The sequence below is a fragment of the Sparus aurata genome, chromosome 11 (genome assembly GCF_900880675.1).
Source record: "Sparus aurata chromosome 11, fSpaAur1.1, whole genome shotgun sequence".
NCBI lineage: Eukaryota > Metazoa > Chordata > Actinopteri > Spariformes > Sparidae > Sparus > Sparus aurata.
The window spans coordinates 17,120,862-17,242,757 of record NC_044197.1 but is presented as its reverse complement, the minus strand read 5'-3'; the positions used below and the strand labels follow the sequence as shown (position 1 = coordinate 17,242,757).

At 40.1% G+C, this 121,896-nt stretch overlaps 12 protein-coding genes and 1 pseudogene across 23 annotated transcripts in view; 10 read left to right on the top strand and 3 right to left on the bottom strand.

Moving 5' to 3' along the window:
• Positions 1-2,809: 2,809 nt before the first annotated feature.
• On the top strand, positions 2,810-16,982 carry prkacba (protein kinase, cAMP-dependent, catalytic, beta a). 4 transcript variants are annotated; one of them, XM_030432516.1, is made up of 11 exons: positions 2,810-3,154; positions 6,520-6,528; positions 7,224-7,285; positions 7,632-7,760; positions 10,226-10,324; positions 10,577-10,659; positions 11,748-11,874; positions 12,144-12,239; positions 12,428-12,550; positions 12,722-12,886; positions 13,657-16,982. In XM_030432516.1, exons 1-11 carry the CDS (start codon positions 3,109-3,111, stop codon positions 13,780-13,782), a joined length of 1,065 nt encoding a protein of 354 aa, XP_030288376.1. In that variant the 5' UTR covers positions 2,810-3,108; the 3' UTR covers positions 13,783-16,982. The 4 variants fall into 4 exon arrangements, with proteins under 4 accessions (XP_030288376.1, XP_030288377.1, XP_030288373.1 ...); XM_030432513.1 differs by lacking the exon at positions 2,810-3,154 and adding an exon at positions 4,824-5,512; XM_030432517.1 differs by lacking the exon at positions 6,520-6,528.
• Positions 16,983-17,102: 120 nt separating this feature from the next.
• Positions 17,103-20,674, top strand: samd13 (sterile alpha motif domain containing 13). The gene is made up of 5 exons (XM_030432521.1): positions 17,103-17,315; positions 17,693-17,800; positions 19,411-19,453; positions 19,547-19,658; positions 19,752-20,674. Exons 2-5 carry the CDS (start codon positions 17,773-17,775, stop codon positions 19,893-19,895), a joined length of 327 nt encoding a protein of 108 aa, XP_030288381.1. The 5' UTR covers positions 17,103-17,315; positions 17,693-17,772; the 3' UTR covers positions 19,896-20,674.
• Positions 20,675-20,680: 6 nt separating this feature from the next.
• On the bottom strand, positions 20,681-24,562 carry uox (urate oxidase). Its single transcript, XM_030432520.1, has 8 exons — positions 24,436-24,562; positions 23,579-23,791; positions 22,971-23,087; positions 22,546-22,624; positions 22,112-22,298; positions 21,887-22,010; positions 20,988-21,071; positions 20,681-20,905 (listed from the first exon to the last, which is right to left on the bottom strand). Exons 1-8 carry the CDS (start codon positions 24,454-24,456, stop codon positions 20,831-20,833), a joined length of 900 nt encoding a protein of 299 aa, XP_030288380.1. The 5' UTR covers positions 24,457-24,562; the 3' UTR covers positions 20,681-20,830.
• A 2,490-nt stretch (positions 24,563-27,052) lies between these two features.
• On the top strand, positions 27,053-33,202 carry LOC115590989 (deoxyribonuclease-2-beta-like). The gene is made up of 6 exons (XM_030432519.1): positions 27,053-27,246; positions 27,414-27,588; positions 28,650-28,728; positions 29,260-29,421; positions 30,368-30,565; positions 31,800-33,202. The coding sequence occupies exons 1-6, from the start codon at positions 27,134-27,136 to the stop codon at positions 32,132-32,134; spliced, it is 1,062 nt and encodes a 353-aa protein (XP_030288379.1). The 5' UTR covers positions 27,053-27,133; the 3' UTR covers positions 32,135-33,202.
• Positions 33,203-33,891: 689 nt separating this feature from the next.
• Positions 33,892-38,696, top strand: LOC115590988 (plancitoxin-1-like). Its single transcript, XM_030432518.1, has 7 exons — positions 33,892-33,948; positions 36,494-36,591; positions 36,679-36,841; positions 36,920-36,998; positions 37,081-37,236; positions 37,340-37,531; positions 38,091-38,696. Exons 1-7 carry the CDS (start codon positions 33,934-33,936, stop codon positions 38,456-38,458), a joined length of 1,071 nt encoding a protein of 356 aa, XP_030288378.1. The 5' UTR covers positions 33,892-33,933; the 3' UTR covers positions 38,459-38,696.
• A 3,539-nt stretch (positions 38,697-42,235) lies between these two features.
• LOC115590945 (plancitoxin-1-like) lies at positions 42,236-46,852 on the top strand. Its single transcript, XM_030432443.1, has 7 exons — positions 42,236-42,346; positions 44,103-44,200; positions 44,288-44,450; positions 44,529-44,607; positions 44,691-44,846; positions 44,950-45,141; positions 45,695-46,852. Exons 1-7 carry the CDS (start codon positions 42,332-42,334, stop codon positions 46,060-46,062), a joined length of 1,071 nt encoding a protein of 356 aa, XP_030288303.1. The 5' UTR covers positions 42,236-42,331; the 3' UTR covers positions 46,063-46,852.
• A 640-nt stretch (positions 46,853-47,492) lies between these two features.
• Positions 47,493-54,184, top strand: rpf1 (ribosome production factor 1 homolog). Its single transcript, XM_030433422.1, has 9 exons — positions 47,493-47,858; positions 48,832-48,888; positions 49,035-49,115; positions 49,201-49,296; positions 49,499-49,652; positions 50,400-50,482; positions 50,619-50,800; positions 50,906-51,032; positions 53,593-54,184. Exons 1-9 carry the CDS (start codon positions 47,601-47,603, stop codon positions 53,632-53,634), a joined length of 1,080 nt encoding a protein of 359 aa, XP_030289282.1. The 5' UTR covers positions 47,493-47,600; the 3' UTR covers positions 53,635-54,184.
• LOC115591413 (guanine nucleotide-binding protein G(I)/G(S)/G(O) subunit gamma-5) lies at positions 54,178-55,643 on the bottom strand. Its single transcript, XM_030433423.1, has 3 exons — positions 55,441-55,643; positions 55,117-55,268; positions 54,178-54,481 (listed from the first exon to the last, which is right to left on the bottom strand). The coding sequence occupies exons 1-2, from the start codon at positions 55,519-55,521 to the stop codon at positions 55,143-55,145; spliced, it is 207 nt and encodes a 68-aa protein (XP_030289283.1). The 5' UTR covers positions 55,522-55,643; the 3' UTR covers positions 54,178-54,481; positions 55,117-55,142.
• Positions 55,644-56,552: 909 nt separating this feature from the next.
• Positions 56,553-63,160, top strand: spata1 (spermatogenesis associated 1). Of its 3 annotated transcripts, XM_030433416.1 has the most exons (12): positions 56,553-56,706; positions 56,824-56,930; positions 57,664-57,781; positions 58,008-58,061; positions 59,532-59,961; positions 60,471-60,636; positions 60,717-60,771; positions 61,074-61,191; positions 61,282-61,407; positions 61,685-61,860; positions 62,132-62,230; positions 62,794-63,160. In XM_030433416.1, the coding sequence occupies exons 1-12, from the start codon at positions 56,647-56,649 to the stop codon at positions 62,941-62,943; spliced, it is 1,659 nt and encodes a 552-aa protein (XP_030289276.1). In that variant the 5' UTR covers positions 56,553-56,646; the 3' UTR covers positions 62,944-63,160. The 3 variants fall into 3 exon arrangements, with proteins under 3 accessions (XP_030289276.1, XP_030289277.1, XP_030289278.1); XM_030433417.1 differs by lacking the exon at positions 56,824-56,930 and having other exon boundaries at positions 58,008-58,057; XM_030433418.1 differs by lacking the exon at positions 56,553-56,706 and having other exon boundaries at positions 58,008-58,057.
• Positions 63,161-64,044: 884 nt separating this feature from the next.
• ctbs (chitobiase, di-N-acetyl-) lies at positions 64,045-69,097 on the bottom strand. Of its 2 annotated transcripts, none has more exons than XM_030433419.1 (7): positions 68,845-69,097; positions 67,392-67,530; positions 66,908-67,116; positions 66,587-66,758; positions 66,403-66,500; positions 64,974-65,135; positions 64,045-64,567 (listed from the first exon to the last, which is right to left on the bottom strand). In XM_030433419.1, the coding sequence occupies exons 1-7, from the start codon at positions 68,956-68,958 to the stop codon at positions 64,379-64,381; spliced, it is 1,083 nt and encodes a 360-aa protein (XP_030289279.1). In that variant the 5' UTR covers positions 68,959-69,097; the 3' UTR covers positions 64,045-64,378. The 2 variants fall into 2 exon arrangements, with proteins under 2 accessions (XP_030289279.1, XP_030289281.1); XM_030433421.1 differs by lacking the exon at positions 68,845-69,097 and adding an exon at positions 68,620-68,780.
• A 1,176-nt stretch (positions 69,098-70,273) lies between these two features.
• On the top strand, positions 70,274-79,196 carry LOC115590775 (vitellogenin-2). The gene is made up of 34 exons (XM_030432169.1): positions 70,274-70,321; positions 70,721-70,741; positions 70,863-71,014; positions 71,147-71,398; positions 71,482-71,643; positions 71,731-71,879; positions 71,967-72,117; positions 72,212-72,369; positions 72,447-72,612; positions 72,697-72,822; positions 72,911-73,129; positions 73,232-73,449; positions 73,536-73,633; positions 73,719-73,843; positions 74,108-74,209; positions 74,299-74,418; positions 74,512-74,698; positions 74,778-74,871; positions 74,986-75,171; positions 75,253-75,403; positions 75,542-75,758; positions 75,858-76,345; positions 76,426-76,470; positions 76,557-76,625; positions 76,730-76,936; positions 77,028-77,170; positions 77,266-77,404; positions 77,503-77,632; positions 77,734-77,917; positions 78,051-78,145; positions 78,238-78,332; positions 78,426-78,591; positions 78,734-78,895; positions 78,985-79,196. The coding sequence occupies exons 1-34, from the start codon at positions 70,282-70,284 to the stop codon at positions 79,095-79,097; spliced, it is 5,130 nt and encodes a 1,709-aa protein (XP_030288029.1). The 5' UTR covers positions 70,274-70,281; the 3' UTR covers positions 79,098-79,196.
• A 5,834-nt stretch (positions 79,197-85,030) lies between these two features.
• Positions 85,031-109,794, top strand: LOC115590805 (vitellogenin-like; annotated as a pseudogene).
• Positions 109,795-116,932: 7,138 nt separating this feature from the next.
• The window catches only part of LOC115590796 (vitellogenin-1), a 10,007-nt gene continuing 5,043 nt past the window's right edge, over positions 116,933-121,896 (top strand). For 3 of the 6 annotated variants that reach the window (XM_030432221.1, XM_030432220.1, XM_030432224.1), the window contains exons 1-19: positions 116,943-116,982; positions 117,608-117,628; positions 117,876-118,027; positions 118,116-118,367; positions 118,451-118,612; positions 118,695-118,843; positions 118,930-119,080; positions 119,187-119,344; positions 119,429-119,594; positions 119,697-119,822; positions 119,913-120,131; positions 120,218-120,435; positions 120,519-120,616; positions 120,700-120,824; positions 120,897-120,998; positions 121,108-121,227; positions 121,326-121,512; positions 121,674-121,767; positions 121,858-121,896. The exon at positions 121,858-121,896 is cut by the window's right edge and continues 147 nt beyond it. In XM_030432221.1, coding sequence (XP_030288081.1) covers positions 116,943-116,982; positions 117,608-117,628; positions 117,876-118,027; positions 118,116-118,367; positions 118,451-118,612; positions 118,695-118,843; positions 118,930-119,080; positions 119,187-119,344; positions 119,429-119,594; positions 119,697-119,822; positions 119,913-120,131; positions 120,218-120,435; positions 120,519-120,616; positions 120,700-120,824; positions 120,897-120,998; positions 121,108-121,227; positions 121,326-121,512; positions 121,674-121,767; positions 121,858-121,896 — 2,579 coding nt within the window. Of the gene's footprint in view, positions 116,987-117,601; positions 117,629-117,858; positions 118,028-118,115; positions 118,368-118,450; positions 118,613-118,694; positions 118,844-118,929; positions 119,081-119,186; positions 119,345-119,428; positions 119,595-119,696; positions 119,823-119,912; positions 120,132-120,217; positions 120,436-120,518; positions 120,617-120,699; positions 120,825-120,896; positions 120,999-121,107; positions 121,228-121,325; positions 121,513-121,673; positions 121,768-121,857 lie in introns of all 6 variants that reach the window. The other 3 variants (XM_030432219.1, XM_030432222.1, XM_030432223.1) reach the window with 3 other exon arrangements.

The following is a 121,896-nucleotide window of genomic DNA, read 5'->3' as shown; positions in this document are numbered from 1 at the left end:
GTTGGAATATAGAGCTATTTACATCACTTAACACTTTTTTGATCATAATGGATGAAAAAACAACATGAAATATTGTATGAATTATTCTAATTGCTACATCATAGGCAACCAGACATGTTTCAGTTTCTTGAAGACGTTAGACCTTTCATCCAAAAGGCTTCTTCACTTTTAACTAACTTGAGGGGAGTTGTATAGGCTTTTAAACTCTGTGTGGGAGTGTCCTTACAGAGTCGTAAAGGACACATGTGAGCTCTGAGTTTCAGTTGTTATGGACACTCTTGGGTCATTGACATGGCCTCTTGCAGAAGCCTCATGGATGAGAGGTGAATGTCTTCAAGAAACTGAAACAAGTCCAGTTGCCTAAAATATAGCAGAATTGTCATCACCTGGGTGACTGAGAACTTCAGAAAATTACTTTAATGCAGTGATCCTGGCTTGGACTTGTGGACTTTGACATGGACATCTACCTGAGTCATCATTGTGATGACCTGCAACTTGACTTGACAAAAATGAATAGCTTGACACTCAGCTGGGACTTGAAAATTAAAGACTAGTGACTTGACTTAATGATGATGAATCAAATTTCTATGATTGAGAATAAATTAAGAAATAAATAAGCTTTAAAAAAGTTTGTTGATTGATATATATATTTATATATATATATATATATACACACATTGTGATCTTAAGCTTTATTTCAATGTAAATGTATTGCTTTAATTGCTGATAACAATCACAACATAAGTGCCAATTTGCAGGAAGAAGTATTTCAGTGATATCACCACATTGAATGTCAGGAAAATGCATCTGTAAATGCACATTTTTATTTCAAATGTCTAAATTGGAATATTTAAAGCAATATTAAACTTATTTAAATGAAATGTTAAATATAGGGCTATACCTTTCATATAAATACATGACAAACTATTTTGTGAAAAAAGCCTATGTCAATAACATGAAATTGAAATCAATTAGCATAATTCTAAGGTGGCAGTTAAGACATTTTGTTTACCAAATGTTGTATACAAGTGGACTGTATGGAGGAAAAAAAATAAGGTCATATATATATATATATAATATATATATATATATATATATACACACACTACCAGTCAATAGTTTGGACACACCTTCTCATTTAATGTTTTTTCTAAATTTTCATGACCCATCAAACCCATCAAAATTATGAATGAACACATATGGAATTATGTAGTAAACAAAAAAGTGTGAATTAACTCTAAATATGTTTCATATTTTAGATTCCTCAAAGTAGCCACTCTTTGCTTTGTTGACAGGTCTGCAATCCCCTGGCCTTCTCTCAATGACCTTCATGATATAGTCATCTGAAATGGTTTTCACTTCACAGGTGTACCCTGTCAGGGTTCATTTGTGGAATTTCTTACCATCTTAATGGGGTTGGGACCATCAGTTGTGTTATGCAGAAGTCAGGGTGGTACACAGCTGACGGCCCTATTTGACAACTGTTAGAATTCATATTACAGCAAGAACCAATCAGCTAAGTAAAGAGAAATGAAAGTCCATCATCACTTTAAGAACTGAAGGTCAGTCAGTACGGAAAATTGCAAAAACTTTGAATGTGTCCCCAAGTGCAGTCGCAAAAACCATCAAGCGCTATGATGAAACTGGCTCACATGAGGACCGCCCTAGGAAAGGAAGACCAAGAGTCACCTCTGCTGCTGAGGTTCATCTGAGTCACCAGCCTCAGAAATCGCAAGTTAACAGCACCTCAGATTAGAGCCCAGATGAATGCCATACAGAGTTCTCGTAGCAGACACATCTCTACATCACCTGTTTAGAGGAGACTGCGCAAATCAGGCCTTTATGGTCAAATAGCTGCTAAAAAAACACTAGGCTACTAAAGAAAAGCAACAAGCAGAGGAGATCTGTTTGGGCCAAGAAACATAAGAGATGGACATTAGACCAATGGAAATCTGTGCTTTGATCTGATTAGTCAAAATTTGAGATCTTTGGTTTCACTCCAAGCCATGTCTTTGTGTAACGCAGAAAAGGTGAACGGATGGTCTCTACATGCATGGTTACCACAGTGAAGCATGGAGGAGGGGGTGTGATGGTGTGGGGCTGCTTTGCTGGTGACACTGTCTGGGATTTATTCAAAGTTGAAGGCACACTGAACCAGCATGGCTACCACAGCATCCTGCAGAGACATGCCATCCCATCCGGTTTGCGTTCAGTTGAACCTTCATTTATTTTTCAACGGGACAATGACCCCAAGCACACCTCCAGGCTGTGTAAAGGCTATTTGACCAGGAAGGAGAGTGATGGAGTGCTGCACTAGATGACCTGGCCTCGGTTTAGTTTAGTCACCTGACCTAAACCCAATCGAGATGGTTTGGGATGAGATGGACCACAGAGTGAAGGCAAAATGGCCAACAAGTGCTCAGCATCTCTGGGGACTCATTAAAGACTGTTGGAAAACCATCTCAGGTGACTACCTCATGAAGCTCATTGAGAGAATGCCAAGAGTGTGCAAAGCAGTAATCAAAGCAAAGGGTGGCTGTTTTGAAGAATCTAAAATATAAAACATGTTTTCAGTTATTTCACACTTTTTTGCTTACTACATAATTCCATATGTGTTCATTCATAATTTTGATGCCTTCCGTGAGAATCTTCAATATAAATAGTCATGAAAATAAAGAAAAAACAGATATAAAAATATTAGTTAGTTAGTTATCAACAATAAATAAAAAACGTTTACCAAAGAAAATAAAGAAAAATTGAAATTCTATGATTTCCGACTGGCATTTGAACGCACATTTAACTTCTCTGGGTATTCCCACATGATCTGAACGCACCACAAAACGACAGCAGGCAGAGGTGAAAAGTCTGGATCATGTTTTCATTCCAGCGGAGGCATACTTGAACGACAAAGGACATTGTAAATAAAGATCAACAGGGCGGTTAGCCGAGCACGTCGAGGTTCTGTCCACGAAGAGAAGACATTGATGTTGTTGTTAGCCAAGCAGCTAGCACAAGCTGAAATTTGTTAGCTAGCTAACGGAGGACCCTGTTAGCTAACCGCCACCATCATCGCTCCGAGCCAGCTGTGCATCGCCCTGTCTTCCTACGATGGGAAACGCAGCAACTGCCAAGAAAGGCAATGAGCAAGAAAGCGGTGAGCACCTGAAAACCATCCGGCTAGCCTATTAGCCGTGTAACGTTAGCTATTGTTCTAGCCTGAGCTTGCTTATAATGAAGTCAGTGGATGAAGTAAGCCTTTAGCAGTTGTTGTCCAGTGTTGGCAGACAGTACAGGGATGAGGGTTGCAGAGAAGAACCATCTTTGGTAGGGGTTTACAAGGTGTGCTTGCTGCCTCCTGACAATTTCTGTTTGCCTGTCTCACTTGGGTATGGAGTCACAGATGATGCAGCTAGCTAATTATTGAAAGCGAAATACGAGCAAATGGCAGCAGTTGAGGTCCTCACCTTCACGTTGAAGGTTTCCCCACAGCAGCATCCTCGGCTCAATGAAACGAAAGCGTTCTGTAACGTTAAACTGAAGTTATCAATGCGACATGTTTAATTTTTAGAGAGCTAACAAATGTCAGCTGCCTGCTGGGGCCAGATAACATCGGCAAACATTGGTTTGAAGTACAGCTGCAGTACAAGGCCTAGTCACTGCTAACAACAGGTACATGATAACAGACAAGTTGAGCAAAAAACTGCTTGATGTGGTCGAAGCAGGCTAAAGATTGGAATAAACATATGTCTTGCTTTATAGTGTTGCTGTTTTGTTTTCTAAAGGAGATCTACTAAATGGCTCTTCAAGTCAGCTGTCAACAAATTTACTGTAAATCGACATGTTATGCCTGCGCTTACAGTGACATTCACCTGTTGTGTTGATGCTATAACATGAATCGAAAGCAGCTGCCTTCTTTTGTCTAATCTGTTGAATGATAGCAATTCTGCAATATTAACTGCTCCATCGATCACTTGAGAGGAGTAGCCAGAGGGCACTTTGTTGTGTTCAGGGTGCATTTGTCATTAATGATCGAGGTAATCCACTAAACCGTACCATGCCTAGAAGTCAGTCTCTCTGGGGAGCACTTATCTTGACCTGCTTTCTGATTGGCAGTAGTCCCATACAGTCTGCCGCCTTGTTGTGACTTAAGCCACCTGTAGTTTTCTGCAGGGAGGGGGCTGAGGGTTGTATACTATAACACTGTGATGTGAACAGAGAGCTACAAGAACACATTGTAAACATTTATGTCATGTAGATGTTTACAAAAGTAGGTATTTAGCGGAGATGTTTACCCAAAAAAAAAAAAAAAATCAGGCATTATCTAAACACCCGTATGCAGCTGGAAGGTCAGGTGAAGTTTTGTAGTCCACAAAACATTTCTGGAGCTTCACAGCAAAACAGCGATGCAGAATTCTCCCAAGCAACTGAAGTAGATTGGGGAAGGACTCAAGCTGTAATCCAACTCTGCGGTAGGCGTTGGATCCCAAATGTATATGAACGCACCATATTTTCCACCTTTGACAAGCATGCTAATGCTTTTAGTTTAGCGGTTACAGTGAAGATGGATTGGATTAACAAAAGGGTGTAAATAGCAACTGTTTCATGTTAACTTGGGATCTCTGGGCATCTGGAAACGTGGATTACGTCGGACAAGCTGCATGGAGCTATTTTTAGATTTTTTTATTTTACATTTTAAAACGAGTCCCCATCTGCTTTAGTTCAGTTTTGGAAAGTGCTGCAACGCTCTTTTCCTGTGAACCTCCAGAAATGTTTTGTCTACTATGAAAACTTCACCTGACTGTCCTTAGGCACGAGTGTGAGTAGATATTGACTGAATTTTTCATTTTGGGGTGAACTTATCCTTAATATATATGGCGCGACTCCAAAACCACATTTCTCCAACACCACATGAAGCATGAGGGTCATTTCTTAACTTTATGCCCAGAAGGAAGCTGCATTATGAAACTTCACCACCAGAGAGCACGATAACCTGGAGATAACTTCCCCCTCTAAGTCAGTCAATGGGTGTGACAGGCCTACAGTTTCCTTATCAGCTCTCTGAATGCACCACAGCTGTGCCTTGTTTTTGACATAACATTATGAGGCTGGCCTATGTGTGTGCTTTGCTGACTTTGCTCACCTTTGTCAAAACGTTGTCACCATTTGCATGGGAGACCAATAAGTGTTTTCAACGATGCCACCACAGAGAAAAAAATAGACATGCCGTTGAAACTGAAGCAGAGCACTTGAACAGGAAGCTTAACTTCATGTGGTTAGCCAAGCATTGCAGTGCACTTTGGCTGCATACAGGAAGTTAGTATGTCTCATTGGTCTTTGGTCTGAAACGGTTGCTTTTGCGTCTGAGCCTGTACGTCTCACTGTGTCAAAATGGCTCAGGGTTCCTTCGCCAGCCGTATTTTCCAAAAATATCGTAAGAATAGCCAGGACCAGAAAGGACAAGAGAGTGAGGTGCCTCGCATCTCTGAGTTCACCATCATGTGGGATAAACTTAGTAAGTGTGACATTTTGCTTTTTAAACTTAAAGTGTGTCGGCGACCCTCCGCTGCTCTGAGCGGGATGTGTCACCGCTTTTGTTTACTTGTTGTTCGCAGCAAAACTGATGTAGATGTAGCATATAGTATAAAGCAAGTGGTGTTCTTTAAATTGTCTACTAATGGGTTTAAGTTTGATTAGGGATTTTCTTCATGTTGCATGGTTGTTCAATTGGCCATCTTTGGTTTGTCAGGTAGCAGCCCCGGTTTCAAGGTCTTACTCGTTTAAGGTTTCTCTTTACCTTCCTCATCAGGTTGCTGTAATTGCACACATTCTTGATCCACCAGAGACATCAGTGAAAGCAATTTAGGCATAACACTTCTTAGAACAGACCATTTATTGTGTTTCAGTCGTTTACTTCATCTTAATAACGCTGTCTTCCTTTCATTTTTGTGTACTGTTTTTCCAGTCTGAAATGTCTTGTTATGTGTGCTTTTTACAATGTCTTTTCAATCACTGTTGTTTTATATCTTTTGTAACAGATGTTTGTAGTTTAACATCATTTTATTCAGTGTAGGACAGTGAAAGCCTCCTCCAATACTGGTAAGAAAGAATGATAGAAAGAGAGATGGAGAGAGAGAGTTGGTTATGAATATTTAATATTAACAATTGTGCAGAATTGAAACCAATCAAGACAAAAAAAATTATAACAATTTTGTTAAATCGTAAAGAACTGACTTGCATATTATTTAATTACTATTTGTTTTAGCTTTTCAGAGATAATGTAAGACAAAAAAAAAGTCCTCCAACTAAAACAGTTTTGTCTTTTAGTGTAGAGTAACTTATGTCAGGTTTTAGGAATCCTTATGTCGTCCTCTTCAGTGTCATTTTGTTGTGTGTTGCATTTAAATCCACGTGAATCTCAAATGTTTTACGCACTTCATAAATGTTTCTTCCTCTCTTTCTCTTCTCCATCATTTCCATCCATGTGGGTGAATGTTCCTGCAAACCCTTGGTGAACTGTAGAGACTTTTGGTATGCTCATATTTTCCATGAGCCATCCAAAGTCACAGAGATAAAGTTTATTCTGCAGTTTAGGCCTACAAGGCTTGCATTATATAATATCTAATATTCCCATAGTCCGTTAACAACACAGCTTCCACACATATAGCAGTACTTTAATGCCAGGTATGCATTTAAATCTGCTTACAAAGTACACTACCAACCAGACATTAGATACTTGCCATCACTCTGTGACTTTGGACATCTCATGTCTGCTGTGACTTTCACAATGCACTGTCTTTTCTAATGCCTGCACTCTAGTCTCACTTATGTTCTGCATTTTGTCTTTTTTTATCTGCCTCTCCCCTTTTTACTCCCACTTACTCCTGAAAGGGATGCAGAATAGCTTGTGTTTGAATTGGCCGATTCTGTAAAGTCCACAAGAGCTCTTTGCATCACTTTATTAATTAGAATTTCCTGCTTAGACGTGTGGTTTTGAGTTGTTTTTAGGCGGTATTCTTTGCTGTTTTGTCCAGTATAGTCCTGCATCCCCAGTACTTGACATTTGCCTGACCTTAATGCATTTCCCTCAACATGTGAACTGCCTTTGTTTACTTTCCTGAACACGTTAAACTGCCCCAGTTTCTTAGTTCCCTCAACGTGTTACCCGACCTTGTGAGGGCACCAAAATGCTCATAGTTAAATCACACTTTTGTCTCTCTTTGTAGTGAAAGAGTTCTTAGCTAAAGCCAAAGAAGATTTTTTAAGAAAATGGGAGTGTCCACCACAGGTAAGTTGTTCTTTATTCAAATTTCCCTTTACACTCTGCACTCATCGGTTATTTCATGATGCAGAATGATTACACATTTTGTATGATATCGCCAAGCCACTTCCTGGCTCATATCTTGTTGACTTGGACGTTCACTGTTATATGTTGCATAATCGTATTGTGTCAGTTAGTTGTGTGATAATCATATTGCGTCAGTTAGTTGTAGAAACATCTCCATCTAGCTTATGTATTTGTCCTTCACGTGGCATTTAAAAGAACTACAATCAACCCAAACATACAAATAGAACTTGAGCATTTTCAGTCCTCAGTTTACTGTCTCACTTCCACTGATAATGTGTTTCCTCAGAGCACAACAGGCCTGGATGACTTCGATAGGTTCAAGACTCTGGGCACTGGCTCATTCGGCCGAGTTATGCTCGTCAAACATAAAGAATCGAACCAGTTCTACGCCATGAAGATCTTGGACAAACAGAAAGTAAGCATGTGGTTTTAAAGAAAATATCTCATAAGAACTTGTGTTGTAAATCTTGATTATTATGTGAAAAGCAGTCTGCCGCATGCTTGACAAATGCTGTAACTACATAAATGCAGCACATCTCATAAAAGGAAATGGAAAGTTTCCTTTCATGCGCTGTCGGCACGTTATCATCGAAAACCTCAGAGAGGCTTCACATGAGAGTTTTGTTCTCTAAATACTGATGTGAGAGTTGTGGGAGGAGGTGAGCACGTCCTCGGCGTCTAGCTGTTCCCTTGAATTTCACACTTTTGGTAGCAGACGTAAACCTGTCTGACTTTCTGTTTTAGCTGTACTGCCAGACAACTGGGGTCAGAACGATTTGTGAATGGCTACTGTCTTACAGTAGCCATTGTTTTCCATTGAGATATTTCAGTACAGTATGAAAATAAACCTGCAGAGACTTGACATTTTTGTGAGATACAGTAGGTTATTCACAGTAAATGTCATTGCCAGGTGTTACTATCATTGTGTGGCAATGCAGTTAAACTTATTGGATTCAGACAGTCTAGTGTGCTGACACACTTGTTGAATCTCTGGCATCTTAGACTAAAGACCCAGCCAGTGAACACTAGTCTTTTTAAAGTATCCTGCAAGACGGGGCTTTCATTTCCACGGTGCATGTGTTTACTTATTTAGATCTTCAGACTTAGATTTTCATATAATATAGCTCCTGCTTGCAGTGCTGTTGAACACCTCACTCTCAAGTATCATACGTCCAAGATTACCACCAACTCATAAATGCACCAGACAGGCAGGCTTTTGAAATCTTATCTTATTTTGAGTTTTAAAGCAACAAAATGTTACTTTCCCCAAGAAAGATGCGCTGCTTATAGAAAATATTCACCCCCTTAATTTTTTCCCCTTTTATTGCATTAATAAATGGAATCATGACAAATAAATTCCTAAATGTCAAAATGAAAAACAGCTTTCTACAAAGTAATGTCAATTATTTAAAAATGTACTCTATAAAATAAGGGATTGTGTAAGTATTCGCCTCCTTTTAATTGACTGACCTATATCAACAGAGGTCCAGCCAGTTGGTGCAAGTAGTCTCACAATTATTGAAATGGAAATCGCCTGAGTTCAGTAAATGTGTCTCAAGTGATTGTAGTATAGAGACACCTGTGTCTGAAGGTCCAGTCACTGGTTAATCAGTGTTCGTAGCTACAATTAAGCCACAAGGACAAATAAACACTCGAGCAACTCTGTGAAAATGGTTAGTAAAAAGTATAAGTCAGGGAATAGACACATGAACATTTTTTTATAACTATATTTTCAATTAGTTGACATTACTTTATAAAAATCAGTTTTCACTTTTATTTTTCTTTGTACATTTTTGTGAAAGAAGACAAATTATACTAACTATGATTCCATTTATATATGCAATAAAAGGGGAAAACGTTTAAGGGGTCAAATACCTTTTAATAGGCACTGTAGTTGATTCTTGAGTGTTATTCTCAGGTTTTCAAATATTGATGTTTTGCATCAGTATTATCTTATGGAGAACTGATTTTCTCCAGAAAGTTACAGTTTTGTAACTGTAAAGGATTATTGTTGCTGTAAAGGATTATTGCACCAGTTTAACACATTAAAATGTGTTTACAGGTCTTACAATTACAATCACAATTATAACTTCATGCTTAAAAAGAGTAGTATAAAACCTTTTGTGGCTCCAGAGGAAGCTGCCTTTAATCTGATAAATTCCCTCCAGTCAAGTCATTCAGTGGCTTAGTTGCATTGTGGGTAATGTAGGTTCCAGGATCTAAAAAAAGATGGACAATGTCTGAATTAAAAAAGGTGATATCTCTTCTGTATCCATTTTGATCATTGTGTTTTAGTGCAATGCAGACCAGGGACTGCTTTTCGAAACCTAGTGCCTACATTACCCACAATGCATCCTAGTCACTGAGTGACATTACCGCAGGCAATTTATCAAATTACATGCAACTTCCTCTGGAGCCACACGCTAACACCATATTGATCACACCATACTGAAATGAATGGAAGTCAGTAGCTGATTGGATAATAGGACAGACGCAGTTTAAAAAGGTAAACAAGTCTTCCTGTGGCTTTCTATGATGAGAACAAAAACAAAAAGACAACTGTATGAAATGGCATAGCATCAATCTGACAAGAAACCACAATACAAGCCAAACAAGAAGATCAGAAACTTGGTTTACTCTACACATGATACTGTAAACAGAAGAAATCACAATGATCACACACCCACAGCACCAAAAATAAACATAAAACAAACAGCTACCACAAAACGTCAACAACAGAACAAAATCTAACGGTGACCCAACAGTTTGTGCTTACTTTATGCATATATTTTGGAATTTTAAAATGATATAACATGCAAATATCAACGACATCCTCTTCTGAATATAGGCCTAATACTTATTTTGCCTTGTTTCTTTCAGGTGGTGAAATTGAAGCAGATAGAACACACACTTAACGAGAAGAGAATACTGCAGGCCGTCTCCTTCCCCTTCCTCGTCAGATTGGAGTACTCTTTCAAGGTACATGCTGACATCCAACGCTTACAACTAAACTACATGGTTACAACATCCTGTTGCTAACCTAGCAGGCCTTTTGTGTTCACCTATTACAGTACGTCTCAGAATAACCAGCAAGCAACCTCAACGGAGGAGACACACCCATAATATACCAACATTTAATCAGATCGTGGTTTTATTACTCCCAACATGAAGATCGTCATAAACGTGACATCTATGAATAGATGCAATCAGCTGCATTTGTTTTTTTTACAGGACAACTCAAACCTCTACATGGTGATGGAGTACGTTCCCGGTGGAGAGATGTTCTCACACCTCAGACGTATTGGAAGGTTCAGGTATAATTAACAAAGAATTTATCATTTTGTTTTAAGTATTTAAAAAAAAAAAAAAAATTATTTATAGTGCTGTGTCAGTCACTTATCACTGGGTAAAGTGTCCACCAGTGTTGGGGGTAACACGTTACAAAGTAATCCGTTAGAGTACTCTGATTGCTGTTTTGTTGTGACAAGTAACGTGATGCGTTAGTTCTGCTATTCAGGTAATTCATTTTTCAATTCGTTTTTTTAAAAATTAATCATTACTTGAAAAAAATGGGCTGTCTGTTCCTTTCCCTTTGTCGCCACAAAAATAGAAGAAAATCCCTGAAGCATTTGCACTTTTTCTGTTTCTCTCCTGCTGCTCAGCAGGCGGCTGCGTGCCAGTGGAAGGTAAACTTACAGTTGTGTCAGTGCGCATGCATTGCTAGCTAATTCAGTGAAGCGAGATTGCAGAGAGTATAGCATTTGACTTATATTCCTATATTCCCATTGTTTTGAATTTTGGGGCGAAAAAAGGACAAGAACAACATCACAGTGAAATGCAAGTTGTGCCTGGAGGATAAGTGCTTGTCAGCTGCATCATAAACTGGGCTATAAAGGGCCGTGTCGTATTGTGTTCTTTGAAATCTCTGTGCCTATTACTGTATACTTCTGCTCAATTCACTGTCAGATTGTTAGCAAAAATAAACAGCTGTAAATGTCATATTCCGCCATTCCTATTATAAGGCTGCAGAGTGACCAATTGTGGGCCGTAAAGAAGGCTACAAAATGATGGTACTGTTGGCTACGTGCCGTCTGGAAAATTTAACCGACGTGCGCAGTTAGTCACAAAGGGGTATTACCATGATTTTTGGTAACGCTAAAGTACTCTAACGCGTTACTTTTCTCAGTAGATAATGCAGTAACGTAACAAGTTACTTTTAAAAGTAACGTTACCCAACACTGGACTCCACAAAGTTTCCACTTTTTGCCGTCACTGATGAAATAGCTTGAGAAAAGAATAATTTGAAGGTGGACATACACTGAATGATTGAATTAGCTCCCTCACTCAGAAGAGAGTTGAGAATAGTCACCAGTGTCTGACTGTTCACCCTCCCTTCTTTCAGTGAACACCATGCAAGATTTTATGCAGCTCAGATAATACTCACCTTTGAGTACCTTCACTCCTTGGACCTCATCTACAGAGACCTGAAGCCTGAAAACCTGCTCATAGATCAACATGGGTATATCCAGGTGTGTAACTTTTTAATATAAGAGAAGTAAATACATTGGACAAGTGTCAGCTATCAGTAAGTCTGTAAACTATTTGTTTCTCTGTTGGCAACAGCCAAGAATGGCAAATTAATACATTCATTAAGTTTGACCTCAAGTTAGATGATGATAAAAAACCTGACAAACAAACGTAGGCTTCTGTTCATAGTTCTGAAGTGTAGTTCATACTTACCGTACTTTGCCCCTACATGCTTGCATCCCTCATCACACTCCATTTGGTCTTTCTTCAGGTCACAGACTTTGGCTTTGCCAAAAGAGTAAAAGGAAGGACCTGGACATTGTGTGGAACTCCTGAGTACCTCGCTCCAGAGATCATCCTCAGCAAGGTCAGTCATTTATACCCCAACATAGCCCACATGCACATGATAGTGCAGTTAAAAAAACACTGATTACTTTACCTGTGACGTGATTTAACCGGTGTCATCGCTTACTCCTTTTTATTTTTCTGCTTTCAGAGTCTCCAGGGTCTCTGGCTATTTTATTCTAATTCTGATTCTGATTCTGATTCCTCCAGGGCTACAACAAAGCTGTGGACTGGTGGGCACTTGGAGTCCTTATCTATGAAATGGCTGCTGGTTACCCTCCCTTTTTTGCTGACCAGCCTATCCAGATCTACGAAAAGATTGTGTCTGGCAAGGTATGGGCAAAGTCTTCATCAAAATATTTATGCTTGTTTTTCAACCACCTGCATCAATTTGGCTTTGTTTCTCTAGTGTCTTATCTCCCTTAAGCTTATTCAATTAAAGTAAGTATAAATGACACATGGCTTGATATAATCCATTGCCCTCCACTTTTCTCACTCTTGTAGGTACGATTTCCGTCTCACTTTAGCTCTGACCTGAAGGATCTGCTAAGAAACCTGCTCCAGGTAGACCTGACAAAGAGATTTGGCAACCTGAAGAATGGTGTGAATGACATAAAAAATCACAAGTGGTTCTCCACAACAGACTGGATTGCCATATACGAGAGAAAGGTAGGTTTAATAAAGTGTTTTTGAATCCAGAACTCCCTATCACACATCTTGTGCTGTGCCTCATTTGGTTCTTATGCATAAACAAGTCAGATAAAGCTGTTTTTTTTTTTTTTAAAATCTAAACCTCAAATGTAGTATAAATATGCAGATACAATACAATACAATATGTAGTAAAATGCAAGCTAACAAGCAACAGCATGCACTGACTGTGTGTTTGAATCCAGTTCAACCTCTGACTTAACTCGGTACTCACCAGAGACTGTGGTTCTCTCTATTCTTTCCCCCCTCTTTTCTCTGTAAAGTAACCTCAGGAAGTAAAGTACATTCCCCCTCCAGCTTCACTCAGCAGTCACCGTTACACTAGATAAACACCCAACAATGGAGGTCACAGCACAAATTGTTGTTGCCAAAATAAAGCCACTTATTGAATCCCGAAGGCTGAAAAGTAATCGCTGAGCTCTCCTACAGTCAGTAAATGGCTCCAAATGAGAGCAGAATCCGACGTGATTGTGGGTGATCATTCCTTTGGCTCTGCACCTGACTCTCTCCCTCAAAAGCTGGCTGGAATATTGTGGAGCTATCTTGGAAATTAGAATTTACATTACATTAAAGATTTCTTCTGTGTCATTTTCTATGAACAAAAAGGGACTAAGAAAATTCCTTGCTGTCAAAATCATTTGAGTTGGAACAATATAAATAATATGTATAATATGTCCTTGCCTGATTTATTTGATTAAAAATCTAAAACCTATTTTCTTCTTTGTCCTTAGGTTGAAGCGCCCTTCTTGCCAAAGTGCAGAGGACCAGGAGACACAAGCAACTTTGACGACTACGAAGAGGAGGACATCCATGTCTCACAAACAGAAAAGTGTGCAAAAGAGTTTGCTGAGTTCTAGTGAGTGGGCCAAGAATCCCATCAGGGCTCACGTGTTTTGGGATATTTGCACTCTCCTGAGGGTTAAGGTGGAACAGAGGCCGTCACGTGTTCAAAACAAATGCCTCGTTCCTTCATTCCACACAGCTGAATGAGGTCCTTCTTGCCATGATCCTGCGTGCAGTTAGCACTAACCTATACACAGGCACATTATGCAGACACCCCCTGTGCTGCAACACAAAAATACTAGACCACGTTTTCATCTTTTGTCTTTTTCCTTTTGTTTTCTTTTTCTTTGTTTTATGTTTGCCACCTCTGAAAAAGCCTTCCTTCTCAAATAATTATTTGAAAAAGCAAAATGAAAATTAATATTCTTGCCCATTTTCAAGTGGCACAAAGAGTGATTGATTGTATTCGCTGGGGTTGCACATATTGTGATTTAAGCTTTGGGGAAAAAGAAGGGATTTTGATTTGTTTTGAATTTCCAGGTATCTGTCATCTGTTACATGCCTGACTGTGTTTTGGGGTTCAGTTAATTATTCATTTATCATGAACACTTTCACATTAACCATTATTCATCATTCTGGTGTCCTTAAGACCTAGAACCGTGTATTTGTGCATATAGGAATATACATATATGAGACAAAAGACTTTCAACACTTTTGTGTTATTAGAGCATGACCAAAATTCAAAGAAACTCGTGTTTAGTGAAGGAAAACTGACAACTTCTGGATGTTTCTGAGATTTAGTGCTCAGACATTTAATTCTTGAGGAGGTTGATCAACAGTGACAAGCGTTATAATGAAGCAGAAACTTGTCAGTGCTGTATTAACTCATCAATTGTAGCATTGTTTTATCCATATCCAGTCACGGGACATTTCCTTTTACCTCAGATTAGTTTTGGTATTAAATGAATGGAATGAGATAATATATTTTTCAGGTACAACTCTGTCTCACAAGAAGGGAAATTGAAGTTTGGCACTCCACAGGACTTAACAGGTTATCTGTCTTTGGTACATGCAAAAATGTATGATTTGCATAGACATTTTTTTTTTCAACAGCGGGAAAGGTCAGATTGTTATTGGATGCACAGCAGTGTTGGTCGCACAGACATATTTTGTCCATTTGGGATTGCTTTTTTGAGTTTTGTTTTTAAATGCTAGTTGTGCTTCAGCAGAGCACTTGGAAGTCATTGTGTTAACTGCCATATTTGATTTATTTTCATTTTTAATTTAGCATGTTTGTTATGTTTGTACAGCAGTGTCACATCAAGCTAATAGTTCCCTGAAAGTGTTCCCATCATTTTCTGTCGTTGTTTGGTTTTGTTACCTTTTTAAATTGTTTCATAACCTGGGATATTGATGGATTAGCAGTTTTTAAGAGTGAGTGAGTGAGTGACATATTCCTCTGCAAAAATCCCATGAGAGCAAAATTAAATCATTCACCTTAGATAATAACAGAAAACTGAAATATCATAACCTTAAAAGTATTCATTCATCTTGGTTGAAGCATATACTTACCTCAATTATAGCTCGTAGTCTCTTTGCATCATGTTTTTTTAATCAATTTATACACTGTGATGGAGCAATATTTGCTCGTTCTTCCTCGCAAAATTGCTCAGGCTGAGTCAGGTCAGTTAGAGAACGTTCACAGACTAAAATGTTGCAGTCTTGTTACAGATTTTTAAAGGGAATAAGGTCAAGAGTCTGACTTTGAAGAACATTTTGTTTCATTGTTAACCTTTCCTGTTAAGTTATTGTCTACACATATTTAATATATACTTCTCCCCCCAAGAGATATGTTAGTTTTATGAGGATTTTTTCTATACCAGGCACCATTAATTTCCCTTGAATTCTGAAAAGTCCTCACCCGCGTAGCAGGCTGACATGTGTATTTAACAGGTGATCATAGGATCCACTAGGCCAGGGTGTCCATTGTTGAATTTAGAGATGTCTTGTTCCTGCGTCTGTGGTCCTTTTGATTCCCAACAGGGGAAGTTTTCTCTGCCATCCTCACAGAGGTCAGAGCTTGAGGTCCTTTCTGCAGGTCGGACACTCAGGGTTGTGGGGAAAACAATCTTCTGCGTTTCACATCTTATGGATACAATAATGCGTTTGTTGACAGTCTCTTCCAAAGTTTTGCTCATTATTTGACATGGTGCTCAAGTGTTTGTAGATGAGGAAAAATGCAATTTAATGAAGTTCAACAATCTTAGACAACCAAATGTGAAACAGCTTTGGGGGCTGAATGCTTTTTTTTTATTTCAAGGTACTGATGTACTGTATATGGATATTGGCTATGCCTGAATTTAACGTTTTTCTTCCTTCTTTTTTTTCATATATTTAGCACATGTTGACATTTTATTTAGCCCTGATTTTATTTCAAAAGGCACAAATGTTTCTGATGGTATTTTATTTATATTAGAGATGTCTAATAAATTAAAAGTTTTAATGTTTAAACCTGCATAGTTGTCACTATATATAAGGAGACTCCAACTGTTTTATTCACAAAAGTGTTATAGACGGTGAATATATTGGATTATTTATTTGTACTTTTTTTTTAAGAAAGACTTGCCCTTATTGAAAACTAAATCATATATAGAAATAGACATATTAATCACAGTTAGCACACATTGATGCCTTTTAATCTAACTTATTTTTTCCTTTTCTTTTAATTTTTCAATAATTTGATAAACTGGGATCCAACATTACTTCTGTAGTTTGAAGGGGGGGGGGACAGAATATAATTGCAAAATCGGTAGAGTACATGTTTTTTTTTTAATTTGGATCAACTTTGAAAGCTACACCTGGGAATTCAGCATGATTCAATCCAAACTGCCTGTGTGTAAAACTTTCCCAGAACGTGTGTAGGAAATCCACAGCTCTTCTCATGTGTCATTTTCCCTCATGTGTGTAATAATGTTTGTCATATTTGATGTAATTGATGGCACTTTTCCCTGAGTCACCTCACACTCCTGCCTGAAGGAAATCAGTTTGAGTTCTTCGTAGCTAGTCACACATGCCAGTATGGGATCAATACTCTGAAATGTGTCTGTATTTAGTTTGTGGGACATTTTGCACATCATTTAGAAGGCTGACACGTTTTTTGTTTTTTTTTCCCACCCATATTTACTTGTGTTTGCAAGGGGAATATACTTTGCTGTAGCAGATTTTATGTAACAAAGGATATGTCACTATAATAAATTCTTTTTATTAAAAACTAGAACTGTTGCTGTCCTGTGTGAAGAGAGGTATCACTGTATGTGTTTTGTTTTGTTTTGTTTTGTATTTTGGTGGCTGCTGGTGTTGAACTACAAACTGCGGAAAAAAAGAACTCCACTTCCCATGAGTCTCTGCTGTCATGTGGGCGAAGGAAGCTAAACGGATGAAGAGGGGCTAGTTGGCTTTACTTGATTAAATCTTGATTTTATCAATCAATTATCGCCTTTTGTTTATTTGTAAAACCTCGCTGCTATTAGACAGCTGTATTCTAGTCCAAAGTACGTGTCTATCTCGGACGAACTGTTGTTGTCAAGCAGGAATCATCTAAAATAAGGTAACTGTTCAATTTTGCATTAGCAAACCGAGCTAACTAACGTTACCCCTGTTAGCTAATATTTAATCGCTATTTCGTATTAAGCTACCGACACAGCATAACGTTATTTCTGTACTGTGCTGGAGTCAGTCGCTATTTCCAATTTCATTATTTTGTGTGGCAATTAAACAATTTCCATTCGGTGTGAACGTCGTTCTGCTGTTATCATTCCAGCTAACGCGAGTTTTAGGTCGACATTTTCACACCGCAGCTCCCCGATGTCACTTATTGACACAGTAACGTTACTAACGTTAGCTCTGCTCTTTAGCGATGTTTGGCTTGTGAATGTCCCCTTTCTCTGTTTTATCACCTGTTCTTTTTACTACTGTCTACCCCAGTGAATGCCAGACCGCGAAAGAGAAAACAATGATGGTGTTCGAGCTGCCAACACACTGAGCTCTCCGAGAGAAGACATCTGATGAAAACTCCCTGCAGCGTTACTGATTGTAAGAGAATAAAATTAATGTTTCATGGGCTCAGTGAAAACACAGGCAGTCAAACGTAGCAGCACTGTCTGCTTGAAAGAAGTTTCTTTGTGTGCTGCTTGAAAGCTTTTGATAGGATAATCACGATTTCATGTTTTATGACCACTGTTTAAAAGTCACACAACTACTCATCATCCAGATGAACAAACTGTTATAGTTTTAAAATGGTTTTATCAAGAAACCAGATGTGGCCTCGTCAGGGCCGATACGGATTATTAGAAATCAAGGAGACTGAAAACTGATAGTTAAGGCCGATATTTAATTGCAGCTAAAATTAAACTCTTTGTATCAACATGTCAAAAACCACTAATAGAAAAGACCTGAGTTCAATTTTCTCAAGTGCTCTTATGTATACTTCCTCTCCACTGCATTTATTTGATACAGATGCTGATTATTCAGTGTTTAAAGGCGATTCATTGTGACATGTTGCCAATCAGATAGTGTTGTGGGTGGGAGGATGTTGCATCAGAGCCCCAATGGCACCTTTTTAACCTAATTTGCTCTATCAGTGACCTGATAGAAAAATCACAGATGCAGATCATCAGAAAATGCTGAATATTGGCACCGACAATCAGCCAGGGTAGATAATCCTTCTACCCCTAGACTGAATAACAGGTAAAGATGTATAACATGATGCTCAAAACATCCGAAGCTTGAATTTGCTCCGTTTGTAAAAGAGATAATCTTGAACCAGGATACCCTATCCTGATTCAAGATTAATATTGAGAAGAAGATTTTCACATTCAAGTGATTAGCATTGGTGTTAAGGTGTAAAAAAAAAAAAAAAATGTAAGTAAGTTAAAAGCAGGAAATGCAAAAGTCAAGCTATCCATTATAAAATAAAAAGAATTACATGGAAAGAATGTGTCAATGTCAATGTATCTCAGCAAAAAAAAAAAAAAGAAAAAAAAAAGCTGCACAGTGTTTAAAATGAATGAAAAAGAATGAAGTGGGTGGAATGTTAAAATGTCCACAATATGAGGAGTATATATTGTTTAGAGTTGGTAAGACCAAGCAATTGGTTTTCTGTTGTCAAATGAAACGGCTATTTGGTAGTCGATTAATCTGCGTGAGTAGAAGTTTTCTGATTACAGCTTCTCCGAGCTAATGTGGATATTTTCTGGTTTCTATATGTCTGTATGATGGTAAACTGAATCTCTTTTGACAGTGGACCTTGTTTTTTCACAAATATAATTTTTATTTTACAGACCAAATAACTGATGGAAAGATTAATTGACAATGAAAATAGTCATTAGTTGCAGCCCTAGTACTGATTTTGAATATTTTACTGAAACTACCACTGCTAATTTAGCATATACAGTGTATTTAATGTTAATGTAAAGTTGTGGCTTATAGTAATTTGTTATAATTTATTGCTTTTTTGTGAAACTGGTTGATTGATCTGTAAACAAAACACACCCCTTTTTTCATGTAGTTGTGGGTTAGCGTTAGGGTTCGCTTGTCAGATGTTTGAAAACAAAAAAAAAGTTGATAGTTGAAGTTACTGCATGTTGTAATGCTCATTTTGATGATTAATACTCTATTTATATAGTTGCTTTGTTTATTTACAGCCAGCATGGAAGACAAGGCAAATGGCTCTGTTGACACCAAAAGGTATCACCTCTAATTAGTGTAAGACATTGTTTATTGTTGTTGAACAGCTGTTACAGTTGAGCGCACGTTAAACCATTCACTGTGACCCCACAGCCCAGTGGAGAACGGTCAGCTGCCGGATCCTGCCAGCTGGGGGGTTGCCGATGTCGTCAATTACTTCAAAGCAACAGGGTTTGAGGAGCAAGCCACGGCTTTCCAGGATCAGGTCAGAGTGCTCCCTTTACTTGGAATACCTGTTGCGTGATAAAAACAAGCTACATGGGGGTTAAAATAAAATATTTTTCTCTCCACCTGACAGGAAATCGATGGCAAGTCCCTGCTCCTTATGACGCGTAACGACGTCCTGACAGGGCTGTCGATAAAGCTCGGCCCTGCACTAAAAATCTACGAGTATCACGTGAAGCCACTGCAAACTCAGCACCTGAAGACCAATGCCTCATAGCACCGCAGGCCGTCAGTGCACCCACCTCAGTGACAATCATCGTGTCAGGTGACCCCAGGTTAGCCGTCACTTCATAAAGACTCCTCTGGCCACAGTGGCACCTTAACGGGATTTGAATGCTGTATGTTTTTATAAGCGTGAGCCCCAAAAATGGGTTGCACATGGAGTCCACTCAGCTGTTTACCCTTTCAGCCATTCTTGTTTCTGCTGCTTGAGAAATGTATTTTTATTTTTTGTTGTGTGTGTGTGTTTTATTTAAAAGAAGGAAATTTGAGGACACCATGATTTTGTGTGTGTGCGTGTGTACAATGTGAATTAACCTATGTTGGTTTAAAAAAAAAAAAAAGTATTTGTATATAAGATGATATAAAGTTGAAAACTGTATGTCCTATTGTACCTGAAAACTTTGATACAAGCAGAACATTTTTCTGCTGCATCATATTTTGCCCTAAAATCAGTTTTTATGCTCCACTACGCGCAGCTGAATCCCCGAGTCGTCCTTGGCATGTAACAATGAAGCATTTTGTTTTCCCAGTCACAAGAAGTCAATCAAAAGCCTCTTTGTTCCTGCAATTATCTAGGCTCAAAGCTCTTGATATTAAATTATTTATGTGTATATATTCTTATTATGTTCCTACCTGTGGTGCTTTCAGCATTGTCTTAAAGACAACCATGTTGAAGTGTGTATGACCAACGTACGTGTGCAACATAACACTGGAGTTTGAATATCTGAATCAAAGATTTGCAATAAATGGTGCTCTTTTCTCACCAAAGAACAACATTAGTTTATCAGTTTATTTGTTTATTATATTATCTCTATTATAGATTCACATTACATGGCCAGAAGCTTTATTGTTCTCGAGAAATCTTGAGTTGCAGTTGGGATTGTTTGTTTTGTTTTGTTGTATTTGATTTGTAGATCAGCAGCATTTTCTTCACAGCTTGGCTAGCTGTTTCCTGCACACTGTTCCTGTGATGTTGCCTGAGGGGTTGTCCAGGGGAAGAAGAACCTGTGAGTGTGAAAAAATGTGTCAGTAACCAAGTATTAATGACTTAACACCTTTAAAGATTAGTTGTAATAACAGAACTTACTTCATCTTGGTTGCTGAGGCCCATTTTTGTCATGTCTATGGTAAAGTAGTGCTTGTTGGGCATGACCATCTCTATTTCATCCACCTAGAAGACAGAATTGTTGAGAAAACTCATTAATGTGAGTTACAATTAATAATTTAATAATTCCAATGTCAACCATTTATTCCAACCCAAATAAGGAAAAATAGGAATGTATTCCAGAAACAATTTCTGAAATAGTTTGTTTTTTTGTTTCAAATGAGGCGATGATGTACTGAGTTGGAAAGTTGTTCTTCCGACTTCGATGTGCTCATGTGCATCATGTTGGAATTTGGGAGCTAACATGGACACTGTAAAGAAGGTGTTTTGCATTTTAACCTCAGAGTTAAACACAATGTGGACAGATGTTTCTAATATTTGGGCGACAAGGTAGCATAGAGGAAATGTTACAATGACTATACAATACATGACTTTGGTAAGAGTTTCTTTCCATCAACCCAATCTTTACTTTCATCCGCAATGTTCCAGAGTCATATGACATCAACTCAGCAACTTTACAAACATTTTCTCAGACTTTCCCTGGTGATGTTCCGATTTGAGGGGGCATTCACAAGAATCTTTCAAGTCAGAAAAACGTTTTTCCTGTAATGCCAGCAGCACACGAACGTACGGTATGACTCAAACATTCAGATTTTTCTAAAGAAGAAAAGTAAATTATCTCAACAAAAGATCATAGGTTGCCTTAAAAATGTGCATTTTCTTAAATTATTTAATTTTGTTTTTACCATGTTTACTGTTCTCTTTTGACAAATAGAAATATTTGTGTCATAAACATGTGTAGGAAGCATTGATGCTATGACTATAACCAATTTTAGCTGGAGGTTTATTATAAATCTTTATGATCTAAAATGGGGGCTTACCTCAGGAACTCTGTCCAGGACCAGACATTGTGTTTCATAAAGGGTCTTCTGCACGGATGGTGAGTACTCTCCGCGATCATAGGGGCCAGCAAACTTCTCAATAATCGTCTCCTTCACACACTTCCTAAAAGGGCGGTTAAAGTATGTAATTTCAATTTCAGAGTTTTTGTCTCATTGATGTGAAAACTGAGAATTTTTCAGGCATTTTTTTAAACAGATAATTACCATGCAGCATCAAAGTCGACATCCAGAATCTTGTTGTAGCACCACCTGGAGTAGACAGAGGTGCAGAAACACCTGTCCTTGGCCTCTTGCAGAGTAGTGAAGCGGTCTCGGTGGAAACCCACAAAACCAGACTGGGTGGTTTTCAGCACCGTCATGTTCTGCACCCCACTGTGAAGCACAGGGATGCCTGTGTGAGGCACGGAGTTGGTGAGTGTGGAGAAATGAAACACATCACAACTGCTGTCATCATCAGCATCACAACATCCAGTAATGCTAAGGACCTAACCTCGGTTATAGATCCTGTAGTTAATAGGATTTAATCAACATGCCTTCAGATTTGAAACTGGATAAGAATGAAAAATGAAAAATTTAAATGAAAAAATGTCATCTATACTGATTTCAAATGAGGCCTGTGGGCCTGTAATTGGGCTTACCATTGAGATTCTGTTCAACATCACAGAAGCGACAAGCATCTGGGCTGTAGATAAATGCATGAACATGCTCTACCCCATTCTGAGAGAAAAAATAAGAAGGATGACAAAGGAGGTTAAAATCATGCTAGAGGATTGATGTGTGACATAGTTTAATAAGTTGTGGGATGTGCACGATTTATGGTGCTGCTTAAAATGTTCGAGTAAAAGACACACTTCTGATGATGAGTCAAGGTCAATTACAACATTTTTTCATCTATTTGTTAATGATTATGGGTGAATTCTATCAGAGACTAAGACGTCAACCACCTGGTGGGTTTTGCTGGCCACCAGTGGTTTAACAGTGTGCTCTGACACTACAAAACACACATTAAGTTACACTTTAATATCACTGGTTCCACTTTTCTCACTAACAACAGTTTTTTTACCTTCTCCAGCCTTTTCCACGGAGCCTCCTCCATGTGAACCTTGGCCCTTACCACATGGTTGAAAGAGGTCAGGAAATGATTACAGATATCCAGGGAAAACTGCTCGATGGTCTTTACCTGTATCAGGTGCGTATAACATAAAAAGCAGAGCGACGGGCCATAAGTAAGACTTATCTCAATGAAGTCTGAGCAACATCAGCAACAGATTAAACGAAACATGAGGGAAGTTGAGGCTGAAACAAAAGTCAACAGGTCTGTTTATTCTTGATTTAAATTGATCAGTGTGTGTTTGAGCTGTGGCTTGGCAAAGAATGACCACAAGGTGACGGCGTCATGCGAGCTAGGACCGCCACTGGTAGAAGGTAAATAGCACTATAACAATCCTTGATTAAACATTTACAAAAACAGTTTCCTCCACATGAAATGGCATTAATGTTAACTGAGATGATTGTCTGCCATTTACTAATATTAGTTTGAAGCCCTTAACAAATGTGATTGATAGATAGATAGATAGATAGATAGATAGATAGATAGATAGATAGATAGATAGATAGATAGATAGATCCAAATCTTGTTGAATCTCTCTTGATGTCAAACTCTCATCCTACCCCTTTGAGCTTGGCCAGAGCGTGGACGGTGTTCTTGATGGTGTCGGTGGGGATGATGTCTGAGTTGTCTCCTGTCAGGTAATCCTTGCGTGACTTGAGCGTGAGCTCCACGTCAGCTACCAGCTCGATGATGGAGTGGTGGCTCCCCTGTCTCCTGATGACGAGAACCTTCACTGTGTTCTTGCCATAGCCTGTTCGCACAAACTCCACATTCTGCACACAGAAGGAAAAAGATTATTGACATACTGAGGCGTGACATAAGTGTGTAGTTGGATGAACATATTGTTTTGTATTGTCTTCTATCTTCTATCCTTTAAAATGTAGCTTTCAGTCAGTTTGTAGTCACCTGGGATATATGTTCAGCACTTTTTATTATTCTGATTAGCTGCAACAGATAAATCTAAAATGTTATAAGTACAGTACGCACATTTTTTTTTTATGTGTTACATGTACTTAATTTCCATTTGAAATCCAACTAAATGATGGCTTGAGCACAATTATTTGCAGCATTCCAACACTTATTCCTCCCTGTAATATATAAGATGTGTCTCAAGGATTTGATATGATATCGCACTTTTGAATTACTCATAATGAAAAATGTGCACATTTATAGTGTTAGTCTCAATGTGAAGTCAGATATAAGACATTTTACATCAATAATTTACAATTTCATCATTGGTTAGTTATTTTCTGAGACACGGACGCTGGTTTGTTCGGGGGAACGGACTGTTGGCCTGGTGGTCGTTCACCTCGAACATTTGATAAACTGATTATGTGCTGAATTTTTTAAGGAATTTTGAAAGAAAAATCTTGCTCTGTTAAAACTTTTTTCCATGTGTAAAATAATGTGTAGTTACCTGATCTGGAGCTGTTGCCATGGTATCTTCCTCCTTTACCTGTTGCCTGTCAGTTGTGTGTGTCTCCGGCAGAAAGAGTCTCTACTGATGAACAAGTATTTAGTAGAGAGGGTGGTGCTACCTTTGCTCTCAGGCTATTGGAAGTTATGTTTGGTGAAGTTCAACTTGTTCTACCTGTCCAGAGTATGTGTATGGTTACACTTTCAGACGTGCAATGTGCACGCAAGCACACGCTTTTGACTTGCTTTTTTTTGAGTGCACATGCAGATATTTTTGTTGTGTTGTGTCCTGACCCATGGGTTGTTTCAGCACTGAGCTCTTCACTATGTAATGGGGAAACTTTCTCCCTAGTTCGGCTCAGTCAGGTTACATTTTTTGACATTGTATAACTGAGTCGTCCTGCAGGCATGTGAACAGAGAACCTTAATAATGTGTGCATAAGAAATGTTTTCATTCAGTAAACAGACGTGATGTAAGCGCCACTGTCGCCTTTATAAAGGCTTTATAAATATGAACGAACGTCTTCATGAATATAATTTAATAATGTTCCACAGATAAATTGTAAGCCAGTGATAAGAACAACACTTGTAATGTCTAAGGTGGTGAAAAACAAAGGTAGTATGCCTATTTTATTGTCAACAGTCAACCAGTCAAAGTGTAAAAACTCCAGAAATAGTTTGTACTGGCACATGATGAGGTCTCATTGTTTTTCAATAGCTTTTCTTTCTTTCTTTCTTTCTGTCTTTCTTTCTTTCTTTCTTTCTTTCTTTCTTTCTTTCTTTCTTTCTTTCACAGCAACAGGTGACCTAATAATAAACATTGCTGTAAATATGCAAAACTTAGCCAAGATGCTAGTTTTCCTCTGTATGCCCAGGTGTGATGTTGGCAGCTGTAAGTAAGACCCATGTTAGCCAATGTGTTTTGCTGGTCCAAAGAAAATGTGAATATGGTTTAGATGGTCACTCCTTTCGTGACTTGCGCACAAAGTTTAGATGGCTTTTGATTTACAATAAAATAAATTATAAGTTCTCATTCTATTATTTTAATACAGACTCTTTTTTGGCCTCATTGTGCTTTCTTTTATCAGTACATATGTACAATGCTGGTAAATCATACTCTATGGATGCACTAATTGTGAAATCCTGGACTGATACCGATGTTTAAGTTAACTATTTGGCAGATAGCAGATGCCGATACGAACGTTCTTTTGTTTTCTGTATTACTTTATTGTTATTTATTCTCCTTTTTGGGTGGGGTAAACAAAGACATCTTCACAGTTAAAAATAACTCAGAATGATCAGAAATCATTTAGAAAGGGCTCAAATTCGATCATACAAGTTTACGACCCAACTTTCAAATTTAAAGTACATTGATCTTTGCTTTAATTTAAGGCTTCAATTCATGTCTTGAGTGTGTATTTGTCATATGTTAGTCACTAAAGAGGGGTAATGGGTTGGTCTTCATCTATTAAGCCATCAAGTCTGCAGCTATAAATATTAACAAGGTTTTCATAAATGGATTTGGGTCCAGATGGTCTGCAGACCTTCCCCGGGAGGTAAATGATGGAACAGTCCATTGGAGGGGTGCTGCTTGATAAATACAGTTAGGCAATTGATTGATTTATAGAGCACAAGTCATTGATTTATTAATCATGAATACAAATATTAGTCTTAACCGATGGACACTTAGTAGTCCATCAGTATGCGCAAAAAGTGTGCTTTGTTTAAAAGTGGTGTATGTAAACGTGCTGAAGTAAGTTCCAGCTACAATGAGTGAACTATGACCTCTGTAATAATTGTCTAGTGACCATCTGCTGATACAGTTTATACAGATAAGTCTTACCCATGCGTGTACCAGAAATGATAAATGTATCTTGATTTTAACTCTCTCTCAAAATAATAATCTCTTTGGGGCTAAAGCCTGAATATAATGAGAAAGGAGGATTAAAAAGCAAACCAACATACACGTGGCTGTGAATTATTTCATTTTCATGTGGTCTGGACACGGAGCCACAAAGTCATTGAATGAAAATGTTACATCACATGTTTCTAATGTTCAACTTCTTGTCAATAATTTACTGTTTGACATTTTTACTTTCAAGTTGTTCCTTATTTCAAGAGATTAGAAGGGAAACTGCTCAATGACACTTTTGTCTCCAACTCTAAGATCTGCTTCTCATTTAATCAATCAGCCCTAAATCAATGCTGCTGACAAAAACTACACTACAATTCTCAATCAAAGAGTTTCGTTTCTCTTCTTGCTCCGAGGTGAAAGAGTCTTTCCACCAGATGGTTTCCAGTTCAGTGATCAGCAGCCCCACTGCTAATAAAAGATGACCGTGTTTGTCCTGAGGGGCAGGTGCAACACTTTGAATGTGAAGAACAGTTCGGAAAAAAGACAAAATATGGTTAATAACTGGATAGGTCGAGGTACAGCATCTACAGTAGACTCACAGATAAAGAGCCCAAGACAGCATCCAAACATTTAATTTGATATTAACCCATTACACTCTCACAGTCCCTCCATTGTCCCCTTGTCATGTGAGCACATCGTATGACTTCCTGTTTTGCATCTACATGCAGCTGCACTGCATTCACTTTCAAAGTTGCTCAATCGTGGCACACATAAAGTGACAAAACATTCCAAATTCCCCTTTTTTGCCTCTCTGCTGTGTTCACTTCAGGTGGAGGAGTCGTTCATGATGGTCGCATGCTTCAGTTTATGCTCACAGATTTTTACTGTGCTTTTGTGTTGCACAGTGTGTAGTGCTGACATTTCCTGTAGAAATGAAGCTGGTGAGCCTGTTGATTGGTGAGTTTATATGATTAATTGCAGTTAACAGACAAGAATGAAGTACAATCAGATGCTTCAGATATAGAGATAACCGTATATTTGGGCATGACATTGAGAAAAAACCTATTACATCGTTTTGGTAAATACAATAGAAAACATGTTTTTTCCCCCTTCTTCCGCTGCAGGTTTATCATCTACAAGCTGCCCAGGTACCAGATTGGTCAAGTGGGCAGTGGGGTGGATTACATGTACCTGGACTCCTCAGTGGGGAGCTGGCAGATGAGTAAATTCATGGTGAACACAAGTCAAGGAGCCATAGGGAGCACACTTAACCAGCTTTACAAGGGAAAGGTCTACATGGTGAGATCATGTCCTCATTCTTTAAGTGGGGTTTATCCACTGATTGCTGTGTATAGAAACATTTAGACCCTCCATCAGGCTCTAGTAAGACTGAACAGAGCTGATGCTGGTGCCAGATTGCTGAGTAGACACTCTTTCCGTTTGCTATGGGGAACTGAGCCGAAGCCGGACATTAGCGAGCTTCCCCTGCCTGAGCAGTAAATAACACAGGCCTCCTTCCGGATCATTAGTTTGTATTTTATGAATTTAAACAGTTTTCATTGTCCAAAGATCACTCTCTATATGACCAAATCAAAAAACTGAGGGGAAAAAAAAATAATGATAATAATTAGAAAGTAGAAATTATACATTTGGGGAAGCAAAAATGTATCTCCCTCTTGTGTTTGTATGGTAAATATGAAGCTAGATTCTAGTTTTAAAGACTTGAAACAGAGAAAAAAGTTTGTCTGGCTCTGTTCGGAGATACTGATCCCACCTACCAGCTATATGTTATCTCTTTTTTTCAGCACATACAGAACCCAAATGTTAAAATGACACACTGTGGAGGGATTATGAGCACACCTATTTCCTATCCATAACCAGTCTTGAAAAGAGTACACAAAAGTAAAGATATCATGTTAAAATATTACTTTGGCAACCTTGAAAATCGTTTACTATTTGTATATAGTACATACATAAAGGGGGGGTTGGGGGGGTTACTGATTGCAGATTAGATACATTAATTTAGAAATGTGCTACGTTGGCTCTGATGCAACTTGCGAACTGCAAAGTAATTAGTAACCAAAGTTATCAGATAAGTGTAGCAGAGTAAAAAAAAAAGTCATCACCATGAGGTGCTCAGGCTAACAGTTCAGACTACCCCTGTTTCCAGTCTTTGTGCTAAGCTAAGCTAACTGTCTGCTGGCTTGATGGTATATTTACTGAACAAATATGTGACTTGGCACTTAACTCTCAGTGAGGTAACACAAGCTGCACATGGGCTGGATTAAACCAAGTGACTGAAATGTTTAAGAAAAATCACCCTCCACATATTGTGTATATAAAACAATGATCCCCCTCAGTCTAACAGTTCAGTCTACGCACTCTACAATGATGGACCGCCGATCCTGGATTACATGCAAGGATATGGACACACTAAAGGTACACTGAATTATGAAAATTCAACTTTTTTTTTCAGCAGTGTTGAAGGTTTGATATGACTTCAATAGGATGGATTTTTATTGTGCCCGTAAGAAAAGGCTGAAAACGCTACTTCACAACAGAACATGTTAGAACATTTAATAGACAATAGTATCACATTCTTTTCAGTACAGCAAACATAGTTATATGTGTGTTTCAGACAGAACATCATCATCTATGTTGTCCATTGGTTATGCTGATATGAAACAGTGTCGGCATGTGGTGCATTTGAAGACTTGTGTACTGTTTGTTTTTGTTTTTATTTGTGAGAGGTTTATTTCCAGGTTGATATTTAATACTTGCAATGCTTTGATTTTGCAAAAAAGAACAATCAATATAATTTCAGGGGGGAAGAAACAGGCAAAGAGCATCCGTCTGATAACTGCTGTTGACTCTGGGTTATCGACCTCCCTGACATGACTTTGATGAAAATGTTTTGGCATGCTGGTTTCGGCGTACGTGCATTGGGTGTCGTTTGTGTGTATCCTGCAGGGGTTCTGCTCTTTGACCGCTCTCAAGGTTTCTGGCTGTCGCACAGCATCCCCCGTTTCCCCTCGTTCCCTGAGAGGGGCTATCTCTACCCCTCTTCTGGCAAAGTCAACGGCCAGACTGCTCTCTGTGTGACCTACCACTACGATCAGTTCCTGAGTATAGGTGAGTGAACACGCATGAGGCAACAAGACTGGACAGTTCTGTACACACAGCGGACTGCTGCTTGCAAAATTCTCTATTTGCTGAAAAGCAAGAAAACATTTACACAGCGTCTGGACTTATGTCAGTCCATACAGACATGACTTGCAGAATGTCTTCAATGTTTGAAGGGTCTAGTCTCTTATTATAATTGTCCCCCTCCACTGGAAATCATGATCTAATAGGCAAAATTAGACAAGTATGATGTAAAAACATAAGAAGAAGAAAATTGGATAGTAAAAAAAATTGAAGACATGTTGTGTCCAGCATTTAAACCTTGTGAAAAAATATCGCTTATTAATAAGATGTAAAATTACAGAAGACAAAGCCATTTACTAGTTTCTAATCAACATGCATATTGGCTTTTTATTGGTCATTTTAAAGAACTCATTAATGCTGCAGTCTGTAGGACCATTTTCTACAACTACAAGGTCATTAAGAGTTTTCCCCTCAATAACCTCCTCATCGGTGCTCGTTGATAGTAAATAAGGAACTCCAAATATTTAAATGTTCACCATTCCTTTTTTGGGCCTTTTCGTGGCTTTATTAGATAAAACAGCTTGGAGAGATGACAACAAACAGGATTGGGGGGAGTTGACATGCAGCAAATGGCCACAGGCTGAGGATTTAAGGTTGGCCCTCTACAACTTTGTGTTGGAAAGGGAAAATCTGGAATACATATAGCATTAAGATAATTAACAAAATACAGGACCAAACAATTAAATTAATAGATGAATATGGAAGGAAAATAATCCTTTGTATAGCCGTGCTCATGTGGAGAGTGTCAACACAGATAAAATATACAGCAAATTGATAAGTCATTAAAACACAATCAGGTAAAATATAAATCAGCTCCCTATCGTGGACCCTTTGACACACAGCATCTCTTATTTCTCTCCTCCCTCTTCAGCAAAGCAGTTGGAGTATCTTTACCCACGTTTCTACAACTGCTCTGTGCCTGCGGCATTCTCGGCCGACCTGCCACAGCTGGTTCAGTTATGTGAGGGCACCAAACCAACGCTGACCTCAGATAAGAGTGCGCAGCAGCTTTTCACAATCCAAGGAGACAAGTTTGTCAGTTTTGTCAAATCCGAAAGCTTTGTGGATGGTAAGATATTCCTCATATAATCTTGGTCATTTATATTTTACTCGTAAGACATTTAATTGCTCATTTGCTGCTGTACAAAGAATATATACAGTGTTAATGTATTGCAACAAAAGCACGCTTTGGGAGTTTTTGGGCACTTTTCTGAAAATCTTACTTACTTACTTAATTAGTTTGGGGGATTTTCAGAAGACCCTGCTTTTTGTTGTAAAATAGAAGAAAAAAATTTGGTTCATGAGTGTAACAGACTTTTCAGTTTTTCTTTCTCATCACTTTAAATCATCTTATGTTCAGATTTATCTTGGGCAAGGTTGCTGCTCTAAACTCAGTGAACTAAGTGAAATGTAACTAAGTACATTTGCTCAAGGACTGTACTTAAATACAGTGTTGAGGAACTAGTACTTTACCTAAAGTATTTCCATTTTACACTGCTTTTTTACTTCCTCTCCACTACATTTTGGAGGTAAATATTGTACTTTTTATACCACTACATCTATTTGATAACTTTAGTTACCAGTTACTTTTCAGATTAAATGCTGCATCGGAGCCAAAGTAGTCTTTTTTAAAATCATCATCAATCATTTGTTGACATTCAGATGAAAGAAACAAACAGATTACGCCAATCAGAAAACGGCTGAATAATGGGAGAAGGAAGGGGAGCTCAGCACACCGCGGTAGTGTTGGTGTTTACATTGCTGGCACAGGAGATTTGCTTTGGGGTGGGATGAGGCTAGTTAGTTAGCATGCTAACTTCAGTGGATATATCTGCAACATAACACATAGTCGTCATAAAGTCAAAGCTGTTATATTTTCACATTCTATTGGCAATTTATTTAGTTTCTGAATGTTTTCAACAAAAATTCTTACATATTGCACATTTAATATAATGAGCTCAGAGCATGGGCCTTTTACTTGTGCTGTTAAACAACACAGAGATCCCAATCAAACTCCTAATTGTTCAAAGTTTGCGTTTAAGAGAATCACTCTCTAAAAAGACAGAAAATGGAGATGATCTTTTTTATGTCATGTGTGAATCCTCTTTTTTCATTATCAATAAAACTACCAAAACAAGAAACATAAACAATGTTTTAAACAATAATTGTTGGAATATTATTTAAAATATTCAACTATTGTTGTGTGTTTTATCGACTGTGTGACCGACATTTACCGTCTGCTTTTTTATGTCGTATTTTATGTCAATGCCGCTGAACTCAGCCCGTCTCTGTTATTCACTCAGACATCTACACAGGCTGGGTGGCTCAGGCTCTGGATGCCGACCTGCTGGTGGAGAGCTGGCAGACACAAGGTCACGAGCTGCCCTCCAACTGCTCCCTGCCCAGACACACCCTGAACATCAAGAGGGTGCAGCTCCCCGGACCGGTCCACTTCCAGTCCCACTACGACCACTCAAAGTGGTGCGTGTCACGGATCTATGAGGACCAGGTGACCTGCCTGGGGGATTTGAACAGGGAGAAAGCCCAGCAGTGGCGTGCTGGGGGGCTGGTCTGCTCCTTCAACCCCCTGATTTACAAGGCCTTCAGGCAGGTGGTGGACTGGTACATCGGTTGTTGAACGAGAGAGAAAAAATATTGGGACTGGATTTGTCTCACACAGCATCGTTTGAGTTTATTTTGAATTTATGGGACTAAATGTGGTGATGTGTAGAGTTAGATCTTGTTAGATTTATTTTTGATATTTTAGGGCATTTAGAAGGCACTTTTGTCCAAAGCAACTAACAGTAATTCATACATACATTCATGCACTGATGGCGATGGCTGCCATGCAAGGTGACGACCAGCACATCTTTAGCCAGGACACTTGGATATGCGGACCAGGGGAATCAAACCAGCAGTCTTCCGACAACAAGATGCTGGCACTACCCCTGAGCCACAGCCGCCCTCTTAACCTTGTTAGGGTTGAATTAACCATCAATTTAAAATAAAGAAAAGAAAATGTTAAAATGTTCTGTTAATTTAATTTCTCACTTCTTGGACAGATTCTACATTCTACCTCTGTGTTTGCCTTACCAGGAAATATGTATTTGTACAGCTATAGAAGTGTTCAGCTATATTAGTTTTCCTTCATGAAAGTCAGAATTTCTGGCAAGTTTAAGACCATGTTTTTTTTTACTTTCTCAATCTGGCAGTACTCAAAAAATACATTCATGATTCATTGGTTCATGCACAGAATTGTTTTTCTGTGTTCAAGTACATATTGAATGGCTGACAGTCTTTTCCTGTATGTGGTTTTAAAGCCACAGTATCTAACTTTATCACCTCAAATAACAGCTCCAATTTCATTTTGATGGTACAGTGTCATGTAATAAGGTGAATGGTGTCTCTATCTCAGCCACTCTGCCATATCACTTGTTTCAGTGAGAGGGCAGGATCACAGCGTTACATACATGTTTACTTCAATGTACAAGTTTTAAACACTTAACATTGTAATGATGTCATGAGTTTGTTTTGGTTGTAGTTAGTGTCTACGTTACGTCTGCGAACTGTTACAGACCTGGGATTTGGATTTGAGTGGTGTTTCACCAGCTGTGTGAATTTGTGTGATTTTCCTCTTTTCTTACAATGCTACATAGGCTGTATGACATGACTGTTCTGTTTGAATAATAAACATGTAAGAAACAAGGGTTTCAGTATCATCACTGTTGTCCCACTAAGGTCACTTATCTTTTTTTGAAGGGAGACCTGGCCAAGACGGTGACATAAATAAGTTACAGACAACACAATGATAAAGTCCCACAACCACATATCTCTCCACTGGACCTTGCCCAGTAGCCAGCTGTGAATCAGACTGGTGTTGTACTGGTGAGTCAGTGTGAGTGTGGCGTTTCTGAAAAAGAAAGCAGTTTGCTCCATGAAACCTTCCCTGAATCAATGAAGGACGGACGCAATCAAAATCCAATCTAATAAATGTTTTGTGATTTTACACAGGTGGAGACTGTGACCGCAACAAAATGAACCTTTTGTCGCTGCACTTTGCGGTGTTGCCTTCAGTTCCTGGACACTTTGTTGGCATGTTATCTGTTCTAATGCCCTGCAAGTGCCAGATGGGTGCAGTAAAGTCGCTCTTGTAAAAACTATTTGTCAAACCATCTTTCACTTTCACAAAGATCAGTCTTTCTGCTAACCTCTGATACAAGACTTCAGTTATAGGCTGGGTCCTACTGCGCACCCAGAGCATTTAAACCCCTTCCATTGTTCACATTTTACAACAGGTACATCAGCATTCCGTTCTTAGGATTGAAATCAATAAATCCTTTTCACTCAAACTTGTAACAAGGAAGTAAATGAAATAAATGAGATGTGGGTGTCTGTTTCATTGCAAAAGAGATGCACAGGTGACTGTGAAGAGAGGTGATGACGGCTGAATACGTGAGTAAAATGTTCACATGTTCAAAATGATGCTCAAAATACTTATAGATACAATGTTAAGTGTTAAAATGCATCTTTATACATCTACATATATATATATATATATATATATATATATATATATATATATATATATATATATATATATATATATATATACATATATATATATATATATATATATCAGAATATTTACTGCTGAGAGGAGACGCTGTTTTAATGTGATAGCTGTTTTTTTGTTGTTTTTTTTGACCCGTCATACTCTTGAAAATTGTTATTGTGTTATCGGGTGATTTTAATCTTGTGGGTTCAGGAAGTTCCTCTACAGAAATGCAGATCTCTGCTAACTCAACATCTTGTTTGAACTGACATTCTTCCAAAATCATTGGTGAAATTCTTGAAAAAGCTTTGAAATGAAATGACTATTCCTCATAACCACTAATGGCGGTGCCTAACAAAATCAGTAAAACATTCACAACAAGTTCAAGGTAAAAGAAATAACGAAAGAAACAGGATGAATGCAGAGGCACACATGGTCACAGACTGGTTTGATGAATGGGTAAACTATGCAAAGCATATGCTACTGGTATCAAGTCAATAGCAACATGCTCTCCTACTATCATTGTAAAAGCAAACAAGGAAATATCTTCTGACTGTGTACAATCTGCCAGTAAACTCTGAAGCTGCTCTGTGGGGCTGTGGTTGCCCAACACTACTGACACTTACACTGTTGAGGGGGAAAGTACCTAAGCAGAATTTGATTTGGGGCCCCCCTCCCACCACCGCTTGACAATTATTGACACAAATGTCACACTATAATGTTACATTATAAATTGTATTAATACAGTGACAGATTATGAACTACTGTCCCCCTGGGCACAGATGCATAAGGACCCCCCTACCTTATTTGTAGAAAGTGGGTGCAAATGGGGGAAGGGGGATCTGGGGGTCCTCCCACAGAAAATTCTGAATTTGGTAGTTGTGATTTCCTGTATTCTGGTGCATTTTTGGGATGGCCAGCTGGAGAAGGGCAATACCTAAATTCTTTCAGATTCATAGCATTTTGCTTTTTGACTTACTGAGGTAGTGATTTCAAGGAATGACTAGGGCTTCAGGGTGTCTAGTTTATGCGCATGACTCAAACACTGGCAGACACAGCAGTTGTAGGCAGGTATATGGATCATGAAATCAGAATCATCTTGTCTTGAATTATTCATTCATTCATTCATTCATTCATTTATGTCACTTGTTTAATTTATACAATCTGTAATTTTTTTTTTCTTGAAGTAGCCGCATAGTTCGCATATGCCTTGGGCTGGCCCTGTCAGTGAATGTCACACAGGGCGGATGTCGCAAGACAAAATGACAGAAAGGAAGCAACAAGACAGAAACAGACAGAGAGGGAGATTCGAATGAGGAGAAAAGGTGTGAAGTGTTTCAGCTTTGCACAGAAACCAACAGCAGAAATGTCCCTCAGAGGAATTCCCTTAACTTTTATTCTTTAAGTACATTTTAGAGCCTCTATTTTGTTACATTTACTTGAGTAAAGTAGTTGAATCAGTACTTTTTTTTATTTTTACCTGTTTTTAGTATCTGTACTTCTACTTGAGTAAAGAATGAGTGTCCTTTTGCCACCTCTGGTTGTCACCCATCTGTGTTTCAGTTACAGTGTGTAGAAAGTGTAAACGTGCACAGCTATAGTACGGTAGTTTTCTGTCATGAAAGTCAGAATCTCTGGCAAGTTTAAGACCAATTTTTTACTTTATCAATCTGGCAATACTCAAAAGTACATTCATAATTCATAAGCTCATGCACAGATTTGTGTGTTCGAGTACATATTCAATCGCTGACAGTCTTCTCCTGTATGTAGTTTTAGAGCCAAATGAGGATTATAACATACTCAGATGTAGTGTCTGGTGAATGAATGGTGTCTGTCTCCCTCCTCTCCCATCACTTGTTTCTGTGCTATGTAACTTCAGTGAGAGGGCAGGAACACAACGTTACATCTATGTTCACTTCAACGTACAAGTTTTTAAACACTTAACATTGTGATGATGTAATGAGTTTGGTTTGTAGTTAGCACGTACGTTACGTGTGACAAATTGTCACTGACCTGGGATTTGAAGGGAAACATGTCTGTAATTTCCCAGCTTGGGATGAATAAAGTATATCTATCTAGCTATGTCAGCACTTAGAGTTACCATGACCTGGATGACAGGGAACCATCAACATATACTCAGTAACAGTAGGGGGCACCAAATCACACAAAAGGCCAATTTACACATAACAATGCTCTGAATTTAATACATTTCTGTAATGGCATTTTGTATTTAACTTACTGTGAATTAAACTCTACATAGATGTTTTTTGTCCAAAACGAATTTTGAAAAAATGCAAGTTTATCATCACACACAATGTCCTGTTAAATGTCCTGTTATTTGTCTGAAGAATTGATATATTAGAGGGCATGAACGGGGGATTAATCTGTGGAAACAGGACTACCCCCTGTCCAAGTAATGCTCTCTTGATTTAATGTTCGTTTCAGGGAACAATGATGAGATTCCTTCTAAGTGTTGGGATCCTTTTTCAAGGGTGTGATGCAGATGTGAAATGCATGAATGACGCTGGAGACGTGGTTGACTGGTTGGTGGAAATTTTGAAAATTGGCAATTTATGTTTTCACCTATTCTCAGTGTCAGCAGAACACATGATGTAAATCTCTATCATTAGGTATATTTTATACAAGCTGTCCAAAGGAAGTGAGAATGGCTTGTCGTATCTGTATATGGACGAGGGCACCAAAGGATGGATACGCAGCAGGGAGAAGATCAACAGTAACACTGGGACTCTGGCAAACACTCTGAAGCCTCTTTTTGACTATTATGCCAGAAAGGTGACATATTTACGCATGTCTTGTACAGCACTTAATAATTAATACAGGACACTAATTCAGAGTAATGTTTTTTCATAGACTGAAGGCTTTGGATATATGCTCTATAATGACCAGCCTCCAACGGGTAACGCTCCCTCTTCATTTGGCCACAGTAAAGGTGATTGCAGCAGTGTTCCACCTTATTGCATCACAAACATCACGCTGCAACAAAACTCTCAATGTGTTTTTTCTTCCCAATGGAGTCGTGATGTTGGACAGACAAACTGGAGTTTGGCTCTCGCACAGTACACCAAAATTTCCGAAAGATCATAGAACCCTCTGGCCAGACAGTGCAAATAACAACGCTCAAACATTTATGTGTGTGACTTACTCCTATGATACATTCAACGAAATAGGTAAGTCACTGCCAGGTATACTGCCATCTGTCGATTGATCAAAGTTATTTGCCAAATAGGTAATCATGCAGTTGACATTCCTATTTTTCATCTGAATTCTTAGGATTGCAGCTCAAGTACATCCACGCTTATTCATTTGACTCTGACATCCCGACTACCTTTCACAATGAGCTGCGATGTGTTGCACAGCGAAACTGCTACCCAAACAAAGCACCCTGGTATCGTGTGAAGAAGCTGACTTCACTGGCTGAAAAACAGTTCTTAAGCTTTGCAAAATACAAATGTTTTGGGGATGGTGAGTGTTTTCAACACACATTTCAGGATTCAAGTATTAAGATGTCATGCTAGGTTGATGATGAAAGTTTATGAACAGAGCAAAATTAAGAAGAATTTTACACTTTAAAGGGGCTCTATGTAATAATTGTAGTCATTTAAATGTATCAAACACATGTATTGGTCAAGTCATGAAATATTACATCTCCCCCGTCTCTCTTGGTTGCCTCTTCAAGCCTGTGGATGATTTGTTTAAGTTATTTAATGCTGCTGTATTGTGGATTTCTTTGTGGAGGACTTTTCTGTGACCGTCTAAAGTATGTGACTTTATGCACATTCTCTTAGAAATGGAGTCTGCTAACATAAAGTAACAACCGGCTTCAAGCACAGTACAGAAGTTCCACAGAGAGCCTTTACTTGTCTCAGAAGTGTCAGGCTGCTTGTACTGTTGACAACAAACTATTCTCTGTATATCACTGCTTTTTTGTGCACTTTTATTCTTATGTATGAAGTGTATTTCTAGTATATTGTCCTGACTGATTTTTATATATCTATACATATTATGTTTCATTTTATTGTAGATCTCTACTCCGGCCTTATTGTGAACGATTTGCAGCAGGATCTCTATGTTAAGAGCTGGGGAAAGATGAAATGCGCTCTGCTTTCAAACTGCAACACCAAAATCAGTCATCCTGTGTACAATGTGAAGAAAGTATGGCTCCTGAGTGAGAAGCCCATCAGTTATACTGTCGATCACTCCAAGTGGTGTGTGACAACTGGTGGAGGTTGGACCTGCCTAGCTGATATGAACAGAGAAGTGAGTCAGATGAGCAGAGGTGGAGGAGTGATATGCACCAATGATGCTAAAGTTGGGAGGGCTTTCTATGCAATGATCAGACAGCATGAAACATGTAAACATGAAGCGGAATTTGAACGCAGAGAGCTTTAAAGGTGCAAGTTTTATCAAAATGTAAAGCAAAGTGTGGCTGCACAAAAACTAAAAGGCAAGACTGGAGCCAGATGTCACTTCCAAATAACGACTACGTCATAACATATCCAGACTTAATTCTGCTGTGAGCTGACATTTTGTCATGTTTTAATGTTTGGTTACTTATGTCTTTTGGGTTGGGTTTTATGTATTTTAAAAAAACTGCAATTAAAAATCATGGCATTAAACTTCTATACAATCATGCTATTATTACTCCATATGAAATATGGAAATTGGAATGAATGATTTTATTAATAATAAATTACAAATAATTTGTTGCTGCAGGTGTTTTCTGTTTTTTGTTTCAGTTTTGTTTAGTTTTTCTTGACAAAGGATGGAGTGAACGGTTTAAGGAACCCTGGGTAAAATTGAGCTGGCTTCACATGAACACATTCTTTGAGAAACTGTGAAAAAGAAGTCTTCATCAGAGTCAGATGGGCTCAGACTTCTAACCACACTGTATGTAGAAAAAAAGAGATTCAAACAGTCCTCAGACTTCAATGTTGATTAGCTTTTATTCCGTCAAGCAGGTACATAAAACACAGGTGGTCTCCAGAGGTCATCTACATCTAAAACCAAATGCACATACATTTATACCCCAACTATGATTTCCTAGTGTGGGCCTTAAACTCCTGACTGAGTCTTTAAATTTGTCCTGTTTGAGGAGTCACTTCAAAAAATCTAAAACAGTTCAAGTGTACGCTGTATAGGGAAAATTCACAATGCTTTACATCGCCTTTCATTTGGCACTACATTTTCTCAAGCGTAGAACCTCTGTATCCCTACGCATTAGCACAACTGGGCAACAGGTGATCTGCGAGCGGCGAAATACAGCGCGAGGCCAAGTTGCGGGACGAGAGGTTTACTTTCGATAAAAACGAAACTTAACTCTCCATATTCCTCCGCATTAGCGTAACGTGTATTTATAATCTCTCTTTAAAAGGAAGGAATCTCTGTCTGTCTGTGTCTGTGTGTGTGTGTGTGTGTGTATCTGTGCCTCAAATATCTCTGCGGATCAGGATCAGACTGACCTGATAGTTTCCACATGGCTGCTGCGTGGTTCAAGGGTGTGCAACGTCGCATTTGTTTGGACTACAATGATACCGTGAATAAATTATTTCAGAAAAGCTTTACGAATTCCGCTAGCATTGCTAACCGGAGCCACCACAGTCACATGCGCACCAGAGCCAATCACTGCATACCGTAGCCACGTGTGCACCAGAGCCAATCACTGCAGAGCTCAAGCCCACGACACACCTTAAGAAACAAGCAGATTTATACCTGCAGCGGAGCGAGCTGGACCGGGATTTTGCCGGCGGTTCGGTCCCGTTCTGTTCTGTGCATCTAAACTGACTGTTGTGGATTAATGAGACTAAACGAGTCCAGACCGAGTCTTTCGGGTCTGAGGAGATCCGGAGACACGCGGACAACAAAGTGGAATCGGAATCTGTGGATGTTCGTGTGTAGCCAGCTGCTAGCCCACCCACACGGCCCACCTCCCAAGTCAACGGACCGGACGCACCGGCACGTCCAAAACCGGACTTAGGGTAAATCCGCCACGCTTTGTTGCGAACATTGCCGTCATGTTTGCTTTGTGTCTGGTGCAGGAAGAAATGGTAAAAATGGGCTTTTGTCACGAAAGTGTCCAAGCAGCAAGTTTGGTTGTTGAGGAACAGGAAGTTGTGGGAGGGACGGAGGCGGATGAATGACAGGCAACGAAGGTCGGTGTAGAGACAGCGATAGAGACAACCATATTGAGAGTTGAGAGATTTGTGACATTTAGCGTGTTTGGAGTGTATAGTTAGTGTGTTATGTAGTGTTTGGTGTAGTGTGTTTAGTGTGTAGTGGAGTCGGTTTTTTGTTTAATGAGTCAGAACAATGAGGAGAAGCTGAATGTGGAGCAGGCAGTGCAGCTCTTCATTCAGCTGGAAGGAGCTCAGGCAGACCTGAGCATTGCCTGCATTTAAATGTAAATAGTTACATATAACTTTGTAAATTTTTAAAATGTATGCACATATTTAGCAAATAACAATTAATATTTGCATTATAAGTAATAAAAAATGGTTTGTTAAACATATTTGTGGTTTTCACAGTAAAAGAATCAAACTTTTTCTACTCTGATTTTCTGTTTTTTTGTGATTTTAGGTCCATTGTGTTTATACAGTATGTCAAAATAAAAGAATAACTGTACAGTCACACATGTGAGGTTGTGCTGAAAATAATGACACCAAGTAAATAGTTTTTAAGGTGAAATATAATGGTAACATCAAAAATAGTCAAAAACAGCCAATTATACCCTGGAATATCGGATTTCACAACAAACCTAAATATCCCTGACGACCCACCTTCAAAACACAGCCTCATTTGGCCATCCATGAAAAAACTACTTAACCTCCCACTTTTCTACAGGAATAAATATTTCCTACAGGCACTGCACTAGTATGTATAAATATGCACAGCTATAGTAGTTTTCAGATATATTAGTTTTCCTTCATGAAAGTCAGAATCACTGGCAATCATCTGGCAATACTCAAAAAGTATATTCATGATTCATTGGTTCATGCACAGAACTGTGTTTCTGTGTTACAGTACATATTGAATCGCTGACGGTGTTCTCCTGTATGTGGTTTTAAAGCCACAATATATAACTTTTTCACCTCAAATAACAGCTCCAATTTCATGTTGATGGTGCAGTATCATGTAATAAGGTGAATGATGTCTCTGTCTCAGCCACTCTCCCCCCCCCCCCCCCCATCACTTCAACATACAAGTTTTCAACACTTAACATTGTTGCGATGTAATAAGTTTGTTTTGGTTGTAGTTAGCGTCTACGTTACGTCTGACAAACTGTTACAGACCTGGGATTTGTATTACAGCAGTAGTGTTGCACTGGAGCGCCAAAATCCCACAAACTGCCAATTTTCTACATCTTAAGGATGATGTCATCAGTTGGGGCCTTTGACATGAATAATATGTGGTTTATTTCACCAGCTGTGTGAATTTGTGTAACTTTTTTTACAATGTTAAATAGGGTGTATGATGTGACTATTTTGTTTGAATAATAAACATGTAAGAAACAAGGGTTTCAGTATCATCACTGTTGTCCCACTAAGGTCAGTTATCTTTTTTGAAGGGAGACTTGGCCAAGACAGTGACATAAATAAGTTACAGGCAACACAATGATAAAGTCCTGCAACCACAAACTTCTCCACTGGACCTTGCCCGGTAGCCAGCTGCGAATCAGACTGGTGTTGTATTGGTGAGTTAGTGTGAGTGTGGCATTTCTGAAAAAGAAAGCAGTATGCTCAATGAAACCTTCCCTGAATCAATGAAGGACGGATGCAATCAAAATCCAATCTAATGAACATTTTGTGATTTTACACAGGTGAAGACTGGACCTTTTGTTGCTGCACTTTGCGGTGTTGCCTTCAGTTCCTGGACATTTTGCTGGCATGTTATCTGTTCTAATGCCCTGCAAGTGCCAGATGGGTGCAGTAATGTTACTCTTATCAAAACTATCTGTCAAACCACCTTTCACTTTCACAATGACCAGTCTTTCTGCTAACCTTTGATACAAGAGTTCAGTCACAAACTGGGTCCTACTGCGCACACAGAGCATTTAAACCCCTTATGCTGTTTACATTTAACAACAGGTATATCAGCATTCTGTTCTCAGGCTTAAAATCAATGAATCCTTTTCACTCTAACTCGTAACAAGGAAGTAAATGGAATATGAGAGATGTGGGTGTCAGTTTCATTTCACAGTGAGATATTTTGAAAGGCAGCTTTGCAAAACAGACATACTGTTCGTACAGGTGACTGTGAAGAGAGGTGATGATGGCTGAATACGTGAGTAAAATGTTCACATGTTCAAAATGATGCTCAAAATACTTACAGATACAATGTTAAGTGTTAAAATGCATCTTTATACATCTACATATATATATATATATATATATATATATATATATATATATATATATATATATATCAGAATATTGAAAAAAATTGTTGTTGTGTTATCGGGTGATTTTAATCTTGTGGGTTCAGGAAGTTCCTCTATAGAAATGCAGATCTCTGCTAACTCAACATCTTGTTTAAACTGACATTCCTCCAAAATCATAGGTGAAATTCTTGAAAAAGCTTTGAAATGAAATGACTATTCCTCATAACCACTGACGGCGGTGCCTGACAAAATCAGTAAAACATTCATAACAAGTTCAAGGTAAAAAAAAATAATGAAAGAAAATTATGCAAAGCATAGGCTACTGGTATCAAGTCAATAGCAACATGTTCTCCTACTATCATTGTAAAAGCAAACAAGGAAATATGTTCTGAAAGACTGATGTTCATCTCTCAGAGCTGTGTACAATCTGCCAGTAAACTCTGAAGCTGCTCTGTGGGGCTGTGGTTGCCCAACACTCTACTGACACTAACACTGTCGAGGGGGGGAAGTACCAAATACTTCTGTGCTCTAATTAAGTAGATTTTTTTAGATGTCTGTACTTTACTACATCATCAAAAACATGCTGGCTACTTTAGTTTGAATGCATTTGAGGGAAATTATCAGTTATTTTCATTTTGTGTTATTGCATGCCGCCTTGCCAACATCACAGGACTGGTTTCAACATGTCAGTGCATATCACACAAGGCAATGTCACAAGACAAAACGACAGAGAGGAAGCAACAAGATAGAAACAGAGATTCGAATGAGGAGAAAAAAGGCGTGAAGTGACAAAGGCTCACTTCAGCTTTGCAAAGGAACGGCCAGCAGAAATGTCCCTCAGGGGGATTCCTTTAACTTTTATATTTTAAGTACATTTTAGAGCCTCTACTTTATCACTTTTACTTGAGTAAAGTAGTTGAGTCAGTACTTTTACCTGTTTTAAGTATATGTACTTCTACTTGAGTAAAGAATGAGTGTCCCCTTTCGTCTCAAATAAGGATTATAACATACTTTGATGTCATAGTGTCTGGTGAATGAATGGTGTCTGTCTCCCCCTCTCCCATCACTTATTTCTGCACTACGTAACTTCAGTGAGAGGGCAGGATCACAGCGTTACATCCATGTTTAAGTTTTCAACACTTAACATTGTGATGATGTAATGAGTTTGGTTTGTAGTCTGACAATCTGTTGCAGACCTGGGATTTGAACTGAAACATGTCTGCACTGTGAGTTTGGTTTGTAGTTAGCACCTACGTTACGTCTGACAAATTGTCACTGACCTGGGATTTGAAGGGAAACATGTCTGTAATTTCCCAGCTTGGGATCAATAAAGTATATCTATCTATCTATGTCCACACTTAGAGTTACCATGACCTGGATGACAGGGAACCGTCATCAACATATACTCAGTAACAGTAGGGGGCACCAAATCACACAAAAGGCCAATTTACACATAACAATGCTCTGAATTTAATACATTTTTGTAATGGCATTTTGTATTTAACTTACTGTGAATTAAACTCTACATAGATGTTTTTTGTCCAAAACGAATTTTGAAAAAATGCAAGTTTATCATCACACACAATGTCCTGCTACATTATTCTGAAAAAAGCTACCCCCTGTCCATGTAATGCTCTCTTGATTTAATGTTTGTTTCAGGGAACAATGATGAGATTCCTTCTAAGTGTCGGGATCCTTTTTCAAGGGTGTGATGCAGATGTGAAATGCAGGAATGACGCTGGAGACGTGGTGGACTGGTTGGTGGAAATTTAGAAAATTGGCAATTTATGTTTTCACCTATTCTCAGTGTCAGCAGAATACATGACGTAGATCTCTATCATTAGGTATATTTTATACAAGCTGCCCAAAGGAAATGGTGATGGCTTGTCGTATCTGTATATGGACGAGGGCACCAAAGGATGGATACGCAGCATAAAGACGATCAACAGTAACACTGGGACTCTGGCGAACACTCTGAAGCCTCTTTTTGACTATTATGCCAGAAAGGTGAAATATTTACGCATGTCTTGTACAGCACTTAATAATTAATACAGGACACTGATTCAGAGTAATGTTTTTTCATAGACTGAAGGCTTTGGATATATGCTCTATAATGACCAGCCTCCAACGGGTAACGCTCCCTCTTCATTTGGCCACAGTAAAGGTGAGTGCAGCAGTGTTCCACCTTATTGGCATCACAAACATCACGCTGCAACAAAACTCTCAATGTGTTTTTTCTTCCCAAAGGAGTCGTGATGTTGGACAGACAAACTGGAGTTTGGCTCTCACACAGTACACCAAAATTTCCGAAAGATCATAGAACCCTCTGGCCAGACAGTGCAAATAACAACGCTCAAACATTTATGTGTGTGACTTACTCCTATGATACATTCAACGAAATAGGTAAGTCACTGCCAGGTATACTGCCATTTGTCGATTGATCAAAGTTATTTGCCAAATAGGTAATCATGGAATTGACATTCCTATTTTTCATCTGAATTCTTAGGATTGCAACTCAAGTACATCCACGCTTATTCATTTGACTCTGACATCCCGACTACCTTTCACAATGAGCTGCGATGTGTTGCACAGCGAAGCTGCTACCCAAAGAAAGCACCCTGGTATCATGTGATGCCGCTGACTTCAGTGGCTGGAAAACAGTTCTTAAGCTTTGCAAAATACACACGTTTTGGGGATGGTGAGTGTTTTCAACACACATTTCAGGATTCAAGTGTTAAGATGTCATGTTAGGTTGATGACGAAAGTTGTTTAACAAAGCAAAATTAGGAACAATTCTACACTTTAAAGGGGCTCTATGTAATAACTGTAGTCATTTAAATGTATCAAACACGTTTATTGGTCATGTCATGAAATATTACATCTCCCCAGTCTCTCTTGGTTCAAGCCTGTGGATGAGTTATTTAAGTTATTTAATGCTGCTGTATTGTGGATTTCTTTGTGAAGGACTTTTCTGTGACCGTCCAAAGTATGTGACTTTATGCACATTCTCTTAGAAATGGAGTCTGCTAACATAAAGTAACAACTGGCATCAAGCACAGTACAGAAGTTCCACAGAGAGCCTTTACTTGTCTCGGAAGTGTCAGGCTGCCTGTACTGTTGACAACAAACTATTCTCTGTATATCACTGCTTTCTTTTTGCACTTTTATTCTTATGTGTGAAGTGTATTTCTAATATATTGACCTGACTTATTTTTATATATCTTTACATAATATGTTTCATTTTATTGTAGATCTCTACTCCGGCCTTATTGTGAACAATTTGCAGCAGGATCTCTATGTTAAAAGCTGGGGTAGGATGCAACGCCCTCTGCCTTCAAACTGCAGCACCGCCATCAATCATCCTGTGTACAATGTGAAGGAAGTACAGCTCTTACGTAGGGAGTCCATCAGTGATACTGTCGATCACTCCAAGTGGTGTGTGACAACTGGTGGAGGTTGGACCTGCCTAGCTGATATGAACAGAGAAGTGAGTCAGATGAGCAGAGGTGGAGGAGCGATATGCACCAATGATGCCAAAGTTGGGAGGGCTTTCTATGCAATGATCAGAGAGCATGAAGCATGTAAACATGAAGCGGAATTTGAACGCAGAGAGCTTTAAAGGCGCAAGTTTTATCAAAATGTAAAGCAAGGTGTGGCTGCACAAAAACTAAAAGGCAAGACTGGAGCCAGATGTCACTTCCAAATACCAGCTCCATCATAACATATCCAGACTTAAAACTGCTATGAGCTGACAATTTGTCATGTTTTAATTTTTGTTGACTCATATCTTTTGAGTTGTGTTTTATGTATTTTAATCAATGAAAAAACGGCAATACTTTTATTTTCAAAATCACATCTTAAGCATTAAACTTCTAAACAATCATGCTGCTATAACTCCACATGAAATAAATTGGAATTAATGATTTTTTATTAATAATACATTTCAAATTATTTGTTGGTGTTTTCTGTTTTTTTATCTTTTGTTTTGTTTTTCACGACAAAGGATGGATTGAAAGGTTTTACTAACCCTGGGTAAAATTGAACTGGCTTCACATGAACACATTCATTGAGAAACTGTGAAAAAATAAGTCTTCATCAAGCCAGATGGGCTCAGACTTCTAACCACACTGTATGTACAAAAAATAAACCCAAACAGTCCTCAGACTTCAATGTTGATTAGATTTTATTCCATCAAGCAGGTACATAAAACCAAGGTGGTCTCCAGAGGTCATCTGCATCTAAAACCAAACACACATGCATTTATACCCCAACTATATTCCTCTCCTATTGTGGGCCTTAAACTTTGGTAACTCCCTACTTTGGGTCTTACAGTTTGTCCTGTTTCAGGAGTAACTTCAATCTTCATGAAAAATACACTATTAAATTAAGCATTTATTGATTAAACTCTATGTTTGTACATGTGTTTATTTATTTGTCCTTTTACAAACCAGTTTGCAAACAAAATGTGGTTATTCCCTTCCGCTACATATAAAAATCAATAAATACAAAACGAAAAACAGAATTTGTGGAGTGTGGAGGGAGGAACTGAGGAGTTTCAGCCTGCGGAAAGAAGCTTCTCTATGGTCTGGCCTCATTTAGCTCCTGTCTCTTCAAGGTCACCCCCTCCTGAATACACAGTTTGCTCTTATTGGTCAGCTCTCACACACCTGAGCCAGCATTGCTAACAACAACAGATCTGATCATTATTAACAATGACTTACAATAGTTTGAGAACGTTTTGCACAACAGCAGACGGCAATCTTGCAGCCACATCAACTACAGCAAGTACATTAAGTTCCCCAGACTCCCTTCTGAAATCGCACCATTTTGTGAGTTGTTGAGTTAGCAGAGACTTTATAAACTTTGCGAAGCGCTGTTTTTGACAAATTCTTAAATACTTGGGCCTTCCTGTAAATTCGGCATATGTTATAGCCTTCTTTTGCCGGGTGCTGTAGCCTCTTTAGCCTTTTAAAAGTGGGCGTTTTATTTTTTTTCCCCAGCTATACTCCTCCTCACCACTAGGTGTCCCCACCATAGTTTCTCCGACGACCACGACTCGGTCACTTCCTGTCCCCGGTAGTGAACACACGAACAGGCAGCAGGCAGCACACACGTGAGGGGCAAAGAAAACAGCCAAAACAGACAACTGAAAACAAGATGGACATTACAGAGGTCCCCGTGAGTCAGTACAACAAGGGTAAGAAAAAGAAGACTAAGACGCCGAAGAAGAAGAGAGTCAGCGGGGAGGGAAATGTAGAAGGCGGCGGAGTTGAGACGAAGGAGGAGCAGGAGGAGAAGATGGAGAAGAGCGAGCAGGCAGCTGCTGCTTTCCCCCCCAGCTTCAGTGTGTCCGAAATCAAGAATAAACAGCGGAGACACCTCATGTTCATGAAGTTCAAGCAGGAGAAAAGAAAGGTAACAGAGGGCATATAGCAGCTGGCGCTGTCATCAGCAAGATAGCTAAGCTACTATACACTTAGCTGCTAGCTTGTTACTCACAGCTAGCTGAACCAATGCAGTCAGGTACAACAGACAGTCTTTCCATAAATACCCCCTTCATGTAAGGTTATAAAGTTCAGGTCTGGTTCATGTTGAATGGCACTATGTAGGTGTAAAGTATTCCTGATATTGTCATATTGAGTGTAGGTGTATGGTTACATTCACTGCAAATGTGATATACTTGGGAGCTTCAATTCGTGCTGTGCCATGCTGCATTTTAGAGGAAAATGTTTGACATCTTTCCCCACGATATTTATCTGAAAGCTCTATAAATTGGTTATAATACTTTTTGATTATATGACTTATGATTTATACGTGCAATACCTAAGATACATATATAGACTACAACTCAAAAGTAGTTGGGGATATTGGCATATGTTAATGTTTCACTTGATTGTAATTCTGACAAATTTGAATTTTTGTTTTGTGAATATTTTTGGACACATTTCATTTGACTTTTAGTGCATGCCCACATGCACATGCATATAAACACCCACATTCCAATATCCTTGACTAATGTTGAGGAGTGTTTAATCATTGTTGATCTTTCTGTCAGATAGGTATTGAATCAGTCTTAGTGTCCATAAAATCATCTTTTTCTGCACTTTTTTGTGTCTAGAAAACAAGCAGTTTTCATATCACTGCATATTATTCATATTCACTGATGCTCATATATCTGTGATAGGCCAGTATAAGCTGATAACATCAGTCAGGCTCTATCCTCTATACAAACAGAGTGACAAACCCTTCCAATGCTTGCTAATCACCAACTTTCAAGATAATTTTCTGACAATTAATCAATTTAGTTACTTTGAGCACAACAGTAGATCTAAGATACAACCTCAGTCATGAAATTTCAGTGTTCTTATTTTCTGTCATCACATTTCAGCAAAAGTTGCAGCTGAAGAAAAAGAAGAAAAAAGAAAGGGAGGCTTTAGGTGACAAGGTGAGTTTTTTTTCTTTTTTTTTTACTCTTGTCCCAGATGAAGGCACTCATTTCACTCTTGCTCTTAAATACATTTTACCATTATACAAAGTAGCAGTGTTGAAGTTGGGCATTACATTTTTCCTGTATTCTGTCCCCTAATGTAGGCTCCGCCAAAAGAGGTCCCGAAGACGATAGAAAACCAGAGGGTGTATGATGAGACAACAGTCAACCCAGAAGATGAAGAGGTACGGCCCTAATCTGGCTGACCTTGAAAAATGATCTCAGGTTATGATTGGAATTAATCTGCATTCATTTGTGTGTCATCTTCAGGTTGCATTTGACGAGGGAACGGATGAGTTTTGTTCCTACTTCAATGGGCTGACAAACCCCAAAGTGCTCATTACAACATCAGACAGACCCAGAGGGGTAAGTGGCAGCTGCTTAGAAAAATATGTTATGTTGCATAAAACATTGAGGCTGTTGTACATTCAGTGTGTGACTGACATGTTATAGACACTGTATGAATTATCCTCAGGTGGTAAAGTGGCATCTGCGTAACAATGTCTCAAACATAATTTTTAAACCATGTCTGTTTAACACATTGATGCTTCTCTAATGTTTCTTTCAGAGGACGGTGAGGTTTTGTGAGCAGCTGGCCACAGTGATCCCAAACGCCTACGTGTACTACAGAAGAGGTTTGGCCCTGAAGAGGGTCGTCCCTCAGTGCATCGCCAGGAACTTCACCTACGTTATGGTCGTCAACGAGGATCGCAAAGTGCCCAGTATCCTCAAACCCGAGCTTCGGACCACTTTTATTTAAAGGAAGCTCAATAATGAATATGAAAGTACCAAATAGTCCAAAGCTTCATTAATAATGTTGGCATTTCAATTATTTTTATACATCTTTTTTGCATGTGTTTTCATTCTGTGTAAACCTACTATTTCTGTGCAGTTTCAGACAAAAATTAGATGTTACTAATATTAATAGAATTATACTATTCCAGTTGTGGCTGCATATGATTGTTTGACTCTTGTAATCAGACATTTCCAATAACTCCGGGACATTGTAGTCTGAAGGTGGAATCATTTCTAAAATTCACATTGTTTTATAGAACAAACCAGATTTGGTGTCATTTGGCCTTTCAAATTTTTTTCCACTGCAGTCGGACGGTCTGTTCTCTCGCTTGTTGCGAATAAAGAGATGCACACACCTGAGCTAACAGAGCACTAACGCAGCAATCTAACAGTACGATAAAATACATTTAGCCAAAAATACCAATAAATCTATTTTGGCTCCATGTAATTCCACGATTTTATTGGGTTTGATTTATTTTTTATATGTGTTTTTTAATGGTGACAGACATTCTAGACTTTATTTGAAAAACCTCAACAACAAAAAAAAATGCTGACATTTGGTACAATCCTATAACGTCACAGTGAGTTACTAAATACTTGTAGTGACTCTACACCGGCAAACTTTGACTAGCTGAGCTGTTTTTAATGTCTGCTCCCTTGACTTTGACTTTAAGATGGTCTGGTTCTCTGTCATTTACCTGATGGGCCGACAGCACACTTCAAAGTCAGCAGCGTACGACTACGTAAGGAGATGAAGGTAAGTTGTTAAATTCCCCCACGTCTCTGTTCTGCTTAAATGTGAAATGTGTAACACAATGACAACAGGTGATAATGGTTTTTTATAGCATGCTTCTTTGTGATCCCATCTTAATTATTGCGTTTCCTCTCTGCAGAGACGAGGCAAAGAGCCAACTGAACACTCCCCGGAGGTGATCCTCAACAACTTCAGCACACGTCTGGGCCACAGCATCGGCCGGCTGTTTGCTGCTCTCTTTCCACAAGACCCCCAGTTTGTGGGTCGACAGGTTGCCACCTTCCACAACCAGAGAGACTTCATCTTTTTCAGATTTCACAGGTGAGAATTTTAACTGTGAACTCTGGTCAATTTTCAGAAGCTGTGTAAGATTCTTCTCGGACTTTAAAAGGCCATTATTAAACAGTTTTTATTGGATCTATTAAGGTACATCTTCAAGAATGAGAAGAAGGTTGGCATTCAAGAGCTTGGACCCCGCTTCACCCTCAAGCTGCGCTCTTTGCAGAAAGGCACTTTTGACTCAAAGTTTGGGGAGTACGAGTGGGTCCTGAAGGTGAGTCTTTCTGCTGTTACAGTTTTCTTTAAGATGCAAGAAGAGTTGTGCTGTTTGATCTAATGTTGGTAAAGTTGGCTCTTTATCAGTAGCAATTTGTTTCATGCCACACACAGTTTTTTGATGTTACTTGCAGTAGACTTGCTGCCAGGGTTGTTCTAGAGCCCGACCAATAAAGGATTTTTAAGGCCGATACTGATACAAATATTATCGGCCCAATTTCCCGATTCGATTCCGATTATTGAAGTCTCGATTCGATTACAAATCGATTTTCGATTATTAACGATTATCGATTCGATTTTCAATTATTAACGATTATCGATCTTCCATTTAACACCAGTCAGCTGCTGAATTATTTTACTTATCTTGGGAGTAACACCTCACAGCACCTTTAATATTGTATAGTGTAACTGTAATATCAAAATTATTATTTTTTAATTTGTTTTAAATGTAGTGTTTCACTGTTAAAAGAAAGCTGCCAAGCTCAGCAGCTGGACTCATGTTAGAAGCATTGTTGGTGACGAGAACCAGGGCGTGTTTCTCTCTTCCCCACTCGTCTGCCATTGCTTTGAGAAACTCACACATATTTGCGCTTGTGTGGCTATCATCCATAGCTTTCGTCTGAAGTACGTAGGACATTAGCTTCCATTAACTGCTGACATAATGAGCTGTAACGGTCACATGTGAGACTGTAGCTCTGGATGTCCAGGCATCGCAGGTTATTGCTACCCTGTGAGCAGAGTTGAGGGACACTTGCACGGAAAGCTTTGTCTCCTTGTAAAGATTTGGAATCGATTTAAGTGTGAAAAAGCTCCGGGATGGAATAACATATCTTGGCTCCAGACTGTGGACCATGTAGCGGAAGCCAGTAAGAGGAGGACTCCAGTTTGTATTAGTATTTTAAAAAAAAATTATTTGTATTTATTTATTTTTTTAAAATCGATTTTTGGAAATTTAATAATCGAATCATAATCGTCAATATTATAATCGCGATTAAGCAATAATCGATTTTTTTCACCACCCCTTATATATATATATATATATATATATATATATATATATATATATATATATATATATATATATATATATATATATATATATATATATATATATATATATATATATATAAAAAATAATCCAGACACGCGTAACAAAATATAAACAGATTTCTGTAACATTAGTTGTTTATGAGACCTCACTGAAATAATGTGAAAATGCAGTTTTAAAAAAACCCTTTGTTTTATTGTCACAACAGAACAGAGGAACATCAAAATATATTAAAGGGTTTGTGGCGTTCTAAACACGAATGTTCCCAACAGGGACGTCGTAAAGCGGGGGTTCCCTCACTTTTTTAGCTTGCAAGCTACTTTCAAAATGACCAGGTCATAATGATCTACCTACATAAAAAATACTAAACATCTATTTATACATACACTGAGTATACTTTGTATAACAAAATGCATAACTGATATTGAGAGAGTAATGTAACCCTTGGTATTGCACATAAAAATTGACAGCAGTAATGCACATAGGTGACAAACAGCCATAAATACTGCACACAATTTACACACCGGGAGCTGGTGGATTTCTCCATAAAGTTTTGAAAAATGTTCTCTCCCCGCATGCATTCTTTCATGGGCAGTAATGTTAATAGCTCCTCTTTTGCAGTCATAGCTGTAAACACCATCCGAATTATAATGCACAACTGGGCTGTATTGCTGGTGTCTGTACACTCGTCTAATTGCAGAGAAACACTCGCAGTCTGCAATGTCTCTCCGAAGCTGCTGTGTCAAATCCTCGGCCATTACTTCACAGCTGTATTGTACGTCTTGACAGCTGAAGAGCTTTGACTGATGATAATATTTCTTAAAATCCCGAAACGAGGAGTCAGCTGCCTCAATGAAGGCCTCTTTTATCATCTCTCCATCTTGGAAGGACTTCTTATTAATAATAGAGTGACTCACCCGATGCTTCAGTGTCGGCCTTTGCTTGTGAATTCCACTGTGTGAAAAACAACTGATGTCCAATTAACTGTGATTTTAGTTCCCTCACCTTTCGCAGCTCGCTTTTCAGAGGGAAGTCAGTGTTGTACTTTTTATGAACAGTTCAAAAGTGCCTCTCAACATTCCCCCTTCTTCAGAATAGTGATGGTAGTTTGACAAATCATACAAATGCACATTTATCTTTTGTTGATATCAATTGAAGCCGCTAACCAGGTCACTTAGCTCGGTTGTGTTTTGCAGTTGCTAGCGCGTTTGTGCAAGCATGGTGACCCGTGACCCGTACAAGGAGAGATCTCAGACTGGCCCTCCTGTACGTCAACCAGGTGGATAGACTCGATTGGCCGTTCGGAGATTTATTCGTTCATTTTCCTACTGCTTAATCTAAAAAAAACAAAAAACATTGTCCAGTCAATAAATCGGTCGGGCTCTTGGTTGTTCATTCATAAATGTTTGCAATGCACTTGTGACATGTTTAAATCACTCTTTAAATGCGACTCAACATTTGTCCCAGGCTTCTCCTGTCAATCTAAAACATAAGATTTTTCTCTTTCCAGCGCCATGAAATGGATGAATGCAGACGGAAGTTCCAGCTTTGAAAACAAAATGGCAACCAGCCTCTCCAAGATATAACCGCCATTTGTGGCTTTGTACAGATGGACTTTAAAGTGGATATCCAGATTCGAGGACAACTAGTGGCCAACAGTTTACACACAATTGGAGGTTGAACACTCATGAATGGATTCTATGAGAGCACATCGCCATAGATTGTCACACACAATGACAATGGCTTCTATAAAGCTACATCTGTGATTCCTTCTGGAGTCTTCTTGTGTGGGACAGGAGCCTGTAGCTCATAACAAGGATAACTGTTCGTTGGGGGACATGCTGGGACTCCACGGTAATCCTTATAACATGAAAATTTTGATCTGTATGTGCATGTCAGACCTGTACTGACTTTTAAGTTCCCATCATATTCATAAACTGTATGAATAACTGTATAACTTTGTTAATCAAAGTCATGGTAAATACAGTGAATTAAGTGCAAAAGGAGCCAGTGTCTGGAAATGTGGAAGCCCTTCAAATTGTCTACAGATTTCTAAATGTGTATATACCTTTTAATAAAAACATGTAGTGGCAAGTTTAAAATGTGGAAATGTCATTTATTTCTTCTCAAAATCAGCATGATAAAATGTACAATTCAAAAGGCACATGTGTGTTGATATGGGTTAGTTACTTCTAAGCCTTCTGAGAAGGTTAAGACATTTATTGTGCCACATGAGCACCTGGAAATGTTTGTGTGAGATTTTACAAAGGCAAAAGTAAAAAAACAAAACAGTTAAGTTAGATGTTTGTCCCCAAAATCCTGAATCACTCCTGAGATGATTCCAGTCCACAGCGCAGGTCCTGCAGCCCAGTTCCATAAGGCACCACAACGTCCACCACCTGCTGGACCATCACATTGATTAGTCAAAGCTAAATACATTTTTTCTCAAAAGCAGTACTGTATGTCATTAACACTTTTGAAACTAGTTTACGGTCTCTTACATGCTGCTACTTGTCCAAGACATTCCAGGTACTGTAGTGTAGCACCACGCGTATGTATACTAAGGGCTGCAAATAATGTTCATTTTAATTGTTTGGTTTATAAAATGGTAAAAATATTGATCAGTGTTTCCAGAGAAGAAGACATCTTCAAATGTTTTTGTGTCCACAGCCAACAGGTTTTCGGTTGTCTGTCAGAGGAGTTCAGAAACGGAAACCATTTCGATCCTGATGTTTTGATAAAACCAGTTAAAGCTCGTCTGACAGGCCTATCCTCAACTGCATGTCTTCAAGTGTGTGTTTTTTATCTTTAACATAAATAATGATGTTTGTAATCGTGTGTTACTTTGGACATTAAGTGACTTGTCAAGAAAAACCTACCATTTCATCTCATGTTCATCTGAGTGATTTAGATGTTGTAAGAGTCGATGGATGTGATCGACAACAGGTGTTGAAAGGGACCAGGGTTGTGACAATCACAGAGAATGAAGTGAGCCGGTCTCACTCAGAGGACTAGGTGCTGTGGTACTACTCACAGAGGCGGAGGCTCGGTCAGTCGGTGCTATAGGAAGGAGCAGACTTTCTGCGGTCTGAACGGGTTGTTGCTGGACGACATGCCGGTGAGCAGAGGGTCCTGCTGGGCGTTCTGGAGGCAAAACTGCTGCAGGTCCGCTGCGGCCTGGGACACCTGTGGGGAACAGCCGGAGAGTTAGCCTCTGATATCTTCTGTAACACCTCTGTGGCCCAAATAAAGAGGGTCTGTTGGGTCACATCACCGGCAGCACCACGAAAAGAAAGCAACAAGTGAACACAACACAACACACGCCCTAAATAGTTAGCGGTCTAAACCAGTGACTAACCTTAACTCTGTTTATGCCAGCTTCAAGGCGTAACTGTTGGACGACTTTCTTCATCGCTACGATGCTGGATGACCCCGACATTGTCAAGATTTAGAGGGAATGTAGTCTTCAAAAAGGAACAGTATAAAACTTTACGAGCACTTCACTGTTGCTACCTAGCTTGTTGACTACTTCTTCCTCGTTTCCGGTTTTCTTTAAAGGAGTGTCCGCCGGTGTTGCCTTCATGAGATGTACTGAAACTGCAAGCATTGTTTTTCCAACTGTCTCCACCTGAACTTATTTGAGGAAATTTCAACAAATGACAACACGTACATGAAAGAAATAACCTTTTTTAAAAATATTTTAATATTACTACTTTAATTCACAGCAATAAGAAGGACATGTATAGCCTTACCATTATGTATGCTTTGTTTCACATTTTTGATGATAATTCTCCAATACTTCAACTTTGTAATCAATTGCAGACGTCCTTGTGTATGTTGTCTGGTCAATGTAAACCTAAACTTAAAAACACGGCTGGGCTTTTAAGGGAAAAAAACTAATTTCTTGACAATAGTTACGAACTTTTACAACTTCTAGTGCACATGAAGGCAGCATCAGTGCAAATGGAACTGCGGTCTCTAGTGGTGAAAACGCGTCATCACACTGAACATCATAACCAGCCATATCATAAAACCTTGACATAAAACCCTGTTTCCCATATAATTATGATTTTGTTAATTTGTCAATGAATTGTGTTTAAAGTAAAGTAGTCAGATGAGCTATAAAACAATACAACAACCAAAATTTAACAATGTCACTTGCTGCTTTACCATGTTAAAACTACATTATTCCTTCAGTCCAGATTAACGATTAATAGATAAAAGTTGAATAAAATCCCATGACCACAACAACAGCAGTCACACTTTGAAATAAAAAAATAACACAAAAATAGCTCTTGAAATAGTGTGCGTACAAATTGTTTATACCTACCTCATTGGTGCAAGACATTTCCAGCTCTAGTTGTCATCATCAGCACCGGAGCAACCACTGTTGGCACTCTCATAAAAGAAACTCTGCTGGACGACTGACTGTGTTTGATTACACCAGATTGTTACTTGGCAGTCCACGCCTCCACAGGCTTCCTGCAAATAAACTAACGGAAATCTACCCCTCCTGTCTGAGTGTGGCTGTCTCTGCTGCTCCTTAAGCTGAGCTGGACTGATAATGGAGCTGTCTTGTGAGTCAGTGAGGTATCCTGAGGGCAGTCGACCTGCCAGCTGCAAGGTACGCCAAGGGGATTGATGTAATGGAATTAGAGTTACGTAAAGAAAATATCCTCAACGTTTGTAAAGAAATATCCTCACTGAAAAAAAGTGTTGTCGTCTGTTTGTGTGTGTTCAGTTTGTGGAGCTCCATGTGCTGTATGTGCCAGATGACCAGTGGGATGTGAAGCTCAATAAAGTCCCTGCTGAAGCCATAGAGAGCTTCATATCAGCTGGCTTCATTAGGTGAAACTGCTGCCAATGTTTTAAACTTGTTTCAAGACGTTAAAGCTAGAAGAGGATAATTGTTTGTTCTACATTGTAGCCTGGTTTCACACATCCAGAGCCTAATTATGTACGCCTTGGGGAGATATTTGAAAGACTGATTGTTGCATCGATTAGAAATGTTTGTTGTCAGGTATTCCAATTCTTCTTTTTAACCAACCATGATAAACTGCATTTATAAATGTTCTGAGAGTTTTGACATGAATACATTTAAGTTAAAGTAAAGTAATAGTATAACAAATACCCTTTAGTGAGTGATGTCCATGAATTTCTTGTCCAGTCTTTATCTGCTTATTAACAGCAAGTGTCAGACAAATACAAAAAAAGATGAAAAAATATGTTTTTTCGTATATTTACTTAAGGGAAACCAAAAAGTCTTAAAATAAGTGTCAGTAGCTTAAAGCTTTCAAAGTGCAGCACAGCACATGAGGAAATATATCATATTTGCTTTTAAAGCTTGATAACAGCTTAAACCTTTGTGTTTCTGTTTAGCTCCAGCATAGAATAAACTTTTAATTGTTAATTGAGTGAACAGCATTTAGGCTAAAACAGGCTACTAAAATCCACTAAAACCCAGACAAGAAACTATTTCATGTGGCCTCTCCTGTGCTTTCAGTGTGAAAACATATCTGTCAAAAAGTCAAATGATCCTATGCTATCTAAAAATGTCCTTTTTTCTTCACTGTGGTATCAGAGTTTATCCCGATATCACACTGAAAACTCTGAGGAGCGAGCTCGGAGCTCTTCTCGGCGCGGAGAGGAGCGTCGACAAATTCTCCTTCCTGAAATGTGTGGGGCGCAGTTTGGCACTGGTGAGAGCAGCTGGCTGTTTACTGCGTTTTATTTTCTATGGCTGGTTGTGTTTCACGGGGCAGACCGTAGAGGGGAAACAATGCAGACAGTTTGATTAACAAGTCACACTATTCAAGCTCCAACACTAGAGGGTGTAAAGTATGTGTGTGTGAAGAGAGACAGAGAGAGTGAACACAGATTTTATTGTCACGCCTCTTACAACAAGCAAATTCTCTTCTACTACAGGTCAAGAGCAAACAGGAGAGGGATCTGAAAGTGAAAACATTCGCTCCACCGTATGTATGTAGCATCTATGTTTCATATATCCATTTATTTGTGTGTGTATATATATATATATATATATATATATATATATATATAATTTTAAGTGACATTTGTTTTTTTTGGTAGTATTAATAATACATGTTATAATTTTTATTGCCTGTTCAAAACCTGCAGTCTGGCTGATAATGTGAGGGTTGAACTGCTCACAGACTCATCGGGCCCGCCCTTATAATAATCAGTGATGTTTGATATTAACCCAGATTACAACAACCAATGAGAGATGCCTCCCGGAGCAGCTGACCGTGCCGTCAAGCAACGATAAACACTCTTCTGGAGGCTAACTCTAGATAGCATACCACTGTTGACAGAAACTTAGAAATCTCACCTCGAGTTCTCGCTGAAGATGAAGTGTCTCCTGACTTATCCAGGCTCATTTAACCGTCTGCTATAGTTTATCTCTCACAGCAATGTGTCACCACAGCAAGTCGTCGTTACGCGCTGATCTCCATTCTGTTTATGTCTGCTTCCCCATGAGATCACGTGAGAGGGATCACATATGAGTCTAGCTGTATGTTCAAATTGCACCAAATTCAACGCTGCACTTCCTTTGGCCCTCAGCACCAAACATGGCAAAATGTATAAAAACCCTCCTGTGTGCTAAGTCACAGAAGGTGGATGACTATTATCTCTAAATTATGTGTTTGTTTGCCACCTGCTGACAAATGTTTTCCTTTAATTTGTTATGAACGTCAGTGATTCCCCGGATGTACTTTTAGATCTAACTCTTTTTTTGTGTTTTTTAGCTCAGCAGTTCTGCATTATCTGTTGATCATTGGATGCTTAAAGGATAAGATCACCCAAAAATGAAAATTCAGTCATTATGCACTCGACTCCATGGTGATGGGAAGATGGGAGAAGTTCTGTAGTCCACAAAACATTTCTGGAGCTTCACAGCAAAACAGTGTTGCAGTATATTCCGAAACAACTAAAGTAGAACGGGGACTTGTTTTACAATGTCAAAAAAACAACGAGTGACAAAAGGCTCTATTCAGCACGTCTGGTGTATTCCGAGTCTCATGAAGCCCTGAGATCCCAAATTGATTTGAAAAAGATTTATTTATTTACTTCAGACAAGTTGTATACTAATACTTGAAGATTTTGTCTTTTAAAAAGTCGTAAATAACATTTTCTCAGATCAAATTGGGATCTCTTGGGATTTCATGGAGACTTGGGTTACACAAGCAAAGCTGTATGTGGCCAATTTATCTTTTTTTTTTTTTTTTTTTGCGGTTGATTTTTATGTTTTAAAACGAGTCCAGATGTACTTCAGCTGTTAAGGAGAATGCAGCAACTCCTCTTTTGCTGTGAAGCTGTGGAAATGTTTTGTGGACTACAAAACATGAGGGTGAGTCGGTAATGACTGCGTTATCTTTATTGGTGAACTTGTCCTTTAACGTTCGATGTCTTGTCGTCACCTGTCTGCAGGCCCCGCAGCCAGAGCTCTACCTGTTGCCCTTTGTGGAGAGCGACAGCAGCGTTTGCTCCCAGTCTCTCACCCCAGACACCAGCAGCAGTTCCCCGGACCACCAGACCTATTACCACCCTCCCAAGACGTGCAGCCTGCCAGCAAGAACAAAAGAGCCTGTTAAATTCCCCCTCATCCCCCAGTGTTCCCATCAGCCACCTCCCACCCCCGGCCTGGAAGAGGAGGAAGAAGAGGAGGAGGAGGAAGAGGAGGAGGAGGAGGAAGAAGATGCAGAGCAGAGCTATAGTTCCTCAGAGGCAGAGGGAGAAAATGAAGAGGGGGGTCTTCCTTTTAACAAGTTAGATTGGGCAGAGCAGGAATGTTGCCCCAGGAAGCGTCAGAACCAAAGAGCACCACAGGCTGCTTCGCAGAGTAAAGGTGCAATCAAAGGTACAATTCATACATTTTCTCTGCAGCAAAGAATCTATTATCCACTGTCGTTGTACAAATCGTCGGTCAGTAGTGTGATGGGTTATCTGCCTTCAATTGGCACCTTGCCTGAATCTCCTCTTGTGCAGTTATATCCTGTGATGAAAGTGCTTGTTTCAGTTCTGATGACACTCACCATGTTTTTGGAAGTCATCGCTCCCATTTTTGCTGCTGAGCTATCCTCACTGTGGATGTGCATGAAGCTCATCTTCACTGAGAAGATCATTCCGGGCAAACAGACAAGCTCACAGACACAAAATAAGTCTTTTAACGTAAGAAAGAAGTACGTTTGTAGCTTCCGATCCACTGGCATTCTATAATAAGTTTAATATGGCTGTTTATCCATCTAGATTGTAATGGTGTGAGTGGCAGAGTTTTAGAGATATCTGTCAAAGACTGAACAGCAAAATGTCTTTCGCTGGATCTCACATCACAAAGCTAAGCTCTCTTCGATTCCTCTTCACCTGCAGCGTTACAGCGGCGTGAGGATGATACAGCTCAGGTGAAGGAGTTCCCGGGGACGGAAAAAAGCTCCAGAAAGAAGAAACAGCCCCACAGACAGAACAGAGTGGCCAGAGATTCAAGAGAAGCCCTGTCTCTAGAAGACAGAGATTCAGGCTTCTCCCTCACAGACGGGTGCTGTGCCTCATTTGTACTCTGCAGCGAATACCAGCGCAACCACAGCTGGTTGTTCTAATAAGTGTGTCTGTTTGCAGGCTCGGGAAATCAAAGGATGCTCTGAAGTCCATCAGGAATAAACCAACAAGTGGAGTAATGTATTGCATTACATATGTTTTTTTTTGTGTGTGTTTTTTTTAACATAGCTCAGCATGTCTCCTTCAGTCTTTTCTTTTGAGGAAGCTGCTCTTCAAGGATTTTCACAGGACTTTTAAAACAAGCAGGAAGTGTTCAGTTTCTTGTTGTTTGGTGATTAGTCCTAATTCCACCGTCAGCAGGTGGGCCTACTCGAGTGTGTGAGCTCTTTGAAGTGAACAAAGAGCCGGAATACAGACATAAAAGTCTATGTGGATGTTCGGAAGACTCATTCTGTTGTATTTATTGCTTGTTTTTAGGTGACAGAGAGTCCCGCGGTGTTGTCTCGGCCTGTTCGGTGCACCTCTCCCCCTCCAGGTGCACGCCTGGCCACCGTCACTCAAAAAACGTCCAGCTCTTCCGTCTTTCAGACAAACAGTAAGCTGTCACGGTGGCCACAAACCGGGCATTAACAACCATTAAAACGTTTTTTTGTTTGGCACAACTGAAATGGTTTGTGTGTGTTAGGAGAGGAACTGATTGAAGAAATCAAGCTGGTGAGGGAGGAGAGAAAGCAGCTGGAGTGGACGAGGCAAGAGTTGCTAAGAAAGGGGAAAGATCTGTTGGCTCAGAACAGACACCGCAGGAACCAAGGTGAGGAAAAAATACCCCAAAAGAATTTTAGAAGGAATAATCCAAGTCCTTACTTTGCCCTCACAATTGTTCCTTATGTGCTTCCAAAAACTTGCAACATAACAGTGTTGCAATGTGAAAACTAACTTCACCTCAAGGATAAATATTACAGTGCAAAAGCTCTCCTTGATAGTTATACCTGTTTGTGGAAAGCCTAATCATCTGGTGTTTTAATTGCAGCGGTCAATAAGCTAAAGATGAAGAAAAAGTAAAGATTAAAATGTTTATTTCTGAATAGCTCGTGACAGTTGGAAGAAGAAATATTTTGAAACCAAGAAAGCCACGGCACCACTGGAGGAAAATCTGAGAAACCTGCGACAAGAGCTGGAGACGTTTTATAACAAGCTCTTGCACCAGCTGCAGACCAGAGACAACCGAGGGAAGCTGAGGCGGCAGGGCAGATCCTCCATGAAGGTAAACTCTAGTTCACCTTATCAGCTGCTTTGTCAGTTTTGCCTTATATGAAAAAGGTAGCAAGGAATGTATTTGGATGAATAAACTTTTTTGCATTCAGTAGATTAAGTTGAAATGTTGTATTGTTTTTCTTTTACAGCATTTCTGAGTTCTATTGAAGTACTTATTGTCTAAAAGTTTCAATAGGGCAGTTAATAAAACACATATTTGTTGACCTTTTCTCAGACTTTAACATCACATAAATCACTAAAAGAGGGCTTGTGACTTTCAGAATGAGCTCATCATTCAGATCATGACAGAGAGCCAGGAGATTGACAACCTGAAGAGGAAGATAGAGGACGCCAAGATGAAGCTGGTAACAGAGATAAAGGTAACTGATTTTCTAGCGATCTATTATCTATCAAATAACAAAGGAAGCTACTGATATAATATGTAACATTTCTGCATTTAACATAACTACATTTTCAACAATAGACAGCAACTCCCATAATCCCAAGCTACTTACGTCTTGTTTTGATTGAGAGAACCAGTGTTAGCTGAAATTACATGCAGTTTTTTAACTTGTTGGTAATGAGACTTTTCCCTTTTTTTTAAATTTTTATTTGCAAAAGTCACAACACTTTCAACACTCTATCGGCATATTTGAACAACAAATATATAGTCATTTGGTACATTTTATGTCCCATATCCACTTCACACTCAACATAGTCATTTTTACAGAAACCCAAAGTCACACAGATGAACGTTTTCATTTCAACAAACCCTGTCACATCTGGGATTTTGTTCTGATAGCCTAAAAACAGTCACGTTTTAATCTCCACTTTAAGTATTACATGAGCTCCTTTTATCAGGTTAGGCTGCCTGACAGCTGCTGTGCCATCTGGTGCATTATGGTAACAAACTGTGTTATTTTTCAATGACCGTGCTGTGTAGTTGAGGAAACAGGCTGCCACAGAGCTGAGGGCCCTGAAGGCTGAGCTGGCCCAGAAGAAGAGCCAGTCCTCTCATCCTGGTCCCACAGTCTCTCTCTGCTTTGGAAACCCCACGCGGGACAGAGCGCAAGTCAAAAGCACCTCCATCTAACTGTTGGCTGCTGGGACCTGACAGATTTTGTTACATGTTTGTGTAAGCTTACTGTTTGTACGCAAGTTTTGTATTTTTGTGCTATTCTTTTTTGGAAATGTTATTTTTACTTAAAGGGTAGCTCCACCAATTTTAGACATTAAAGTGTGCTTACAGGTCTTAAGGAGTACTGCTGTATGTGCAAACAAAAGTTTATGATGAATTTTGTGGCTCCAGAAGAAGCTGTGTGTAATCTGATAAACTGTGATGTCCAGTGATGTCACTCAGTAGCTAAGTTGCATTGTGGGTAATGAAGACTTCAGGTTGTGAAAAGCAGTCCAGCAGTCTAACCTACACTGATCTAAGTCAATACAGCAGAACAGGATATTGTTTTTTTTTTTTTTTTTACTCCAACAATGCAACTGAGCCACTAGGCGACATCACTGGAGGAAATGTATCAGATTACATGTGTGCCACAAAAGGCGCAGTTACCCTTTAATATGCCATTTGATTTGTTAGTGATGCTAACACTGTTGACTTGTCAAAGGTATCAGGTGCTGTAAGCTAGCTGGTATAGGAAGAAAGCTAAAAAACTTAAATGCTTCAGAAAATGTACGCAAGTTTTGTATTTCTGTGCCATTCTTTTTTGGAAATTTTATTTTTACTTAAAGGGTAACTCCACCAATTTTAGACATTAAAGTGTGCTTACAGGTCTTAAGGAGTACTGCTGAATGTGCGAACAAAAGTTTAAGATGAATTTTGTGGCTCCAGAAGAAGCTGTGTGTAATCTGATAAACTGCCTCCAGTGATGTCACTCAGTAGCTAAGTTGCATTGTGGGTAATGAAGACTTCAGGTTGTGAAAAGCAGTCCAGCAGTCTAACCTACACTGATCTAAGTCAATACAGCAGAACAGGATATTGTTTTGTTTTTTTTTACTCCAACAATGCAACTGAGCCACTAGGCGACATCACTGGAGGAAATGTATCAGATTACATGTGTGCCACAAAAGGCGCAGTTACTCTTTAATATGCCATTTGATTTGTTAGTGATGCTGACACTGTTGACTTGTCAAAGGTATCAGGTGCTGTAAGCTAGCTGGTATAGGAAGAAAGCTAAAAAACTTAAATGCTTCAGAAAATGTTTTATTCTTGAAAATTTAAAGTGCACAGATCTCAGTAAGCTCAATCAAAAACACTGTTTGTGCCCGTCACGTTACAATGATTGGTTGTAGAATGACAGTTGCTTCTGTTAGCACAGAGGAATGTCTGAGACGTTAACTACATTCAAAGACAACAGCAATAAAAGCCACAATAAACCCTGAAGTGCAAGTATGCGTCCCTGAACTCAGAGAGAAGTCTCACCCCATTACTGCTACAGAAGGATATATTGACTTAGCCACAAACGGCAGGCTGAGCAGTAATGTGAATTTCTGCAGCAGTGTTAACTGTTTCCCAGCTAGCATCCTAGGAGAGCATTCCACATCATTGCGGTCTGCTGCCTGGCGACAGGCTCATCACTGTAGTCCAAGATGTTGCCATTCCACATGCCAATGCCCCTCAAACCTTTAGATGTCACATAGTCCGCCTTTGGACAAATACTCTCTGGGTCATCATACCAAACCTGATGAATCTGTCCTTGCTCGTCCTGCGAGGGGAAAAAAGTGCAGATGACTTACAACAAAATGAGAACCGATGAAGGTGCCATCTTGCGGTGTGAGAAGACTTTAAGACTCAATGAAACGGTGCTCAGCAGTAATGTTTTATTGCTTTTTTGAAGTGGTGATTTGTTTTGTGACACTGTGGTAGCTCGGTTGGACGCCAGCACTTGAAATAAACAGCTCTGTTTGAAATGCCTGCCTGATTTGTTGAGTCATGAAAAAATTACCTGCAGTAGTCAAGTTTGAACTTGGCAGAGAGAAAAATGATACGTAAAAAAGGAACCCACCTTGCTAACCAATAAAACATTTAAGCTCGAACCGATCCCTACCCCTACATTTTAAGGCAAATTAAAACAGTATTAAGGCTTGAACTATAAAATAAAGACAACTTACCTTGTAGTTGAAGTAAGGAGCCCGCTGCTCGTTGTCCCAGAGCCTGCCGGACAGTGAGACGTTGACCTGTTTCATGATCCACTTGTATGTTTTCTGCTTTCCAGCTGCATCGCTGCAGGGGGCTCCGCGGAAAGGAACTTTGGCTATATAACATGTTCCCTCCTGGTAGTGGAGAAGACATAAAGGAATATATGTGTTTACATTTAACACAGAACAAATTACAATATCCTGCAATGGTGAAATAAGTGTAAATAATGCGTTCCCTTCAACAACATTTGCTGTAACATATATCATTCAAGAGCACAGGTAACAGGGAAAAGGGGTAAGTCACAAAGGCGATCCTTAAATTAATTATATAATGCATTAAACCAAAAATCTGGTGTGCTTTTTTGTTTTTCTTATTTTCAACCAGTCCAATAAAAGTACCAACATAATAATACTGGCTTAATCAGACTTCCCTCTCACTCGTCTGTTTCTGCTGGAGGAATTAACTGGGAGATGAACATTACATAAATAACAGTGAGGTCAGATTGATACACATTCAGAATTTATAATGCTAACTACATGCATGATGCTAACATGAGGCAGATGGGATTGCTATTAGTTTTACATGCATTTGGTTATAAACTGAAGTATTTGACAGGTATGATGTTTGACCAGAAGATGGTGCTAGATGAAAAGTGAAAGGATCTTCATCATCCTGAGGTGGACACACATTTGTTTCACCTGAAACCACAAATGTCAACCTCAGGATGGCGCTAGTAGAAAAGCCAGGGATTAGCAAGTCATTAAAGGGACATTTTGGCATTACGTTTCAGCCATTGCAGCCAAGTGGACAGATTTTTAAATTGATTGGGAGATCATTTACACAACAAAACATGTATTTATAGGGCCCAAGTTTAAAAAAAATTTAATTCCCTTTTAAGATGTATAGTCTGGAGACCATGAATGTCTGCATCACATGTGTCAATACATCCAGTAAATGTTCTTTAGTGAAAACTTTGACCTGCTTGTGATGCTAGCAGAAAGGTCAGAGGATCACTAAAGGTGTTAGGATTAATGCTGTGAGGATCATGAATGTCTGTACATAATTCTAAAAATGTCAAACTGCTTGTGGCTGCTGGCTACATGAAAGGGGAACACCAACATCAAACATGTGATATGTTTCACGTTCACAAAGTTTGGTTTGATTTTGTTAATGGAAATGTATGTCTTACTTGTTTGTTAAAATCTTACTTGTTTGTTAAAATCTTAAACACAGTTTAATGTAAAGCTTTTGTCTCGTCTCATATCGACGGTCACATTCAGCCTCTGAGGACCATGAATGTCTGTCAAAAAAGTCATGATACTTGTCACGAAATTGAAGCCATGTCGGTAAAAAAGTTAACCGCTTACATTTGTGTAGCATTTTAATTGAACGATATCTTACCTGGGTGAGGTTGACGCATGGGTAGTCATAGCCGTACCATGGCATTCCCATTACCAGCTTCTTTCGATCGATCCTCAGATTCAAATATTGGTCATAAGCTTTAAAGAGAGATAACAGGCAGTTCATATGTGGTAATGACTATTGTCTGCATTAACAAGCTGAACTGAACTACAGGACAACAAACCATTCAGTGTCTGAGAGAGTGGGGCATTTGCCATTGCGATACAGTCGCCCATGATCTGGCTCTGTTCATCATAGGACATCACAAACAGCAGGTCGCAGGATTCAGCGATGGCTACGTAATCATAGCAGCGCTTGTCGATGCATTTTGGTGACCAGGCAACATCAAATGAGACCTAGAGATCAGGATAAGAAACAGCACTTTATGGATTAATTTTGGTTAACTCTTATTTTGGGCGATAGAGAGGTTTGAGGCTTTCACTGAATTTAACAGGAAAAGGAAAAAGAAAATGGCCAGTACAATGATATCAAACCACTGTCTTGCCTGTGAACCTGGTAACTCCCTGTGGAAGGCCTCTGTGGTCTCTTTCACCAGGTCTGTCAGAGCATAATACTCTGGTGACCCCTCCTCCACTGACTGTTCAATGTCAAGGTTGATCCCATCCATAAACTGACTCTTGGCCAAGTTGACCTTCTCTGTTATCCACGCTGTCCTGTTATCTTGGTCCACAATGTAGGAGAGGGGAATGTCACCTGTTCCCACCAACAAAGAAAGACAGAGATGGACATGATTATGAGGAAGGCGTATCGATTAACTGCTTCCACTCGTGCCGTCAGCAGTTCGACACGAAATGTGTCAGGAATTGGTTAAAGAAATTAACAATAAGATTCACTGAGACAGTGGGAGCATTTACAAAAACAAAACTATCATGTGGGTGCTATAAATGTATCCTTTGACCTTTGTAAAACTGCTGGTCAAACAATCATGACCAATTCATCCTGCAGCTAAGTGCGAAAACTCACTCTACCTTTGAGCACAACCCGAGCTCCTTTAGAGTGAGCGTAACACATGAGTTCAGGGTCATATTTTCCAAACGTTGCCACTGTTGTTACCATGCTCCAGTTGTAGGACTTCCATGCCTTTCCACCCACATCAAACACAAACACCTGAAAGAAACACAGATAACAACATGGACACATGACTGTGAGATTAACTGCTGCGATTCATATTTATGTCCCATTACATTTTTCTTTTCAGAATTTTTTGACTGACAGATTTCCAAATAGGAAACTTCTATAAAACAATATTTTGTCCCAACATTTGGAAACATTTTCAGACAAAACATTATCAAGATACTAAAATAAAATTTAAAAAGTAGTAATTTTACTGGATTGCAGCTGAGAAGGGTCTATTTGTAGAATTTGTCAACTGTAAATTACTGACTATTGATGATCGAATAGCTACAAAAAAAAATGTTCTTTAAATCAGCACGTTCATGTGTGATTCTGAAGCAACAGGACACACCTAACAGAAGTCCAAGAGGCCACATGTGCCTAAAAAGAGGAACCCTCTCAAATATCACATGTCAAATAGCCAAACACAGACACCGCAGGAGTGGATAAAGAGGAACAACAATCTAAATGTGAAACTTTTAAGGATAGTAGATAACTAAATAGTGCTTATTTTCATACAACCGATACATTCATGCTTTCCTGTCGCTTTGTAAATTCCTTTGTCATGAAATGGCTTAAGAGGTGATATTTTGTCTGCACAGTTCCTTGAGTAGACATTTAGGATTTAAGAAATGAGTTTTAGCATGTCTTGACCATGATAAATTCAATCCTCTGGAGGTGACTATGCCAGTTTAATGCTTACTACCAGAGCATAACATTTCATGGACCTCTATCATAAGACATCAGTTTTATGACAGTCATGGGCACAAGAGGTTGGTGATGTATTTTTGCCACTGGGCAGAAACTTCTCCCCCGCTTCCTTCTTCAATCTGTCTGAGCAACAGAACAATCGATTTGTTATTTGTCTTCTCTGCAGTGTGGTGGAAGTTTGATAAATGAGCATGTAATGTGTCATTTCGAAATGCGACATCGACAGCAAAGAAACATATTTAGTTAATACTACGAGTTCCATTTCGATTGATCTAATTAATCAATATATTTATCTCAAAATATTTCAGATAACGTCACACTTGTCAGGTCTGAGCTGTAGAAGCAGCTTGGCTGCCATAATGACCATCTTACCGTTTACACTGGTCATCAATAACCTACTAATCGATCACTGTCAGTTAGCATCAGCTCCAAAGACATGAACACCTACTGTTATGTTTACATACTAGCTAGCTAAGTTGTCAGTAATGCGTTGAGGATGTTTGATGGTGGTGGAGGTTCAACAACAACACATTGCGACTGTTGTTGGTCGTGATTTTGACGAGCTAACGTTTACTAACGTTAACTGACGTTAGCTACCTCAAAGTCTCTCTCCTGTCGGATGTGCAGACAGAGCTCGGGTCTCTCACACGGACAGACTGCAGCCCTGCAGGCCAACACTGTAGACGACAGCAACAGAAGAAACCAGGACATTCTTGGACCAGCACGCGGATTTAAAGTTCAAAGTTTTAGTGAAGTCGGTCCAGTTTCAGCTTGACTTCAAACTGTCCACAACTCCCGTTAGCTTCGTCACCTCTGTACGGGGGCTGACATGGTACAAACTTCACACAGACAGCGTACAGCGCGAAGTTGTTCGTAAAATGAAAACACTTAAATTAACTTTTATGTTGCCATAACTACTATATACAGAGTTTAGCATAGCTTGGCATAAATCATTACCTTAACCCTCATGCAAATTATACAAATAAATAGTAATAATAATATGATAATAATACAATAAATACGCAGCCCCCATACTTGTACAACAAAATTTTAAAAATACTACATATTAATCTTTATTTATCACTGGGTGACATTTTTTATCCAACTTCAGTCCTGATACTAACTACTAAATATTCATTCATTTTCAGGATTTTAACCCTCTTAAACACCTTTTAACCCTTGTCTGTTTACATGATGCCACTGGTGTTGTTGTTTTTTTACACTACATAGTTTTATTTTTATTATCATTTTTATTATTATTAACCTCCAGCACACAGATTCCTAGGATAGTTGCACAAAAACACAGGTAAACTCACAGGTGACATATAGAAAGTCTGGCCTCTGGCTGTATAACATGTGTGGAAAAAAGAAAAATAATTCAAATAAAGGACAAATTGAGAGAAACATGGATATACTGAGACCAGAACACAAAACAGCAACGATGTACTGTCACCGACACTCACTGCTTTGTTTTCTGCTCTCAGTTTCATCTCAGCTCATTTTGCTCCCAGTTTGTCCTTTTTAAATTATTTTCACTCAGGTGTGGGCAATTATCTTCAACTTCAACCTTTATAATGGGGAAACTGTATGCTGAGGATTATGAAGAAGGCCATATATGCCTCGCGATTGCGACTCAGCTTTTTTTTTTTTACCAGAAGAGTGCCTTGGATTATTTGTTCTCAACCAAAGAGCACCTTAATTACTTTTTTTGTATTATTGTGTTTTACTTTCTGAGCACAGAGTTTTTTCTTTCTTAAACAAATATATGTTGGATTGCTTCCTTTTGGCATGTCAACACTTCAGGATCAAGTTGACAAAGTTGCAGGTTGTGACACATAGTCAGGTTAAAACAACTTGACATTTCTCCATTTGTGTGTTACACTGTTTGTATAATCTGTGTGTTCAGGGCACTGTAACACCAGTCACAGTGAAATCTGATATTTATTTAATGGTACATTTCGATGGGCACACAGTCAGCAAAAAAAAGGCTTTAAAAGGGAAGCCTCCGGTTACCATCATTCACATTCACCAGCCATGAGGGTGCTCTTACTAGCTATCACTGTGGCTCTTGCCGGTAAGTATGTCTTTGTGCATTTACTGTGAATTCAAACTTAGATTAAACTTAAAATAACAAAAATTTTTGGGAAAATGTTTTTTTGTAGAATGAGATAATAGTACAGGGAAGCACAGGGGAGCAATTCTACACAGATATTGTGTTTTATTTGGAAAAAAGAAATTAAATAAGATACTGACTGATAATAATTGTATTTTCTACTACTGCACTTGCTTAAAGTGTAATGTTTATATATAACCAATGCTGCAACAGAAAAAATAGACATTGAGCTCTTCAGTTATGCCAAGTGTCAATTTGCTAGTATGGAAAAAAAGTCTATCTCCATTTTCCTTCACAGTTTTTCAAAACTTATTTTTCCTTTATGAACTCCAAAATAACCTGTTTTTTTCTATTTTATAGCTGGCCACCAGGTCAACCTAAGTAAGTTGTCACTGTATTCCATTAAAAATGTAAAATTAAACAAAAATTTGATCTCAGTTTAAGAATTTCATTGAAGAGTAAATGCATTCACTCAAATTGGTTTTCTTGTCTACTATTGTAGCCCCAGAGTTTGCTGCTGGAAGGACACACATGTACAAATATGAAGCATTTCTCATGGGCGGCCTGCCTGAGGAGGGTCTGGCACGAGCCGGAGTCAAAGTCCGTAGCAAAGTTCTGATCGGTCCAGCAGCTGCTGATGTCTTTATACTGAAGGTAGAGACCTTCAAAATGTTTTAACACTATTCATTTATAATCAGTAACAAGTTAATTAGAATAATGATTCTCGTGTTGCTTGTAAACAATCAAGTGTTCACAATTAATTCAAACTGTCACTCCTCCTCACAGCTTGTTGAGCCTGAAATCTTTGAGTACAGTGGCATCTGGCCCAAAGATGCTTTCATCCCAGCCACCAAGCTCACCTCAGCCCTGGCTGCTCAGCTTTTGACCCCCATCAAGTTTGAGTATACTAACGGCGTTGTGGGCAAAGTATTTGCCCCTGCTGGCGTTTCTGCAACTGTGCTGAACCTCCACAGAGGAATCCTCAACATCCTCCAGCTGAACATCAAGAAGACTCAGAATGTCTATGAGCTGCAAGAGGTCTGAATGACTCGTTTTCATAGTTTTAACCTATGAAATGCTGCGATACTTAAACTGACTTTAAATTGCTTTTTGCGAACCAGCCTGGTGCTCAGGGTGTGTGCAAGACCCACTACGTCATCAGTGAGGACGCAAAGGCTGATCGCATCCTGTTGACCAAGACCAAGGACATGAACAACTGCCAGCAGAGAATTCTTAAGGACATCGGCTTGGCTTACACTGAGAAATGTGTTGAGTGTGAGGCTGTAAGTGCAATTTCTTTCTCCTTTCATACTCTCTAATAATCTCTGGGACACTGCCGGTGTGATGACATTGTGGGTTTGTCAATACAGAGAGGAACAACCCTGAAGGGAACTGCTGCTTTTAACTACGTCATGAAGCCAGCAGCCACAGGTGCTCTGCTCCTGGAGGCAACTGCTACAGAGCTCATCCAGTTCTCACCTTTCAACATCTTGAATGGCGCTGCCCAGATGGAGGCTAAGTATGTGGATTAAATGAGAAAAGAAGCATTTCTCTCAGAACAAAGTGCCACAGTATAGACTGATGTATTGCTTATCTTTACTCACAGGCAAATCCTGACCTTCCTGGAGATCGAGAAGACCCCAGTGGAGCCCATCAGAGCAGAATATCTTCACCGTGGATCACTGCAGTATGAGTTTGGCAGCGAGCTTCTCCAGACACCCATCCAGCTTCTGAGGATCAGCAATGCCGAGGCTCAGGTACTTTAAGAAATATTCCCTCTTAACCAGGTTGTTGTTTAATTCATCCTGTAGACACAGACTTTGACACAGGAAATATTTTGTTTACTGATAGATTGTTGAGATTCTGAACCACCTGGTGGCCAACAATGTGGCCAAGGTCCACGAAGATGCCCCTCTGAAGTTTATTGAACTCATCCAGCTGCTGCGTGTGGCCAGATTTGAGAGTATTGAGGCCCTCTGGACTCAGTACAAAACTAGACCAGATTACAGGTAACTGCAATTTTCATTCCATGAAAGATGAAGAAAAATAGTGCTATTGATAATATAATAATATCTCTCTTCCCTAGGCACTGGATGCTGAATGCTGTCCCTGCCATTGGTACTCACGTTGCTCTGAGGTTCCTCAAGGAGAAGTTCCTGGTTGGTGAGCTGACTATTGCTGAAACTGCTCAGGCCCTTCTGGCATCCGTGCACATGGTGACAGCTGACATGGAGGCCATCAAGCTTGCTGAGGTATGTCAATACTAATGGTTTTCTTGAGCATTTTGTTGATGATGTGAGAAGAGAGAGAGGCATAATCAGTTCTTTATTTTTCAGGGCCTGGCTATGCACCACAAGATCCAAGAAAACCCAGTTCTGCGTGAGATCGTCATGCTGGGATACGGTACCCTGGTTGCTAAATATTGTGCAGAGAACCCAACTTGCCCTGCTGAGCTTGTGAAGGTATGTATCACTTTTACATGTGTTTTATATGACTGAAATTGACTTGAAACACCTGTTACTTGAATCTTTTTCTCTTCCCCTCCCACAGCCGATCCATGAGATTCTTGTCCAGGCTGTCGCCAAAGGTGAAACTGAGCAACTCATTGTCGCCCTTAAAGTTCTGGGTAATGCTGGCCACCCTGCCAGTCTTAAGCCGATCATGAAGCTCCTACCCAGCTTTGGCACAACTGGTGCTTCCCTGCCACACAGAGTTCACATTGATACTGCTCTAGCCCTGAGGAACATGGCTAAGAAGGAGCCCAAGATGGTGCAACCTAATTTTCTGATTCCTTCCATTATTAAGAGCAAATGCACTCCAGAGCTATTTTTTGGAGCAATTTCATAAATAACATTCATCTTTGTGAATTAGGTCCAGGAAATAGCTGTTCAGCTGTTTATGGATAAGGCTCTCCGCCCAGAGCTCCGTATGGTCGCTGCTATCATTCTGTTTGAGACCAAGCTGCCCATGGGTCTGGTGACCACTCTTGCTGATGTCCTCTTGAAGGAATCAAATCTGCAGGTCGCTAGTTTTGTCTACTCCTACATGAAAGCCATGACCAAGAACACTGCTCCCGACTTTGCCTCTGTGTAAGAACTGAAATATTTCATTTTGCAGTTTCTTGCCATTTAAACATGTCAGCACCTAGAATCTCACATAATTTAACTCTGAACAGTGCTGCCGCTTGTAACGTTGCTGTGAAGATCCTCAGCCCCAAGTTCGACAGACTGAGCTACCGCTTCAGCAGAGCACTCCACTTCGATGCCTACCACAGTAAGAGCACAACAGCGTAAAAATTGTAATGAGAGATTTCAAATCATTTTGAATGTGTGGTTTGACAGAGAATTTCTCCTTGCAGACCCCTGGATGATGGGTGCTGCTGCCAGCGCCTTCTACATCAACGATGCTGCAACTGTTTTGCCAAAAGCCATAGTGGCCAAAGCTCGCACCTACCTGGCAGGAGCTTATGCTGATGTTCTTGAGGTTTGAAAATCATTTATCATGTACCAGGTTAACGCTTTGAAATGCTCATATATGTCTGGCATGCCTTCCAGTCCTATCAACCTTTGGGTAAGGTTAGGGTTAAGGAATTAGCCTTTTGGATTAATGTCTACACCTCAGGCTGTTAACCTTCGGATTCTGGGCATTGGTAATTTTCAAATTAGATACATTTGCTGTAAATATCGGCTGTAATTATATGCAAGGTATAATTTGTATTGCTATATTGGCTATTTTGCCTTTTTCCAGCTTGGAGTGAGAACTGAAGGAATCCAAGAGGCCCTTCTGAAGGTCAACGAGCTTCCTGAGAAAGCTGAGAGGATTGCCAAGATGAAACAAGTCCTGAAGGCTGTAAGTTCAAGGGATCTTATTGTGCAATCAAAGTGCAATTTGTTTGTAAAAGCTTTGGTTTTTAATGTACTATTTCCTTCCCTGCAAAGCTTTCTGATTGGAGAGCTCGTCCCACAAGCCAGCCCCTGGCTTCCATGTATGTCAAGTTCTTCGGACAGGAAATTGCTTTTGCCAACATTGACAAAGCCATCGTTGATCAGATCATTGAGGTACAACATCTTCTACTGCACACATGACAGCTAAATAATCATTCTATTGTGAACTCATTATCTGATACCTTGTTGATAATTTCATGTTTACAGCTTGCCAGTGGACCAGCAATTCAGACTTATGGCATGAAGGCTTTGGACGCTTTGCTGTCTGGTTTCGCCTTGCATTATGCTAAACCAATGCTGGTTGCTGAGGTTCGTCGCATCCTTCCCACCACTGTCGGTCTCCCCATGGAGCTCAGTTTCTACACTGCTGCCGTGGCTGCTGCATCTATTGAGTGTAGGTTTCACTGGTGTAGCTTAACTGTTGCTGATTGCCAAAAATATGTAGACTGATGCTAAATATGTGTTTTTTATAGTCCAAGCAACTGTGTCACCACCTCTGCCTGCAAACTTCCACGCTGCCCAGCTTCTGAAGTCTGATATCAGCATGAGGGCTGCCATTGCTCCAAGGTGATATACTTGTTGCTTACTTGAAAACTATTTACACTCCTTTCTTAATCAGTTTGATTACCAAAAAAAACAAAAACCCTCAGAATTCAAGTTAATGTTTTATGTCCTTTGCAGTGTCTCCATGCATACCTATGCAGTTATGGGAGTGAATACCGCTCTGATCCAGGCTGCCCTGCTGTCAAGAGCCAGAGTTCACACAATCGTTCCTGCAAAGATGGAAGCAAGAATCGACCTGATCAAGGGCAACTTCAAGCTTCAGTTCCTTCCGGTTCAGGGCATCGATAAAGTTGCATCTGCACTGTATGTACTTAACATCTCCAGGCAGCATGTATCACCAGGTTTTCAATCTTTTTCTAATAGTATTTTTATTGTCTTAAACAGTGTTGAGACTTTTGCTGTCGCAAGAAATGTGGAGGACCTCGCAGCTGCCAAAATGACACCAATGATTCCATCTGAAGTTGCAACACAGCTGTCCAGGGAGATCTTCACCTCAAAGATTTCTAGCAGAGCATCTTCTCTGGCTGGTGATATGGTGAGTATGAGTCAGTGAATAGAATAGAATAGAACTTTATTGTCATTGTACATTGTACAACGAAATTGACCACCTTTCGCAACAAAAACAGCTACCTTACTTCAAATTAACATGGTGTCTTCTGGTGTCGTTTCACAGTCAGCATCATCTGAAATCATTCCCGTTGACCTGCCAAGGAAAATTGCCAGCCAACTGAAACTCCCCAAGGGCTTTGAGAAGAGAATGTGTGCCGCAATTGAAACCTTTGGAATCAAGGCATGCACTGAGATTGAATCTCGCAACGCTGTCTTCATCAGAGACTGCCCACTCTACGCCATGATTGGAAAACATGCTGTCTCAGTAGAGGTTGCTCCAGGCAAGTGAGATGGATGACTCGTATTACTGATAGAAGGTTTTTTTAAGAAGCTGCGAAAACATAGTATCTTTTCTTTTCTTCTTTACTTTTTGGTTGCAGCTGCTGGACCAGTCATCGAGAAGATTGAAATTGAGATTCAGGTCGGAGATAAAGCAGCAGAAAAAATCCTCAAGGTGATCAACATTAGTGGAGAAGAGGAAATTCTTGAGGACAAGAATGTGCTGATGAAACTCAAGAACATCCTGGTTCCTGGTCTGAAGAACAGAACATCAAGTTCTTCCAGCTCCAGCTCTAGCTCCAGCAGGTCTCGTTCAAGCAGCTCCTCCTCTGTGTCATCCAAGTCCTCCTCCAGCTCCTCCTCTCGCCGCACAAGCAAGCTAGTCGACGCTGTTGCACCCATCGGCACGAGATCCAAGAGACTGACCAGCAGCTCCTCCAGCTCCAGCAGCTCCTCCAGCTCCAGCAGCTCCTCCAGCAGGTCTAGCCTTGGCTCAAAGAGTTCTTCCCGCAGCGCTTCATCCAGTCGCTCATCCGTCAAGTCCAGCTCTTCCAGCTCCAGCTCCTCCCAGTCCAGCTCCCTGTCCAAGGTGAGACAACTGTAGCTCTATTAAAAAGACTAAATCATAAAGTATGTGCTGCAATTAATCGACTTATTTTTCCATTACAGCAAGAACTGAAGGCGATGAAGTTTATCAAAAGCCACATCCACCAGGTAATAATCTGTTTGTTTTGAGACAGCTGCATCATGTACTCTGTTTGAACACGTTAAATGTTTTTTTCAAATTTCTTTGTTCGCAGCATGCCCTCTCAACAGCCCACGCCAACAGCAAGAGCAGTGCCTATAGTTTCGAAGCCATCTACAATAAGGTAAGTCAACATACCAAGCCTTTCCAAGACTCTTGTACTCAGTGGGAAACAAAACAAAACGTTTATAAAACTCATCAACGTCAACCTATTGTTTGCACTATAAGGCCAAGTACCTGGCCAACGCCATCACTCCTGCAGTAACCATCCTCATCCGCGCTGTGAGAGCAGACCATAAGGTTCAGGGATACCAGATTGCAGCTTATTTCGACAGAACTGCTGCCAGAGTGCAGGTCATTTTCGCTAACCTGGCCGAGAACGACCACTGGCGAATCTGTGCTGATGGTGTGAAGCTGAGCGACCACAAGCTGATGGTGAAAAAAACAAACTTAGATTTGGTTACATTGGAAAAAGTAACAAATGTGTATCATGCTTTAGATGTTGACTGATTTAAATTTCTCTCAGGCCAAGATTGCCTGGGGCATTGAGTGCAAACAATACATGACAGAAATCACAGCTGAGACCGGTCTTGTGGGTAAAGAGCCTGCAGCCCGCCTGAAGATTTCCTGGGAGAAACTGCCAAAGAGCATAAACCGCTACGCAAAGGAGTAATGTCAAAAATGAATGTAGATTTCAAACATTTTCATCCGTTTTTCGAGTAAATAAAAACTTTAAAATAACCTTAATCTTTATGTCTGCCTAGGATCTCTGAGTACATTTCCCGCATGGCTCAGGAGGCCGGAATCAGCCAGGCAAAGGTCAAGAACAATGCTAAACAGATCGAACTGACTGTTACTGTTGCTTCTGAGAAAATGCTGAATGTCGTGCTGAAGACGCCAAAGGTACAGTTTTACCTGCACACAGAAAACGTCTGCATTGTACTGTGTCAACCAGTTTGTATATACACACTTTTCATAACCATTTTGACGGAATATTACAGATGGCCATTTACAAACTTGGCATTGGTCTCCCCCTTAATCTGCCATTCGGAGACACCGCTGCTGAGCTGGAAGCATACCAGAACAACTGGGCTGACAAGCTCTCCTTCATGCTCACCAAGGCTCATGCAGGTTAAGACACTGGAAGAATCACTACTGCTAATCATACTGAGGCTGATCCATAGACAACTAGTAGAAAACTGATACTGATTAATCTTTTCTGTCCTCTCCAGCTGAGTGCACCATGGTCAGAGATACTCTGATCACATTCAACAACAGGAAATTCAAGAACGACATGCCCCATTCTTGCTATCAGGTTTTGGCTCAGGACTGCACATCAGAACTGAAATTCATAGTTCTGCTGAAGAGGGACCAGACACAGGAACAGAACCACATCAATGTCAAGATCGCAGACCTGTAAGGACAAGCAGTATTTATGTGTAAATCTTTTGGGGGAAAGACAGACAGACAGACAGACAGACAGACAGACAGACAGACAGACAGATTCTGGAAATTGACAATAAACTGTGTTTCAATTGTGTTTCATCAGTGATGTCGACCTGTACCCCAAGGACAGTGTAATGATGGTGAAGATTAATGGAGTTGAAATCCCCATCAACAACCTGCCATATCATCATCCTGCAGGTTTTTTATTTTATTAATTAAAATTTAACTGTCAAACTCAGATTTTTTTTATATTAGCTGAGAGCTAAAAAATCAAATATTTGCACTTTCAGGCAAGATTCAGATCCGACAGAGCGGTGAGGGCATCGCTCTCCACGCTCCCACCCATGGTCTCCAGGAAGTCTACTTGGATCTGAACACACTGAAGGTGATACAAATATGGCTTCTTCTTTAAATTTAGATCTTATTTGACTTTGTTTCAAATCAGCAAACGCTGAAATGTTTGGGTTTTGTTTTTTAGGTTAAAGTTGTGGACTGGATGAGAGGACAGACCTGTGGAATCTGTGGCAAGGCTGACGGCGAAGTCAGACAGGAGTACAGCACACCCAACAAACGCCTGAGCAAGAACGCAGTCAGCTACGCTCATTCCTGGGTTCTGCCTGGAAAGACCTGCCGTGATGCATCAGGTAATTATAACAAACCACGCCAAATCAGTGTTTAATTAACTATAGATTAATTACAACTGGGAAGAAACAATACATAAGCTAAGGACAACTGTAGTGAAACGTGCTTTTGCACTGTTGACCTTCCTTTTTCACCCTTCTCCAGAGTGCTACATGAAGCTTGAATCTGTGAAGTTGGAGAAGCAGATGATCCACCTCGGCGAGGAGTCCAAATGCTACTCTGTTGAGCCCGTGCTGCGCTGCCTGCCCGGCTGCATGCCACTGAGGACCACCACCGTCACTGTCGGCTACCACTGCGTGCCTGCTGGTAAGTCTGCGAGAAACAGTCTTCACAAAACTGACTGATACTACATGTATCTTATCTTTAACTGCTTTACTCTCTCCATTTTTTCATAGACACCACCCTGAACCGCTCTGAGGGTCTGAGCAGCATCTACGAGAAGAGCGTCGACCTGAGGGAAACAGCAGAAGCCCACGTGGCCTGTCGCTGCACCGCTCAGTGTGCTTAACATCTTTGCCTTCAGCCATATCTTGTTTTATTCTGTGTTACATTGGAGCGCCCTGGCTATTGTTTATCTGTAAATTTAAATAAACATCAAACGCATCAAGAACATGTTATGTGAAATCCTTTACAGACGCAGCTGCTAAACATCAGTAAAACAAACTGAAAGTTCACTTACACTGAGCGATCATTCTTTATGATCACCACCGTCCATGTTAATATGAAACATAGTTCATATGTTTAAATAAGCAATCCTTAAAAATAAGGCAATGACATTAAAAGAAAGCTCATCAATGCTACATCACATTTTTCCACCTTTTCAAGACCCCAAATCTACAAAACACAAATTGCCCTTGGTTTTCCAAATGCATCACATTGAACGTGAACATCTCCTCTCCTTCTCATCTTTGGTGGCAAAAGTAACAAAAGTCCAGAAAGGGCAGGGCCCTTTCTTCCTATTTATTTTACAGGCAAACATCATGATTCTCCTGAGTTGACTCAGTTTAAGACAGCAGATAAGACATAAAAAATCACATGTCAGTGTGTATTGTAAGTGGACATTTTTAAATCAAGAGATTGCTACAAATATTTACAATACAACAATAAAAAAAAAAATCAAATTACAGTATAACCAGTGGGTTCCCCAGGTCAGGGTCAACCACAGCAGGTCTAAGACAATAAGAATAATACATTTAATTCCTCCCTTGTGTTGTTTTTTCACATCTGGAGCAATTTGGGGTTCAGTATATTGCCCAAAGACACTTAAACATACAGACCAGGGGAATCGAACCAGCGAACTTAAAGACAATAACTCTATCCCTGAGCCACAGCCACCCCAATCTATTCACTGTCCTTTCTTGTGATGTCGTCTACTTATCGTCCTTTATTGAAATTATTCTATTACTTATTCTTATTTTTGCATTACTTCCCGATCATCTTGACTTTTTGAGTTCTTACACTTCATTCAGGAACACTCTCGTCATTTACTTAAATCATTTATTGCGACAAATGATATACAGTTAGGCTTGGCGCTGAAGGCTCCTCTCCAGGAGCCCCCCCGGATTTGACAAACAGCATGCTAGGTCAATCTAGGGAGCGCAATGCATACCCCCCGCAGGAGTGAAGTCGAGGCAACTAGATAAATTAGCCATTTGGCTCGGACTAAGCAGGTGGAGGCTGGGGTGGTGGTGGCAAGCTTGCAGTGATGTACGTGCAGCGGTGTTGAAGGAGAGATCAGTGAATGACGGCTTCGGTTTAAAAGGACCACCTGATTCGGAAGAGTGAATGTGGTTGGTCGGAGACTGGTGATGATCTGATCAGCTGGCTGTCAGCTGACTACAGCTGGGGTTTATGACTTCCGTGTCCTGCATGAATTTACGCTGAGCTTCATTTTCTGTTCTGGCTTTTTGTTTTAACTCACCTCAGACTGGGCTTCCTTGTGTTTGTCTTGACTGTTTATTCTGTAATATCGTCTTCCTGAGTTTCCCGCTTTTGCTTTATTTGCCAAAGCACTTTGTAAACGTTTGACCTTTTTAAAGGTGCTATTCATATAAAGTTTATATATTATTTTATACATATAAATATTAGTGAAATACACTAAATATGGTGTTTAATGAGATAAATGCATAAACCTGTGTCCAACATAATAACAATAGAAGTAAGACCAGTAAAGTACAAGTGACTAAAATTTAAACTTAAATAGAAAAAAGCAGTATTGACAATGACAAATTGAGTCAAATTGGTAGTGATATTGAAGGTAGCAAAAAATAAGTTTTATGGCACCTGATAATCAACATTAACATTGTATTGTATATGATAATAATAATGAGCGATATTGCACATATTGAAAAAGGTAATAGTGCACATAATATCAATGTTATTTTTGTGAGTGTCATTTTTTTCAGCTGTCCTTCCTACAGAACAGGAAAGAGTTATACTGTTTATAAAGTCATACAGTTATCTTGTGTGGGGTTGTGGTTGTGGTTGTAGTTTAAATAGAGAATGATTTATGTTTCAGGGCTTTATTACAGTAATTCTGTTTGTCAGACTATCAGCAGCTCTTTAGTTAGGGCTTCTCTCATGTGAAACATGAATATGCAGATTCAAAAATAGATGCATATAACGTGTTGTGTTAGTGAGCTTTAGAGGAGCCAGTAGGTTGTTTAGCCATTGTACAAAGCCAGTCCCTGATCATAGTCCATTCAGCCTAGCATACAGGCTGCTGGGGGTAGCTTCATATTTACCATACAGACATGAGAGGTTATTGATCATCTCCTCTAACCCTCAGCAATAAAGCAAACAAGTGTATTTCCCAAAATGTTCAACAATTCTTTCAAGTGTAGAGTTAGAGCTAGGAGTCGGTTAGTTACATTTAGCATAAACACTGGAAGCAGGTGGACGTGACGAGCTTGGCTATTTCAACAAATTCTTGATGAATGACAGTTTATCAATCTGCCAAGCCTTCCCAAAATCGGCGACATTTTGATAAACAAGGTTGTACTTATGATCTGACAGCATAAAATGTGTTTTGTGAATATGCACCGCTAAATGGTTACATCATGGTCCATGTGCGTTTATCATTCCTCACCCTCTGACTTGGCATGCTGAGTATGACAGAAAAAATGTGTACAGCCATCCTCATCCCTGCCGGTCATGAATTCCTCATGGTGCCTAAGAGACTACTACCTAATCTAATAGAGGTTACAGAGTTTTAATTTAACAGTATCTGTTCTAATCAAAATATAGAACTGGTCTAAAAAAATTAAATTCTTACTTGAAAATCAGTGTTTTGGCTGCATACTTACTCATACGGCTCTGAAAGGCCAGATGAGAGGCCAGATGGGGAGTGTCCATACATGAAGTTAATCGCATGCCTCTCAGGTAGTGCCTTCCTGTGGAAAGTGGTGCTGTTACAACTACACCCTGTCTCCCCTACTAGAGGCAACCGAGTAAACACAGAGCAGAAGGAACAGTGCGTCAGAAGCTGCTCTAAGATCATTTTTGCCTCCATGGCACGATAATCTGGCCATGTTAATAGGGAATGATTGTTACAAAGATCAAGAAAGTATGACGGTTCAGAGCTCAATAGACTCAGAGCTTATTACAAGTACATCTGGATGACAAAAATGTCATACTTGCCCTGATGGAGGCCCTGATGGCTGAAATGCAGGCACATGTTTTTATCGGATTTTAAAGGCTTTTTAACCCATCATCCTCTTGAGTGCCTCAGACTTTTTCAACAGCTCTGAACTGAAATCTTCCACACTTGAGCAGAACTCCTTGCATACTGTTTGTTGTATGACATTTTTGTCTCGCTTTTGTCTGGAAAAAATTGTTTTGAATCAACTGCAGTCTTTCCTGCACAATTCTAGTATTTATGAAACGTTTCAGTCTGGTTTTAGGCGTAACCACAGTACTGAAACTGTCCTTGTAAGAGTGTTTAATGATCTACTTTTAACTGCTGACTCTGAAAACTCAGCTTTTTAAGTGCTTTTAGATTTGACTGCCGCCTCTGATATAGTCAATCACTCAATTCTTTATCCCCAACTTGAAAAAGTGGGCATTAAGGGTACTGCCCTTGAATGGCTCCAATCTTTTTTTACAGAAAGGAATTACTCTATACAACTTGGTGAATGTTCTTCTTCTGTGGCCCCTCTCACCTGTTGAGTGCCCCAAGTGTCTATTTTGGGTCCTTTGCTGTTTTCGTGATATATGGTGCCCTTGGGTTCCATTTTTAAGAAACACAACATCTCCTTTCATTGCTTTGCAGATGATTTGCAAATCTGCTTGCCGCTAAAACCAAATGATTTAGACTCATTGCTTCATCAACTGTTTCAGTGATCTAAAAACTAGGCTGGAGCTAATCTTTCTCTGTCTAAATGAAAACAAAACTAAAATTGTTGTCTTTGGTCATTCTGACCGACTTGATGGCTGTGCTGGCACTTTTGGCCCTCTATGGTCATGCATTCAATCATTTCCCAAAAATTTGGGGTTGATTATTGACAGTGCTTTTAAGCTTGACAGACAAATTAGTTCTCTTGACAAAACCAGCTTTTTCCAGCTCAGACTATTAGCCACTTAATTAACTTAATTTGTTTTCAGGGGCTGCTCCTACATTATGGAGCAGTTTGCCTCAGTTTGCCTCCAGTTTGTCTCCACACATGCTATTATTTTGCGTGCCCTGTTTGTTTGATGTTTTATTTGTGTATTGTTGATTCTTGAGCATGTGAAGCACTTTGCGTTTTTTTGGGTCAACTTTGTTTTGTTTTTTTTAAATGTGCTATAGAAATACACTTGACCATGACCATATGTATGAGATTTATGAATACATACTGAGTTGTACAGAGATAGTCAATAAATTACTGAACATGGATAAAACAATTAGTGATTTCATAATTGTATCATGTCATAAATGAAGAACTGATTAATTCATGATAAAAAATTACAGCTAGTTATAGAATACTGTTTTATTTATTAATTTTTTCAAACAATTTTGATCATTGTGTAATGGTGGGGTATTGTAAAACATCTAAAACAGTAATATGTATGTGCACGGTAGGCTAATTATAATTCTGAAACAAAAATTTTGTGATTGAAATGCTGCAAACACATCATCTAACTCTAATATCTGAAAAAGTCAAGAGAGAATTTACTTGACTCATGCTTCACTTTAGGCTAGAAAAATTGTCAAACCACCAGCGTCCGGACGTGCAATCTCTGAATTGAGATATAATACTTACAATAATTTAAACAATTTTTAATTAAAAAAAAAGAAGAAATAAAAAGTATATTATAGAGCTTAAAAAACAAATCAAAACAACAAGGCTGTAGCAAAAAGGTGCAAAATGATTAATTTAATTTAAACTGAAATTTAAATAATTGTGTGTGTGTACATATATATAATATATGTACATATATATATATATATATATATATATATATATATAAATATATATATATATATATATATATATATATATATATATATATATATATATATATATATATATATATATATATGTATACCCCCAGCTCACAGCTGACTGTAAGAGAAATGTCATCACATCAGTCCATCAGACCACAGCAAAAACAGTGAGCAAACAGGCACAGTCGGGGTGCCCTCTTGTGTGAACTTTAAAACTCCTTTTCAACAATACAATGAAGAGAAGGCACAGACATTTACAACATCCACATAATAAAATTAATAGCTCTGTTGTGAATAATGGAAGACATCAATTATTCAAGCAAATGAGTATAAAGCAGTAATTAACAGTTGCTTGAGTTAAATGAACATTTTGTCATTTCCTTCCCCCTTGAATAAAAAAGTTTTGGTACAATAAACTTTGGATAAAAGAAAACAACATGGGTATCTTTTTCATCCTTTGGGAAAAGGTTGTAACTAACTGTTAAACTCCTTAAGTGTATTCAGAATATATTATTTTTGAAAGTTGTTGATTAAATTAAAATAAATAAATAAAATAAAAACATAATAATTATAAAATTATAAAAATAATAAAATGTTCCTCTGTTATATGTTATATCAAATAAAAACAACATATTTACCAATAAGTGAACATAGAGTAACTACCAAAAAAGGTGATATTTTCAAATTAAGTAAGGATTATTACAGGAAAACAGGGGTTTCTTCTTCCATATTACTGTCAAATGAATTGTGAGACACAGCAAACATTTTGAAACAGGATGATTAACTTTGACCTCGCAGATTTGAGGAGAATAAGGTCAGGTGAACCTAAATTTTCATTAACTAACATACTGACCCATGCTGGAAAAGCCAAAGGTTCTAAAAGGTGATATAACCAAATTATCTAATGAAGTGTATTGATCAGATGTGCTTCCATGTCATCCTGGTTTTGATTCATCAGCAGAATTTTTGTTTTAAAAGGCTGCCTGTGACTGCAGATGTTCACAACCCCATCAGCCATGAGAGCGTTCGTGCTTGCCCTGACGCTGGCCCTTGTGGGTGAGTAGGACTTCAGTTTTTACGAAAGGAGGATTTTTGTATCAATTTGTATCAGACACTGAAAAATACTTTACATTTTGTGCCATTTTAAAATAATCTCTGTGAAATGGTTGTTTCCAAAAGAGAATTTAAAGTTAAATGTTGTGTATCATATAATTTTTTTAAATAGCACATTGTCCATTGTTTTTAAACTGTTATCCAGTTTATAATACTATAATACCAAGAATTAAGTTAAAGTTTAAAATTGGATTTTTCAAATGTAATAAAAAGATAATGAAATGTAAGAAGCTAAATTCAATAGCTTTGCCATTGACATGATGGATTGCTGAATTCTTTTACATTTTGTTTCAGCTGGTCAACCTCATAACCTTGGTAAGTTTAGTACTTTATTAAGATCTTCTTTCATTTTTTCAATTGATATATGGTAACAGATAAAAAAAGAAAAAAAGTCGATAAAGTGTAATATTTACCACAGCTAAATTAGCTGAAAGTAAATTATCCTGGTACAATCTGTCTATTTTATAATTCATTGTTCAACATGATGCCAGATATAACTCTATTATTCTTGGGGACACGGATGAATACTTCTCACTTCTCTGAGTGAAACTGTTCTTACAGCTCCTGAGTTTGCTGCTGGCAGAACTTATGTTTACAAGTACGAGACGTTGCTCCTAGGCGGTTTGCCTGAGGAGGGTTTGGCAAAAGCCGGGCTCAAAATCAGCAGTAAAGTTCACATCAGTGCCGCAGCCGAAAATATATACCTGCTGAAGGTAAAGATAAGAATCATGTTTAAAAAAACAATCCATGTTGATATTAAACACAAACTGACATGTAATAAAATTTCATTTGCACACTCTAGCTTGTGGAACCTGAAATCTTTGAGTTGAGTGGCGTCTGGCCCAAGGACCCTTTAATCCCAGCAGCCAAGCTGACTTCAGCCCTGGCAGCTCAGCTCTCGACTCCCATCAAGTTTTAGTACACCAGTGGTGTTGGGAAAATGTTCGCCCCTGAGGGAGTCTCCACAATGGTGCTTAACGTTTACAGAGGTATCCTGAATGTCCTTCAGCTAAACATCAAGAAGACACACAACATCTATGAGTTGCAGGAGGTTTGTCAGAGATCTTTTAGTACTGAACCTAGATCAGTTACAGGAAGTTGAATCTCCCCATTAATGTATTCTCTTCTCTTCAGGCTGGAGCTCAGGGTGTGTGCAAGACCCTCTATGCCATCGCTGAAGATGAAAAGGCTGAACGCATCCTTTTGACAAAGACCAGGGATCTGGATCACTGTCAGGAGAAGATCATGAAGGACATGGGGTTAGCATATACTGAGAAATGTGCAAAGTGTCAGCAGGTAAAATCAAGAAATTTTTTGTATAAAGCAAAAGTATGAAATGTTACATGAGATTAAGAAACTTTGTGGTTCATCTTCACAGGATTCAAAGAACCTAAGGGGAGCCACAGCATACAACTACATCCTGAGGCCAGCTTCTAGTGGCATTGTGATCCTTGAGGCAGCTGTCAATGAACTAATCCAGTTCTCACCTTTCACTGAGATGAATGGAGCTGCTCAGATGCAGACCAAGTATGTCAAAAGATACTGAGAATGTGATAGGTTATTGTTTGGAGGTGATGGAGCTGCAGATGAACCTTTCTCTGATTACTTTCAAGGCAATCCTTGGTGTTCCTTGAGATCCAGAAGGCTCAAATTGTACCAATCGAAGTTCAGTATCTTCACCGTGGATCTCTGAAGTACGAGTTCTCCACCGAGCTCCTTCAGGCACCCATCCAGCTCATCAAGATCAACAATGTGCAGACCCAGGTATTGTCTCAGAATTCTTCAAAAATCGGTGAAGTCATGAATGACAATATGTGAATCTCCACTACATTAAATGACTTCCTCTTCAATCCTGTGTTCTTACATGTAGATTGTAGAGACTCTGAACCATCTGGTCAGCCACAATGTGGAGAGAGTTCACGAGGATGCCCCTCTTAAGTTTTTGGAACTCATTCAGCTCCTCCGTGCAGCCCGCTTTGAAGACCTGGAAATGCTCTGGAGCAAGTACAGAACAAGACCAGCCTACAGGTGATTTTTAACATTTGAAAAAGATATATGATGAACAATATATGGCACGTGTACAGGTTCACTCACTCCATTTTCATCTTCCAGACAGTGGATCTTGGATGCCATCCTTGTCATTGGAACTCCTGCAGCTCTGAGATTCATCAAGGAGAAATTTTCAGCTGATGAGCTGACTGTTGCTGAAGCAGCTCAGGCTTTGATTGCATCCATTCACATGGTGACAGCAAGCACCGAGGCCATCAAGCAGGTTGAGGTGGGTATAAACAAGTAATCAACCTATAAACAATAAAGCAAGTTATTCTGGTGGCAATAAGAATGGAAACACAACAGATTTCTGACTGTTGCTCTCTTCTAGGCCCTGGTAGCTAACAACAAAATAGTGGAAAGCCCAATTCTGCGTGAGATCGTCCTCCTTGGCTATGGTACCATGATTTCCAAGCACTGTGTTGAGATGGCTGTCTGCCCTGCAGAACTCATCAAGGTGATTCAACCTTGTTATTATCATATACTTTAAACTCTGCACATTTCTGCATGACTAATTGATATTTTAATTTCTCATGTTCCTCATCAGCCCATCCTGGACCTCCTTGCAGATGCTGTTGCTAAAGCTGACACCCAGGAAATAAGCCTGCTCCTGAAGGTTTTGGGTAATGCTGGCCATCCTTCTAGCCTTAAACCAATCACAAAATTCCTGCCTATCCACGGCACTGCAGCTGCTTCTCTTCCCATGAAAGTCCATGCTGATGCCATCATGGCTCTGAGGAACATTGCAAAGAAGGAGCCCAAAATGGTGAACTCTTAACACTGAAGAGTATTTCAAGCTATTCTAGTTTTTACATAAAACTCAGTACTCAGTTTGCTGTCTCCTGGGAATCAAGAAACTGGCTCTTCAGCTGTACATGGACAAGGCTCTTCACCCTGAGCTGCGTATGCTTGCATGCATCCTGCTGTTTGAGACAAGGCCTGCCATGGGTCTGGTGACAACTCTTGCCAACATTGTGAAGCAAGTAGAGAATCTGCAGGTAGCAGGCTTCACCTACTCACACATGAAGTCCCTGACCAGGAGCACCGCTGCTATCCATGCCTCAGTGTAAGAGCACTGTCTGATCCCCCTTTTTCATCAAGTCTATCTCCTCAAGTCTGCTTACTCAGATCTTTATGTTTTCATTGCAGAGCTGCAGCTTGCAATGTCGCCTACCTTGCTGGAGCTGCTGCTGATGTTCTAGAGGTGAAGAAAGCACCTACTGTCCAAACTATGAAATCAGAAATGTGATGTTTTAACAAGTTGAATTTGTCCTAGGTTGGAGTCAGAACTGAGGGACTCCAGGAGGCTCTTCTGAAAAACCCTGCACTCCTCAACAATGTCGACAGGATGAGCAAGATGAAGCGTGTCATTAAGGCTGTAAGCAATGAAACACCAGGAAGTCACAAATACAAGGACAGATTAGAGTATAATGGTGCATGATAAAATGGTGATGAGTTTGATGATGTATTCCCTTTTTCCACAGCTCTCTGAGTTGAGGTCTCTACCCGCCAGAACACCTCTGGCCTCTGTCTACATTAAATTCTTTGGACAGGAAATTGCCTTTGCCAACATTGACAAATCCATAATTGACCAGGCCATTGCGGTACGACTCCAAAGTCAACATCAAAACCGATTTAATGACAAATTGCTTATCACATTTGTTTGTGAGACACAAAAGTAATGTTAAATTCCACCCTACAGCTTGCCACTGGCCCCTCTGTGCAAACATTTGGTAAGAATGCCATCAAGGCTCTGCTGTCTGGTGCTTCCTTCCATGTTGCTAAGCCTCTGCTGTCCACTGAGGTGAGGCGTATCCTGCCTACTGCTGCTGGTCTTCCAATGGAGCTCAGTCTGTACACTGCTGCTGTGGCTGCTGCAGCTGTACAAGGTAAGCAGAAGCTATAAAGCATTCACATTTTAGCTTGTTACGGTACTTATCCCACTAATCTAGCTTTTGTCATTAAAAGACGGTGTTGTCTTGCTCATCTAATAGTGGAAACAAGATCGTTACAGGTATTATACTAGGCGGTGATGCAAAGGTTTATCTGTACTTAGTCAAGGCCACCACAACACCAGCTCTGCCGGAAAACTTCCTTCTGGCTCACCTTCTGAAGACAGACATTCAGCTTGAGACTGAGATCAAACCAAGGTATACATACATATATAACATCTGACACATGAATGAGTTCAAAGTAGAACATGTCATGATGTGTAACTTACAAATGTCCTCTGCTTCTAGTGTTGCTGTGAACACATTTGCTGTGATGGGTGTTAACACTGCCATACTCCAGGCTGTGCTAATTTCAAGAGCTAAACTGAACTCGATTGTGCCAGCCAAGATCGCTGCAAGACTTGACATCACTGAGGGCAACTTTAAGATCGAAGCTCTACCTGTTTCTGTCCCTGAACACATTGCAGCTGTGCAGTAAGTCTGATCTTTTAAAACATTGCCTTTACCTTGTAAGAAGAAGATTTCTTTTGAGCTCATGTTATTAAGTTCTGTTTCTTTCAACAGTGTTGAGACTCTTGCTGTGGCAAGGAACATTGAGGATCTTGCTGCTGCAAGAATCATTCCCATCATCCCTGACAAAGTCTTGAAGCCTCTTTCAAGGGAGATTCTCTCTTCTAAGATTGCATCTGCTTCTGCTAGCTTTGTAAGAATTTAATATTTGTCTTTTATAATAACTAAAAAGACTGTCAACATCTTAAAAATAATTTCATTCATGTCATAGCTACAGTCCTCAGAGATCATTAAGCAAGATGTGGCCTAAGCCGTGGACATTGCGAAAACCAAAGCCGCTCAGTATGAGAAGCTGTTTCAAGGTGGCCACCAACAATGCCGCTTTCATCAGGGACATTGCCCTTTACAAACTGGCTGGAAAGCATTCTGTGAGTCTTTCTTTGAAACCAAGTAAGTCTTCAGAACACAATACTTTTTTGCATTTTGTAAAAAACACTGTAAACGAGTCAAATATTAATGGCATGATCACTTCCAGTTGATAGGTGAATGCTCCAGTAAACTTTTCACTTTATATACCAATCAGCTCTCTAACTTCCACAGCAAAACAAAGCCTGTCTTTTTCCTCTTTTTTTCTCTTTTTCTTATTTCTCTAATTTTGCTGCTGACCAACATTTTTTGACAATGACTTTGAAAGGTGCCTAGTCGAGCAAAGGTAAGATGCTAGCTTAACACTGGGGGCTATCACCACGCTGATGAATTATAATAATAATAATTATAGTATAATAATAGTTCATAAACAATAAGAGAAAAGTGGGAATAGTAAATAATAAGAGAAGTGTAATAAATATAACTGATCATTTTAGACAAAATAGAATTATATAATATGATAATAAGTTAAGTGATGAGGATACAGTGGTGGGTGATAACACAGATACAAGCATGAAAAATGAAAATAAAAAATGAAATAATTACTGATGACTATTACGCCACTGAACAGGACATAGAAACTCAAGGTGTTGGAACGCATTTTTGGCTTGAACAAACATATTTTGATGAGGAAATTGGACATTAGCAAACTGAACAAGAAATTAGTCAAAAGTTGTGGCATTTAACTTAAGTTGGTAATACATACTTTTCCATTCAGTAATCAATGTGCTGTAAAGAATATGATCAGGATGTGAGAGGAGTAGGAGAGACTCCCCTTTGGTGTGTCAGAAAGTCATATGAGGGGCAATTATCTCTACATGAGGGGTTACAGGAAGGTAGATAAGATGAAATTTACTGTCCTAATAAAACATCAGGGGGTCTTCGTTCTGAGAAGGAGTAAGATATGAGTTGTCATAAAAGTATGTGACCTCCACTCTGTTGTGGTTAAGTCAGTTACTATCCCTGACAAAGTCTTGAAGCCTCTTTCAAGGGAGATTCTCTCTTCTAAGATTGCATCTGCTTCTGCTAGCTTTGTAAGCATTTAATATTTGTCTTTTATAATAACTAAAAAGACTATCAACATCTTAAAAATAATTTCATTCATGTCATAGCTACAGTCCTCAGAGATCATTAAGCAAGATGTGGCCTAAGCCGTGGACATTGTGAAAACCAAAGCCGCTCAGTATGAGAAGCTGTTTCAAGGTGGCCACCAACAATGCCGCTTTCATCAGGGACATTGCCCTTTACAAACTGGCTGGAAAGCATTCTGTGAGTCTTTCTTTGAAACCAAGTAAGTCTTCAGAACACAATACTTTTTTGCATTTTGTAAAAAACACTGTAAACGAGTCAAATATTAATGGCATGATCACTTCCAGTTGATAGGTGAATGCTCCAGTAAACTTTTCACTTTATATACCAATCAGCTCTCTAACTTCCACAGCAAAACAAAGCCTGTCTTTTTCCTCTTTTTTTCTCTTTTTCTTATTTCTCTAATTTTGCTGCTGACCAACATTTTTTGACAATGACTTTGAAAGGTGCCTAGTCGAGCAAAGGTAAGATGCTAGCTTAACACTGGGGGCTATCACCACGCTGATGAATAATAATAATAATAATTATAGTATAATAATAGTTCATAAACAATAAGAGAAAAGTGGGAATAGTAAATAATAAGAGAAGTGTAATAAATATAACTGATCATTTTAGACAAAATAGAATTATATAATATGATAATAAGTTAAGTGATGAGGATACAGTGGTGGGTGATAACACATATACAAGCATGAAAAATGAAAATAAAAAATGAAATAATTACTGATGACTATTACGCCACTGAACAGGACATAGAAACTCAAGGTGTTGGAACGCATTTTTGGCTTGAACAAACATATTTTGATGAGGAAATTGGACATTAGCAAACTGAACAAGAAATTTGTCAAAAGTTGTGGCATTTGACTTAAGTTGGTAATACATACTTTTCCATTCAGTAATCAATGTGCTGTAAAGAATATGATCAGGATGTGAGAGGAGTAGGAGAGACTCCCCTTTGGTGTGTCAGAAAGTCATATGAGGGGCAATTATCTCTACATGAGGGGTTACAGGAAGGTAGATAAGATGAAATTTACTGTCCTAATAAAACATCAGGGGGTCTTCATTCTGAGAAGGAGTAAGATATGAGTTGTCATAAAAGTATGTGACCTCCACTCTGTTGTGGTTAAGTCAGTTACATTTAGCGGACTAGAGCGCTCCATGCAGCATGTATTAAAGGGATCTGATTCATCACACGGAGTCTAACATTCTTCTGAGAATTAGCAACTCTCCACCCCACAAAAGAGTTCTAGATAATCCTTATAGATGAGTAAGAAATTAAATAGGAGTGATTTGTGCAAACGTGATAACAGATAATAATATAATAGCATATAATAGAAAGAAAATATAATATGATTCAATATGAGCTATTGTAATAATGATATGATACAGTACAGTATTATATAAGGCCCCACTACAATAAAATGGGCGTATGAGTGAAAATATATATATGAAATAAGTATAAAGAATAAACTTTGAGGTGACATTCAGTGACTAGTATACTGCCTGTATACTACAGTTGTGTCATACAAACCACCTGGCTGAATAGGTTACCCAAAGTAAGTGTGTGCTTGATGAGATCCAACCCTACGCTTGTATGGGAAGATCAGAGTGATTGTGAATTTTGTGTGAATGATAAGCCCATTGAAAGTTTAAGCACATCTGTCCCAGTGAGTCAGTTGAAAACATGAGGAACAAAAGCGGGAAATTATAAGCTCTATCTGACCCTCTTACAGGCTCTGCTGAATTAAGAGCAGACAAATGGGGAAAAATGTGGTTGAAAATGTTCAACTTTGGCACTATGTCACCCACAGGATGTTTCCAGTAACAGGCACATTAAGCACAGAATGTTTAAGATAGTGTAAAAAGATAAAAGGAAAGTAGGGAAGGAAAAAGATAGACTGACAAAGTTTTTTTTATTATTATTTAGTCAGTAGTGGGACTGAAACAGTAATGGGAAAATAGAGTTTGAGTAACAAAAAGTAGAAACAATGTAGAATTAGGAATAGACCTCCTCCCTGCTGTCTCCACACCTACAACCCTTCTTTCAACAACACCTTCTCCACACGAGGTCAGGCATCCCAGGATGACTCTAGGAAGGAGGGGAACCAATACACCATGACTTTTCAGCCCTCTTTCTATCTTCTAAAATGAGTCACAAATTAACCTTGCTTCTCCAAAAAAGCCTTTTTCTCCACTAGCAGCTTCTACTGACTACTGGGTGCGGACTCGAGATCACTAAGGGGATGATGTTCCCCGACCCCATGCCGAGGCAAACAAGGAAGCAGACTGTCATTGAGATCCAGAAGTGTTTTGAACACAGACCATGTCAGCCAAACAAGTTGAAGGAGGCTACAGAGGAATCACCTGACACAAAGACTTAAGTCGGGTGGGCCACAAGATCAGAGTGATTGTGAATTTTGTGTGAATGATAAGCCCATTGAAAGTTTAAGCACATCTGTCCCAGTGAGTCAGTTGAAAACATGAGGAACAAAAGCGGGAAATTATAAGCTCTATCTGACCCTCTTACAGGCTCTGCTGAATTAAGAGCAGACAAATGGGGAAAAATGTGGTTGAAAATGTTCAACTTTGGCACTATGTCACCCACAGGATGTTTCCAGTAACAGGCACATTAAGCACAGAATGTTTAAGATAGTGTAAAAAGATAAAAGGAAAGTAGGGAAGGAAAAAGATAGACTGACAAAGTTTTTTTTTTTTTATTTAGTCAGTAGTGGGACTGAAAAAGTAATGGGAACATAGAGTTTGAGTAACAAAAAGTAGAAACAACGTAGAATTAGGAATAGACCTCCTCCCTGCTGTCTCCACACCTACAACCCTTCTTTCAACAACACCTTCTCCACACGAGGTCAGGCATCCCAGGATGACTCTAGGAAGGAGGGGAACCAATACACCATGACTTTTCAGCCCTCTTTCTATCTTCTAAAATGAGTCACAAATTAACCTTGCTTCTCCAAAAAAGCCTTTTTCTCCACTAGCAGCTTCTACTGACTACTGGGTGCGGACTCGAGATCACTAAGGGGATGATATTCCCCAACCCCATGCCGAGGCAAACAAGGAAGCAGACTATCATTGAGATCCAGAAGTGTTTTGTACACAGACCATGTCAGCCAAACAAGTTGAAGGAGGCTACAGAGGAATCACCTGACACAAAGACTTAAGTCGGGTGGCCCACAGAGTCCAAAGTGGACAAAGATGGCAGGCACTACTCAACAGCCAGAGGAAAAGGAAACTGGGTCTGCATCGAATTATCAAGGAAAGTGCAACAGCACTGACCAGAAGACTGATGCTGCAAAAGGAAAGTTATGGGAGCCCTGAGCTTAATCATCAAGAAGGGAGAGATCCAGAGGAATCCTGGCTGCATGCACCAGCTAAAGGTGTCTGTTCATTTTCCAGGATCCCAGGATCTTGACACAGCCAAAGGAGACAGCAGAGGTCAGAGCTTTGAGCAGCACATAGACAGGAACCACACATACACACACACACACACACACACACACACACACACACACACACACACACACAGAAACACAAACACGCACACACACACAAAGAGGGAAACACTGATTGACTGTTATAGGCTAAGCTTTGCTTTCTGGCAGTATTTGATAGTGTTAGGGCTCTAAGCAAATTTGATTTTTAGAAATATAAAAGATGCACATTCTGTTGTTATCCAGTAAGAAAATATCCACTCAGCCCTAGGGCTGTCAAGGTCATTGCTCATTTATCAGGGTGCCATTGTTGATTCCCTCATTTTACCATGTACCTCCCCCATCTTGCCTGAAAGTAAACCAAAATGGGGGGTGGAGATTTTTAAAATACTTTAGGGTCATAAATTAAGATGTTGTAACACTAATGACTGTGGGTTTTCAGTTATTGATTTAACAAATGCATATTATAGCATTCCTGTTTATCCTGACTCACAGTTCAAGGTTGCTTTCACTATCAATGGTAAACTTTGTACATGGATGTGGATGCCATAGAGTTTCTTCTCCAATCCAACTTTGTTCCAAAACTGCGAACGAAAACAAACGATTGCCTTATTGGATTTAGCAGGCCATTGTTGTCCATAGATTAAGCTTTTTTTCATTAATTTTTTTCATTTTTTAGGCCTCCCAGAACATAGACATCCCTTAAAGAAAAAATAAATCATGGAAATAAGACACATTTCTGAAATGGAGTGGTTTATTTAAAAAAAATTTAACCCCATGGTGGCGAATAGTCATTAATAGATCATAAATTAAAACAACCTTCCACCACAAAGAGCGCTATAGTGAAATTATCAAAGGGCTGTAGTAGCTGCCAAAAAGTTGACCATAGCTGATATAATTATGTGTCCTCAAACTGTTCATGTTTTTCATGCTGTTTCATTTAACCTCTGAAAACCAAAAAGAACAAATAATTAAAAATGTTGCAGATAGGGCGTGGTTTGCCTGTGGAGTTTTAATGCAAGACACTGTAACTGGTAAGCAACCTTCAGCATACTACAACACCAAGTTCGATAACATTGATGCTGGTCTGCCTCCCTGTTGCCAGGGACTTGCAGCAGCAGCTTTTGCTTTAAGAAAGCCTCAACAGTAACCATAGGACACCAACTGTATACGTCTCACCAGATACATGCCCTCCTCACCAGTCCAAGGTTTGTGCTTACACAAGCTGGGTTATGAAGTTGTGCTCTTAGCATCAACTGAACATCTAATGTTGCAATACAGTTAATCCCGCAACACGGATGATGATACCGATAGATAGAATGCCACATGACTGCCTTCAAGCCACAAATGTGTTTCTGAAACTACGTGAAGATATGCATAATTAACCAATAACAACATATCTCTCTCTGTTTGTAGATGGGTCCTTCTTCAGAGACGTGACAAGCAACAACGCAGGTTATGCAATCGTACAGATGCTGCCAGGCGATACATTTACCACAGTCCAAATAATCTAGCTTGCCCAACCATGCTCAGCACAGCTTGCAGAAATGAAAGCTTTTTAACTGTAGCAAGCAAATTGGCAGAAGGCAAGCAGTTAAATGTATACACAGACTCACAGTATGCATATGCAGTGTGTCATATACACGGAAATATCTGGAAACAGGGAGGTTTTCTCAGAGTGCATCAGTTATTATCAAATGTGCTTCACACCAAAAGAGCAGTTCCCTAATAGCCAAAGGCAATAGCCCGGCCGATGAGGCCACTGAACAAGCTGAAACCATTATATGTGTTGGACCGTTGATGGCAGCCGAAAACTGTGAACCACTCACCACTTTACCGTCCTTAATAGTAGCCCAGAACGAGGCTGGCATATACGAACAGTCAGTGTGGTCAAAACATGGTGCTATTAAAACCACTCAAGAAGACCCTCAGAAAAGTTTATGGCGTAAAAGTCATTTGTGATGTGCAAATATAGTAGTTAAAACTTTAGCAGAATGTGATGTTTGTGCAAACTATGATGTGAGGAAAGCATTTTCTGCTGCAAAATTATGCAAAGAAATGTTTGTGTGGTTTGGTTTGCCGGAGTGCATGAATTCTGATAACGAGTCATTTTTTGATTAGAGATAAAGATTAAAGTAGGAGTTTGAGACCATGGACTTCTGAAAAAAAAGACAATTCAGGCAATTTAGGTATTTGTAAGACAGGGAAATGCAGATTAAAATACAGCCTTAAGTCCATGGACGGCAAACACTGGATAAATAATCTAAAATCAAAGTAAATTAAAGGAGATGTAAGAATAACGCATGCAAGAACCAAAACTCCAGAAAAGAACAATCTGAACTGAAATAAACAACAATAAAAGTTAGTTGTTAACAAAAATCGAAGATCAACAAAAAAAGTTTCAGTAAAATCAATAATAAATGTTCGAGCATTCTTATGGGGGTTTAATAAAGTTAAAAAGTAGTGTATGAGGTTGTTGACTGTGTGTTGTCAACTACCTGTGTCCTGACTGTATGTTGAAAAGTCTGCTGGAAAGATATGTGTTTCCTAAAATAAATTGTGCTATTTCGCAATGTTGTGTGATTTTATGCTGATGTAACTGTCAGGTGTTAAGGACATTTTGCTGTTCTAAAGAAATTTGTGTTGCTGTTAATAAGTGGTTAAGTGTGTTGCAGTAGTCAAACGGTTTGAAGGTTATTAGACAAACTTGATAGCTCTGGTCTAAAACGTGTGTGCTAATAGATATATTAGTATTGCGTGTGATTTATGAGATTGTTGTTTATGTATGTGTTGTTTTTGGCTTATGAATACTATTCGCGCTGGCTAAGAGTTTCTAAATGCCGAGGAGACATCCCCGGGTGGGACTTGTATTACTTTAAGAGCGGGTTCCTATCTCGCTGGTGGCTGAGGGAGTTGTGTGCTGAAAAGTTGTGTTTCTAACTGCAGCTCCATTGCTCCTCCCCTGGTGTGTGTGAGAGGGGGATCCTAGCGCCCCCACCGCTCTACTGCACGTCCGGTATGACATAATCGCTCTCCCTTTCTCTCCTCACTGTCGGCGTGTCCGAGCTCAATGAACCTTTCTTTTTTTTTTTATCACAGCAAGGTTTTGTTGTGGTTTTTCAAGCCCCTTCCAGCATGCTGTCTCATTAGCGGTTGTTGTCTGAAGTGAATACCTATATGCCAGTGATAAATACATTTATTTGATGATTACATATAAGCTGCTATTTCAAATATTATAACCAATTGTGTTGCAAATACAGTTTAAGCCAAGTTAATATTCAAGTAAACGCTATGATCAGTTTTTTTCTCTAAGTACAGGGTGTGAGCTGAAGAAGGCTGTTGTGAAGTAGTATTTGACCAACCTACTCTGTTGCCCAAATGGTGTGTTCATAAATAAGAAATGTAAAGCTGATATTAGAACTGAAACAGGTAAAGTACTAATTGAAAATACTGAGATCCTTTAAAAAAGCATATATAAAAAGTGTCTGTGTTGATTGCATCATGATTTTCACATCAAGGTTCACATACCTGTTACAGAAGAAGTAAAATCATCATTTGAACTACAGAAGCATCAAACATCTAATAAAAACATACATATAAAGGTTCAGTAGAATGTGCCAATGGTGTATTAAAAACAACAATAGCCAAAATCATGGCTGATTTAATGGTAAACTCACCTGGGAAGATGCTTTTGCCATTGGCACTAATCTCTATGCGCTTGCAAACTAACAGACTAACCCATCTAACCCTGCATGAAATGCTTACTGGACGCCCAATGCCACTGCCACAGTGCAGGGACCCTATAGAGGGATCACCACTTCAGCAGCTGGAGCGAAATTTGGAGGACTATTTACGGGGTTTAACTCAAATCCACAGACTTGTCTTCCAACAGGTGAAAGACTGATAGTAGTGTCGGAGAGGCTGCAAAGGAAGATACCGCCAGCACAACCACTTGCAGGACTGTCCGGCCTGCAAGACGTACACCACCCACCCACGCCTGAATTCAGGCCAGAGTCGGAGTGTTCTCTGACTCAGATTAATTTGTTTGTTTTCTTTCTCTTTTGCTAACCCTTTCAGGTTTCGCAAGGGGGGAGGAAGAAGGAGAAATCCTAATGACATGCGCCACTATTATCACAACACATGTTAATTGTGTACTTGCCATAGTCACCTTAAAAAAAATGGGAGAACTACTACATCTTCTGTATGTAAAAGCTGATACATATGATTATGCACTTACCACCGACAGCACAATAGCTAACGTTCCAGGTAAACATTGGAGGTGGGACTACCCTGCACCACTAACTGCCAAGAGAAGGAATGGTGACATTACAGGTAATATGCACAGACACGTCATGTCAGGACACAGAAACAAATCAGAAAATGACAACAATAGAAGCCAGTAGATGGATTTGACTCATGAGTAAGTGAGAAAAAAAGGAGATTTGGTCAAACTAAGAACTGCACAGTGGGACTCAGACATGTTTCAGCAGTGGATAACCTACTCAGTTGAACCAGTGCACAAAGCACAGAAAAGACAGACAGTATTGCATGTTACAACGCCAAAAGAATACCACTGCTCATGCCACTGCCAGGAAGTCAAAGAGGTGACTGTCCAGATATGTCAACATGTTTTGCTATTTGTGCAATGCACATGGCACAGAAATTGGATGGATGGAGTTCGAACTCTCAAATATGCCCATATCGAATTAAAAGAAAGACAGCTATGTACGGTGGCCCAGAGGTGTCAGGCCAAATACAAAAGCCACAACACGAATACAAAAGCCACAACACGAATACAAAAGCAACAACACGAATACAAAAGCCACAACACGAATACAAATGCCACAACACGAATACAAATGCCACAACACGAATACAAATGCCACAACACGAATACAAATGCCACAACACAAATACAAAAGCCACAACACGAATACAAAAGCCACAACACGAATACAAATGCCACAACACGAATACAAAAGCCACAACACGAATACAAATGCCACAACACAAATACAAATGCCCCAACACGAATACAAAAGCCACAACACAAATACAAAAGTCACAACGGAAGTGACCCACAACGGAAGTGACCCAAAACGGAAGTGACCCACAACGGAAGTGGCCCAAAATGGAAGTGAACGGCAACGGATGTTGACAATGCGGCGGATTGTTGCTGCCATTTTAGGACCCGTGTGCCGGCTGTCTCTGGGCAACACAGAGTCCAACCTCGTCCTTGACTTTTTTCCAGGCTCTCTCCTGTTTTGCCCAAGTCTCTGTGTATCTGTTTCTGTCCCGGAGCTCCCGAGCTCCGGTCTCTGTATGCGTAGTGTGGTAGTATAGTACGGAGCTAACGAGCTTCGGGGCGCCGAGCACAGAACATTAGCCCCAGTTAGCACAACAATAGAGCAGCTAGCTTTTCTTGCTTGTTGTGTCGTTCCGAGCCGGGGCTGCAGCGCCGACAGCAGCGCTCCGGTCTGCTCCCCGAGCTTTGTACTTGCTAAGTTATGAAAATATGTGTCTGTTACTTGATTACAGCGGTCTGTTGTACTTTATTATGAACCACAGTAGCACAATCACATTCATGTGTCCTTCATTTCCATAACTCTGGCTTATATTTATTTATATATATATATATATATATATATATATATATATATATATATATATATATATATAAATATATATATATATATATTTTAATAAGGTAACGCTGAGTGGCCTTGAGCCTTGAGTCGCATCTCGTCACCTCTCTGCTGTGTCTGCAGCTGAGCACTGTGATGCATGTCTCTCTTCCCGGCCGGGAGAGTTATCATACCGTGAAATATCAAATAATAGCCGGGCCGTTTATTTGTTTCAATCACTTAACAGACCAGGCGTTTATTTGGGACAGACGTTTAATTCCTTCCTCTCAAAAATCCGGGTTGAAAATTTCACAAACTTCGCCACCTTCTCTGTGAATTATCTGGCATCATTCTGCAAGTGAAGTTGTTGCGGCGGAGGAAACTCCTCATCTCTGCTGTCACTCATGGTGGCGTACATTTGTACAGCTGTGATTGTGCTACTGTGGTTCATAATAAAGTACAACAGACCGCTGTAATCAAGTAACAGACACATATTTTAATAACTTAGCAAGTGGTCCAACTTCCTCTCCGATTTTCTCCAAGCACTCTCCTTTATTGTCCGGTCTCTGTATGTGTGTACAGCGGTATGGTGGTACAGAGCTCGGGGAGCAGACCGGAGCGCTGCTGTCGGCGCTGCAGCCCCGGCTCGGAGTGACACAACAAGCGAGAAAAGCTAGCTGCTCTATTGTTGTGCTAACTGGGGCTAATGCTCTGTGCTCGGCGCCCCGAAGCTCGTTAGCTCCGTACTATACTACCACACTACGCATAAAGAGACCGGAGTGCGGGAGCTCCGGGACAGAAACAGATACACAGAGACTTGGACAAAACAGGAGAGAGCTTGGAGGAAAGTCAGCGACGAAGTTGGACTCTGTGTTGCCCAGAGACAGCCAGCACACGGGTCCTAAAATGGCTGCAACAATCCGCCGTATTGTCAACATCCGTTGCCGTTCACTTCCGTTTTGGGTCACTTCCGTTGTGGGTCACTTCCGTTTTGGGTCACTTCCGTTGTGACTTTTGTATTTGTGTTGTGGCTTTTGTATTCGTGTTGTGGCTTTTGTATTTGTGTTGTGGCATTTGTATTTGTGTTGTGGCTTTTGTATTCGTGTTGTGGCTTTTGTATTCGTGTCGTGGCATTTGTATTTGTGTTGTGGCATTTGTATTCGTGTTGTAGCTTTTGTATTCGTGTTGTGGCTTTTGTATTCGTGTTGTGGCTTTTGTATTCGTGTTGTGGCATTTGTATTCGTGTTGTGACTTTTGTATTCGTGTTGTGGCTTTTGTATTCGTGTTGTGGCTTTTGTATTTGTGTTGTGGCTTTTGTATTCGTGTTGTGGCTTTTGTATTTGTGTTGTGGCTTTTGTATTCGTGTTGTGGTGGCTTTTATATTTGGCCTGACACCTCTGGGCCACCGTAGCTATGCCACCTGTGGTATGTAAACTTGATAAACAAATCTTCCTTTTTCTGTGTAGCACGAGGAGCGGAGTTGGAGTATGTAAGCCAAAGAAATACAACCACCATAACAGATGTGGTGCGGCTGGTGAAGTGCAGCAATAACACCTGGTATCCGGCCACCAATGGGGGCAATGCTACCACCATAAAAATGTGTGAATCCAGCCCAGCAAGCCCGGACGCTGAGGGAGAGAGAGGACAATGTCGCATAGAGGCTCACACCACGAGGTAGGAGGGCTCAGTGATTAGCCCAACCAAGACTATAGGATGAGATCGCCGCAGATGATGTGGGAAGGCTGAATTTTCAATCAGAGCCGCAATCCTTTCACCATATATCCTGGCCTAAAGCTTATGTCCTATGCCCTGGTTTTTCACAGCAGCCAGGAAGTCATCAACATCATGGATGGAGGACAAAATGTAACTTGGTAAATGTGCCAACAAGGCTGCAAGCCTGGCTAAAGTTGCTGTCCACTCCTGGACTTCCAGCAATTGTACAATGATCTGTTGGATTCAACACAGTTGTGTGAGATCAGATGTTGTAAATGTGTTGTGATGATGAAATGAGTGTTTGATAAAGGTAAGCGGGCACTCATTCATGAAGGTCATGTCAGAAAGCTGAGTGCCGTAAAAAGCACAAGAAAGGTATTAAACCAGTGTGGTTTACAAGAAACCAGTAAGTTCATAGGGGCTCTGGTGGAATGTTGGCCTCAGGGCCGCCACACTAACGAGGGAACACCATGGGTAACATGTCACTAAGGCTATCACATCACCCAAGTGTGTCGTATCAAGTAAGTCCATCTGCTAAGATTGAATAGAGCTCTTACCTTTCTTTATCTAATTGGATCAATGGGCGGAAAATAAATAAATAAATAAATGAATAAATAAAAAAATACCAGAAGAAAAGAAAAAAGTTTCCCAAAAACAAAAGGTGGTGTAGGTGTTTCATGTCAATGATCTGATAATTACTGATCAAGTGTTCGTTGAACCGACCTAATAAGGATTACCTTCGCAAGGTATGTCTAGATAATATTCTAATCCATAGAGGTTAAAGAATTTGTCTATGTAATCTTATACTTTCCTTTAAATTTTCTTAAAATTCTATGCTATATCCACATGAGCACAAGTTACCTTATTATGCATACTTAAAACACAAATCTAGAAGTGTTGAGTGATGTCATTCACCAAGAGTTCGATTCTTGTGTGTTACAGTAACAAGAGTGCCTTCAAAAGGTTAATTACAATGTGTGGTTTATTGCTGTACTCATAATCTGTTTGCACCCACAGAATAGGCCAGATGGTGGGCCACATTACAGGGAAGTTACCTCTCCGGAACAGTTAAGGAGAGGAAGTTCCCCCTGTCATGTTGCCAGGTCAGAATAGAGATCTGTCAATGAATATCACCGGGTCATCTGTTTGAGGGCTGGTCCAGAAGATGGCTCAGGGAGAGCTCTCAGCTATCCTCTTGATAGTTGAAGCACTTCCCTATGGGTTGATACTCATATCAGTCTTGTAGGGGGTTGCATTTATATTGTTTGAAACTATTTATATTATGTTTTATTTACAATATACTTATACTATTGTTTGTGATACGATGATAAGATGATTGTACTCCCTGATGTTAAAGTTTGAAGTATTGGTCCTTTTTTGAAGGACCAAAGGGGGGACTGTAGTGGCAAATATTGTCAGGCGGGGGGTTAAAGGGAAGACTATGGAAAATACACAGGAGAACTTAAAGGACACATGAGGGTATGGAAAAACAAGACACAAGACAAGATACAGAGACATGGAAATCAAATACAAGAAAACACAAGACAAAACCAGACAAGAACACAACAAACAGATCTACAGTCATGACAGTACCCCCCCCCCCCCCCCTCAAGGGACAGCTCCAAGATGTCCCTCAAAACATGAGTCCAAGTGAGGCTGGGAGGGTGGAGGGGGGTCAGGAGGAGGGCCAAGGTCCAAACAAACAGGAGGGTTGGAGGCGAGGACTGGAGCCCACTGGAGGCCGGGGGCGTGGGCTGGGGCCCCCTAGAGGTCGGGGACGTGGACTGGGACCCACTAGAGGCTGGGGACGAAGACGAAGACGTAGGCGTTCTGGAGGCCGGCGACGAAGACGAAGGCGTTCTGGGGGCCGGCGACGAAGACGAAGGCGTAGGCGCTCTGGAGGCCGGCGACGAAGGCGAAGGCGTAGGCGCTCTGGAGGCCGGCGACGAAGGCGAAGGTGTAGGCTGGCACTCACTGGAGGCCGGCGGCGAAGGCGTGGGCTGGCACCCACTGGAGGCCGGCGGCGAAGGCGAAAGCGTGGGCTGGCACCCACTGGAGGCCGGCGGCGAAGGCGAAGGCGTGGGCTGGCACCCACTGGAGGCCGGCGGCAAAGATGTGGGCTGGCACCCACTGGAGGCCGGCGGCAAAGACGTGGGCTGGCACCCACTGGAGGCCGGCGGCGAAGACGTGGGCTGGGACCCACTGGAGGCCGGCGGCAAAGACGTGGGCTGGAACCCACTGGAGGCCGGCGGCGAAGACGTGGGCTGGGACCCACTGGAGGCCGGCGGCGAAGATGTGGGCTGGGACCCACTGGAGGCCGGCGGCGAAGACGAAGGCTGTGGCCCTCTTGAGGCCGGATCGCTGACTGGGAAACCCTCCTGGGCCTTGGCCGGACCACCAACAGAGGTTCGCAGGGAGCTGGACGGGAGCTGGACGCTGGACTTGGCGTGGGACTCGGCCGGGCCTCCGACCGAGGAGCAGGCGCTGGACTTGGCGTGGGACTCGGCCGGGCGTCCGACCGAGGAGCAGGCGCTGGACTTGGCGTGGGACTCGGCCGGGCCTCCGACCAAGGTGCAGGCGCAGGACTTGGCGTGGGACTCGGCCGGGCCTCCGACCGAGGTGCAGGCGCTGGACTTGGCGTGGGACTCGGCCGGGCCTCCGACCGAGGTGCAGGAGCGGGCCTCGGCCGGGCCTCCGACCAAGGTGCAGGAACGGGCCTCGGCCAGGCTTCCGACTGAGGTGCAGGAACGGGCCTCGGCCGGGCCTCCGACCGAGGAGCAGGTACGGGCCTCGGCAGGTCCTCCGACCGAGGCGCTGGGACAGGACTTGGCATGGGCCTCGGCCGGTCCTCCGACCGAGGAGCAGGGACAGGACTTGACATGGGCCTCGGCCGATCCTCCGACCGAGGAGCAGGGACAGGACTTGACATGGGCCCCGGCCGGTCCTCCGACCGGGGAGCAGGGACAGGACTTGGCATGGGCCTCGGCCGGTCCCCCGACCGAGGAGCAGGGACAGGACTTGACATGGGCCTCGGCCGGTCCTCCGACCGAGGAGCAGGGACGGGCCTCGGCCGGTCCTCCGACCGAGGAGCTGGGACGGGACTTGGCATGGGCCTCGGCCGGTCCTCCGACCGAGGAGCTGGGACGGGCCTCGGCTGGTCCTCCGACCGAGGAGCAGGGACGAGCCTCGGCCGGTCCTCCGACCGAGGAGCTGGGACGGGCCTCGGCCGGTCCTCCGACCGAGGAGCTGGGACGGGCCTCGGCCGGGCCTCCGACCGAGGAGCAGGGACAGGCGCCATCAGGTCCGCCGACTGAAGGCCACAGGCAGGAACAGGCGCCATCAGGTCCGCCGACTGAAGGCCACAGGCAGGAACAGGCGCCATCAGGTCCGCCGACTGAAGGCCACAGGCAGGAACAGGCACCATCAGATCCGCCGACTGAAGGTCACTGGCAGGAACAGGCACCATAAGGTCCGCCGACTGAAGGCCACTGGCAGGAACAGGCACCTTCAGGTCCGCCGACTGAAGGCCACTGGCAGGTGTCGACCGGGCCGCCGACTGAAGGCCACTGGCAGGTGTCGACCGGGCCGCCGACTGAGGGCCAGCTGGAACCGTTGTCAGCCATGCCGTCAAAGGGGATGACCCAGGATGACCCTGGCATCGGCTGGGCAGCCAACATAGGAGCTGGGAATCGAGCTGAGGCGTGGTCTGTGGCCGGAGCTGAGGCATGGTCTGACGCCGGAGCTGAGGCATGGTCTGACGCCGGAGCTGAGGCATGGTCTGACGCCGGAGCTGAGGCATGGTCTGGCGCCGGAGCTGAGGCATGAGTTTGGGCCCCAGAGCCTGACTTCAGGGAGCCAGGACGTGGACGGGCTGGTCGCTTTCTCGGTGGGGCCTTGTAGGCCAGCCGGGTTCCACAAAAAGGGGACATTTTAGCTGAGGCATGGGCTGAGGCATGGGCTGGTAGCTTGGCTGTGGCTGAAGAAACCAAGGCCTTTCTGAGGTTAGCCAGCTCCGCTATAAAAAGTGCGACACATGGGATTTCCTTCAACCAAGTCCTAATAAACAGTTCTTTATCAAAACTTGCTATGGCTCTTAGCTTCTTCTTTGTGTCAGCCTCGCCACTGACAACCTCCAACAGTCTGTCCCCTAGCCTACAAAGCTGTAGGCTGTAGTCTGCTGGGTCCATTTTAGGTCTGGTCATTCTGTCAGGCGGGGGGTTAAAGGGAAGACTATGGAAAATACACAGGAGAACTTAAAGGACACATGAGGGTATGGAAAAACAAGACACAAGACAAGATACAGAGACATGGAAATCAAATACAAGAAAACACAAGACAAAACCAGACAAGAACACAACAAACAGATCTACAGTCATGACAAATATAAACTGGGTCATGATCATGCATATAAATTTATTTGAGAAATACACCTTACAGTTGTGTGCTAACAGTGAATATGAGCCTGATGTGGGACCAAGGTCAGATGCTCCCTTTATAATAACAAGGCTGGAGTGAGGGAGCACCCGAGGCCAAGATAGAGGCCTGGGTGAGACACTTTGCAGCCATTAGGGAAGATATTAAAAAAATAATATTAAGATGATAGTCTCGCGTCATCATGACGAGGGGGGTGGTCCAAGAGGGGCGTTGGTGACACTGACCCCAGGTATAAAAGGGGGTGATCCGGGGAGATTTCTCAGTTGTTTGGGGGTATCTAATGGATTTATAATAAACACCTTTTTGACTGAAGACCTGCTGCCTCGCCTCTGATTTTGGACTTAGTCTCTGGAGGAGATTTGGGGACTTAGTCTCTGGAGCAGATTTGGGGATTTAGTGTCTGGGCGGATTTCACCTCTGGTCTGGACTTAGGTTCTGAGCGGATTTCACCTCTGGTCTGGACTTAGGTTCTGAGTGGATTTCACCTCTGAGTTGGACTTAGAATCTGGGCTGTTTCTCCTTTAATTTGGATTTTAACCATTGAGCGGATTTACAGGGTCTGATAGTGGAATAATTTGACGGATACGGGTGGTAGTCTCCCACTACACCTTGCATCACTCTTCAGTGCTAGCTCAAGCTCCTCTCGCTCTAGTGCTCGTGTTTCTATGGTAAACACCTGAAGATTATTTATATAGTATAATAACACTAAGTGTGGGATCTGACAAAGATATTTCCTCTGAACAGAGAGTGGCTTATCCCAACAAGTTCCAGAAGGACCACAAGAAGCAGGTATGTTTAGATGATGTTTTAAACAATGACAATGTATTGTGCAGCTTAATTCACAGCTGTAACATGTTTCGACCTATGTTGCAGTGTTCTCCTGGCTGGTGTTTAACTTCCTTGCATTATTGTTGCAGGCTCTCATGTCTCAAGCAGCATCACTTTCAAAGAGCAGAAGCAGTGCCGCAAGCTTTGAGGCCCTCACCAAACAGGTGGATCTTTTTAAACAAATTAAAAAACATCTTCAAATCTTTTCACTAATGGGTTTTGTTTATGTACTGTGAATTAACCCTGATCGTTCTCATAGAACAAATTCCTTGGCAATGAAGCACCTCCTGCCTTTGCCATCATCATCCGTGCTGTCAGAGCTGACAATAAGGTGATGGGATACCAGCTGGCAGTGTACTCGGACAAACCTTCCACCAGACTTCAGATTATTCTGGCTGCCTTGGCTGCCGACAACAACTGGAAGCTCTGTGCTGATGGAGCTCTGCTTAGCAAGCACAAAGTCACTGTAAGATATTGTCTGGCTTATATGGAAACCAGGAGAAAATTTAAAAAGGTTATTGTTAAAATCATTGCCTCTGTCTGTCAATAGGCTAAAGTCAGCTGGGGAGCAGAATGCAAGCAGTACGACACCATGATCACAGCTGAGACTGGTCTTATTGGTCCAAGCCCTGCAGCTCGTGTCAGAGTTGCCTGGAAAGACCTCCCTTCTACCATTAAACGCTACGCAAAGAAGTATGAAACTTCCAGTGGTCTGTTAGCCTATTCACATGCATAACAGACTATGTGAAATGTCTGACATTTGGAAATTCTTTTACAGGGTGTACGACCTCATTCCTGCTAACCTGGTGCCTGGCTTGATTAAAGAAAAGGAGAAAAACAGCGCCAATCAGCTATCACTGGCAGTGATTGCCACATCCGACAAGACCATTGACCTGATTTGGAAATCTCCAACAGTAACAATAATACAGTACTTCTCCCAAAATTTCAAGTCAGATTTGTTTTTGCATTTTCTTTCTAATAATTGTGAATTATTCTGTCCCCAGCGTACTGTCTATAAGCTGGCTTTGCATCTTCCCTACCCTCTGCCACTTGATGGAATCAAAGGTCTCACCCCCTTCGATGGCTTAGCTGATCAAGTCCACTTCTTGTTTGCAAAGGCTGCCGCAGGTAAGACTTGACTTCTTGTTTAAATATGAAATGCACAAACATTAACCACTAACAATTTTCTCTCTTCATAGCCGAGTGTAGCTTCAGTGGAGACACACTGACCACATTCAATGGCAGGAAATACAAGAACAAGATGCCGTTGTCTTGCTACCAAGTTCTGGCACAGGATTGCACCAATGAGCTGAAGTTCATGGTTCTGTTGAAGAAGGATCACACTGAACAGAACCACATCAATGTGAAAATTGCTGACATGTGAGTGTACATTAAGAAAAAAAGATTGAGGCTGTGTTTTTTCCATCCACGAGGCAGAAAAACTAAATAACATTTATGCTTCTGCGCTTATAGTGATATTGACCTGTACCTGAGGAACACTAACGTGATTGTGAAGGTCAATGGAATGGAAATACCCATCAACAACCTGCCTTACCAGCATCCTACAGGTAGACAAAGTTGTTCAATTATTTTCAAGTGATGTATTTAAGTTGGTTTGAAGTAAAGGATTATGATCTGGTTGTTTGCTCGGTCAGCCAAAATCCAGATGAGACAAACGGGTGAGGGCATCTCTGTGTTCGCTCCCAGCCTTGGTCTTCATGAACTCTACTTTGACAGGAACTCATGGACGGTAAATGCAACATTAACTATGTTAAAGTTTTTGTAAAATTAACATACTTTCCTTTAAATACAATGTTGTATTAGTTTAAATGGATTTTGAGGCTTAAAACTTTGACCTTAGAGAGAAAAGATAAAGATCTTTTCAAGAGCTGCTGCACTTCGATGACACTTTTGGTTCGATCTTCATATGCAGGTAAAAGTGGTGGACTGGATGAAGGGACAAACCTGTGGACTCTGTGGAAAGGCTGATGGGGAAGTCAGACAGGAGTACCGCACACCCAACGGACGTGTGACCAAGAGCGCAGTCAGTTATGCTCATTCCTGGGTCCTGCCCGCCGAGAGCTGTAGGGACACCACTGGTGAGACACAATGGTTCATTGACAGCAACACCTATTTTTAGATAAATGCCCCTCCTTCTTTCTTCTTTTCCAAAACAATTTGGTGAAAGCAAGCCTGTTGAACACGGAATGATGACCAACACCTTTCTCTCACAGAGTGCCGTATGAAGCTTGAATCTGTGCAGCTGGAGAAACAGGTAAACATTCATGGCCAGGAATCCAAATGCTACTCTGTTGAGCCCGTGCTGCGTTGCCTGCCTGGCTGCTTCCCTGTCAAGACCACCTTTGTCACTGTCGGCTTCCACTGTGTGCCTGCTGGTAAGTCTGCAAGAAACAGTCTTCACAAAACAGACTGATACTACATGTATCCTATCTTTAACTGCTTTACTCTCTCCATTTTCGCAGACACTACCCTGAACCGCTCTGAGGGTCCGAGCAGCATCTACGAGAAGAGCGTCGACCTGAGGGAAACAGCATAAGCCCACGTGGCCTGTCGCTGCACCGCTCAGTGCGCTTAACATCTTTGCCTTCAGCCATATCTTGTTTTATTCTGTGTTTCATTGGAGCTATTGTTGATATGTATATTTAAATAAATATCAGTAGCATCAAGCACGTGTTATGTGAAATTCTTTACAGGTGAAGCTGCCAAACATCAGTAAGACAAACAGAATGTTCACTTACACTGAGCGATCATTCTTTATGATCACCACGGTACATGTTAATATGAAACATAGTTCATATGTATAAATAAGAAATCATAAAAATTCATTGTCTAAAACAAGTATTACAAGAGTAATACATTTAAATCCTCCCCTTTGATATCCTTTTTTTTTATTGCTCTTTACTGCTTTTAGTTGTTACCTTTAATCTACATTTACATTTTAGGGCATTTAGCAGATGCTATTGTCCAAAGCAACTTACAGTACTTCTTGCATACATTCATACACTGATATTGAAATTATTCTACTACTTATTTCTATTTTTGCATTACTTCCCGATCATATTGACTTTTTGTGTTCTTACACTTTCCGCTTTTGCTTTATTTGCCAAAGCACTTTGTAAACGTTTGACCTTTTCAAAGGTGCTATGTATATAAAGTTTATATATTATTTTATACATATTAATATTAGTGAAATACACTAAATATGGTATTTAATGAGTTGTATTGACAATGACAGAGTCAAATTGGCAGTGATATTAAAGGTAGCAATATATTTTATTGCACCTAAAAATCAACATTAATTTTTGTTACTGTCATTTGTTTCAGATGTCCTTCCTACAGAACAGGAAAGAGTTATACTGTTTATAGAGACATACAGTTATCTTACATATCAGGAGCAATCATTATAGAGAAGACAGGGGTTGTGGTTAAAATAGAGAATGTGTGAGGGTTCTGTGTTTTGGTGTTTTTGCCCTGCCTGTTTTTTCCCTGCCTCTTTGTTCCTCCCCCTCTGCACTTGTTGCTTTTACTTGTGGAGCCCCTTTGTTAAAATAAACATTTTTGATGCACCTATCCAACCTGCCTGCCTCTGCTTTAGGGTCCAGCTGTCAGTAGGCCCGTAACAGAATGATTTATGTTTCAGGGCTTTATTACAGTAATTCTATTTGTCAGACTATCAGCAGATTTTAGTTAGAGCTTCTCTCATGTGAAACATGAATGTGCAGATTAAAAAATAGATACATATAACGTGTTGTGTTAGTGAGTGTTAAAGGAGCTAGTAGGTTGTTTAGCCTTTGGACAAAGCCAGTCCCTGATCATAGTCCATTCAGTCAGCTGGGGGTAGCTTCATATTTACCATATTAATACCTATATACATATCATTATAACCTACGTTGTTTACTGTTGTTATGTTGTAGAGATAGATGATGTGTCTGCAGCATTTCATAATCCGTATGGATAAAACAATTAGTGATTTCATCATTTTATTATGTAATAAACAACAAACGAATTAATTCATAATAAAAAATTACAGCTATTAAAATACCTGGACACTCATCGATCATCAAAATACCTATTACATGTACCTCTTGCTGTTACAAAATCAAAATAAGACACTTTATTAACTTTTATTAATTAATTAATCAATTGAAATTCTGAGATGGTCTCGATCCATGATAATAAGCCTGCATTTAACCGACTGCGCTGTTTAATTACGTCAAAATGCACATGAATTAATATCTCGCAATTGCGCGAGAGGGCGCCATATAGAGGGGAAAAGGACAAGGACAAATCCAAGGGCCCCTGGCTGACAGGGGCCCCAAAAAATAGGTAAAGACTAATATACATTATTAAATCATCATCATTTTGTATATATTTCAAATATTATAATGAAATTAATTATCTCTTTGTTTTTACTTGTTTTTTGGCAGTAAAAGTTAAATAACATCCATACTTACCGACCACCCTCCCTGTCCCAGTGAAGAAGGTGAGCAATGTTGTGTTCATTGACATGCCAGTTAGCATCATTGCAGGGAGTCTGTGTGGCATCATCATCAGCAGCTGTCTGTCAGCCCCCTATAGAATAAAAATAGCCTATAATCCATATTTATTTCAGAATGATTTGCATGTATTAAAAATAGTTCTGAAATGAAAAGAGCATATGAATGTGTATATATGATATAGTTCAAATTCAGCTATCACTAAAATAAAATATTAGGTCAGTAGTTTGGGACTCCCACCCCCCTGCTTTGCAGTAGGAACAGAGGAGAACATTTCTGGTGCATGCAGACTGTGTGACTCAATACAACTCTCAATACAATCAGAGAAATGTTTATATTTTCTGGAAATCAGAAGATTAAATCGCAACGACCATATAGCCTTATATATGTATTTTTTCACCCCAAATCCAATGCCACCGCCTGTGAGTCTACAGTTGTGGAGATAAATTAGACCTGCATGCAGGACTACAAGGGAGACAGTGAGCAGTAACCACCACCGCCTGCTGAGACAAGGGCCCAATTGGATTTCTTTTCATAGAGCCCAAAATCCCTGTAGTAACCCAAAAAAACCCATCCATGTCACCTCCAGGGCTCCGTATATCCATGTTCATATTTGATTGAGTAATTTATTGACTATCTCTGTATAACTCAGTACATAGGCATGTTTATGTATTCATAAATCTCATACATATGGTCAAGGTCAAGTTTATTTCAATAGCACATTTAAAAAAACAAAACAAAGTTCACCAAAAAAAACCCCAAAGTGCTTCACATACCCAAGAATCAACAATACACAAAACATCAAACAAACAGGGCACACGTGTAGAGACTTGAACGTTTCAGCGGTCTGAGCAATTTTTTATTTGCAGAGGCAAACTGTTCTATAATTTAGGAGCAGCTGCTGAAAACAAATTAAGTTAATTCAGTGGCTAATAGTCTGAGCTGGAGAAAGCTGATTTTGTCAACAGAACTAATTTGTCTGTCAAGCTTAAAAGCACTGTCAATAATCAAGCCCAAATTTTTGGGAAACTGTCCAACGCCCTGAGACGCTTGCGATTAACTTCATGTATGAACACTCCCCATCTGGCCTCTCATGTTAAATTTCAGAGCCATATGAGTAAGTATGCAGCGAATACGCTGATTTTCAAGTACGAAAGTAATTTATTGGACCAGTTCTATATTTTGATTAGAACAGATACTGTTAAAGTTAAAACACTGTAACCTGTATTAGATTAGGTAGTAGTCTCTTAGGCACCATGAGGAATTCATGACCGGCAGGGGTGAGGATGGCTGTACACATTTTTTCATCATACTCAGCATGCCAAGTCAGAGGGTGAGGAATGATAAATGCACATGGGCCATGATGTAACCATTTAGCGGTGCATATTCACAAAATAAATTGCATTTAGTCAAAACCGGTGAACCCGTGCAGTTGCCAGCTTTTCACATGGATCCTGTTTTTGCCAGTTTATGGATCTGCAACTTTGAGTTTTAATCATACTCAGATATACTTTAGCTGCTGTCAGATCATAAGTACAACCTTGTTTATCAAAATGTTGCCGATTTTGGGAAGGCGTGGCAGATTGATAAACTGTCATTCATCAAGAATTTGTTGAAATAGCCAAGCTCTTCACGTCCACCTGCTTCCAGTGTTTATGCTAAATGTCGCTAACCGACTCCTAACTCTAGCTCTAGGGATTCTCGCCAGGGATTTTGGGCCCCATGAAAAGAAATCTAATCGGGCCCTTGTATAGGCCAGCAAAATATTTGACGCCGTTTTATATAAAACTATGCATTTTAATGATATTTTTGACTATCATTCCCATATTTGTGAGAAGAACCTTGTAGTTCTGCATGCAGGTCTAATTTATCTCCACAACTGTAGACTCACAGGCAGTGGCATTGGATTGGGGGTTAAAAATACATATATGAGGCTATATGGTTGTTGTGATTTAATCTTCTGATTTTCAGAAAATATAAACATTTCTCTGATTGGACTGAGAGTTGTATTGAGTCACACAGCACCAGAAATGTTCTCCTCTGTTCCTACTGCAAAGCAGTTAAAAACTGTTTTTAATACATGAAAATCATTCTGAAATAAATATGGATTATAGGCTATTTTTATTTTATAGGGGGTTGACAGCTGCTGCTGATGCACTAGATGTATCTGTTCGAAAAACATGTTAATTTTAATTATACTATATATTTTAATTATACTATATATTTCCTTTTCTTTTTTGTAATAGTAAAAAGAGCAAGAGAGACAGAGAAATCCCGACAGACTGCCTGCAATGATGCTAACTGGCATGTCATTGAACAAAATGTTGCTCACCTTCTTCACTGGAATAGGGAGGGGTATAGTTATGGGGAGACTGGGGTGCTGCTGACTCGTCTGTTGTTAAGTTTGCTAAAAGGGGCAGGGACAATAATTTAATATGAATATCTTTCTAAACGTTTCCCTGCACTGATTAAATGTTGATGAAATGAAGGCTAACACTAGTCTGTCGCTAGCTATCTTATTTCACTATGGACATTAAGCCAACAGGTTAATACCACTCACAGACTATAGGCTACCCAACTTTCTTGGTGAAAAACTGGGTTACAGATTGACACCCTTTCCTTTCTCTTTCTTCCCTCTCTCTTTCCTCTCTTTCCTCTTTTTAAATCCAGATTTTGATTTTGGCAACATTGTGATCACTGTAGTTCTGGCGTGGTCGGTCAATATGATTGATTACTTTTTGGTCAATGAGGATATTTAACTTTTACTACCAAAAACAAGTAAAAATAAAGAGATCATTAATATTATTATCATATTTGAAATATACACTCAATGATGATGGTTTAATAATTTCAACCCTTGGAATTGTCCTAACTTTTACCCCCTATATGGGGCCCCAGGGTAGTATAGGTGTGTGTGTGTGTGTGTGTGCGTGCGTGCATGTGGATGAGAAGGAGACAGAATGGAATTATATACACATATAATATGGCATAGATAGATTATACAATAAAAATAAATAAGTAAATGAAGTAAAAAGCATAAATATGAAAAGAGAAGGAAGAGGAAAGAAAAAAGAGAAAAAATAGATTAATAGATAATAATCTGCAACACTATATGGCATATTAACATAGTAAAGTGCACTATCATTTAACCTAATATGATGTGACAAGGTAATATGAGATAAGATAAGATAATATAGGGTAATACAAGACACTATAATATAAAATGCAATATGATTTAACCTAATATAGTGTGCAGAGATAATGTAAGATATGATAATGCAATACAGGGCATTCTGAGACATTATAATATAACCGAGACATTATAATATATATATTATATTATAATGTCTCGTAATGCCCTGTCAGCGGAAGTAGTCATCTGTCATGGCAGCCCCCATAGGCTCCCGAGGAAACAGGTGGATATACACATATATGTAAATATAACCCAATGTAAACCAATATATCATGACAATGACTATCGTAAGACTAATCATTGGAGTTATAATTAATAATTTATATTGCAGTGATAACAATAATCGCATTGAGGGGTGAGGCCAGACCGGGGCATCAGGGGGGCAAGCAAGGGGGCCCCCCACCCGGGCCCAAGTAGCCCAGTGGGGAGCCCCAGCGGAAAACTTGAGCATTAGCCGAACCCGAAGGTAGCTGCTGGTCTCCGTTGCAAATCTGACCTTCTGCGCCACTTCCTGGTCTGGGCAACTTCCAGACCCTTGGGACGGGGTCTGCCCCCTGAGGAGTGGCTTTTTTCTTTTGTTTTAAAGAGAGGGGGAGAGGTAGGGCCCAACCACTCCACCCCACCCGCCCCCACCCGATACCATACCCCAAGAGAACCAGGCAATCCAGTCCGGCCCCAACCCTCCACCTTTATTTTATTATAATAATGTCATTGTCATCATGATAATGACATTATCATGAGGATAATTGTTACGGAAAAAAAAAGAGGAGGAGATACATCATCTAACTAATATCTGAAAAAGTTAAGAGAGAATTTACTTGACTCATGCTTCACTGTAGGCTGGAATGGAGGAATTGTCAAACCACCAGCGTCCAGACCTGCAATCTTTGAATTGAGATGTAAAATACATAATATTTACTATAATTTAAACTTATACATTTTTCTAATAAAAAGAAAAAAGAAGAAAATAAAAAAGATATATCATAGAGCTTAAGAAATAAATCAAAACAAGGTTGTGGAAAAAAGGTGCTAAATGATTAATTTCAGTTTATATAATTGTATACAAACATATATATAAAATATTTGTTTATACATATAAAAACGCATGGTAATTACACCTCCAGTTCACAACTGACTGTAAGAGAAATGTCATCACATCGGTGGTCACCCTGACCACGGCAAATAAAGTGAGCAAACAGGCACAGTCGGGGTGCCCTCTTGTTTGAACTTTGAAACTCCTTTTCAACAATACCATGAAGAGAAGGCACAGACATTTACAGCATTTACATGATAAAATTAATAGCTCTGTTATGAGTAATGGAAGACAAAAATAATTCAAGCAAATGAGTATGAAGCAGTAATTAACAGTTGCTTGAGTTAAATAAACATTTTGTCATTTCTTCCCCCATTAAATAAAAAACCATGAACTTTGGATAAAAGAAAACAACATGGGTATCTTTTTCATCCTTTGGGAAAAGGTTGTTACTAACTGTTAAACTCCTTAAGTGTATTCACAATATACTATTTTTCAAAATTGTTGATTGAATTAAAATTAATGAATAAAATAAAAAATATAAATCATACAATTATAAAAATAATAAAATGTTCCTCTTTTATATGTTATATCAAATAAAAACAACATATTTACCAATAATTTAACATAGAGTAACTACCAAAAAAGGTGATATTTTCAAATTAAGTAAGGATTATTAAAGGAAAACAGGGGTTTCTTCTTCCATATTACTGTCAAATGAATTGTGAGACACAGCAAACATTTTGAAACAGGATGATTAACTTTGACCTCGCAGATTTGAGGAGAATAAGGTCAGGTGAACCTAACTTTTCATTAACTAACATACTGACCCATGCTGGAAAAGCCAAAGTTTGTTTCAATCTAAAAGGTGATATGACCAAATTATCTAATGAAGTGTATTGATCAGATGTGCTTCCATGTCATCCTGGTTTTGATTCATCAGCAGAATTTTTGTTTTAAAAGGCTGCCTGTGACTGCAGATGTTCACAACCCCATCAGCCATGAGAGCGGTCGTGCTTGCCCTGACGCTGGCCCTTGTGGGTGAGTACGACTTCAGTTTTTACGAAAGGAGTTTTTGTATCAATTTGTATCAGACACTGAAAAATACTTTACATTTTGTGCCATTTTAAAATAATCTCTATGAAATGGTTGTTTCCAAAAGAGAGTTTAAAGTTCAATGTTGTGTATCATATAATTTATTTAAAAAGCACATTGTCCATTGTTTTTAAACTTCCAGATTATTCAGTTTATCATACTGTAATACCATGAACAATGTTAAAGTAAAAAACAAAAAATCCTTTCTTTGAGCTTTTTTTTGCTAATGTTACAGTGTAGGCTTAATGGTTGATGTTTCCAGTTTTCCTGCTTTTTAAAGTCATAGTATGACCCAGGTGCCTGCAATAATAAAATTAAAGTAAAATGTAATTTAATGTTTAATTAGATATAGTTAATTTACAGTAAAGACAAAACTGTATAAACAAAACATCTTTAAGTTTTCAATTTCACGTGTACCTTTTCAATATCATTTCTTTAATTTAAAAAGGTATATACAATAGAATAATATTACATTGGATTTTTCAAAATTAATTTAAAAAAATGCTAGACACTAGATTTAATAGTTTTACTATTGACATGATGGATTACTGAATTCTTTTACATTTTTCAGCTGGTCAACCTCATAACCTTGGTAAGTTTAGTACTTTATTAAGATCTTCTTTCATTTTTTCAATTGATATATAGTAACAGATAAAAAAAGAAAAAAAAGTGGATTCATTGTAATATTTACCACAGCTAAATTAACTGAAAGTAAATTATCCTGGTACAATCTGTTTATTTTATAATTCATTGTTCAACATGACGCCAGATATAACTCTATTATTCTTGGGGACACGGATGAATACTTCTCACTTCTCTGAGTGAAACTGTTCTTACAGCTCCTGAGTTTGCTGCCGGCAGAACTTATGTTTACAAGTATGAGACGTTGCTCCTGGGCGGTTTGCCTGAGGAGGGTTTGGCAAAAGCCGGGCTCAAAATCAGCAGTAAAGTTCACATCAGTGCCGCAGCCGAAAATATATACCTGCTGAAGGTAAAGATAAGAATCATGTTTAAAAAACAATCCATTTTGATATTAAACACAAACTGACATGTAATAAAATTTAATTTGCACACTCTAGCTTGTGGAACCTGAAATCTTTGAGTTGAGTGGTGTCTGGCCCAAGGACCCTTTAATCCCAGCAGCCAAGCTGACTTCAGCCCTGGCAGCTCAGCTCACAACTCCCATCAAGTTTGAGTACACCAGTGGTGTTGTTGGGAAAATGTTCGCCCCTGAGGGAGTCTCCACAATGGTGCTTAACGTTTACAGAGGTATCCTGAATGTCCTTCAGCTAAACATCAAGAAGACACACAACATCTATGAGTTGCAGGAGGTTTGTCAGAGATCTTTTAGTACTGAACCTAGATCAGTTACAGGAAGTTGAATCTCCCCATTAATGTATTCTCTTCTCTTCAGGCTGGAGCTCAGGGTGTGTGCAAGACCCTCTATGCCATCGCTGAAGACGAAAAGGCTGAACGCATCCTTTTGACAAAGACCAGGGATCTGAATCACTGTCAGGAGAAGATCATGAAGGACATGGGGTTGGCATATACTGAGAAATGTGCAAAGTGTCAGCAGGTAAAATCAAGCAATTTCTTGTATAAGGAAAAAGTATGAAATGTTACATGAGATTAAGAAACTTTGTGGTTCACCTTCACAGGATTCAAAGAACCTAAGGGGAGCCACAGCATACAACTACATCCTGAAGCCAGCTGCTAGTGGTATTGTGATCCTTGAGGCAGCTGTCAATGAACTAATCCAGTTCTCACCTTTCACTGAGATGAATGGAGCTGCTCAGATGCAGACCAAGTATGTCAAAAGATACTGAGAATGTGATAGGCTATTGTTTGGAGGTGATGGAGCTGCAAATGAACCTTTCTCTGATTACTTTCAAGGCAATCCTTGGTGTTCCTTGAGATCCAGAAGGCCCAAATTGTACCAATCGAAGTTCAGTATCTTCACCGTGGATCTCTGAAGTACGAGTTCTCCACCGAGCTCCTTCAGGCACCCATCCAGCTCATCAAGATCAACAATGTGCAGACCCAGGTATTGTCTCAGAATTCTTCAAAAATCGGTGAAGTCATGAATGACAATATGTGAATCTCCACTACATTAAGTGATTTCCTCTTCAATCCTGTGTTCTCACATGTAGATTGTAGAGACTCTGAACCATCTGGTCAGCCACAATGTGGAGAGAGTTCACGAGGATGCCCCTCTTAAGTTTTTGGAACTTATTCAGCTCCTCCGTGCAGCCCGCTTTGAAGACCTGGAAATGCTCTGGAGCAAGTACAGAACAAGACCAGCCTACAGGTGACTTTTAACATTTGAAAAAGATATAAGATAAACAATATATGGCACGTGTACAGGTTCACTCACTCCATCTTCATCTTCCAGGCAGTGGATCTTGGATGCCATCCCTGTCATTGGAACTCCTGCAGCTCTAAGATTCATCAAGGAGAAATTCGCAGCTGATGAGTTGACTGTTGCTGAAGCAGCTCAGGCTTTGATTGCATCCATTCACATGGTGACAGCAAGCACTGAGGCCATCACGCAGGTTGAGGTGGGTATAAACAAGTAATCAACCTATAAACAATAAAGCAAGTTATTCTGGTGGCAATAAGAATGGATGAACAACAGATTTCTGACTGTTGCTCTCTTCTAGGCCCTGGCAGCTAACAACAAAATAGTGGAAAGCCCAATTCTGCGTGAGATCGTCCTCCTTGGCTATGGTACCATGATTTCCAAGCACTGTGTTGAAATGGCTGTCTGCCCTGCAGAACTCATCAAGGTGATTCAACCTTGTTATTATCATATACTTTAAACTCTGCACATTTCTGCATGACTAATTGATATTTTAATTTCTCATGTTCCTCATCAGCCCATCCAGAACCTCCTTGCAGAGGCTGTTGCTGAAGCTGACACCCAGGAAATCAGCCTGCTCCTGAAGGTTTTGGGTAATGCTGGCCATCCTTCTAGCCTTAAACCAATCACAAAGATCCTGCCTATCCACGGCACTGCAGCTGCTTCTCTTCCCATGAAAGTCCATGCTGATGCCATCATGGCTCTGAGGAACATTGCAAAGAAGGAGCCCAGAATGGTGAACTCTTAACACTGAAGAGTATTTCAAGCTATTCCACTTTTTACATAAAACTCGGTACTCAGTTTTCTTTCTCCTGAAATTAGATACAAGAACTGGCTCTTCAGCTGTACATGGACAAGGCTCTTCACCCTGAGCTGCGTATGCTTGCATGCATCCTGCTGTTTGAGACAAGGCCTGCCATGGGTCTGGTGACAACTCTTGCCAACATTGTGAAGCAAGAAGAGAATCTGCAGGTAGCAAGTTTCACCTACTCACACATGAAGTCCCTGACCAGGAGCACCGCTGCTATCCATGCCTCAGTGTAAGAGCACCGTCTGATCCCCTTTTATCATCAAGTCTATCTCCTCATGTCTGCTTACTCAGATCTTTATGTTTTCATTGCAGTGCAGCAGCTTGCAACGTCGCTGTCAAAATCTTGAGCCCAAGGCTGAACAGACTGAGCATGCGTTATAGCAAAGCTGTCCATGTGGACAACTATTACAGTAAGGCAGATGTCACATCTGGTTAATGTTACCTCAAGTTTCTATTATTTTCTGTAGTATCGACTAACATCAAACTTTTTCAGGTCCCTTGATGATTGGTGCTGCTGCCAGCGCTTTCTACATCAATGATGCAGCCACCATTCTACCCAGATCTTTTGTGGCCAGGACCAGGGCCTACTTTGCTGGAGCTGCTGCTGATGTTCTGGAGGTGAAGAAATAACCTGCTGTCCAAAGTATGAAATCAGAAATGTGATGCTTTAACAAGTTGAATTTGTCCTAGGTTGGAGTCAGAACTGAGGGACTCCAGGAGGCTCTTCTGAAAAACCCTGCACTCCTCGACAATGTCGACAGGATGACCAAGATGAAGCGTGTCATTAAGGCTGTAAGCAATGAAACACCAGGAAGTCACAAATACGAGGACAGATTAGAGTATAATGGTGCTTGATAAAATGGTGATGAATTTGATGGGTTTGTATTCCCTTTTTCCACAGCTCTCTGAGTTGAGGTCTCTACCTGCCAGAACACCTCTGGCCTCTGTCTACATTAAATTCTTTGGACAGGAAATTGCCTTTGCCAACATTGACAAATCCATAATTGACCAGGCCATTGCGGTACGACTCCAAAGTCAACGTCAAAACCGATTTAATGACAAATTGCTTATCACATTTGTTTGTGAGACACAAAAGTAATGTAAAATTCCACTCTACAGCTTGCCACTGGCCCCTCTGTGCAAACATTTGGTAAGAATGCCATCAAGGCTCTGCTGTCTGGTGCTTCCTTCCATGTTGCTAAGCCTCTGCTGGCCACTGAGGTGAGGCGTATCCTGCCTACTGCTGCTGGTCTTCCAATGGAGCTCAGTCTGTACACTGCTGCTGTGGCTGCTGCAGCTATCCAAGGTAAGCAGAAGCTATAAAGCATTCACATTTTAGCTTGTACTTATCCCACTAATCTAGCTTTTGTCATTAAAAGACGGTGTTGTCTTGCTCATCTAATAGTGGAAACAAGATCGTTACAGGTATTATACTAGGCGGTGATGCAAAGGTTTATCTGTTCTTAGTCAAGGCCACCACAACACCAGCTCTGCCGGAAAACTTCCTCCTGGCTCACCTTATGAAGACAGACATTCAGCTTGAGACTGAGATCAAACCAAGGTATACATACATATATAACATCTGACACATGAATGAGTTCAAAGTAGAACATGTCATGATGTGTAACTTACAAATGTCCTCTGCTTCTAGTGTTGCTGTGAACACATTTGCTGTGATGGGTGTTAACAC

Coding starts and splice junctions, on each gene's coding strand:
- prkacba (XM_030432513.1), top strand. CDS start 5,389: ATGGCTCAGGGTTCCTTCGCCAGCCGTATTTTCCAAAAATATCGTAAG. Junction 7,761..10,225: donor AGATCTTGGACAAACAGAAA/GTAAGCATGTGG, acceptor TGTTTCTTTCAG/GTGGTGAAATTGAAGCAGAT. Junction 12,887..13,656: donor TTGCCATATACGAGAGAAAG/GTAGGTTTAATA, acceptor CTTTGTCCTTAG/GTTGAAGCGCCCTTCTTGCC.
- samd13 (XM_030432521.1), top strand. CDS start 17,773: ATGAAAACTCCCTGCAGCGTTACTGATT. Junction 17,801..19,410: donor TCCCTGCAGCGTTACTGATT/GTAAGAGAATAA, acceptor GTTTATTTACAG/CCAGCATGGAAGACAAGGCA. Junction 19,659..19,751: donor CCACGGCTTTCCAGGATCAG/GTCAGAGTGCTC, acceptor TCCACCTGACAG/GAAATCGATGGCAAGTCCCT.
- uox (XM_030432520.1), bottom strand. CDS start 24,456: ATGGCAACAGCTCCAGATCAG. Junction 22,299..22,545: donor TGTTGAACAGAATCTCAATG/GTAAGCCCAATT, acceptor TGCCTCACACAG/GCATCCCTGTGCTTCACAGT. Junction 22,011..22,111: donor GTCGACTTTGATGCTGCATG/GTAATTATCTGT, acceptor CCGCCCTTTTAG/GAAGTGTGTGAAGGAGACGA.
- LOC115590989 (XM_030432519.1), top strand. CDS start 27,134: ATGATGGTCGCATGCTTCAGTTTATGCTCACAGATTTTTACTGTGCTT. Junction 28,729..29,259: donor AGGATATGGACACACTAAAG/GTACACTGAATT, acceptor TGTATCCTGCAG/GGGTTCTGCTCTTTGACCGC. Junction 30,566..31,799: donor ATCCGAAAGCTTTGTGGATG/GTAAGATATTCC, acceptor TTATTCACTCAG/ACATCTACACAGGCTGGGTG.
- LOC115590988 (XM_030432518.1), top strand. Junction 36,999..37,080: donor TTCATTTGGCCACAGTAAAG/GTGATTGCAGCA, acceptor TTCTTCCCAATG/GAGTCGTGATGTTGGACAGA. Junction 37,237..37,339: donor TGATACATTCAACGAAATAG/GTAAGTCACTGC, acceptor CTGAATTCTTAG/GATTGCAGCTCAAGTACATC.
- LOC115590945 (XM_030432443.1), top strand. Junction 44,201..44,287: donor GCTGGAGACGTGGTGGACTG/GTTGGTGGAAAT, acceptor CTCTATCATTAG/GTATATTTTATACAAGCTGC. Junction 44,451..44,528: donor TTGACTATTATGCCAGAAAG/GTGAAATATTTA, acceptor GTTTTTTCATAG/ACTGAAGGCTTTGGATATAT.
- rpf1 (XM_030433422.1), top strand. CDS start 47,601: ATGGACATTACAGAGGTCCCCGTGAGTCAGTACAACAAGGGTAAGAAA. Junction 48,889..49,034: donor GGGAGGCTTTAGGTGACAAG/GTGAGTTTTTTT, acceptor CCCCTAATGTAG/GCTCCGCCAAAAGAGGTCCC. Junction 49,297..49,498: donor CATCAGACAGACCCAGAGGG/GTAAGTGGCAGC, acceptor TGTTTCTTTCAG/AGGACGGTGAGGTTTTGTGA.
- LOC115591413 (XM_030433423.1), bottom strand. CDS start 55,521: ATGTCGGGGTCATCCAGCATCGTAGCGATGAAGAAAGTCGTCCAACAG. Junction 55,269..55,440: donor CTGGCATAAACAGAGTTAAG/GTTAGTCACTGG, acceptor TGTTCCCCACAG/GTGTCCCAGGCCGCAGCGGA.
- spata1 (XM_030433416.1), top strand. CDS start 56,647: ATGGAGCTGTCTTGTGAGTCAGTGAGGTATCCTGAGGGCAGTCGACCT. Junction 58,062..59,531: donor AAACATTCGCTCCACCGTAT/GTATGTAGCATC, acceptor ACCTGTCTGCAG/GCCCCGCAGCCAGAGCTCTA. Junction 61,192..61,281: donor TTCCGTCTTTCAGACAAACA/GTAAGCTGTCAC, acceptor TGTGTGTGTTAG/GAGAGGAACTGATTGAAGAA.
- ctbs (XM_030433419.1), bottom strand. CDS start 68,958: ATGTCCTGGTTTCTTCTGTTGCTGTCGTCTACAGTGTTGGCCTGCAGG. Junction 67,531..68,844: donor GACAGGAGAGAGACTTTGAG/GTAGCTAACGTC, acceptor TGTTTCTTTCAG/GTGTTTGTGTTTGATGTGGG. Junction 66,501..66,586: donor ACTCTCTCAGACACTGAATG/GTTTGTTGTCCT, acceptor CTCTCTTTAAAG/CTTATGACCAATATTTGAAT.
- LOC115590775 (XM_030432169.1), top strand. CDS start 70,282: ATGAGGGTGCTCTTACTAGCTATCACTGTGGCTCTTGCCG. Junction 78,592..78,733: donor GACCTGCCGTGATGCATCAG/GTAATTATAACA, acceptor ACCCTTCTCCAG/AGTGCTACATGAAGCTTGAA. Junction 78,896..78,984: donor CTACCACTGCGTGCCTGCTG/GTAAGTCTGCGA, acceptor ATTTTTTCATAG/ACACCACCCTGAACCGCTCT.